The sequence below is a fragment of the Tachysurus vachellii genome, chromosome 16 (genome assembly GCF_030014155.1).
Source record: "Tachysurus vachellii isolate PV-2020 chromosome 16, HZAU_Pvac_v1, whole genome shotgun sequence".
Taxonomy (NCBI): Eukaryota; Metazoa; Chordata; class Actinopteri; order Siluriformes; family Bagridae; genus Tachysurus; species Tachysurus vachellii.
Genome location: NC_083475.1, coordinates 11841182 through 11985360, shown reverse-complemented (window position 1 = coordinate 11985360; position 144179 = coordinate 11841182). Strand labels below are relative to the sequence as shown.

Here is a 144179-nt window from a genome sequence, read left to right as displayed (position 1 = left end):
GTCATTTTAGACTGTTAAGACTTATTTAAGACACCTGTGCCTTTTGACCAAACCCTGTTTTTTTTTTTGACTCTCCCTTGGTGTACAGAACACACTCGACCCTCCATATAGACACGGATCCTGCTGATGACTCCAGTTTGACTTGTTCACTGCAAACTGGACAAGAGACATCTGATGAGGATTTTCTCCAGGTCAGAGTCTTCCCTTAGGTGTGGAACTCAGATCAGTGCATAATGAAGTTCATCCCACGCTGTGCAATATTCATCAACATTACTATTGTCACTTGGAGGTAGATTATGGACTTACTGTGTTCAAACAATTTATTTTTGTAAGGCTGTTTACCTAATTCTATTTTTCTAAAGTGAAATTTCTCTCCCAGTGGTCGACCAAGAAACCCCGAACACACTTAAAGATAAACTGTATAAAGGCTTCAGATACAAAAAAGCCCAGTTTCTTGATCAGGGCAAAGGATACAGTGTTGTTTGTACTAAGAGGGATTTTTTTTTTTATCTAGATTTTTTAGTTTTCAGTGTGTAACAGGAGGTTTATGCTTTTTATAGCTTCTCGAGGTTAATGTAATTTAATAAGGTGGGTATCAATTTGATGTTGATGTGTGGCCAATAGCTATTTTCCGTTTTCCTAACATTATTTTTTATATTAATCTCCATTTTTCTTCAATATTCTTAAAATGGACTGCTGGAAACCAAAACAGAGACCTGATATTAAGGGGATATGGCTGGAGCAGTAAGTGAAAAATCTATGGATAGAGCTCATTTTAGAAACTTTGATATGATAAACTTTGGTGTGCTACCTTCATTATATTCAACAAACAAGTGTTGTTTCATGATACCCCAGTGCCGCTCTGTTCTATGTACCACCATTTGTCCTTAAATCACAAGCATGTTATACCTGTTTTCCCAGAATTACCATGGTCATGTTGTTAATGTCAGTAGACTGTAAAACTTTACACTGGGGATTTCAGATTTTTTCTGAACTTAATTATGCTCCTGCTATTTAGAATACTTTTACAGATCTCTGTCATCCAACATCCTGAAAACAAGCAGACAAATTGGCCTAAAGCCTTCATTTAAATTACGCTTCACACCTTTAAATGTTGCAGTGTTTTTCTAAAGTGTTAATATTTTCAGAAAATCAGAAGGCATGAATAACGGAAATAACTGTTGGTTTATTTATTATTGATACAATAATGGAACATAATGAGACAATAAACTTGATGAACAGAAATGAAGACATAAAGTAATTAAATATTGTATAATATTATTATATAATTATAAATATATAAAAGAACCAGACCAGGAAACATCATATGGTCCCATTTTTGTAGGAAATACTGAACAGTCATATAAAGTGATGAGAGGAAATAATAACGATTATCAGGTCAGGATGTTAGCCTTGCTTATTTTTTACAGAAGGTCTATTAAGTCATTACATAGGCAGTATAAATATGATAGATTCACTGAGATAATACATATACATTTAATCACAAGATTCAAATTGTGACTAAAGTTACCAAATATAATAAATATATCACATAAACCAGATGTTTGTAAAATATCTTACAGCCTAGTAAACTCATTATGTAAAGTAAAATGTGTGCTCGGTTCCAAGAAAAGGCTCTAATAGCAAAAGTGTCCTACATAGCCTGTATAAAGAGTTCTTAATCACACTCCTTGTCACATTTTTCCTTGTTGCACTTGTGAGTTCATGGTCATTAGGAGATTACTTGCTATTGGTAACCAGCTTAGAAAATAAAACACACAGGATTCCACATGTTCTGGAAGGAAACAGTTATAGAATTATGTTCTATAGTTTTAAGTTATAGAACTATTCCTGTTAAATATTTGTTATAAAACAAATATAAAGGCTGACATCAGCTCCAGTGGCTACATTTATGCTATAATACTAAAATGAATAAGACACAGTAGGTGCATTAAGGTTTTGGTTTTAAGGTAAAGAAGCATTAAGGTTTTGTCCAGCTGTTGGGAACACTGGGCTAGTCATTAACAACAAACACAGCAATCTTAGCCACGAAAATGCTTGTGATGCCATATCGAATCAGCCTGATTTCCACAGTGAGCAAGAAGTCCCGGGGTTCTGGCAGCGGTCGCTGCACAGACACCACTGCACCATGGGCTGTTTTCTGGATGCTAAAGAATCCTTCTGCATCACCATCCACGATAAGAAGCTGGATGTTGTCCCCAGGCACAGAGCTGGATGGCCCCATGCGGAAAACAACAGCAGGTATGGGGATGTTTTTGGGAAATGTGAGATTGTAAAAGGAGATTCTCAGGGGCAGGGTCAGGCATTCATTATTCTGCTCACAAGGCAAGCGTTCACAGCGACTGGAAAGGTACGACGTAGCATGAAATTAGCAGCATAAAATGAGGTGTAAATACCAAATACTCAAATAAAAATGGGAGATTCTTATTAAAAACCACATGCTTTTGTCCACATGCAATCTTCCAGGTGTGAAGGAGAAAAAATCCTCCTCGTAAATTTATTCTTTAAGTATTATACCAAAACAGTGACCTTTTATTATTGTATAGAATAGAAGTATAAGATACTCACCTCTCTGTTGCATGCCGGTATTTGGGTGGACACTCAAACGTCAGGCAGCGAAATCCACCCAAGATATTGAAGCAGCTCTGTGTAGCAGAACAGTTGTGTGTTCCTGTTGCACACTCATCAATGTCTGCACACAAGTTATTGCCATCTCAAGATGTCACATATCTCTTGATTACATACCTTCATAGTTTTAAACTTATTGATATCTTAAGTCTTTAATCTTCTTTCTTGCAGAATGATATGCTACAATTAATGTGAAAATCTATACAATCTATTGATAATCGTACGATATTTTAAAAATTTTACCCAAGCACGTGCGTCCAGTGGGGGAGAGTGAGTAGCCTGTTGGGGGACAGGTACATTCATAGCTACCAGGTGTGTTCAAGCAATGATACGAGCAAACTTTACCCCCAGAGGTCAAGGCACATTCATCAATATCTAGCAAAAAAGAATAGAAAGAAATAGGAAAGAAATTATCATTATATAATTACTATATTTTAAAGATTTAAAGACTTAATTCATACTAGCCTGTTACTCACAGGCAGAAGAGGCCACTAAAACGAACTGCTTCTTTATTTGGAAACAACTTTTAGTCACAAATGGATCTCTAGGTCACTCTTCTGTAGATATCTTACCTTCACATGTAAGTCCGTCAATGTTGTTGAGCTGGTAGCCACGGTGACAGTAACACTGGTAGGAGCCATAAACATTCACACACTCCTGGCTACATGGGCTGTTCTTACATTCATCCACATCTATAGGAGGGATCAGATTCTGTTCACAACAACACAGTGAATTCTACCAACATGACCTATGCTGGGTCAACCCACCTTCACAGCTCTTGCCATCACTAGCCAGCTTAAACCCAGGATGACAGCTGCACAGGTACGATCCTGGAGTGTTGTCACATTTATGAGCACACAGGTGCCCCAGATAGATCCTGCATTCATCATTGTCTAAGAGGAAGAGTTAAGAATAATTCTCAGTAGATATTTACACCATATATAATGCAGCCTGCCAGGCTGGTCTTACCCTCGCAGGTTTTGCTGATGCTATTAAACACAAATCCAGAGCGACAGTCACAGCGGAAAGAGCCCAGAAGGTTCACACAGTCATGGCCCTGACAGCCACTGTCTGGTCTGGTGCACTCATCCACATCTTATAGAAATGTGAGAAATTATCTTTAGAGGAACTTTTCATTTGATGTTCATGTTCTTAGTAATAAATGTTCTATTAAACAAAATCATATTTGTGAATATTTTGAGGAAGCAAATTCAGTGTGTGCATATTGTCCAAAAGAGTTGAGAACAGGTCAGTATGAGTAAATGTTTTCTACATTTCTGGCTACTGCTTATTTTCTTATGTCCTCAAAATGAGTTTCCCCTAGCTGGAATAGAGCTAAATCTATGCAAAATCATAGAATTATACATGAATATAGGATTTCAAAGAAACCGTTCAACTGGTTAAAGAAGAAGAGGAATTTCTACAAGGAAGAGGAATTACAGAAACAGGAATTAATTTCTTTACCTATGCAGAGTGTGCCCTCTTTGTTCAAGTGATAACCATGTCCACAGGTCACTGAGAACCTCTGGCATGTGTAGGAACCCACAGTGTTTACACATGTTTGATCAGGTTGGCATGGGCTCTTTTCATGGAAGCACTCATTTATGTCTGAGAAATAGAGCAAACACTGAATGACTGCTGACGTCAAAAAGTACTGAGGAGTGTATTATTGCATTGTATAAAGTTTCATATAGACATGTATCTAACCAATGCATTTTCCGACAGCATCCTGGATAAATCCGACCCCACACTGATGTCGGGGATGGCAGCGAAATGACCCAACAGTGTTCTGACACATGAATTCATGTCCACAGTTATGAGTTTCCAGCAGACACTCATCGATATCTAACAGAAACGAAATAGAACCGAGAACTGAGTGCACTATATCACTTTAACATTAAGAATAATGAGATAGGGCTTAAGGTTAACCTTGGCAGGTATTGGTGTTAGTCAGCTCATATCCTGTGCCACAGCCGGTTTCTCTCTGACAGCGGTACGAGCCTTCAGTGTTGATGCATCTTTCACCTGGCCTGCAGCTATGAGCGCCTGACAGACACTCATTGTAATCTGATGATACAAGGATTTCACTCTGACCAAGGTCTATTCACTAGATATTGCATATTTAATATGTTTTATAATTCTAAGTGTAACAATACACATACATTCAGTTTGAATATATTTTTGTAGATGGGATTTAATATATTTTTTAATATTTCATTCTTATACTTTATGATCTAATTATATACTGCACAGATTGGTTTATCTCCAAAATGTACAAATTGCCTTTCTATGATTACAAAATTCTTTACATTTAATGTCCTTGGGCAAAAAATAAATCTTATAAAATTGTGCAACTGAATTCTAAATAATCCCAAAAAGTTATGCTAGAGGCAAGATGTTTGAACTCAGGACTGGAATTGTATTTCACCATTTGGTAATACTGAAAATACTTTTGTATATGTTTTTTTTTTTTTTTTTTAGAAAAACTGAAACAGGAAAAATATCATTTGGGGAAAAAGCATTTTTAATAGTTTCACCTGCAGTGGAAAGCAAAGTGCTAAACTTACCCTCACAGCTATAGCCATCAGATTTAAGGTGGAAACCTCTCAGGCAGTCACAAGAACCATTACCCACACAAAGCTGAGAGCATCTTGTTACTCCTTCTATGTGAAACAGAAATCTCAGAAGGTAAGTTTTCAATTCCTCGGTTATGAAAAATGAATACAAATGTTCATAACATTATTGTTATACCACCAACGAGTAGAACAAGTGACACGATAACTGCTAGAGTGAAGTGCAAAACATGATTGCATATCTTTCCTTAAGAGACTTATTTTGAGGAGCTCTTGTGCTTTTTTAAATCTGTTTTTGGTTCATCACCTCTTCTGTGACTCACAGAGCATCTGACTCTCATGCTGCTGACCCCAAGTTTAAGACCCAGCCCTGACAGGTTGTCATCAGAGAATAATTCATACCTGCACACAAGTCAATTCCCTGGGTATTACCTCCAACACCGGTACTGGTGTTATTCAGCAGAGGTGACACTGTGTGAGAGATTAGGGAAACAGTTTCATTAGTTCATTCAAAGCCGACTTGGAATGAGCAAAACACAGATTATCTGGATGTGTTCTTTATACTCTTGTATACATGGTATATAAAATGAATAAAATGAATATCAAAGACACAATGGCAGTCTTTCATTGCAGTACTGAGAATTTTATAAATCTTACTATGCATCGTTGTATATACATTTATATTACTGGTGAAAGCTTTCAGGTAACCAGTCGGTTACACCACAGGCACAAAGTATCGAAGCATTTCAGAACTATTTAATAATAAAGTGCTCATTAATTTAGGTATGTTGACTCTCGTAGGTGATAATGTGATTTAACGTGTGTTTCGGTATATCAGTGGCTTAAGATGTCAAACCTAACAGATCTATTTTCAATATTTTATAAATATTTTATCTATTCTCCCATTTTCCTTTTACCAGACAAATATTATATTATGAAGTATATTCATGATATATGATTGTCCATGATGTATGAGATTCTTGGTCATATTCTGCATGTTGTCCCTAGAAAACATTCTTTTTTAACAAATATTTTGTGGCTGCTGGTTCTGTAATGTAGGCCATTTTGAGAAATCTAAAAGAAACTCAAGGTGACTGGACAAGCTTGTGTGTTGTGTAAGCTTAAAGGCTTGTATCAATTCATGTAGAGTAATTTGAGGAAATTATTTTTGTCTCAGGTACAGGTGTATAGGTCATGATAGATAGAGTGAAGGAGTGTGTTTTTCTCATGCACTCAGTTACCTTGGAGGGTTAATCCACGTTGTTTCTCTACACAGCACGCACGTGCAACATTCCTGCAGTGAACAGTGACAGAAATGTGCAGCTCACAGGTATAATTCTCTTTCTGAGACAGCAGCCCGAGCACACAGCACTCACAGCACATCTGGTCGAAAACATCAGGAAAGGGATTAGTTTATAAATGGCATGTCTGACAGCTTTTTGTGAAGCCTTGAATAATACTAGCATGTTCCAGATTGTAAAAGAAATAGGCACACACCTTGGCAGTGTTGACTTTATAGGAGTCTGTCTGAAATAAGAAGTCACACACTCCAGTACTTTTGGCACTTTTCATGCCGTTGGTACAGAGATTTTCCTTCAGTGCAGCTTGACAGCATTGCTTCTGAGCCATCCTAGCAGAGAACAGGAAAAAATACAGAGCAGAATACAACCTCTGGCAAAAAGTATGGAATCACCCCTCTCAGAAGATGTTCATTCAAATTTTTAATTGTGTAGGAAAAAACAAACAAGCCCATATATGCCACAAAACAATTTTCACTCAACAATCCAAACTTCTGGCTGTATAAAACACTTAAAAAAAACAAAGAAAGTTAACTATAGTCAATTACAACTGTTTTTACAGATCAAACAGAGGAAAAAATATGGAATCACTCAAATCTGAGGAAAATGATATGGAATCACCATGCACTTTGCATTTGTAAAACAAACACCTGTATCTGATTACAACTGCTAATTAGTCTGCAGTTAAAAAAGAGTGTTTGCACACATTAGTGATGTGTTGAACCAAGATGATTGACATAACTCATGGCTCCAACACCAGAGATGTCAGTTGAAACAAAGGAGAGGATTATGAAACTTCTCGAAGAAGGTAAATCTTCACGGAATGTTGCAAAAGATGTTGGTTGTTCCCAGTCAGCTGTGTCTAAAATCTGGACCAAGTGCAAATCAAATGGAAAGGTTGTAAAAGGGAAGCGTACTGGTAGACCAAGAAAGACATCAAAGTGCCAAGACAGAAAACTTAAAGCAATATGCCTTGAAAACAGAAAATGCACAACAAAACAAATGAGGAACAAAAAGTGGAGTCAATGTCTGTGACCGGACTGTAAGAAATCGCCTAAAAGAAATGGGATTTACATACAGAAAAGCCAAACAAAAACCATCATTAACATCTAAACAGAAAAAAACAAGGTTTCAGTGGGCTAAAGAAAGACAATTTTGGACTGTGGATGACTGGATGAGAGTTATATTCAGTGATGAATAACGAATCTGCTTTGGGCAGGGTGATGATGCTGGAACTTTTGTTTGGTGAAATTTGTTTGTCCAATGAAATTTATAAAGACAACTGCCTGAAGAAAACATGCAAATTTCCACAATCATTAATGATATGGGGTTGTGTGTCAGGTAAAGGTATGGGAGAGATGACAGTCATTACATCTTCTATAAATGCACAAGTTTATGTTGAGATTTTGGACACTTTTCTTATTCCATCAATTGAAATGATGTTTGGTGATGGTAGCATCATTTTTCAGGATGATAATGCATTGTGCCATAGGGCAAAATCTGTGAAAACATTCCTACAGGAAAGACATATAATGTCAATGGCATGGCCTGCAAATAGTCCAGACCTCAATCCAATTGAAAATCTGTGGTGGAAATTAAAGAAAATGGTCCACGACAAGGCTCCAACCTGCAAAGCTGATCTGGCAACTGCAATAAGACAAAGCTGGAGACAGACTGATGAAGTATACTGTTTGTCATTAGTTAAATCCATGCCTCAGAGAATTCAAGCTGTTATAAAAGCCAGAAAATGGTGCAACAAAGTACTAGTAATGTTTTTATTTGGTGATTCCATATAATTTTCCTCAGATTTGTGTGATTCCATATTTTTTCCTCTGTTTGATCTGTAAAAACAGTTGTAATTGACTATAGTTAACTTTCTTTGTTTTTTTTGTGTTTTATACAGCCAGAAGTTTGGATTGTTGAGTGAAAATTGTTTTGTGGCATATATGTGCTTGTTTTTTTTCTACACAATTAAACATTTGAATGAACATCTTCTGAGAGGGGTGATTCCATACTTTTTGCCAGAGGTTGTATATGATCTTTTCTTAATATATATAAAATTAGAAAATCATGTAACAGCAAAAATTATAGTTCAATTAAATGTGGAGCCTTTAGGATCAGATTTGTAAAATTGTAAAAATCCCACTTGCCCTTTTACCTATAAACATGTATCATATCCTTTTTTAATAATAATATTGAAATATACTATACTCTTTTAAACTCAAACTACGTTTACTTCTCTTTTAAATATATAACTAGTTAAAATACTTTTAAATCAAATTTAAAAGGCATTTGTTCATAACATTAAGCAAATTTAGCCTCACAGGTACTCTAAAGATGTACTAGTACTAGTATGATTACTAGTATGATTTATTGCTATAAATAAGTAAATGTAACAAGTGTTTTAGAAAATAATCAAATAATTAATGTTTTGATGCAGCCTGGTGTGCAGCAGAGCTTTACTTCTGCCTCTTAAACAGCTGATACTAGAAACTTAGATACATGCCAAACCTTTGCTCACACAAAGCAACACCATGTTTAATCAGTTTATGGAGAGAGAGAGAGAGAGAGAGAGAGAGAGAGAGAGAGAGAGAGAGAGAGAGAGAGAGAGAGAGAGAGTGTGTGCGTGTCTGTGTGTGTGTGCGCGCCTGTGTGTGTGCATGCGTGCTTGTGTGTGTGTGAAAAATGGGAGGGTGAATGTGTGTGTGTGAATAAATAGGCACTTGTGGACCATGAGTTCCTTGATGTCTAAAAATGAATAGCTTCAGGAGCATTTGAACATAAAAGGTCTGAGCTTGTTACAAAATCTCATGAAGAATTGACAAGCTTTAAGTTAGAATTTATATTTATATATTGGTGGATTCTAGTCAGCAAATTCACCACACTTTCAATCTTATCAACACAGCACCAATTTTAAGACATGTTACATACTCCTGTTTTTAGAGATCAGCACATCCATCATGGCTCTGAATCTATAACAGTTGATCATAAAGGTCTTACAGAACACAGCACTGTTGTGCCCAGCAGTCAACCAGCTGTTTGAAACTATGCAGAAGTTATTGCTTTTCTAAAAAAAACTTCAACATGGCATTTAAGGTATTAACAGTTGTAATGAAGGTCCAAACCAGGTGTTTTCTTACCTGCAGATGGAGGAGGGGGAGAAGGGAAAGAAAGCACAGTGCTGATTCCTCAGACCATATTCTCTCCCATTTTTACAGCACATCTCCAAAGGTATCTGCTCATGGCCAAGCACTAAAGAAATTAGGATGATGTTTACAAACTGTTTCATGTCATGTACAGCATTTGGCAGATGCCATTATCCAGAGTGACAAAATAATTTTTAAAGAGGTCTAAGATCCACACCAAAGTGCAGAATATGGGCAAATCTATTTGACCTTGACATTCAAAGCTGGACTTTTCTGAGCAGTTTGGTACAGTATGAGACAGGTAGTTCTCTGTGATAACAGACCACATCCCATATGTCTGCAGAATAATATGACTTTAAACATGTCTCCTCAAGTCTGTACTCTGCCCAACAAAACTGCATAACCTTTAACTAAGACTTCTGAAATACACACAGAACTCCTGATGACTGATACCTGAAGGAAAACCTGAAAACAAACTGAAAAGGACAACGAGATACTCACTCACCATCTCACTTCTCTCTTTTAACGATTGTGGTGAGAAAATAAAGTGTTTTAAATTTACCTTGTCCTGAAAGAACTCTGTAGACAGCGTATAACACAAAGACCTGAATGATAGCCATCGTGCGCTTTGTTTCATTCCACTCGTGACCAGAGAGAAGTGTCTGCTACCTGGTTATGTGTCTCATGCCACACCCCCACACTATCCCCAACACAATGATGCAATCGTCTTCCTATATATATAGAAGGGAAGAGATTGTAAACAAGGAGACAACTGACAAGCAGACATATTTCCCTCTGGAGATTTTAGCCAGAATTAACCTTTTGTCGGGTCAAGTTATGCTTCATAACAAAACCCGTTAAAAGAGAGGAATATGTAGATTTGGTGAAATTGAGATTCAGGAACCAGCTACTCTATGAAAGGTGATGCATACTACAGAAAATAGCCTGATAAAAAGCAGAAAATTGGTTTAAATGGCTTGAGTGGTAAGATATCTTGAGGACTAAATGTAAATTCTTCACCTCCCTCTCACTTGCTGACAAGATTATAAATGATGAGCAGATGTATGTTGCTATTGTGAATTCTATTGTAATACCATTACTATTGTGAAGTCTCTGATGCGATAAGACCAGATGTTAACTTCTGTCTTCTAGAGATAACACATCTTGATTGCTGACATGCCAGCAAAAGAAAAGGTGTTCTGTAACTTTCTACCATGCATCATGACAAAAAAGGTTGAATGTGGACAGAATAAACCAGAAGTCAGACAGTATTAAAAGTGGTGTTCACAATCTGATCTCGCAATAATGCACACAACAAGGTGTTATATCACCCGAAGGCCCATGATGCCGTTATTCAACATGATTGACATGATTGAGTCACTTCTGAGTAGTCTGAGTAGTCATGTCACAGATAAAGGAACACTAATCAATTTTATCCTGTTCAGGATGGTCGATGGTTCAGAGCCTGTCCCAGGTACATGGAGTGTGAGGGAAGAGACCTTTAAAAAACAACAGTCTAACCAGTCTAACAGCAACCATGTGCACAACTTCACACCACAGGACAATATAGATTTGCTAGTACACCTACTGGCATATTTTTTTAGGATTGGGACAAAACCTGAGAACACATAGGAAACAGAAGCTAAAGCTGAGGATGGAACCAGAGACCTGCTGTGAGGCAGCAATGTTACCAGCTGCAACACTGTTATAGGAAAACTATTTATTTTTTACTTTTAAAACCTTGAAATTAGGCTATTTTTTGGTATAGATTATGGAACCTAAAGTGAAATATTCTTGAAACCATGAATGGTTTCTGACCATCACAGGAAAGCAAGGTGAAGACTTTTAAATCACTGTCCAATTAATTATATATTATAATATAATGAATAATTAATAATTAATATCAATTAATTTTATATAGAATAATATTTTTCATGATTTTTTTTATTTTACATTTTACCCTGCAATTCATTCACCTCTTCTGTCAGGGATAAACAGCACAGGCGAGACAGGCAGTTGCCTAGGGCACAAAGTGACTGGGGGTGCCGCACGATTTATTTAAGATTGTTTGTTTGTTTGTTTGTTTGTTTGTTTGTTTGTTTGTTTGCCCTCTTGTGACCATTATGTGCTCCTTTCTGCCAGTTAACATAATATATACTGATATACATAATATAATACTGATCAACAAAAAAATCATAGAATTTCTCAGCTTTGAACAGGTTTATGGTCGGGTCTTTATATTTAGGGCAAGAACATTATTTACATTTATATTATTTACTGTGGAGTGTCACCCAAATGAGGATGAGGTTCCCTTCTGATTCTGGTTCCTCTCAAGGTTTCTTCCTCATGTCGTCTGATGGAGTTTATCCTTTCCACCGTCATTCATTAGGTATAGTTGTTAGAGAACTATATTAACTTAATTTGAAACTTTTTATTTATTTATTTATAATTTATTTATTTATTTATTATACCTGGCAAAGAGCAGCCCTATCCATAACAAACCACATCCTCTGTCAAAATGTAGAGCCTTTAGAAAAATGATGTTGACTGAGCGCAGGAATCTTCTGAAAGAAAACAAGATGTTTTAGGTGTTGCTCTCCAATCATATGGCAAGAGACTGTCTTGTGAGCTTAAAATGTTTAGACTGTGATTCCGATAAACATTGTACTTGCATCCTGCATTCTGATCCTGCCATGCATCCTGATCTAGCTCTGCCTTTCTCCACACCTGCAAAGCAAGAACTGCATACAACACAACAGGACAACGTTACAACAGATGTAACTTCAAGGTGTACAGAAGTTTCTGGAGAAAATGCGATCCTGCGTGAAAATTTGTCTGGTGCGTGTATTTCCTCATGAGCAACGGGAACAAGCAATCCTGACATATGTCATAATTGATGACCAGAGCAACCGCTCGTTGGCCAAAGGAGAGTTCTTTCAGCTTTTCGTTATCCAAGGTTAACCCCTTTCCTTATTTGCTAAGAACATTTGCTGGCTCCACAGAAATGTCTGGAAGAAAAGCAGTTGGCTTCCAAATAGAGACACTGGATGGTAAGACGTGTCTTGATCTCCCACCACTGATTGAGTGTAACGAGATAATGAGCAGCAGAGCTGAAATTCCCACACCAGAGGTCGCTCTCGCTCATCCTCATTTAAAATCAGTGGCACAGTGCAGTGATGCCTCGAGATACGAGTTTAATTCGTTCCGTGACTTTGCTCGTATCTCAAATTGCTCGTATCTTTCCCCGTTTAAATGAATTGAAATCCCATTAATCCGTTCCAGCTCGCAAAATTCCACTCCAGTTGTTTTGTTTGTGTTTTGAATAGGAAAAATGTACAGTGCCTGTGTATATATAAATGACAAATATTGTATAAAAACATACAGTAATAAAAGAGAATGTTAAAAAAAAACTGGTTTTACTTTACGGAAGATGCGCACGGAGGTTGAGGGAGGAGTAAACAGGAGGAATTTTGTCTCGTACGTACACTTTCGCTTTCGTTCACTTACTCGCTACTGTACACTCTTAATGCTACTTTACACTTAAATTGAACTTAACTAAACTTCACTAAAATTAACGAACTTAAATCAAGCTTCGCGTTAGTTCTTGCAGGCCACGTTGTCAAGAGCGCATCAGCTGTTAATCAGCTGTCCACGACGCGCACCAATCCGGTTACTACATCCATATTACCCGACCTTTTAAATTCCCATTCATAGAGCAGCTCTAGCGCTTCGCTACTGCTGCCATTTGAACTCCCTCCTCCAACCCCGACTCCACCATACCGGAACCTGTGTTCGTTGTACCAGTTTACGTCATAAATCTCCACATATTTTTCTCTCTCTCTCCCTCTCTCTCTAATTATTTAATTATTTATTTATCCATTCATTCATCCATTTATTTACTTTCCAAAAACGCGTAAGCGAGCATATCTAATACTATGCATGATTAGTGGTTCTGTTATACGGCGGGTTTATTCTATTTTCTAGTCGCTGCTCTCCGACCACGCATGCGCATGGACGGGCGCGTGGATTTTTGTCCAGAACTGAACTTAATTGCTACAATTTCTGTTTTCTTTACATTAATTTTGCTTAATTTTCTTCATCGCTTTTCTATTCACTTGTTTTTGCCTTTTTTGTCACTCTTTCCTCACTAACATCTGCCGGTCATTTTAATAAAAACCTGTCCGGTCTGCATATCAGATGCGGTGTAGTCGGACCAGTTAAAATTTTTTAACGGATCCAACACTTAAAACGGATCTGAAAATTACGGATCCGCAGATGGTCGGCACCTCACACAGCGCCTTTGCGACTCTCCATAGGAAATGAATGACTTCCTGTTTATCGGCCGTCGTTTGACGTGTGCAGTGGAAAGGCGGCTTTAACCGAGTGAGACGCAGGAAGCTGAGGCGGGGGAAACCGAGCACACGTGGTTGTTGGGGATCTTTGTTTCGGCGGCGGCTCGGATGCTCGTATCTCAAAAATTTGCTCGTATCTCAAGCCAAAAATATGGTCGAATCACAGCTCGTATCTCAAAAAATTCGTATGTCAATGCACTCATAGCTCGAGGCATCACTGTATATCCCAAAGCTAGACCCCAATGCTCAGATCCTGATATTGCTAGGAAGAGACATGATCTGTGTACACAAAGTGAGACAACAAATCAATGGACCTCAAAAGGCACCCTTTGCACAATGGCTGGACTTAGGCTAGGAACATCTTGGAAAATGGACTCCCCTCTCTTCTCACTCCATGCCAGATCTATGTCAAAGTAAAAAGGGGTTATTGGAAGTTGAATAAAAAGTTATTAGATGATAATTTTAAAATGATGGTATCAAAGTTAATAGATAAGCACTGGTCTCAGGCTAAAATAATGAAGGTTTATGGGGAACATTGGGAAATAATGAGATACAAAATTATTAACCTAGCTATTTCAATGGGGAAATCGATTGCTTCAGTTAAAAGACAAAAAGAATATAGCGTTATAAAAGAAATAATGCACCTGTCTAGTAAAGGTAATTTGAATGCACAGGAATTGATGGATATATCATCATTACAAGTACAATTGGATAACATTTATCAAGAAAAAGCAGAGGGTGCTTTTATCAGGTCAAGACATAAATGGTTGGATTTCTTTAATTTGGAGAAAATAAATGGTGAATTGACTTCTATAAGCAAGTTGTTAATTAATAATACAGTCACAGAGGATGGAAAAAAGATATCAAAGTCTGTTACTCAGTTTTATAAAGACCTGTATACTTCCAATTTTGTATCTCCTGATCTGAATGACTTTCTGGATAGTGTTATAGACAAGGCCAAAGTTATTGATGATTTCAAATTGTTTTGTGATGGTGATTTAAGATTAGAGGAAGTCAAAGAATGTATTGGCAGCCTTAAAGATAATCATTCTACAGGTACTGATGGACTTGTTAGTGAGTTCTATAAAATATTTAGAGATAAGAATCTGAATCTTCGATTCAGATTAGATTCAGAATCTGTTGAACAGGGGGAATTGCCCACAAGACAAGGTGTTATTACCTTAATTCCAAAACCAGATAAAAATGCTCTATATTTAGAAAATTGGAGACCCATTAGTCTATTAAATAATGATTTGCTTTAATTTTTGGCAAAAGGATTGGAAAATATTATAGATGAGGAACAGACTGGTTTATTCAAGGAAGGCACATTAGTAATAATATTAGATTGATCCTAGATATGATAGACTACAATGAATATGTCTTAGATGATAGTTTTATCTTTTTTATTGATTTCACAAGGCATTTGTTACCATAGAGCACAACTTTTTATTTAAAGCAATTGATTTCTTTCAAAAAGCTATCAAAACTCTATACAAAGGATGTACCAGTTCTGTAAAATTAGCAAGGGGGACATCTGGAAGATTTGAAATAAATAGAGGGATTAGACAGGGATGTCCGATCTCGCCCTTTTTGTTTTTATTAGCAACACAAATAATGGCTCTTCACATCAAAAAAGGACATTTTCAACGACATTTTTACGACATTAGGAAAAACATTTAAGTTGTGTCAGTTTGTAGATGACACTGCCTTGTTTGTGAAAGATAGGAATAAAATCAGTAAAGCAGTGAAATGCATAAAAGAAGTTTCAGATGTATCAGGGCTAAGAATGAATATGAATAAGTCAGTTCTGTTTCCTCTTAAAGATTGTCATTTACCTAATCTTTGTAATATTCCAATTGCAAATCAAATAACATATCTGGGAGTTGTTATATGTAGAGATGAATATCTGCGTAATCGTTTAAACTTTAATCCAATTATTAACAAAACGAATATGTGAATATGTGGTTACAAAGGGATTTGTCAATTCAGTGTCGGGTGCTTTTGTCAAAAGCCGAAGGAATCTCCAGATCAGTATATGTGTCATTATCTTTAGACATTCCCCCTAAAGTTACCAAGCAATTAGATAAAATGCTTTTTGATTTTATTTGGAAAAACAAGCCTCATTATGGGGCACGGTGGCTTAGTGGTTAGCACGTTCGCCTCACACCTCCAGGGTCGGGGTTCGAGTCCCGCCTCCACCTTGTGTGTGTGGAGTTTGCATGTTCTCCCCGTGCCTCGGGGGTTTCCTCCGGGTACTCCGGTTTCCTCCCCCGGTCCAAAGACATGCATGGTAGGTTGATTGGCATCTCTGGAAAATTGTCCCTAGTGTGTGATTGTGTGAGTGAATGAGAGTGTGTGTGTGCCCTGCGATGGGTTGGCACTCCGTCCAGGGTGTATCCTGCCTTGATGCCCGATGATGCCTGAGATAGGCACAGGCTCCCCGTGACCCGAGGTAGTTCGGATAAGCGGTAGAAGATGAATGAATGAATGAATGAAGCCTCATTATCTGAGAAAAGAAATGTTATGCAATTCCAAAAATCATGGTGGTCTAGAAGTGTTGAGTTATGATGCTTTAAACAATGTATTTAAAATAAATTGGCTTATTCAATATTTAAAAGATAAAGATAGTATTTGGAACTTCTTTCCCAACTATGTATTCAAGCAATTGGGTGCCCTCTCATTTTTATTAAAGTGTAATTATTCAATTGAAAAAATACCGGTGAAGCTTGCAAAATTTCATAAACAAGCTCTCATGGCATGGACACTGGCCTATAAGCATAACTTTTCACCTAGGAGATATTATATTTGGAACAACAAAGACATTCTATACAAAAATAAATCTCTTTTTTTGAATACTAGTTACAAGTACTAGAATACTAGTTACAAGTTACAGTAAGTGAACTTAAATAAACAAGTTTTGGAAAATCCATTACTCAATTCAATTGAGGGAACGAGTTTACTCAAGAGGTTGAGTTCATTGAACTTATTAGGGTTTTCAGTGAGGAAGATCTAAATTTTACAGATATCAAGGGTAAAATATTTATTGGTAATACAAATATTGTACAAAATAGAGTTTCAAATAACTATATTATGAATATACTTAATAATATTGTTTATCCTCCAGCTTGTTTTTTCTGGTCTTCTGTGTTTGTGGATGTGAATTGGCGTAAAGCTTGGCGAACAGTGGATAAATTCTATGTTAATAATAAAGTAAAAGAAGTCTCTTTTAAAATAATGCATAGAATATACCCAGTAAAACAGTGCTGGAACGGTTTAAATTAGATATTGATTACTCCTGTAATCAATTACACCTGTAATTACACCTGTAATTTCTGAAATTACACCTGTAATTTCTGTAAAGGTGAAAAGGAAACTATTTTTTCATTTGTTTTTCCATTGCATACATACAAAAATATTTTGGATTGACGTGGAGAATTTAATGAAGAACAAATTGAACATTGATTTGCAGTTGAGTGGCCTCGATATAAGGATACACTATAATGATCATGGGATTGAAAAAGAGAAGACATATTTCATACAATTGTTAATATTAATGGGAAAATTTCACATTCATAAAATGAAATGGTCTGACTCCAAACCAAATTTTCTTTGCTTTAAAAATGCTTTCAAGCTTTATTGTTCTGTTTTGTGTAATTGTCGAAGCAAAATGGCAATTCGAGCTTATAATATTGTAAGCAGTTACGATGTATAGGGTGGCACCCTTTTCCATTTGTTTGTTATAATTTTGTTCTTGTCCTCTGGCATTGATGTTATTTCTATTATTTTGGTTGCTGTGTATTTGTACTTTGGACATTGTATCTCATTGTGTTGTTGGTTTATGGCATTAATAAAAAAAAGAAAAAAAAAAGCCGTCTTTGCGGCAACCAAAAGCAGTGAAATTTCACTATTCTTATTACCAGAGTTGATAGCACAAACAAAATATTAATGCAAACAATCCATTCAATACTAAATAAAAATAACGTTTATTGATTTGGTCTTTGTCTTGTGAATATTTTTAATTAATGGCTGCATTAATTGGACACATTGTTCATAGAGAATGCACACATACATGAACTGATCTGATTCAAGACTGGCATCATTACATTATGCATAAAATGTTAGTGTCCACTTTTGCCATTTTAAATAATACCATAACTGTTTGCTTACTATGTAGTCATATAATATAAAACTCTTCTTCTTTAAATTAAAAGATGAAATCCTAGAACCGCCCCTGCTCAAGGTACATTTTCAAATATTGTGAATTTTCATTATGCATTCAAATTCAAATTCATACTAGGGGAGGCAAGAGTTTATACAGGGCTGGCCGAGGCCACCGCTGGCCACCCAGTGGGGGCGCCCTATTGCTACTTAAGAACCACTTTAACTGGTTCAGAGCTGGTGCTTTGGCTGTTGAAAAAGAAAGAACTGGTTCTAAATTAGGCTCTGGCTCTGAACCAGCTCTCAAACTTCCTCATTTTTGAGCTATTTAGTTATCTGGTGCACTTGATATGAAGTGCAATTGCTTGATATGAAGTGCACTTGAATGAATGTATCAAATGCTCATTAATTCAATGCCCTCTTTTTTACCCCTTTTCCACCAAAAAGAACCGAGTGCTGGTTCAGAGCTAGCGTTGGTGCTGGTTCAAAGTTGGTTCCACTGGCGATCCTTTTAAGAACCGGTTTGCCTTTCCATGGGCTAGAGAGTCACTTGATTTGAAGTGCACTTGATTTGAAGTGCACTTGATATCTAGTGAACTTGATTGAATGTATCAAATGCTCATTAATTCAACACCCTCTTTTTTTTTACCCCTTTTCCACCAAAAAGAACCGAGTGCTGGTTCAGAGCTAGTGCTGGTGCTGGTTCAAAGTTGGTTCCACTGGCGATCCTTTTAAGAACCGGTTTGCCCTTCCATGGGCTAGCGAGCCATCACAGAGGCGAGTCTGACGTCACTGTATGCGTGTCACGTGTCCCAGCAACTTTAGCGCAGCAGCGGCAAACACAAACACACCAACAATGGCGGATGTTGCTTTACTGTTAATGCTCATGGCTTTACGAACTTACATTAGCATCCAAACGCGGCAAATAAAAAGTGTACGTGCAGCTCCATGTAATCTGTATAAACGGAGGTTGTAATCAAGAAAGGACATAACGTTTTTTTATCATTAACACAGAAAAAAGTTAGCCTTAGCATGTAGCTACCTACTATCATGTGTGCTGATAATGTATTATATCGCTGTAAAGTAAAAATGTATTAAACATTAGTATACTTAAGGTCAGAGCCGATCGGCCCTGTACACTCACTACGCAAGTTGCGTAAGGCCCCGCAAATTACGCAAGGCCCCGCCTACCCCTGGCTCATTTTACAGCGCGTGTTAATGTTTACTGTGTAGATGACAATATGAAGCGGAGCTATCCATCTGGCCATGAAAAGAGAAAAGAGAAACAAAATGAGAGTGAAATGCGAGCACAGCAATCAGGTAAACTTGTGTTCTCTTCTTGTGTTCTCTTTGATGTCAGCAAGAGCAAATAACAGTAAAGTTAAGTTGATGTGATTCTGTCTCTAGTCTCTATCTGACTAGCTAAATTATCTGTGCAGTGCTGAAAGTGCATCTCTTGGCCTGTCTGTCACACAATGTATTGCGTGAACGTTCGCGTGAATAAACGCCCGTGTTTATAAACGGGATCTCGATAACCGCGCCGCGCGTGAACATACGTTCATATGCGCTTGCAATCGTGCACGGAATGACACGCGCGCGTTGCAGCAGCAACATCTGTGTGGGGACCAGTACAAAAAAGTAGCGTGATGGCACTCCTAAAGGACAATGTTTATAGTCTCTCAATCAGGGGCGATTCTAGAATTTTCATTTTAGGGGGGCTCAGCCACCAGGGTAGGGTTGTATACTAATGATTCATATATATAAATAAAATTATGTTTAATAATACAAAACAAAATAACTCCACATGATGTTTCTCTCTCTGTGCCATTTAGTGCTTTCAGACAATATAATGATGTGTGTCTTTAATCATTTCTGTGCATGGCTGCATATTTGTAATGCCGAAATACACAATAATATGTTGTACATTTTAAAAGGTCAATTAAAATAAATCATGGTCGTTTTCTAAAGTATGTTTTCATGGGTGTTAATTGCTTCATTTTTGTTGGAAGAAAAAACAACTATCACATTGTGATAACCATTTCTATCTATCTATCTATCTATCTATGACAATTTATTTATTTTTCACTTCATGAACTATTGTGAATTTTCATTATGCATTCAAATTCAAATTCATACTAGGGGTGACCAGAGGGGTGGCCAGAGTTTATACAGGGGTGGCCGTGTGTATCAAATACACACTCTTCCAATATACATCCTTGTCTACAGCACCATCATATCAAACTGTTTTGCACACTGTTTTTGCTCTTTGCACATGCTGTCTTACATTTCAGTCGATTGCTGTTTTGCACAATACTTTACATTAACTCATGTAACTGCTGCTATAATACTGTTCATACCAGTATTTCTGCACACGTAATATTGTTTGAACATACAGCATTCACACTGGTCGGTGGTGTTTTTGTTTATTGTCTTTTGTGTGTTGTCTTTTGCGTATTGTCTTGAATTTATTGTTTGCACTTGTCCTGCACTGTCTTTTGTCCTGCACTGTTTGCACCAGCTTGCACAGATGAACTTTATGTGACTAGGACTAAGTTACTAAGTCCTTATAGCTCTGTCTTTGTTCTGTGTAGCACCATGTTTCTGGAAAAACGTTGTCTTATTTCAGTGTGTACTGCAACAGCTATATATGGTTGAAATGACAATAAAAGCTTATTGCTTCGACTTGACAATAGTCATTATTAACTAAACAACGTACGTTACTGACATCTACAATTTTGTGTAGAATTGTAAAATTAATATATGTACTTATATTGTCACTCTGCAGTTTGGAGATATACTGTTCATGTACATTACGGCTTCTTAAGAACATAAACAATGTCTCCATTCGTCTTTCCATATGCTCCATCCTCTCCTCATAGACATGACATCTCATGAGAAATCATAGGGAAATTATTTCGTTTTAAAGAGAAAATGATCTTGTTTAAACGAGAAATTAATCACGTTATAACGTGGATGTAATTAATGAGGATATGAAGCTAGTGGGTGCAAGTGTTGAGGATGCAGAAGATAGGGATAGATGATTCGCTGTAGCAACCCCTGAAGGGAAAAGCTGAAAGAAGAAGATAAGTGGAAATTATCGTTTTAAGGAAATATCACGCTTAAACGAGAAAGGGATCGTTTTAATGAGAAAGTTTCTCATATTAAATGACAAACACTACCAATATTTAATTTCACCATGGCAGTTGGCAGAATTGGAGTAGAAAGTTAACCACTGTGTATTAGGCTGTGATGTTTATGTAGTATATTGAAATATCCTTTTTAGAACGTGTTATGAACTGCTTATTTTATTTAATTTTATTTTCTTTTTGTAATGTTTTTTTTTAGATTTTGTAATGTTTTAATGTCAGTGACTTTATTAGCAAGAACGTATTTATGCTAATGTTTACTATAATATAACAAATAATTATAAACTTTTGAAAGATTTTCTGAACTTTTTAGTGGTGGCAGGGTGGCTGGGCAGAAGCCTGGGCCAGCCCTATGGATAAAGATGATGGATTAATAATTTTATATGTAAATGAAAGAGACACCACTTTTGGAATAAAAAGCAACACGAGTTTAACAGTTAATCAAATTTATTTCTAAGCATGCTCATCTCTGGAGCACCAAATTAAACTCGAACAAGACAAATAAATATATAAAGCAAATCAAGTCATTTGTGTTTTTAGAAGCAGAGACAATGTATGCAACTTGGTATGCAATAAAAAGTAATGCAGTTTAAAAAAAAACATTTACTTATTTTTTACATCTGTATTTATTGTGCCTATTTTACATACCCTAATGAGCTGTATTGCTCTTAACCGTGATTTTGTATGCAATATTCTTGTTATTGCAGAATTAATACACCATGATGTGGTAAGCACTCCAAGTGTCTATGGAGAGAGAAAAAGGGAAAGAGAGAAAGACAGAGACATGGTGATTTAGTCTGTTTACCCATTCTGATCATTATTGTTGTCTTCCTTGGGTGCATCTTCAGGATTACAGCTTTCCTGTGGTTTTTCGATGCCCTCAGTATTTTCCACAGGTTCTTCTGACTGAGGTTCCTCCTTTGGAGGACTTTTATTTTCCCCAGAAGTTTCCCCATCCTCCTTTGCTGCAGGGGCTTCTGGTGTGTGTGTTTTTGGTGACTGAGTTGCAGCATCTGCTGTATCTTTCAGTAATGGAGTGGCTGGTGCAAGATCGGGTTCAGGTTCACGTTCAGGTTCAAGTTCAGGTTCAGGTTCAGGTTCTGGAGCAGGTTCCTCTGCCTTTACGTCAGGAAAGGTCCGATCTGGATACAAGAGTTTCAGCTGCTCTTCAAAAAAACTCTCCAGGCTTGCACCAACATTGGACATCTCTGTGTCCTCCTAAAAAAATGCAAACATACAGAAGAAGCAGCCTTTATTTTTGTTGCATATACATTACAGCAATCTGAAATCTTTTCTTTGTATAGCCCAGCTTTGGAAGTTGGGAACAAAGCTCAGGGTCAGCCATGATACAGTACCCCTGGAGCATAGATGCTTACGGGCCGTGCACAGAGGCCCAATGGGGGCAACAAGGCAGTGCTGGGGCTTGAACTCCGATCTTCAAACTACAACCTAGAGCCTTACCCACTTGCCCCTTTTACCACTGCCCCACACAACAGTAATGATTCAAATTTATTATAACATCAACCACCTAAAATAACGTCAAATAAGAAGTATAATCATACCTTGTGGAAAGTAGCACAGTTTTTAAAAATAAGCCTCATGTCTGCCACAAAGTCCTCTGTACTTCTGTAACTGGGACTCTCCTTGACCTCCAGTTTGCTTCTCACTTTAGACAGGTCCATTGGGGTTTTTATAATCTCGTTGTATTCTGGCATGGACTGCACATTACAAAGACGTTAAAGTTTGGTACCAAACACTTTTCACAGCATTATCAGTTGAACAGTAGAACATTTTGTTGCATCCTCCATGTGTACCTGCACACATCAAGGCTTTAGGAGTAGGGCTAAACTTACAGAGGGTGTTACAGGATCTTGGAAATCAGTACTGAGTTCGTTGCAGTAGATGCGGAGTAACAGTCTCTCACATTTCTGTTTGAAAAGAATAAATGCAAATTCAATGAAGAAGAGAGCAGCAAATATAGAGTACAAAACGCACTCTAGATTTAATTAGAAATGAATATAAAATATCAGGTCATACTCGTCTATCCTCAGGCGTGAAGGTAACTGAATCCGGATCCGGTTTCACGTTTTTTGGCTCCCCACCACCATCAATGTCATACTCCATTTCAGGGGAGTTAAGGTCGCGGCAGAATGTGCAATACCATTCACCACTGCACACAAAACATCACAGGCAGTCAATGAACCATACTTTCTAAATATAGTATTAAAGCAATATTTGGTTTGTAATGCAAAGCCTGATGACGAAAAACTGTAGGGAATTCATGTCACATCCAATTATTCTGATCATTTTTTTTATCAGTGCCCTTTCGAAAAATAGGACAAAATAAAAAGTTAATTTTTGATATATTTATTCTATTGACCTCAATCCTGGTAGACTACAGACACATTTGGGGAAAAGCAGTGATGTGCTGGGAATTCAGTATAGCTGACTGCATTTCAGACTGGCTTACAAACAGTTCTTACTAAAGCTGAGGAAAATATGATAGATTATGATGCCATGATCTAAAATAATAGATCATCATGACAAATGATGTCAAGATGCTTTTTCTTATATCATGTATATTATGGTTAGCATAAAAAGGTTAATTACATACTGATATCAGGGTTTTTTTCTGCATTGTGTCCTTCTGTTTTTTTAATAAATAAGTGTTTATTTTAAAACAAAAATAATTGCCATTTGCTTGCGATCACACTTGAAACAGATCACAGCATTTCGCACACATTTCTTTAATGAACACAGCTCAACACGAGATGGATTCTTGAAACAGAGATATTACTTATACTCATTGTAGGTAAATGACCATGTTACACGTCTGATGTCAAGTGGGCTGGACTAAAATTTCTAAAATTAAAGTTTGAATTTCAAGTGTTCACCTGTATAGCCTGAAAATATGTGAAACAGCACATTTTAGCTAATTGTGATTTAAAAACTTTTTTGTTTAGCACAGCAAAATCAAATCTGCTTACCTTGGTGATGCATTGAGAGTAGGAATATGACAGCTGAGATGGAAGACTTTGGGACATTTGTCGCAGCAAAGCAGCTCTCCTCCATTCTGGCACACAGCACACCAGTCCTCATTGGGATCCTCCTCAAGTTCAGGGCTTTTCTCTGTCTGCTGCTCTTCTGTGGGAGGTGACCCCTGCTGTTGGTTCTGAGACTGCACACCTGTGCTATCAGGAAGACTAGCTTTGGTAGTCGTCTGGACCTGACACAACAAGCACATAGATGTGGAGAATCATCAAACATACTTAACCTTTTAGACACAAGCCATGCACTGAATAAGTGCTGTCATATACAACATAGATACTTACAAACCGAACTTCGTCATCATCCTCAGGCTCATCCTTGATGACTATGACAGGCCCTGGAGATGACTTTCTCCTTCTCTTTGAGGTGAGGCTTGATGGCCCACTCACTGGAGGCTCTGAACGCTTCCAGGGACCAGCACTAAAGTTGAAAAAAAGAATTGCAAGGACATAAAGGACTGAGCAAGCAGAGAGAAAGATTTAAAGTGTTTGAGGAAGACAGACAGTGTGTATAGTGCAACAGTACCCTGTCCGTGCTTCTGATGAGGTAGGAGCAGACATAGGAGAAATCTGTCTTAGTGGTGCTAGAAACAAAAAAGAGAAATAGCAAACCTGCGTGTTATTAATGACAAGAATATTTATTCATTTGCATTCTATTTAAAAAAAAAAGTCAATTATTGCCATAAATCTCTGAAAAGCCTTTTACATTTCAAGGCCACCCATAAAAAATCAGGTCAAATCAGTCATCATTCAATCAAAAAGAGTTGTTGCATGTCAAACTTTTTATGTACTCTAGCATTGTAGGATTAATAACGCAAATGTGAATAAATCCCATCACTAGGATGGAAAACTGAGAAAGTTAACACTTTAAATACAGCAATAAGTAAAAGGTAAAGGAAAATTAGTGGCACGTATGCACGTTTTTGATGTTTGTTTTCATTCTTTGAGTTACAAGTTGTGTAATGCGATGCAGAATTGTTTGCCTGTAAACATCTGTGTTGTGTATCCAAAAGGTGTTTTGTGCCCAAGCTTAAAATAACAACCTGAGCCTATATTTCATGTTTCCTATTTACAGGTGTTTGTGATCATACACACCACTTTTGTCTGGCACGGTAGGGGGCAAAGTGTGAATAAAACTAGCTCTGGGGCCAGACACCGACATGGAAACAGCAGGGTCATTTCTCCTGCTGAGGTATGTGGCATCCATAATGTTCCTCTGCTAAAGGAGAAAAACATTGCAAAATGAAAATGATTATCCTCTCACTTTTGCCCAATTTACCCAGAACTACAACAGCCATACCTACCTGCATATAAGAAGCCTGAGATGTGAGAGGACCAGAGTTGTGATGAGGTGCATTCTGGGTGTAGCGAGAGGGTCCTTGCAGCAATTCCATTGGTTTGGGAGGGAAGTTAGAACTGTTGATGAGACCCCTCAAAGTCTGAAAAAATAAATGTATGGTTTAACCTTACACTGCATTTTACATGAATATTTATATACTGCGATTAAGAAATTAATTACACTGTACGACAGAAAAAGCAAACAAAAGCTTATAGTCTCATCATTAGGTTAAGTATTGGAGTATTGGAGCTTTCTCACACCTTTACCTGTTGTGGGATGCCAGAGTTCTGGATGAGAGTTGGGGGACTTCTTGTATTAATGTGCGGGTTGCCATACCTCCAAGCCTGCTGGGGCATGCCAGTTAAATTCTGGGAAGGTGACCCTCCCTGCATTGGACGAGTGGGTGGGGGCTGCCCTGGGTGGCGCATCCCCCAAGACCAGTGATTGGGAGACACGTGTCGATTTGGCTGCTGAGCGAGTTTCTCCACCTGCATTTGCAGCTGGGCCAGTGTACTCTGCCTGGGCTGCTGAGCCTGAGAACCAGTCAGGGCCATAGGGGGCCCATCGCCTCTGGGGCCAGGGTTCATCTGCTGGAAAGGAAACGGCTGGGGGCCACTCGGCTGCCGAGCTGAACTTTTCTCTACCACCAGAGAACCTGAAAGAAATGCATGCAATTGCTCAGGCTTACTTTTAGGATTATAGTGGCAAATATAAGCAACTACAGACTGAACATACTAATGGATACGATATGCAATGTTGCAACTATTTCCGTAAAATTCCTACAGTTTGAACACAAAAGTGGTTTGTATGGTTCCTGATTAGGTCCACAATGCATGAGCTAATCAGTCAAACTGTCAAAGACTAATTAACTGTAAAGGAAGTTTGATGACAGTCACCATGATACCACAAGGTTTGCCATGAGAACTGATTTCAGTCTTACCAAGGTCAACATTTGAAGCCCAAAATGCAGCCCGGCACTGGAAGCGAACTGAACTCTGAGGAACGTAGGAGGTATTGCACTTTGCTCGGAGAAGGTACTGGATTTGATACAAGATCTGAAAAAAGAAAAATTATTTCTCCATCAGTAACCTCACAATGAGAAAATCAACAGAGTATTCATGTCTGACTGAGCAGGAAAACTCTTACCAGCCGTTTACAGTACAGAAGTGCGGTGCCACTGTTACTGGCCGTTGCCCATTTTGTGAAGCCAATCACATGATCAAGATGCTTGGTGAGGGTGGAGATGTCTTCCTGCTGTTTCTTCAGCACCATTTCATGGTCTTTTGTCAGTGCCTAAATGGACAAAATGATCGAATAAACATTGTAATTCCTCTTAAATTAATACTCCAACTGTATTAAACCTGTGTCTACCTCATCTGTAGCGTGTGTGTGTTTACCACAAACAAAAATAACTTTTAAAATCAGTTTTAAATATTAAATCAGTTGTTGGCAATCACTCCTTTTGGCAAAATGCCTTTTTTAACTCTTTAAATTAATACTTCAAATCAGATGTAAGTCATAATATAAATAATATATTTATTTACAAAAAAAAAATAATAATAATAATAATAATACCTGCTATTAGAGGTGAGATTACTGGAATCCTTTGGTTGTGTGTTACCAAATTATTACGTTTCTGGCTTTTCACACACTAACAACACACATATTCTGGCAGTGGAACTGTTTGTGGAAAATAATTGTACTTTTTCTTTATGAAAGGAAAACGGGATAAAAGTACACAAGAACAGATATGGCAAGACACTGTCTCATCTGTGATCTTATTAAAAGAGAGTTGGAATGTTGTGTTTTTGAATTTGATTTACATTTACAGACTTAAAACTCAGGCGGAGTTCAGCCTTGTTGAAACCAATCACGAGTTTAACGGTCAGAGGGGCTTTATTTATATATTCTGTATGTATGTGTGACGTCACTTTCCACCCCACATCGCCCAAATCGCTCAAAACCGGCTTAGTTCGTTTGTGCTCGATTTGTGCCCATTTGTGCCGTTAAAACAAACACTGTATCTGTTTTCCTTCCTGAGATATAAGCAAAATATTTTCGGGAACTATGACGTCACTCTCCACCCCAGTTTGTCTAAATCACACAAAACTGGGGTCATTCGTTTGTGCCGGTTTGTGCCGTTGAAATGAACGTCAAGTATATTTCCCCTTCTTAAAAACAACAAAAACAATTTGGAGCTGTGACGTCTCTCTCCACCCCGTGCCGTCCAAATCTCTCCAAACCGGTGGCGTTCGTTTGTGCTCAATTTGTGCCCGTTTGTGCCGCTAAAATAAACATTGAATCTTATTCCCTTCCTTAGGGATAACAAATACAATACGGGACAGTGACGTCACTCTCCACCCCACTTCGTCCAATTCGGACAAAACCGGTGGCGTTCGTTTGTGCTCGATTTGTGCCTCTAAAATAAACATTGTATCTAATTTGCTTCCTTAAAAATAGCAAACAATAAAATAGCAGGTCTAAGGTGAGTAGATATCAGTAGCGTACACCAGAGACATCCATTTACGTGTCAGAATACATGGGACACAGTTCAAATAAACTGTTTAAAAGTTACAATGGTTAAGTGGCTTAATTTTTTAAAGAGACAAGTATAATTAAACAAGCAAGGCTCTATTAATAGCCAACACATATTTTATAAGGAGCTCCTGCATGCATTTACAGTGTATAAATAATTAGGAGATTAATTAAAAAAATTAGAACACAGAAATATGAAACGATAGAAAAAAAAATTTAATTACACTTTTTCCCAAAAACATTCCCAATAGAAGGCCGCAATGTACTGTTTTTTCAATGTACTGTCTATTCAAAACAGCTGATTCGTTCATTCAGAACTAAAGAAACCGTTTTTATGAATGGGTCATTGGATCACAAATAGAACCGGGTTGTCGTCCAAATCACCTTAACCCGGTGCTATTTGTTTGTGCTGCATAACACCATATATAACTTATTTATTCCCTTCATAAGGAAATTATAAAATGTCTGGAGGAGACGTGACCCCACGCAAGCCGTTCTGACGTCACTCTCCACCCCACTTCGTCCAATTCGGACAAAACCGGTCTTTTTATGGGGTGTCAACTTCACAGAGGTTATGTACATATATATATATATATATATATATATATATATATATATATATATATATATATATATATATATATATATATATATATATATATATATATATACACACACACACACACACACACACACACACACACACACACACACAGGTCATAAATTGCTTCAATAATTATTTATCTAGTACCTCAAGCTGGTTGATTAAAATCTTCCCTTTTCTGTTTATTTCCATAATTAGATTGCAGATGGCCTTTTTAATCTCATTGGTGACAGTCTTGCGGTTTTCATCCACTTGCTGAAGACTGTAAAAAAAGAAAATAAACACTAAGACTGATCTTACAAGAGAAACAATGCATCACTTCACTACACATGGAGGTATTCCGGAAATGTACTTAACCCATTATTTATAGTGTCGGACACATCCCCAATGGCCTTCCGTTTTTCCTGAAGTTGACCCGTCATCTTCTCTAGGTGTTCCCTGTGGTTCCTATATGCATCCTCCAGAAACTGGTAGCTTCAAGGTGAAGCAAGTCAACAGTCAGGTTTTTAATATTATATATTAAAAATCTCATCACTTTGTAAATGCTATCACTGAAAAAACAAGGAATTCTGGAGTAATTACTTATGGTCCTTGTGTTTGAGTAACTGACAATCTCTGCAGGTGAGACGATCACAAGTTTCACAAAACAACTTCAGAGGCTCTTGCTTGTGGACCTCACAAAAAACTGGTTTTTGTGTGGAAGCACCCATTGCTTCTGTTAATGACAAAAGAAAACCTGTTAACTGCAATGGGAACAAACAGTACATTACATGTGTGTAGGGGTCTGGGAAAACCTGCTGAATTGTGATGTGGCTGAATACAAGCAAAAAAACAAAAACCTAGAAAAGGGGAATTTTTTTCTTCCTAGCCAAGATCATTGTTTTCTGCTCGACTAAAATAAAGTAACACTATATTTCACTAGATTTGCAAAACCATGCTTTTTATTTACTTTTTAATCTTGCCTAAACTGTCTGCTACAACATTACTTATGGGATTTTGATTGGAAGTCTGAAAAGGTTGAATAGTAATGCAATGCAGTAAAACAGACACAAGCCTCATCAGATCAGCTTGTAATAACAGACCAGCTGTACACAAGTGGGATTTTGTCAAATGTAATCTCAATTATTTTTTAAATAATAGAAGAAAAAAATATTTAAATTAAGAACATTCTGTAGTTTCAGAACTATGTAGTATATAATACAAGAGAATATAGCAAAACATCAAAATCTGACCATGTGATGCGATAAGTGGAGTCAAGTCTTTAAGTACAAGAGAGATTTAAAAACAAATAAATAAAGTAACAGTCAACTCTGGGCTGGTAGCACCATCCTGCTTAATTCCTGGAATAAAGTACAGTTCAACTTCTTCATTTTCATCATTTTATTCTCTTCATGCACTTATTCAATCCTGAATTTATGAAGACATTTCAGTTACCTGAAGACATCTCCTCCATTTGCCTGATGGTATGGTCTCTAGTGAATTTTACACGCTGGTGAGCCTCGATGCAGGTGACACACAGGAACTCCACACACTCCACACAGAAACCGGTTGCCTCTGTGTTGTCGTCACAGCTCATACACAGCTGAACGCAAAAACAGGACGATTGAACCATTAGCAGGTAAAGCAATACAAAGAGAACATAGGGTTTTTTGAGGTGCTACAGTGGAACATTACTGCACTTCGGTTTGCACTGGAGGAAAAAAGCTTGCGCTGAAGTCTGAGAGGATTTTCATGTGATGATGGAACACCCTTATCATTTCTCATCACACATCAGGACTACCTGCTTTTTATAAAGGCTTTTCATTCAGCTGGACATGAAAACCTGATAATCATTACCCAAGGAAGGCTCATTCAAAGAAATATACATCTGAAAACACACAATGTAAAGTAAACTCCTAAACTAAACATTTGTGGAGTTACAGAAGTTTTTCTTAACCTGCCATCATATATATTGAAAGGACACCTTAGACAGACAGTTCTATTGGTCTCACTAGTCTCAAAACTTTATATGATAGCAGAGGTAATGTGTATTTACAATCAATTGTAACAAAGTCCTTTGTTCACTACATTTACTGAACCAGTAAAGGAATAAAATGAAATGCGTCATGTAGCAATTTATCACATGCAGCATGCAATCATAAGGTAACTGACTGGTGTACAATCAAGCTTTACAGTACTTAACGGAAGATTATTGGAGAAGTACTGTCTCTCTATAACCTTCATATCTTACCATTATGTACATAAACCCTATCTGTGCTGTGGTAAACTGGGATGTTAAAAATGGATTGTGATTTACAGAAAAAAGTGAATTAGATGTGTCTGAGTAACGTGAGAAAAAAAGTTTGACATGATAGCAAAAAAAAACAAAACAAAACAAACAAAAAAAAAATAATCACGCAAGGAAAATGACCCGTTTCTTCACAGAAAAGCATGTCGGCGACTGACGGTCACAAATAAAAAGATTGCAGTGAGATTGCTGTGGATGGTCTCATGTGGATAACCTGATGATTGAACTTACTGAGAACAGTTTATGCCCATTTTAAGTCTAATCCATTCATCAGTGAATAAGTTTACTTACAGTTGTGTTCAAAATTATTCAACCCCCAATGCTGTAAATGGTTTTAGGGAATTTAGTGTACATTTGTAATTGTATTCAGAATGAAATCCTACAAGGACTTCTTAAAGAACCATATGCAACTAAAATGACATCAATTAGTTTTGTAATACAGTAGTAAATGTTTCTTTTGTGAATTCTTCATTGACATAATTATTCAACCCCTTAAAGACTACCACTCTGAAGAACAGAGGTTCAATGAAGTGTTTTCAATCAGGTATTGAAAACACCTGTGGATATCAGGGAGCAGCAATAAAGCCTAATAAGCACCAATTAGGCAGCTTTAAAATGACTGTGATACTCAGCTCCTTCTAGACATTTACTGGTGTGGTTACAAACATGGTGAGGTCAAGAGAATGGTCCAGGAAGACAAGAGAACAGGTGATTACTCTTCACAGGAAGGGCAATGGCTATAAGAAGATTGCAAAGATGTTAAACATACCAAGAGACACCATAGGAAGCATCATTCGCAAATTCAAGGCAAAGGGCACTGTTGAAACGCTACCTGGTCGTGGCAGAAAGAAGATGCTGACTTCGACTGCTGTGCGCTACCTGAAGCGTAGAGTGGAGAAAAGTCCCCGTGTGACTGCTGAGGAACTGAGAAAAGATTTGTCAGATGTGGGTACTGAAGTTTCTGCTCAGACAATACGGCGCACCCTGCGTAATGAAGGCCTCCATGCCAGAACTCCCAGGTGCACCCCCTTGCTGTCCCCAAAGAATAAGAAGAGTCGACTGCAGTATGCCAAAAGTCATGTGGACAAACCACAGAAGTTTTGGGATAGTGTTCTGTGGACTGATGAAACAAAATTAGAACTGTTTGGGCCCATGGATCAACGCTATGTTTGGAGGAGGAAGAACAAGAAAAGAACACCTTGCCTACTGTGAAGCATGGCGGGGGGTCAATCATGCTTTGGGGCTGTTTTGCTTCTGCAGGTACTGGGAAGCTTCAGCGTGTGCAAGGTACCATGAATTCTCTTCAGTACCAGAAGATATTGGATGACAATGTGATGCAGTCCGTCACAAACCTGAGGCTTGGAAGACGTTGGACCTTTCAACAGGTCAATGATCCCAAGCATACCTCCAAGTCCACTAGAGCATGGTTGCAGATTAAAGGCTGGAACATTTTGAAGTGGCCATCGCAGTCACCAGACTTAAATCCGATTGAGAACCTCTGGTGGGACTTAAAGAAAGCAGTTGCAGTGCGCAAGCCTAAGAATGTGACTGAACTGGAGGCTTTTGCCCATGATGAATGGGCGAAAATACCCGTAGATCGCTGCAAGACACTTGTGTCAAGCTATGCTTCACGTTTAAAAGCTGTTATAACTGTAAAAGGATGTTGTACTAAGTACTAAGATTGAATGTCACTTGGGGGTTGAATAAAACTGATAATGATGTGAGCTCAGAAAAGACATTTGTGGTTATTTCATTATAAATGTTATGTTATATTTGTCTGACCTACATGTGCCTCTTTGATTTAATTGTAAGCAGGATGACTGAATGATCATAATCAATGTCAAACCGACCAAAACAATCAATTTCAATGGGGGTTGAATAATTTTGAACACAACTGTAGATACTATAGAGTCTGATAGTATCATGTTGTTTGGCTTGTTATAAATATTAAGATATATTGATATTCCTCATGCCAGATGTTTATTTTTTCTAACCATGTAGTATTTTATTCATCAAATGCTTGAAAACAAGGTTCATATGATAGACAATGCAGTGCTCCACCATGTTCAAAGACATTTAATTGCATTTCTTTGCCTGATGTAGCCAATGATCATTAAATATACTATAAAGCAAGGTGCTTAAGTACTTATTATCTTTGAATGACTTATCTTAGGATTTCAACACACCCAGCTCTGATTTTACAGCATTAAGTGACTCAATCACACTTGCTGGTGTAAACTAAAAGAGGAGTTGTTCACATGAGAGTCTGGTTTCTCTCAAAGTTTGTCCCTCATGTCATCTAAAGGGAGTTTTTCCTCGTCACTCTTAGGGTTTGTGTATCAAAAATTTTATGTACTGACTGACAGATTTAATATGCTTTCAAATATAATGTATTTCTGTGATGCAAAGCTGAATTTTCATCAGCCATTACCATTACCTCGCATTACCCCAGTCTTCAGTGCCACATGATCTTTCAAAAATTATTGAGTTGTTGTGCTCCTCATAATTGTTTTATAAACAGTTATAATTTATTTCAGGATTCCTTGCGTTATAAAAGTTACATTTTAAAATGTAATAATATTTTACAATATTTTTCTTTATCATGCTCAAAGTTTTAGATACTTCTTTCAAAAACAAACAATTGTAATTTGTCCAAACTTTTGTATAAACTAGGTTATAGTTTGTTTTAGTAAGCATGCTGATTGAGGAGTATTTATTCGTCTTGCCTATTTCTATTCATTTCCAATAGTAAAATGTGTTTTATTCCAAAATATTCCAATTACTCAACTAATAATTTATATATCTGAGCATAGAATTGCATAAGTGCTTTTCAAGCTTTTTTCCAATTTTATTCTATAGAACTATGCACACACACCATCTCATGTGTGGATACATTTCACCTCAGCCAATGTTGTGAAAATGTCTTTTATAGATTTTTAGATTGCATCCTATGTCAGCTTACGTCAAAACAAAATGTTTATATCTAAGTTTGTATATGATGCAGTTTAAATAATTTCCTCAAAATTTGAATTAATTTCCAGAAATTCCCATAAATTCCTGGTAAGTTTCAAACTTGGAATATTTCCAATATTCCCCAGATGAAGTTCCCTTGGAAAGTTTCTGAAAATGTAAGTTTCCCCCCTTTGCAACCCTAGTCACCCTTGCTTCTGGTTTGCATGTTAGGGAATTAGAACAACACATGGCCTTCTGTAAAGCTGCTTTGTGACAAAGTCTATTGTTGAAAGAAGTATATGAATGAAACTGAACTAAACTGAATTTCTAACCGCACTCTAGATGACAGAAGATAAAAAGAATGGTGGAATACAAGGTGATCCTATTACAGGCCATGATGATGTTTAATCTTTAGAACCGTTTCTAATCTACATCAGCGTTTTGTACCTGACTCGTCTTCTCCACGGTGCTGCTTGGCACCTCCATAGTGTCCTTGGCAAAGAAGTTATCCAAGACCTCGACTTCCATACACTCCTGATGACAAACCGGGCATCGGATCACGTTTACTGCTGAATGCAAACAGAGCACATCAGTCCTCTTACTGTAACATGGACATGACAACAGCTTTATTACAGTGAATTCAAATATGGGAATATATTGGCTGTCCTCTGAGATCCTGTCTGAAACTAACAAATGCTGTGTTGCGTGTAAATAAGTTAGTAGGTAGATATATGAAAGTGTGCATGATGCCTTTAAATTAAATTGCAGTTGGATTGTTATTTAATCAACCTTATTTTCAGTCAGGTTTATTAAATGAGATTAAATTATGGGTTTCCTTGCACCATTTCCACTACTGTATTTGTAGCCATCTCTCAAATTTTGTCTAATCCCATGCTGTTCTCCCATTGGTGGCTTTTTAAGCTCTAGGTTTACATGAAATAGTTTTCAGCCTAATTTTGCTCTCACATGTAAAAATTGGACATTGTTTAAAAAAAAATATTTGTGACTGGTGTTCTAAAAAACAAAGTGAGTACAGTTCTAGCAGTGACAATTTTTTGTATTAAAATCTCAGTGTGAGCACTACAATACTTATCCTATATGCACCAAGGAGAGGAGGGTATGGGATTGCACAAAACAAACCGAACAGGTGCAAGTAAATAAAATTGTGAAAAGTTACAGAAACGGTCAAATCATACTCTCGTTACATTAAACTGATGTTAACGTATGTTTCTGATTATGAAACCCTGTTTTCTGTGCAACCACAGATGGCACACGAAGAACATAGCGATCTTTAATGGCAGTTCTTTTGTTAGAGGATTGTCATCAGATAATCGTCATCATCATTTAATCAATTCGGGTGTCTTTGTTCACAACGGCATTTGATCTGCCACCGATGAACACATTGCCTTATGTATTTTAAGATCAGGTATCTCAAATCACAACCAAAGAATTTATCTACAATAGGTTTTTTTTTTGTCTGTGAACACAAATCATAACTTAAAGCCGTGTATAATAAACCAGGTGAAAGACCACAGCTTACTGGTTTCTGTTCAGGATAATTTAACAACATTTTTTTTATTTTTTCCTTTTTTCTTTCAAAACTCATACAAAGTAAACAAAGGTTCAGTGCACACTGGACCACAGCTGGACATTCCAGCTGATGAATAAATAAAGAGAATAAACTGAGCCAATAAAACCCTGAACCTGGGTTGGTGTACTGAATAATGAGGATGATGTGAAGGTGATCATACATGGCTTGCCTTGTCCCTCAGACGGCATCTGATGGTTGGTGCTCTGCTCTGTGTACGCAAGGTTCCTTGATGGAGAAGGAAGGCATCTTTTGCAGAAGGAGTGCAGACAGGGCAGCAGTTTGGGTTCCCTGCTGTGGAAGCTGAGCTTGCACAGGGGACAGATGTCCAGCAGGCCCAAGCTGCTCTCCTCTTTCGGCTTGGCCTCTTGGATCGGTTTGCTCTCCGCCTCGTTTTCCACGATAATCACGATATCGTCAGATTCTATCGGTTCCCCGTTTTCTTCCATGGTTTTAAAGCACAAAACGTCTCTGGATGTTCTAACTTCCTAATAACAGTAATGCACACGAACAATAATAAAAAACCGTCGTCAGCAATCGCATGCTGGTGGCATCATGGAAGCTTCCGGGTGTTTATAAAATATATGGAACGTAACCGTTGTACATCGCTGCTAACTACTGCTTTACTGAAGGCACGATTGTATTAACGACTAACGCTCTCATAGCTAAGTGCTAACAGGTAACACTGGAAATACAAACTAGCTAAGTCCAGTTGTGTTACCGTGACAGCAAGCTAGCAAGCTAAACGTTAACTATTAAACAAAAAAATACATACATATACAGGAGAAATTCGTTTTCGAAGAAACAAACTATTACAAACAATATATTCCGGCTATTAGTGTTCAGTGTTTACAAATACTGCATCCAACACAAAGCTTTTGTAGAAATGTAACTAGCTCTGAGATTGTGTTTATCGCTGCTCGGTAGCTAACGAACAGATGGACTGGCGTTCAAATACAGTTACTTACTTCCTACCTAAGTGCACTATGCTGTCTAAGGCCATACGGCGTATAGCGCCTACCAAGTGCACTTTGAATTTAAATGGAATGTATTTGAGACGCAGCCGATGTAACGAGGCCGCGGAAACGACTACGGTAAGCGTGACGTGTCAAACTTACTACGCGTTTGTTTTCCGCGTTTCTGTAACACTCCACCCAGAGGCTGGACTGCTACATCTAGGGGGAGAACATAGATATCTATACACTGGATGTCGCGTTGGGGTCCTACAAATGCGTCAAAATCGCCGCCATCTTTGTACGGTGCTCCTTTACCTCAAATGCATGGACGATGCCGGACTTCTGTGCAGCATTTGGTTGTTGAATGAATGAATGAAAGAAATCTAAAAACCAGACAGCAAGGGATTACATTTCACAAGTGAGAATGTGTTTTATGATATTAAATGCTAGGAAATTATATTTCTTGTTCCGTTGGTTTGTTTCAGTCCTTGGTTAACGACCACAGCTAATCCATGCTAGTTACTCATTAGTTTTTGACAGTTATGAAAACAGACAATGTTTGTAGATTCCGAAGCTCTTAATAAGGACATTAAAAAGTGACCCATGCTTTTTTGCTTTTTAAAGGTGAAGACCCAAAATGTGGCAAAATTATTGCGGGAAAAGAATAAATATAAGATTGAACGGTCTTTGGCACCTCAACTATTCAACTTTCACATTATGTTCCTCTTAAATTTGTGATTTGCTTCCACCTGCAAATTGCTTTGTGTATCATATTTAATAAACCAACACAATTTAAATATATAAATGAACATGTATAGTCACACCATTGTAGAATGTAACTAATAAACTTACACCTACTAGCGCTATGCATTATATTGTGAAAAAGTAGATTATCTTAATATCAAAACCTTGTTTTTTCTCTGGACTTAATGATAAATACATGTCTGACCTTTGGAACGACCAAAAAAAAACTACAAATTGCATTCATGACGATTTATGGTAATTTTATTTCTTTGCCTACATTGACGCTAATTGCCCCCTCCCATTGACGCAAATTGTCCCCCCCCCCCTCTCTTATTGACGCTAATGAGGGGGGGTCCCCGTACCAAGATGGCGGCTCTGTTGACGCATTCGCTCCAATGTACTGCCCTATACAAGGCGACATCTAGTGTATATATCTATGGCTGGACTGCTACATCTAGGAGGAGAAAAACAATTCTGTAAACCAACTTCCGGTTGGTGTTTTTTTTTTTATATTTTAAACATAGCTAATAAACATTACTGACTACTACAACTAACTGATATTAATGTTAATCAGGTATATACTTAATGATGCATAAGAATAAACACCGTCTCTAGAATCACAAAGCAATTATAACAATTTAAAAGACTTGCTTGTAGTGTTTTCTTCCTAAATGTCCTGGAAAGGCTTTGTACAAGACTGTAAGTTTACTTTGCATTAGTGAAGATTGGTTTACAGTGAATTATATGGGTTATTGGATCATCTTTTATTGGATCACTACCAAAACATTTACACATTAACGTTTATTTTGAATAGCATTGACCTAAGTTTGACCTCTTACATACCCTAGTTGAGAAATATTACATTTTGTGAGTAATTGCAGAAAAGGAAATATCAGCTCTGTACATGCCTCTGAACAGTCAACGCCCATGACCAGAAATTGGCACTGAAAGCATTACTGATTAACCTGTAAAGATATTGTGCTTGTGGTGTTCCTTGTGGAGTTGTCAATACGAAGTCTAGCTCTTTATTGCTTGATTTGGAAATACAGTGGTTCTTGTGACTATCTGTTTTAAAGAAATGGAGCTGACAGCTGAGAATCATTCTGTCACTATGAGTAATGGGTTGAAAATCCCTCTAATTGGTATAGGGACTTATGGAGACCCTGGGACCGTAAGTGGCTGTTAACTCGTTTCTTCATTCACGTTCTTGTGCTTTATCTGTTTTGGCTTTCTTTTAATTATTATTAATTTATTTTTATTTTAAAAAATTTTTTAATTTTTTTTATTTTAATTTTTTATTTCTGAATTTTTGTAGACTCCCAAAGGAACCACATATAATGCAGTCAAGCTGGCCATTGAGGTTGGATACAGGCATATCGATGGAGCCTTGGTGTATTTAAATGAGCATGAAGTGGGCCAAGCCATCCGAGACAAAATTGCTGAAGGAACGGTGAAAAGAGAGGACATTTTCTACTGTGGAAAGGTAAAGGACAAATACATTTTTTTCTTAGCTAGAACCACTCGTTGCTGATTTGCAGAGATGCAGCAAAATCGGGTGTTAGGACGTCTACTACGTCATCAGTGAAGTGCTGTGCAAAGGTGAAAAGCACTTCTAATATTTGTACTTTGTTAAACACTGGACGGTATTCAGCCAGACTTTGCTATCACAGGAACAATCGTACATCGTAAAGGATTGTCTTTGGTCGTGATTTGAAATGAGTGGTCTACGAATGCCTAAAGTGACATGCTCAGAAAGAGGCTAATTTAGTTCAAAGACAGCCGATAACTTGTGACTTAGGATTGCTCAAAACTCACAGGATATATACAGATAGTAACGGTGATGGCGATAGTTAAGGGAAACATACTGCAGTTAACACAAGAACAGAAGAGGTTTCTTGAATTGCGGCATAAAACAGAATGTCTGTGTAATGTCTCATCACACTTATTTCTCATATCGCATCATGGAAGGACAAAATACGAAATAAAGGGTTAAATACAGCTTCCAGGGGTGTAGCTTGATGTAGCACACAAATGTTCATTCCACGGAGTTTATTTACTATTATACTTTTCCGGTTGAAGACCTTAGAACGACTGTAGACACAGTATGTATGACACAGTATGGCACAACATATGAGGTATCTATGTTCATCATGCAATTTGACATGAAGACCACGTGTTCTCTATCTGGGAACATCTGACAAGTTCTAAGAGTAAAATGCTACTGTAATCGCAGTGTAAAACCCAGCTTTACTACATTGTCATTTAGTAACTAGATTTTTAAAGTTTGTCGCAACAAACTTTGATGTTGGCTTTAACGAGGCAAGTATTTGCAAAGGCCGGTGCTTTTTGGAGGCAAGTGGACATAAGGGTCAGTGTTACGTTTGGAGGCAAGTGGACATAAAACTTGTGAAATATAGTGGAGTGGTAGGGTGCCAAAACTTGGGCTGAGTGTTTTGATATACCACATGCCCATGTTGTGCAAATTTTTTATTTTCACATGACATCACGTGTCGTCACGTGACGTCATCAGAATACCCGTGAGGAGGTTCCCCTCATTGTTCTGAGTGTTTTGATATGTCACATGTCCATGTTGTAAAAAGTTTTTTGATTTTGCATATATTGGGGCGGGGCTGCGGCACAACCGGAAGGCCAATCAGTACACCAATTTAAAACTTTTTCACCCTAAAGGAGCTGGCCGAGTTTGGTGTAGATAGTCTGAAAGCTTGCCGAGTTATAAACCTCCAAAGTTTATAATGGGAGTCTATGGGAAAAAAGGCCACTTTGAGACCCGGTACCGGTAGAAGCCAACATTCTGTTTTCCTATTTAAGCTTAGACAATAAAAATCAAGAGTAACTCCTCCTAGGGCTTTCGAGCCACATGCACCAAATTCGGATATGTTGTAGACCCTGGTCTGAAGTTTGTTGCTGTTTACTTTTCTAAGCGATCCGATTACCGGTACTTCCGGTACCAGGTCTCAAAATGGACCTTTTTCCCATAGACTCCAATTATAAACTTTGGAGGTTTATAACTCGGCAAGCTTTCGAACTATCTACACCAAACTCAGCCAGCTCCTTTAGGGTGGTACTCTGAACAAACTTTTAAATTGGTGTACCGACTGGCCTTCCGGTTGTCCCGCAGCCCTGCCCCAAATATATGCAAAATCAAAAAACTTGACATGGGCATGTCATATATCAAAACACTCAGCCCAATGAGGGAAATTACCTCACGTGTATTCTGGTGACATCACATGCTTGTCTTCACTTGCCTCCAAATGTTTTCGGCACCCTAGCTTTCTGTCCACTTGCTTCTAAAAGTAACACTGTCCCTTATGCCCACTCACCTCCATAAAGCACCGGCCTTTACGAATACTACAAAGCCAACATCAAAGTTTGTCGTGACAAACTTTACAAATCTAGTTGTATTTTACAGTTCATAGGAAATTTGAAGGTTTCATAGGAAACCTTTATTTTCACTTCCACAAACTGAAAATCTGACCACTTTGTTTTGTTTCTCGTCCCAGTTATGGAACACATTTCATCCTCCTGAGCTTGTGAGACCAGCATTGGAACAAACTCTCCAAGCTCTACAGCTGGACTATGTGGATCTCTATATCATTGAACTCCCAATAGCTTTTAAGGTCCTTCTAACCTCTCTCACATCATCACAATTTATTATAATGCAGACAATCCACAAACAGAAATTCTATTTGTATTTCAATTGAATTGCATATGTTTTATTGTAATGGCTCTAGCCAGGAGAGACGTTCTTTCCAAAAGACGAAAATGGGAAATTTATCTACCATGAGACAAACCTCTGTGCCACATGGGAGGTATGTGGATTATACGAATGTGCTGCTTAGATAAGATTAGATTTTAAGTGAGATGTTTTAACCTTTGTGTTCTGTTCACTGCTTAGCAATGCTGAATCCTCCCAAAACCCAGATTTATTTTATCAGCAGTAATACATACAGTATGAGACAGGCCAGGCTGATATTATTAGGACCATTAAAAAAACTCTCTCAGCTTTGACCAGGTGTGGAGGAGGGTAAATGTGTGATGGAGAGAATGTGACCGAGACTAAAATGACCTAAGATTTACAAACACCAAATTTAAACTTTTCCTTTAACCATATTAATGACTGTCAGCTTGAAACCACCTCATTAATCATCTTCGTTTTTACTCAGAAGAGCAGGATCTAAAAATTCTGAGAATCATTTTATAAAATATTAACGAAAAGAAATGTGATGTGTGATAAAACACAGCTTCAGTGTGTTTTTTTTTTTTAATTTTTTTATTGTCCTGTTTTTACTATGTTTATACATGGTAAAAAATTGACAAGAGTCATTCTGACCTGACCGAACACGTTCAAGGTTATGCACTATTTATTTGGCACACAGAAAATAAAATGCATTTAAAAATTAAACATTACATTTAAAAATTAAAAAAAAAACATTTAAAAACAAAAAGGCCTTTGAAAATATACAGTTTTCTCACCTGTTTTTCATCTATTTTCCCCTTTTCAGGCATTAGAGGCCTGTAAAGATGATGGGCTGGTAAAATCTCTCGGAGTGTCTAACTTCAATAAGCGGCAGCTGGAGCTGATCCTGAATAAGCCAGGTCTAAAGTACAAACCTGTGTCGAATCAGGTAATCTTCTCCACAGCATGCTACATGTGGCAAATCAGTGGAAAACATTTTCTTGTTCATTTGTATTATTTTATACGTTATGCAGTTTGTTTTGTTATGCTTTTTTAAATCCTAGATTGAATGCCACCCATACTTCACTCAGCCTAAAATGATGGACTTTTGTAAGCAGAATGAAATTATCATTGTTGGATACAGTCCTCTAGGAACATCCAGAGATCCATCTTGGTATAAATTATTTCTTTACATTACATAATTTACATTCATTCATTTGGCAGAACCTTCTGGCAAGTGAATCAAGAAGGATGGAAAGCAAAAATAAAGCCTCTGAGGCAAAATATGTCCTTTAAGAATTGTGTAAATCAAGTTTCTTTTGGCTGGTTACTTATCCACTAATAGTTTCGTCGGACAATAAGCAGGTTTATCATGGAAAAAGGTTGTGTAAATGATTTTGTAGGCCAAACCGAACCAGAGATTCCTGTTAAATGTTTCAGTAATGCTGATTTCTTTTGTACTCACATGCAAATGTTACATTTCAACTAGAACATTTGTAAACTGCAATCAGATTGCGATCCTAAATGTAATATAATGAGAACTAAATGATGGAAAAACAGATCTGATATTTATTTATTGAGCAAAATGATCCAAAATGAAATGTTTTTAGACGTATATGAACCTCTAGAAGAGGGGCGTCTAATCTGGCAGATTTTCATTCTAGTCAAACAGAAGCCACAAAAATTAGCATCTTTAATCAGTTAATCTTGCCCTTCATAATGCTATGTAGCATATATGTATGCTAAGAGGTGTGACCTGTGCTTGTTTGGAATGAAAACGTCCTCCCACACCAGCCCTTTCTGGACAGGAATGAACACCCCTTCTCTATCAGTATGAGGCAAATTGAAGGGGTCATTAAAGTCAGGTGTTTTATTCAAGCTGGATGACAAGCAGCTGTGAGTCTCCACTGTCTATAAATTAGATAACATAATCTTTATATAAAATCACAGTCATTCATCCTAATTATATGCTATCTGTTGAGGTCCATATTAATGCTTCCCTTTAAATAAATCTACACAAACTCAGTAACTCTCAGAGGATACGAATGTTTTTTTCTGATTTGTGAACTGGATGTTCACAAATAACATGTTTCTAGTGTTAGTGCTCCTATAAATGATTAAAAAAGATTTCCTTCATATCCAGCTTCAATCAGTGAGGCCCAGTGTACCAGTTTGTTGCTATTTGATATGAGTGGTTTAATAAAGATGTTTTTTCTGTGCTACAGGGTGAATTTAAAGTGTCCCCCTTTATTGGAGGACGAGCTTCTGGTGTCCATCGCTAAAAAGTATAAGAAGACCACAGCGCAGGTCGTGCTTAGATTCAGTGTTCAGCGAGGCGTGGTGGTCATTCCCAAGAGCTTCAACCCAAAGCGCATCAAGGAGAACTTTGAGGTTTGTGTACTCTCAGACATGAGTAATGTACAGTTGAGTTAAAAATCAGAATACACAAACTTTCATTCATTTTCTACCGCTTATCCGAACTACCTCGGGTCACGGGGAGCCTGTGCCTATCTCAGGCGTCATCGGGCATCAAGGCAGGATACACCCTGGACGGAGTGCCAACCCATCACAGGGCACACACACACTCTCATTCACTCACGCAATCACACACTACGGACAATTTTCCAGAGATGCCAATCAACCTACCATGCATGTCTTTGGACCGGGGGAGGAAACCGGAGTACCCGGAGGAAACCCCCGAGGCACGGGGAGAACATGCAAACTCCACACACACAAGGCGGAGGCGGGAATCGAACCCCCAACCCTGGAGGTGTGAGGCGAACGTGCTAACCACTAAGCCACCGTGCCCCCCTATACACAAACTTGTTATAACTAAAAAGACATACAGTTTTTTAGGCAACTCTAACGTACATATAGATGTTTCTTCATTAATAAAAGGAAACAATTTGGTTAAAGCTTATTTTAAATTAAAAATTCAAAAAAATCTAAATTATATTTCTGAATGAGATTCACCTGTCTCCGTTTTGTTCAGGTTTTCCTGCTGTCCGGATTTGACTTAAATTTATTTTTAGCAGTTTTTCAATTATTTCCTTTTCAACCTTTAATGGTTTCTTTCTATTTCTGTACTGAGTTTGGTTTTCGTTGTCGGCAATATCTTCTCACCCTCTTCAGTTCTGCGAAGGGTTCATTTGTTCTGATTGTGGTCTGGTCACTGCTGTTTCCTTGAGTTAACATAAATTTGTGTTAAAGGATTTAAAACATTAGGCACTTTAATGGGACCCACTCAAATACTTTAGCTATAGCATGTAATTCAGGGATTGAACTTTTGAACTTCAATTTAACTGTGGTGTCATTTTTTGTAATATGAATTAAATACTAAGAATAATATTTTGGAGTCATTTCTAAGAAACAAAGGTGAAACTAAAACTTGATATTCAACTGTTTGATGTGAAGTTGGACAATGCTTGATATTCTGGTTCGAATCACTGCGCTGGTTGCCATATTTACAAAGAGTAATGTGGAAAAACTCCGGAGACTGAAGGGATGCAGATGTTTGTCTCAGTATAATTAACTGATAATTAGCTTTCTTATATTGTTCCTGGGGTGGAAATATGATGCACACCGATTGGCCCAAGCTGTAATGTATTTCTCAATTGTTTCTAGATATTTGATTTCTTTTTGACTAATGAAGAAATGAAAGACATTGAAGGGCTTAACAAGAACATTCGCTTTGTGGAGCTTCTCATGTAAGTCATTAATACACACAGATATTACCGTATATTTATTTAGAAGATAGAAACTAATAATTGTTTCTGTCTTTTCTTAGGTGGGGTGATCATCCTGAATATCCATTCCATGAAGAATATTAAAACAATTTTATATGTGCACCAAAATAATTAATAATGCATGAAATAAACATGCCACTTTTTGTAATCAGTATACTCCTCCTAGTTACTGTAATGATTTAATACGGTATGTAAATAAAACATTTTGTCACAAAACACGACTCATTTTGTTTATTCACTGATTTGAGGCTTTTTGTATTAACATATTGCAAATAACGCATGGTATTGTGTCACTGCACCAGGGTTATTTTGTGAGCTTTGTGGAAATACCATGCAATAAAGTAAAGTACATTCAGAATAACATAAGATTAATAAGATTTAGTTCTAAACCTTAATAAATGTACAGATGTTAGAGTGAATCTAATCTAAATCTAATCTAAATTTAGATGCTGTTAAACAAAATGAAATTGGTCTTTGGGTGATTAATTTTTAATTATAATTAAAATATTTTTTTAGTCAGAAGACAACCATGAGATTGGTTTGTAGTTGAACACAACAAATACATGCAAAAAGATTTTTGAATTTTTGAAATGAAGTTTTATAAATGTGTTGTGTGCAATTTTACATCTCACTCACTCATTTTCTACCGCTTATCCAAACTACCTCGGGGCACGGGGAGAACATGCAAACTCCACACACACAAGGCGGAGGCGGGAATCGAACCCCCAACCCTGGAGGTGTGAGGCGAACATGCTAACCACTAAGCCACCGTGTTTTGTTTGTAATGACAACATAAAAATAATGAAGAAAGTTTTAAATAGATTTTAATGTTTGTGTTTTAATACTGCTAATAAAAATCTAGTCAAGAATTCATTCATTTTCTACCGCTTATCCGAACTACCTCGGGTCACGTGGAGCCTGTGTCTATCTCAGGCGTCATCGGGCATCAAGGCAGGATACACCCTGGACGGAGTGCCAACCCATCACAGGGCACACACACACACACTCTCATTCACTCACGCAATCACTCACTCACGCAATCACACACTACGGACAATTTTCCAGAGATGCCAATCAACCTACCATGCATGTCTTTGGACCGGGGGAGGAAACCGGAGTACCCGGAGGAAACCCCCGAGGCACGGGGAGAACATGCAAACTCCACACACACAAGGCGGAGGCGGGAATCGAACCCCCAACCCTGGAGGTGTGAGGCGAACGTGCTAACCACTAAGCCACCGTGCCCCCCTATACACAAACTTGTTATAACTAAAAAGACATACAGTTTTTTAGGCAACTCTAACGTACATATAGATGTTTCTTCATTAATAAAAGGAAACAATTTGGTTAAAGCTTATTTTAAATTAAAAATTCAAAAAAATCTAAATTATATTTCTGAATGAGATTCACCTGTCTCCGTTTTGTTCAGGTTTTCCTGCTGTCCGGATTTGACTTAAATTTATTTTTAGCAGTTTTTCAATTATTTCCTTTTCAACCTTTAATGGTTTCTTTCTATTTCTGTACTGAGTTTGGTTTTCGTTGTCGGCAATATCTTCTCACCCTCTTCAGTTCTGCGAAGGGTTCATTTGTTCTGATTGTGGTCTGGTCACTGCTGTTTCCTTGAGTTAACATAAATGTGTGTTAAAGGATTTAAAACATTAGGCACTTTAATGGGACCCACTCAAATACTTTAGCTATAGCATGTAATTCAGGGATTGAATTTTTGAACTTCAATTTAACTGTGGTGTCATTTTTTGTAATATGAATTAAATACTAAGAATAATATTTTGGAGTCATTTCTAAGAAACAAAGGTGAAACTAAAACTTGATATTCAACTGTTTGATGTGAAGTTGGACAATGCTTGATATTCTGGTTCGAATCACTGCGCTGGTTGCCATATTTACAAAGAGTAATGTGGAAAAACTCCGGAGACTGAAGGGATGCAGATGTTTGTCTCAGTATAATTAACTGATAATTAGCTTTCTTATATTGTTCCTGGGGTGGAAATATGATGCACACCGATTGGCCCAAGCTGTAATGTATTTCTCAATTGTTTCTAGATATTTGATTTCTTTTTGACTAATGAAGAAATGAAAGACATTGAAGGGCTTAACAAGAACATTCGCTTTGTGGAGCTTCTCATGTAAGTCATTAATACACACAGATATTACCGTATATTTATTTAGAAGATAGAAACTAATAATTGTTTCTGTCTTTTCTTAGGTGGGGTGATCATCCTGAATATCCATTCCATGAAGAATATTAAAGCAATTTTATATGTGCACCAAAATAATTAATAATGCATGAAATAAACATGCCACTTTTTGTAATCAGTATACTCCTCCTAGTTACTGTAATGATTTAATACGGTATGTAAATAAAACATTTTGTCACAAAACACGACTCATTTTGTTTATTCACTGATTTGAGGCTTTTTGTATTAACATATTGCAAATAACGCATGGTATTGTGTCACTGCACCAGGGTTATTTTGTGAGCTTTGTGGAAATACCATGCAATAAAGTAAAGTACATTCAGAATAACATAAGATTAATAAGATTTAGTTCTAAACCTTAATAAATGTACAGATGTTAGAGTGAATCTAATCTAAATCTAATCTAAATTTAGATGCTGTTAAACAAAATGAAATTGGTCTTTGGGTGATTAATTTTTAATTATAATTAAAATATTTTTTTACTCAGAAGACAACCATGAGATTGGTTTGTAGTTGAACACAACAAATACATGCAAAAAGATTTTTGAATTTTTGAAATGAAGTTTTATAAATGTGTTGTGTGCAATTTTACATCTCACTCACTCATTTTCTACCGCTTATCCAAACTACCTCGGGGCACGGGGAGAACATGCAAACTCCACACACACAAGGCGGAGGCGGGAATCGAACCCCCAACCCTGGAGGTGTGAGGCGAACATGCTAACCACTAAGCCACCGTGTTTTGTTTGTAATGACAACATAAAAATAATGAAGAAAGTTTTAAATAGATTTTAATGTTTGTGTTTTAATACTGCTAATAAAAATATAGCCAAGAATTCATTCATTTTCTACCGCTTATCTGAACTACCTCGGGTCACGTGGAGCCTGTGTCTATCTCAGGCGTCATCGGGCATCAAGGCAGGATACACCCTGGACAGAGTGCCAACCCATCGCAGGGCACACACACTCATTCGGGACAATTTTCCAGAGATGCCAATCAACCTACCATGCATGTCTTTGGACCGGGGGAGGAAACCGGAGTACCCGGAGGAAACCCCCGAGGCACGGGGAGAACATGCAAACTCCACACACACAAGGCGGAGGCGGGAATCGAACCCCGACCCTGGAGGTGTGAGGCGAACGTGCTAACCACTAAGCCACCGTGTTTTGTTTGTAATGACAACATTAATGAAGAAAGTTTTAAATAGATTTTAATGGTTGTGTTTTAATACTGCTAATAAATATCTAGCCAAGAATTGACACTGAAAATGATTATTATTTGCGTCCAAATTTTTTATTAACATTTATTAACAGTTTAAAATAAATATATATATATATATATATATATATATATATATATATATATATATATATATATATATATATATATATTAGTTTTATAGGTAATTATGAGTCAAAACAATGCAGTTTATGTGATAAACAGGGAATTATTAATAGTGAAATTCACTTCCGGCGCGTCAGTGTGACGTGCCAGTGGGCTGTTGTTTATATACACTAGATGTCGCATTGGGGTCCTAAAAATGCGTCAAAAACGCCGCCATCTTTGTACGGTGCTCCTTTACCTCAAACGCACGGACGATGCCGGACTTCTGTGCTGCATTTGTTTGTTCAAATGAAAGAAATCTAAAAACCAGACAACAAGAGATTACATTTCACAAGTGAGAATGTGTTTTATGATATTGAATGCTAGGAAATTATATTTCTTGTTCCGTTGGTTTGTTTCAGTCCTTGGTTAACGACCACAGCTAATCCATGCTAGTTACTCATTAGTTTTTGACAGTTATGAAAACAGACAATGTTTGTAGATTCCGAAGCTCTTAATAAGGACATTAAAAAGTGACCCATGCTTTTTTGCTTAAAGGTGAAGACCCAACTTTATGTATGTTTTGTAAGATTCCCTTATCTGTCAAACATATTTTATTAGATTGTCCTGGACTTAACACAAGCAGAATGCTCTTTTATTAAGTTACTTCACTTAAAGACATATTTAATGACATTATGCCTGAAAAGGTTTTGGATTTTTTTATTGTATGTTAATTAAAATAAAAAAAATGTATAATATGACTTGCTGTTTATATTTGTTTTGTTTTTATTGCATTTATATGATATTTGTGTTTTTATAATTGAATTTTGCCATGAAAATAGCTTTTGATTGCTGACATGGTATTAAATAAAATAATCTGAATCTGTTTGTAGATTCCCAAGTGATAAACAGAGACATCAGTCATGGACAAGTTGCAGGGACACTAAACACTTAACTTTAACTCAGCTGACAGTCCTGGAAGGATGTCACCAGTTAGGTTGGCAGTTCAGCCTCAAAGTCAAACTTTGTGGGGTTTTTTTTTGGTCTATGTGACTTTAGTACATACTTATTTAATGTGGCAAAAGTATTGCGGGAAAAGAATAAATAAAAGATTCAACAGTCTTTGGCACCTCAACTATTTAACTTTAACATTATGTTCTCAAATTTGTGATTTGCTTCCACCTGCAAATTGCTTTGTGTATCATATTTAATAAACCAATACAATTTAAATGTTTAAATGAACATGTATAGTCACACCATTGTAGCAGTGTTGCATGCAGTAGGTTATAAAGTAAGTAGTGATTGTTCATTTAAAGTTTGCTCAAGTGGAAGAATGTAACTAATAAACTTACACCTACTAGCGTAGCGCATTATATTGTGAAAAAGTAGATTATCTTGATATAAAAACTTTAAATTTTCTCTGGACTTAATGATAAATACATGTCTGACCTTTGGAACGACCAAAAAAAACTAGAAAATTGCATTCATGGTCATTTTATTTTTTTGCCTACATTGACGCTAATGCATTAAGAGGGGGTCCCCTGTACCAAGATGGCGGCTCAGTTGACGCATTCGTTCCAATGTACTGCCCTATACAAGGCGACATCTAGTGTATATATCTATGGTTGTTTATGAACACCGTCTGTTAGCCTACTTACCGCTCGCGAAAAGGCGCATTGTGTTACGTCATGAACGTGTTCTGTATTAGATCTTGGTTCTTTAGGAAAATAAACACTATCTTTACTCCCTGTACATAACGGAAATAAATAACTTTTTTCCCCAACCTTGTAAAGCTTAGCTTTCATAGCTAAGATTTGCTTAGCTTATTTTCCAGCCCGTATTCCGAGATGTCCCGCCTCATACATTAGTATTGGCTAGCAGCAGCTGTAGTCATGCCTTGTGATTAGCTAGTATGTTATTCCTAACCCGGCTCAACCAATCAGAGCTATTTTATCGAAAGCGGTGGAATTTGCCCGAAAGCGGGTAGTAATATCAAACTCTAGGTGATGTAGTGTAGTGTAGAGTAGTGTAGCGTTTGTGTAGAATCCGACCTACTGTTTTCGTAACGATAGACGATAAACGCTAACAGCACTCCAGGAAATGTATCACAAGGGTGTTTTGTCCTAAAAAATAACGCGTTAGACTTCGGATATATTATTCGTACGCGGAACAAAATGGTCGAACCGTGAGTGTTTTCATGTCTTTGTACTTGTAGGCCGCAACCATAGCGACTTGAAGGCGAAATGAAGCAGTTCCGGTGTCTCGATTGTGTGTTGTTTTTAAACTTTGCGACATTATTAATGCCTGAGTACTGACGCGTTAGGAAGTATGTGTAATGTAGGTGTACGTGTGTGAATATCGTGTTGGTGTGAAGTGAGTATCAAAGGCTTTAACCCTCATCATGGCTGTGTACACTGAGTTCTTGCCCCCTCCTGAGTGCCCGGTGTTTGAGCCGAGCTGGGAGGATTTCTCAGATCCGCTCGGATTCATCAGCAAGATCAGACCTATAGCAGAGAAAAGTGGCATCTGCAAGATCAGACCTCCTCAGGTAAAGCACAGCTTCAGCTCCATCATTGTTTACATATGATGCAGTGTCCTTCATTAATGCAGAGTAAAAAACAACCACAACGTCTCTCTCTCTCTGGGACACAACAATCAATCTGTTCAGGACATCACACACAAACACACAGCCTTTTCACCTGGATGTTATAGTTTCTAGAAGTTTTAACAAACGTTAAAGCCTTAAAGTTTCAGCTAAAATGTTACAGCATTAAAGCCTTCAAACTGAAAACCAAAATAAGTTGGAGTTTAGAATTTTCTACACACGTTTTCTGACACTAGGAGAAAGATGATAATGTGGTATGGGGCATGATAATGGGGTATGTGGTAGCCGAGTGGTTAAGGTGTTGGGCTACCAATTGGAAGGTTGTGAGTTCTATCCCAGGGCCACCAAGCTGCCACTGTTGGGCCCCTGAACAAGGCCCTTAACCCTCAATTGCTCAGCTGTATAAAAAAAGATAATGTAAAGTCACTCTGGAAAAGGGCATCTGCTTAAATGCTGTAATGTAAATGATAAAAAAAGTAAGAGAGAAATATTGCTATAAATCATTCGTGGACTAAAAAAAGCACTAGAGGGGAATGAAATAAAAAGAAAATGATTCGATTCTGTTTTGTTCATTAAATGATGTTCATGATGAATATTTTAGGTATTGGGGAAAACTTTTTCTAATAAATGTACGGATGTTAGAGCGAATCTAATCTAAATCTGGTCTTTGGGTGATTAATTTTTAATTATAATTAAAATATTTATTTTACTCAGAAGACAACCATGAGATCGATTTGTAGTTGAACACTACAAATACATGCAAAATGCAAAATTTTTTATTTACTGTATTTTTAGATTAATTAATACAATTTAAGAGATGTTATGAATCTAAAAGGGACCCACATTTTTTCTCCCCGTTAAATGCAAGATTCTTAGGCCATACGAACGCATGAAAACACGATCCTTCCTCTGTAATAAACCTGTTCAGCTTGTAAACTTTATTTTAATGATAATCCTGCACATTTCAGTGACACTATGGCAATGTCATTTCCCAAATCCTTTTAGTTGTGATCCTTTCAAATACTAACAATCCTGGTGTAAATATTTAGAATAAAATAAAGTAGAATAAAAAAATCAATTAGTTGACTCCCAGCTCCTCATTCTTAAAACATATTATACTGTATTTGTTGGGGTTAAATGGGGTAAACATTGACCTAGACATAAACGTTGAGAGAAAGCTGAATGGATTGTATCAGGTTAATTATAGAATTAACTTTGTTTATTGTGGTATTTTTCTGGTGTAGGACTGGCAGCCTCCTTTTGCTTGTGATGTGCGCAACTTCCGCTTCACGCCACGAGTCCAACGGCTCAATGAGCTTGAGGTGAGGATTTCTTTCAGCTCATTTAACAACACTGTTGTTGTTTTGCTCTTTCAGTCAATTCCTTACAGAATTCTCACGGTGTTTGATTGTACTGTTTTAATTAAACATAGGAAGTGACTTTCCCCTGCTTTGCATGCTGTTTATGGTCTTTGAACGTATAACTGCCTCGGCAGAGTGTTTAATGGAATAATAAGAACAGCTGAGTCAAATGTTTACATATCCTCAAGCCAAAATCGAGAAGAAAACTGAGTGTAATTTATAGCAGCAAGTCATTAAGTGTGCTTTGGATTGTTGCTTTTCACAAGTAACACTGTTTGCACATTAGCAAGCAGCAGGCGACGTTTCAATTTCGATGTACATGCCGCACACTGAATTTCTCCAGCAAGCGCAAAGCATCAAAGCGACAATTGCCATGTAAGCTGAGCTGTTCTCAACGTTATGTAAAACAGGATTAATGGAATCATGTAAATCCTTACAATTAGCACAAACAATTTCTCTCACCAATTTTATGGCTTTTCATTTCCTGTCTCACAACATTAATTCCTAAATTCCATTAGTTCCTTTTTACTGCTTGACTAAAAATAAAAGAAAAACAGAAGAATATTTGTGATCTCATCTCACCTGTCACACATAACCTCTCTTTACACGTGTATAGAGAACGTAGGAACTAAAATAAACTGGATATACTCTCTGGAGAGTGTTCCTGCTAGTACAGTTTGTTAGCTTGTGCTGCTAATCTGCTAGTGGCTAATACACCCCAGCATATAACGTACAAATAAACAGTTTGATGACATGACATACATACAAAAAGCGAAGTGTAAGGTGTTCAAAAGTATTAGACAGGCAGTTTGTGTATTTGCAGAATAAATATATCAGATTATACTCAACTCTATTCATATATGACTCGCTTACCTCAGGTTTTCCTCCGGATGATATTACTAACATCGTTAGCTATTTATTAGCATTGTAGCTGACCTGGTTACAGAGAAAAACCTGTAAAGAGGAGTATTCTATCTATTACACACACTGTAGTTATAAATGCTTATCACTGTTTGTTTTCATCATTTACCTTCCCTTTCAGGCCCTCACCAGAGTAAAACTGAACTTCTTGGATCAAATTGCCAAGTTTTGGGAGCTCCAGGGCTCTAAGCTACGTTTTCCACATGTGGAGAGAAAAATCCTGGACTTGTACCTGCTCAGCAAGGCAAGGCTTTCTCACTGATTATTGGTTTTCTAACAAATATTAAAAGTGTGAGGGGGAAAAGTGAGTGAGTGATTATGTTGAAATGTTATATAAATGTATATGACTTTTAAAACCTCTGATTAGCTTTACTGTGTTGTGTTGTGTTGTGATCACACACTTACCACACTGTGCAAGAGCAGGTCTCGTATCATAAAACCAACATGAGATGTCTCGTGTCTGTCTAAATAAATGAGTATAAATAGGATGCGGGCAGAAAGGATTGTCTGTTTTACAAAGAGTCATAACATAGAGAAACTTTGCTACTTTTATATTATGTACATGCCATGCTATGATTATTTTTTTTTGTGTTTTTTAACAGTTATTAGGGTATGTCTTTTTTCTTATAGAAGCATTAATATTGTTCAAATATTCAATTTTATTTGTATGGCGCTTTTAACAATGGGCATCGTCTCAAAGCAGCTTTACAGAACATAAGAAACATAATACAGAAAGTGTAATATTATACAAAGATATTGTTAGTGAGGTTATATTGTGATTCAACAATTTTGCCCTTTGCACAACGGGGCTATTGGTGAATGGTTGTGTACTTCTTGGTTGTCGCAGACCCCCAAATCATTCTGCTACAGGGCATCTGAGCTAATATTGTATAGTATGCCCTCAGAACAAAGATTTATCTATGAATCAGAAATCAGATGCTTTCTGTCAATGTTTGCGATGTTTCTTTAATGCAGAGTGGCTTCTTTTCATTCAGAACTTTACTTATACTGGAGGTTTTCCCCAGGCTGCTAAACTTACACCGCATGCCATGTTTCTATTCTAAAAATAAAAACCAATTAAACAATTACAATCAGTATGTGTGTATGTATGTATGTGTGTATATATATATATATATATTATGGTATATTTTGTCAATTTTATGATTGTTCCTTAGAGCTTTGTTTTAACTTGTTATTTTTTTGTTGTTTTTTTCCCTCTGTAGATTGTGTCTTCTGAGGGAGGTTTTGAGGCCATTTGTAAGGAGAAGCACTGGTCCAAAATAGCCACTCGCATGGGTTTCCCAGCTGGGAAGGGCATCGGTTCCCTTCTGCGCTCTCACTATGAGAGAATCCTTTACCCATATGAGCTATTCCAGTCGGGAGCTTCTCTCTCTGTGAGTCCACTCTGCCTGACGCACTGATAGTCCGTACTAACATAATAAATGCTAATGATATTTTTACAGAAATGGTAATTGTATTAACCCCGATGTAACTGTAATGAAAGAATAAAAAAATCACCAATATTGTTTAAAAAGTGGCAGATAAACATCAAGGAAAAACCAATAATTATATTTGCGTTCTGTGTGAAACTTTTTGATGCATGTAGTGGTGCAGTGATTTTAAGCTTAAAGAAATTATAGGATATAAAAGGTGATTATATATAGGAAGCTTGTTCTTGTTTTCATTAGGTTATCAATAAATATTAGTAACAGACTGCTGTAGCTACAGTAGCTATAGTTTACTGCAACTAAAATAAAATAAGTCAAATGTACACCTAACAATTTGTCTTTAAAATTTGTCTTCAATTTGAAGACAAATTTTCACATTTATCACATTTAAATGATTATTATTATTATTTGTGATGACACGCGCTACTTCTCTTGTTGCTTCACCGTAGAATTTTAGACTTTTAGTTTCAGTCTCTCTTTAGGGTATGCAAACTTGTAAGCTGCATTAAATGGTGTAACATGCTGAGTCTGTTGTGCTCAGTGCCCTGGGTAACAAACTGTAGCAGACGTTCACTGCATGTATGCATTTTGGGTAATATGAAATTTTTCTGTTATATTAGATTCCTTTGTAAATATACACAAATTTTAGCTATTGTGCATGACAACACAACTTTGCCTTTATGAATTTAGACATTTTGAAAAATACCTAAACAGTGAGATTTACAAGCATAATAGATTGTAATATACTATTTCATTATTGCACATTTGCCCTGTTCTTACCCTTTGTTAAAAGACATCGATATGCATTTATAGAGATGTTATATACCCATGATTCAGAGCTAGTAAGCGTTTTGACACATCAGCACTCTTGTGCTTCAGGGCATGCACCGGCTGTGCCAGGAGGGAGACGAAGCTGAGGAGGTGGATGAAGGAATAGAGCGTGGCTGTGAGGAGGATGAGGATGACGATGAAGAAAAGCCTAAAGAGAAGGAAGGCAAGGAGCAAGACGGACTGAGTGATAAATCACAGAAGAAGAAGCACTCTCTTCCCGAGAGACGTTCTCGTCGCCTGAAGTCTGAGGTTAGTTGGGAATGTCTTTTAATCCTTCAGAAATAGTATAAACACATTATGGAGTAATGAATGTGAGCAATTTTAAAAATGACCTATGATTTCCTCAGTAATCATTGTTAAATAAAGGCATTGGTGAGCTCAGAGAAAATAGAAGAAACAAACATGAGCTTAATTTTACACATTGATGGAATGAATGTTGATTAATGAAACACAAGTGTTAGTTACTTTGTTAATGTTACTTGTGTTGCTGAAGTGATCATAAAGCTGTTAATAAACCGTATATGGGTAATAACTGATGAGTGCTTGGCTATAATAGTTGGAAAAAATAGTTCTGCTTCTTTTGTGTCCTTTATGAATGGCAAAAGCTAACACTCTTGAGTGAAAGGAAGAAATATGAATTGTAAGGCAATCATCACCATCCCAGAATTCCTAGATACCAACAATACACAGTCTGGGAAAACATTTTTGTCATTCTAACCCAAGCCTTTGGTTCCCTGCATGTCTCCACAAAGAATCATGTCTGAGCACCGGTGTCAATGTTTGCTCTTTATTTCAGAGAGAGAACAAAGAGCCCAAAGGCCTGCAGATCTTTAGCAGCAGCCCAAAGGTGGTGGACTTCGAGATCATTCCAGACGGTAAGATTTATACACATTCACCTTAAATGTAAGTGAGTTTGTGATTCACAGAGTTTAGAGTTTCTACTGTACACTCGCGGTTTCAGAATACTGTTTAACGTCTGGGTTTCTATAATATAGATGACGCTTTCATAAAGAAGCAGAAGCACCTGAAGGCTCAGGCATTTGCGATTAAGATGCGTCCACGCAAAGAGACTCTGGAGGTCAATTTTGTGAGTGTTTGTTTTTGCTTGAAGTATTTAAATCACTGCAAAACTAAATAACAAGACTCTTTGTATTATATATAAACTTATAGATAGTGTTTCTAAACTTTCATTTTATCCTCTAATAGATTGACCTGTACATGTGTATGGCATGTGGGCGTGGTGACGAGGAAGACCGCCTCCTGTTGTGTGATGGTTGTGATGACAGCTACCACACCTTTTGCCTGATCCCACCCCTTCAGGATGTGCCCAAGGGAGACTGGCGTTGTCCCAAGTGTGTGGCAGAGGTATGCAGAGCTGAAATGGTACAAACTTTTTCCTGCACCCATAGTTTTTTTTTAATCCTAGCTTATCCGGTCTCTTGAGCCGGGTGTCTTGGGGTGATTGCGATTAAACCAGGCTGTGTTGGGTGACTGTCCTCATGTCTTATCCCCCAGGAGTGCAGCAAGCCCCGGGAAGCATTTGGGTTTGAGCAGGCCGTGCGTGAATACACACTCCAGAGCTTTGGAGAAATGGCAGACCATTTTAAATCGGACTACTTCAACATGCCAGTTCATGTAAGAGCAGCACGGTCACTGCCTAGTCATAACACGCTGTCTCCCCTTTCACCTCTTTTAATAAAGGTATTAAATGTAGATAGCTATACTTTGCTGTTAACTTGTTTGTTTGAACACAGATGGTCCCTACAGAGCTGGTGGAGAAAGAGTTCTGGAGGCTGGTAAGCAGCATAGAGGAGGACGTGATTGTCGAATATGGAGCAGATATCAGCTCCAAAGACGTAGGGAGTGGCTTTCCTGTCCGAGACGGAAAAAGAAGGCTACTGGGGGACGAGGAGGTCAGCCTGTGTTCACTTTTTCCTGATAATAATTTCAGCTCATGTTGTACCCTACTTACACTAATATACACAGTGTTCCAATTTGATGTCTGATAAGAATTGTCAGTAAATGGATGTCTGTAGCTATTCACATGAGCTCATTTTGTAGTGATATCTTCATTGACACACTCTTCTACAGGACTACGCCAACTCAGGCTGGAACCTAAACAACATGCCAGTGCTGGAGCAGTCAGTGCTTGCCCACATTAATGCAGACATCTCAGGGATGAAGGTACCCTGGCTTTATGTCGGCATGTGCTTCTCTTCTTTCTGCTGGCACATCGAGGATCACTGGAGCTACTCCATTAACTATCTGCACTGGTAAGATGGTCAACAGGACAACATGTAGAGGTTTTGTTGCGGTATTACAGGATTGCCGCATTCTTAAATCAGAATCTAATAAAACTGATTAGTGAGATCTGTGCATCAGTGAAGAATTGTTTCAAGAGAGACTTTATTTTCCTTGGATACACAGCAACTGAAATGAAATCATTGGAGTGCCTGAGTAGAAAATATTTGTTAAACTTTCACTCCACTTTGGATATTTATCTCTATATTTATCTTTATATTGTGTCTTGATGAAATGTAGAAAAAATTGTTTTATTTACTTATTTATTTATTTGATGTTATGTGGATCAGGGGCGAACCTAAGACCTGGTACGGAGTCCCGGCTCATGCAGCCGAGAAGCTGGAGGCGGTGATGAAGAAACTGGCACCAGAACTTTTTGACTCTCAGCCTGATCTACTGCACCAGCTGGTCACCATCATGAACCCTAACGTTCTCATGGAGCATGGAGTTCCAGTGGGTCATCACACTTTCTGTACATGCATAACTCTCAGGGATTTTGCTTAGTTTTTCTGTACAGAGACCTTACAACTTTTTCCCTTCAAAGGTGTATCGGACTAATCAGTGTGCTGGAGAGTTTGTAGTGACCTTCCCCAGAGCTTATCACAGCGGCTTCAACCAGGGCTACAACTTTGCTGAAGCTGTTAACTTCTGCACTGCAGACTGGGTAACATTGCCTCCCTCTCTCTCTTCACAGTCTGTAGGACTCAATCCTGGTCTTGAAGAGTAACACAAATCCCACTTAGTCTCTAGCAGTTGTAGTCCCTAGCAGTGCTGCTTTAGGTGTTTTGATAAGCAGATTTAAAATTCTGCTAGATGTAAGATACTGATAGCTGCATAGTTGGGGATAGCTGAACCCTACAACAGTGTTGTTTTTCTACTATTCCACCCATCTTTTAAAAAAAACACTTGGCCGTCATGGATTTGGTACATAATGCAGCACAATATACTGCCATAACGAACTGAGAATAAGTTCTTCTGTTAATTACTTTAGTGTAACCGTGTGAACATGTGAAAAAGTGTCACTGTTGTTTTATTCAGCTTAATCAGTAGTTGATCGACAAAGAGATCTGCAACACTGTTGTAGCAGAGAAAATCTTGACCGATTTATGTTGCTTTAGTGTGTTTGTATAGTTTGTATACTTAGTTTAATTATTTCCATTCCTCTTTATGTTTATCGTTGCTTGCCTGTGCACTGTGTAGCTGCCTATGGGTCGTCAGTGTGTGGCGCACTACCGACGGCTACAGCGCCAATGTGTGTTCTCCCACGAGGAACTGCTGTGCAAGATGGCGGCGGACCCTGAGAGCCTGGACGTGGAGCTGGCAGCAGTTGTGTGCCGAGAGCTGGCAGAGGTGATCGAGGAGGAGAGAAGACTCCGTCAGGCTGTGCAGGACTTGGTGAGACTTTCTCTCCTTTTTTATTTTATTCAGTTCACATTTCAACACATTTCACATTTAGGTTTTGCGGCAGTTCGTGACCTTTTTTTTAAATCTGACTTTTGCCAAATATGAGATAATGTTGTTGTTATAAATATGTTATTTGCATAAGGAATAAAACACATCAAAGCATGCTTTTATAGCTAAAATGATCCACATAGGTGTGGCATGGTACTGCCTGATGTAAAGTTGATTATTTTCCAATAACAGCATACCCTGTGTTTTATTCTTCTTACACCACAGGAATTTCCTAATTATTTGAATTCTTGACTTTTTAATGAATAACACAACATACTTTTAAAATGAGATTTGTGTTCAGTGTTGTGGTTAAAACAACTTGGTTCCTTTTATCACTTGAATTATAGCAGCTGTAATCTGTCATTCCTTCAACAGCCTCTCTCTCTCTCTCTCTCTCTCTCTTGAAATTTATTATGTACAAATAAATAAAAAGTAAAACACAGGAGAGGCCTTCCACAAATGTTATCTGAATGTCTCTGTATAGAACTCTTAAATATGTCAAAGATTAAATTATGTTGGTTAAATAACATGTTTTAACCGGTTTATTATTAACCTTAACAGTTCTTTGTCTTTACGTGCTGCACTGATTCATGCTCAGCCTGGTCAGAGATATGACTATGCTATTATTCTGGATTATTATACTTATCTCTATTGTTGTACTTGTCTATTTTAGTATTTCCTTTGAAATACTAATTTGAAAGTATTTTTAAAAACAGAAAAGATGCTTGTGATCTGCCTTATTACGGTCATGACCAGGTGTATGCGAGTGATAGTAAACTGTATTGTATTTCCCACTCTCTGCCTGCAGGGGTTGCAGTCCTCAGAACAGGAAGTGTTCGAGTTGGTTCCAGATGATGAACGGCAGTGTTACAAATGTAAAACTACCTGCTTTTTGTCAGCTCTCACATGTTCATGCAGTCCAGAGCGCCTTGTCTGTCTGCACCATGCTGCAGAGCTCTGCAACTGTCCTCTTACAAACAAGTGCCTCAGGTCAGCGCATACACACACACACACACACACACACACACACACACACACACTATCATATAAACAAAATATCTACACCACAGATCTTTATCTGAGGGTTTATTTTTTTATTTACAGACCTTTAAGTTCTTCATACGAGTAAAAATAATGCCTTTTAATTTAATGCAAGCATATCATCTTCCTTTTGTGTGCTGTAGGTACCGGTATGATGTGGAGGAGTTCCCTGCCATGCTGTACGGGGTGAAGTCCCGCGCCCAGTCCTACGACACCTGGGCCAAGAGAGTCAGTGAGGCACTGTCAGCTGATCAGAAGAACAAGAAAGGTTATTATCTCACACACACACACACTACACATGCAGACATAGACACTCTAACACACACATCCGTCCTCTGTCTCTCCTTAAAGATCTGATCGAACTGAAAGTTTTGCTGGAGGACGCAGAGGACAGGAAGTACCCAGAGAACAATCTGTTCCGTAAGCTGAGAGAGATGGTGAAGGAGGCAGAGACTTGCTCTTCTGTAGCCCAGCTTCTGCTCAACCACAAACAGAGACACAAGTAAATTCACACACTATTATACGAGGTCATGAATTATGAATTCATAGTGTTATGCAGTAGTAGTCTTCATTTTATTCATATGAATTATTATATTTGAATTTTATTGTATTTACACTTCAAATTGTATTTATTTAATGTTTTATATTATATATAAAAATTTTAGATATTAATATACATTTTAGATATTAATATACATTTTAGATATTAATATACATTTTTATAAACTGTTAAAACATGGGTTAGTAAAAAGTTTTGGCTGCCAGAAGCCACCAAAACTGTTCCAGCAAAGAAATGAAAAAATTGTTTTTTTATTAAAACATTTCAGTGAGTCGATACGTCCTGCGTATAGCGCCGGGTTCATTACAGGATAAAGCTGATCAGTTAAAAAACTTTGTATTGATTTGCATTGTTGGGGACGAGTACAATATCACAGCCACAGAATTGTCTGGTAATTTATCACTTTTGTCTGGATGAAAAATTAGCTTGAAATGGAATGGCTAACAAAGATTGTTTTTTTTTATGGTTTAAGAAGAGAGCGCACAGAGAACAGTCGTACGCGCACCAAGCTGACGGTGGAGGAGCTGAAGGCGTTTGTGGAGCAACTGTTCCGTCTGCCGTGTGTCATCAGCCAGGCACGGCAGGTCAAAGTAAGACACCAGCGCACTCTCAGACTCGCTTCTTCTCACCTTACAGCTAGAGTATGTCTGCTGGTGATTGTATGTAAATCTAATGCAACCATAACATCAGGAGAAGTCTGTGACGTCTGACCTAGTTTGTCTCTCCTGGGAGTGTAGCACTGCTGCTGTTTTTTTGCTTGTGCAGGAACAGGATCCAACTTTTTTAAGGGTGCGGGAAGAAATTGTTATAGCTAGTTTATAATACTGTTAATATTTATACTTAAATATTTTTTTTACTCTGTTTAAAATTGTTTTAGGTTATACTAATTTATGAAAAACAGAATTCTTGCAATCTCTATGAATACTTAAGCATTGGACAGTGGACATTCCCAGATTCCCAGAGCAAACAATCTCTATAATTCCATATGTACATGTAGGGATATAAAAATAAGAATTCCATCCTTCTCTCTTAGGTGAAGCAATGATTAAAGGAAGTTGGTATGAAATAAAAGCACACAGTAGATAAAGTGTGCTTTAACAACCCAGATCAGACAATCTCCAAGAAAATCTTATATGGATTTGTTTTGATTGAAATGTAAGAATCAAAGCTCTGAGCCATGTGCTGTTCATCTACAGACACGACTGAACGGAGCAGTTTGTCATTTCTAGCACCCTCTGGTGCCTTCACAAGTCTTTACAAGTGCCATTAAGAAATGACAAGCCATGTCTGCTTAAACTACATATGCCTGTTAAATATGTCATGTGCTAAGGGGTGGAGCTAAGTACAGAAATGTCCAGGCCAGTAAAATATAAACTGAAGCCTAAAAGACAGACCTAGTGAAATCTGTTGCGTAGCAGTCTTGTGAATCATAACTTTATGGGGCTTTTTTACACCTGGTCACTTCATGTGTTTTCTCTGATCCGATTGCTATCTGATTTGTTAAAACTGTTCCATTTACATTGGGCCACATAAATGCGTCTTGGCGAATCGGATATCAATCCGATCTTTCTACTCCTTCCCAAAATGCAAATATATTTGACCTCATTTCCGGGGTAATTGAAATGAAACACGCTTTGGTGTATATAATTAAATATACTTTTGTTTCTATATGTTTTACAAAGCATATTTTGGACGCTTTCATTGCTCCAAAGAGCAATAAGTGCCTGCGTGTCGGTCATGTTATTTGTTTCTGGCGCGATGCAGGACTCGTGAGTCACCTGCGAGTGACGTACTTCCGTTTGGGAGGAGTATAGCGCTGACGTATGTGGCTTGAACAACCACATTCATTTACACCTGTCCAGTTTCATCTTAAATGCGTCCCAGACCACCTCCTGAAGTGTTTTGAACGATCGGATTTATATCCGTCTCAAAAACGTTTCAGAGGGCATTTAGACCTGGTCTTTTTACAATCGGATAGCTATCTGATCACAGAAAACGCATGAAGTGACCAGGTGTAAAAAGCCCCTTAGTTGTTGTTTAATCTTGAATGATAAAGTTTTGAAATTGAACATTTTAAAGTAATGGTTAAACACACTTCATCGTGCAGGTTTGCTCACGAAGTCGTGCATTCTAGAAACAGAATCCACCTCTTTACTGACCAGTGTTAATTTTTCAGTCTCAGATTATGTAATCTTTTCCCTCAGCATGTCCTTTTTCTGTCTCTCAGGAGCTACTGGAGAATGTGGAGGATTTCCACGAGCGCGCTCAGCTGGCCCTGGCGGATGAAACCCCGGACTCGGCTAAGCTTCAGGTTCTGGTAGAGCTGGGCTCAGGGCTTGATGTAGAGCTTCCAGAGCTGGCGCAATTGAAACAGGAGCTGCTGCAGGCACGCTGGTTAGATGAAGTGCGTCTCACCTTGCATGAGCCACAGCGTGTCACGCTGGAGGTTATGAAGCGCCTCATTGACTCAGGTGTGGGTCTGGCCCCGCACCATGCTGTAGAGAAAGCCATGGCTGACCTGCAGGAAATCCTCACTGTGTCTGAGCGCTGGGAGGACAAGGCACGCGCATGCCTGCATGCCAGGTAATGACCGAAACAGACCTAAATACACACTTTTTAAATCTCTGTGCTTTGTAAAGCTTGCACATGAGTTAGAGATGGGGTAGAGGGTGAAACATATAAACATCTGACCAGTTCAGCACAAATTGTTCAGCTGTGTTTTCTTGTTTAAAAGGCTTTTTCAGATATTCTCTGAATACTATAACACCTTTCTTATCTTAGCATCTTTTCTTAACATATTTGTTAGGCATGAATCTTTGAAATTTATGAATAAAACTTAACGATGTTAAATGTTGCTTCTAGACCTCGTCACAGTATGGCGACCCTTGAAAGCATTATTGTAGAAGCCAAGAACATCCCTGCTTATCTGCCTAATGTTCTGGCTCTGCGGGAAGCACTCCACAAAGCTAAAGAGTGGACAGCAAGAGTAGAGGCCATCCAGGTAGGCTTGAATCTCTGTGTACACTCTTTAGGCGCCGTGACTTCACAGGTCGATTTATTTCTTTTTTATATGTATATGATTTACAGTGATAAGCTGTATTTGTTTTATTTATTTATTTTTTAGAATGGTACCAGTTTTGCATACTTGGATCAGCTGGAGGCTCTGTTAGCGAGGGGCCGTTCCATTCCTGTACGTCTGGATGCCCTGCCACAGGTGGAGTCCCAGGTGGCTTCAGCACGAGCTTGGAGAGAGAGGACTGCGCGCACCTTTCTCAAGAAAAACTCCACCCACACGCTGCTACAGGTGAGAGATGGCATTCATCAAAGATAAATTTTCATCCAAAATATGTTTATCATGTCTCATTTTGCGGGTTTGCCTCTCAGGTTCTGAGTCCTCGGACTGACATTGGTGTGTACGGCAGCAGCCGAAGCAAGCGCAGGCGAGCCAAAGAGCTCCTGGAGAAAGAGCGAGGTGCAGAGCCGGAGACCCTCAGCGACCTGGATGAGGCCGTAGACGAGGAGCGCTCACCCTCTGCTGTGGTGGCCGCCTTTAAGGCTAAGGAGCAGCAGGAGGCAGAAGCCATGCACTCGCTGCGGGCCGCCAACCTGGCCAAGATGAGCATGGCTGAGCGAATCGATGAGGTCCGCTTTTGCCTTTGTCGGAAGACTGCTTCAGGTGTTATGCTACAGTGCGAGCTGTGTAAAGACTGGTTCCATGGTGCCTGTGTGCCCCTACCCAAAGCAGGCACGCAGAAGAAGCTAACAACAGGGAGCAGCTGGCAGAGTGCTAGCAAAGAGTCAAAGTTTCTGTGCCCACTGTGCCAGCGTTCACGGCGACCCCGCCTCGAGACCATCCTCTCACTATTAGTGTCCCTGCAGAAGCTTCCTGTGCGACTGCCTGAAGGCGAGGCACTGCAGTGTTTGACAGAACGTGGTATGAGCTGGCAGGACCGGGCGCGGCAAGCCCTGGCAACCGATGAACTCTCCTCTGCTCTGGCCAAGCTGTCTGTGCTCAGTCAACGCATGGTGGAGCTCGCAGCACGGGAGAAGACCGAGAAGATCATCAATGCCGAGCTACAGAAAGCTGCTGCCAATCCAGACCTGCAGGTGAGTCTGTGACCTTAAAACCACTAACATTTAACGCAGCCTTCTGAATCCTATCTTGAGGTCTGAATCCTATCTTAAATTTGGCCATTTTATCCAGTAACGTAATTTTATTGCTGCATGGCATATATGGGATGTCTGTTTTTTTTTATTTTATTATATTATTTTCACTTTCCTGACCCTCCGCTCTGAATCCAACTTTCTAACAAACTGAGTTATGTAAAGGAAATAATTTCACTATACTGTATTGTCTATGTTACAAATAAAGGCTATGTCTATTTTCTACCTATCAGGGACACATTCAGACGTTCCACCAGGCCGGGTTCAACAGGACCACCTCACCTCGGCCGTCTCTGGATTATGATGATGAGGAGACGGACTCGGATGAGGACATCCGTGAGACTTACGGCTATGATATGAAGGTAAGTGTAACGCTTACTCTTGGTTACATAAGCTTCGGAAACTTTAGAAACTGTTGTTTTGTAGAGCTGTTAATCTGTCTGTACTTACATTAGAGCTCAGACTTATAGATTTTATTATGTTTGAATCCTAGAAGAGAACATTAACTTTGTGGGGGGAAAAATACATTTATTTGTTTAGTTATATTTTTATTGTTCACTAAGAAGTCAGTATTAATGTCAGTCAGTATAAATGTAATATCTTCCTCTGTCTCCAGGACTCGGGTGAGGTAAAGCCCTATTTGTTCTGTGATGAGGAGATCCCTGTAAAGTCAGAAGAGGTTGTCAGTCACATGTGGCCTGCTACGCCGTCTTTCTGTGCTGAACATGCCTACTCCTCTGCCTCCAAGTCCTGTCCTCAGAGTAAGTAACCTTGGTTTTAATTATGTAACATTTTGAGAGAAAGTTAAGAGTCAGTTCAGCCTCTCTACTTTTAATCTGGTTTGAAAGGCAGATTTTGCACACTCAGTTCACAACCTGAATACATCTTCAGAGTTACACTCCACAACCTATCCTCTCAGTCAGTCCAGTTGATGTGGGCACAATATCAGAGCCGCCTACAGGTATCACCTGAACCAGTTTAGCAGAAGACGTCTATTTTCTGTCTCCTTCTCCCAGATCAAACCGCTCCACGGAAGCAGCCTAGGAAGACACCTCTGGTGCCACGCAGTTTGGAGCCTCCTGTGCTGGAGCTGTCCCCTGCTGCCAAAGTCCAGCTAGAGGTGCTGATGATGGAGGGAGACCTGCTGGAGGTCTCGCTGGATGAAACTCAGCACATCTGGAGAATCCTGCAGGCCACACACCCACCCTCAGAGGAGCGCTTCCTGCAGGTGGAGGTAAGTGTCACAGGGAAAAAGATCCTGAGCCTTTTTGTTCCAAAGCTCCTCTTAGGACACATTGCTTAAATATATTATGCGACCTCCTCTAGGTACCTTAAGCACCCTGATATGTACAGTTTAGGACATTTTTATCCAGTGTATTTTTGCTATTCTAACTTTTTTTCTTTAAATGTCCTCTCTGTCCCCACCCTTGTTTTTCCATTCTAACTCTCTTCCTAAGTCGGAGGACACGTTGCTAGAGAAGCCAATGAAGTTAAAGGTAAAGGAAATGGAGAAGAAGAGAAAGAGGAAACTAGAGAGAGCTGAGCAGCAGTTACTCTTGGCTTCGTCGGGTGTGGAAGGCCGGCCCAAATGCAAAGACATGAAGAGGGTACTCGAGGTTGGTGGAAAACCCAAAAAGAAGAAGCTTAAACTCATTCCGGAGAAGTCGCGGGAGCTAAAGCAACTGGCCAAACGCCTCGCCAAGGAGGAGAAGGAGAGGAAGAGGAAGGAGAAAGCTGCGGCCAAAGCCGAGTTTGCCAAGGAGGGTCTGGAAAAGAAGAAGGAAAAGAAGATCCTGGACATCCCCTCTAAGTACGACTGGTCAGGCGCAGAGGACTCCAACGACGAGAATGCTGTCTGTGCAGCAAAGAACTGCCAGAGACCATGCAAGGACAAGGTTAGTATGAGATTTCAGCTTCAGCTCATGGTAATAATGAAGGCAGGTGTCAAGCAGTCAGTCTGTGGTGATTTTCAATGTGGAATTAGAATAATAAGGAAACGATTGTCTGGGGATTCTATTCAGAGCGATTTATCCATTTATTCTATTAGACTGAATGATTCATTTCTATGTAAACACACAATCCGAGCAGATCTTTCAATATGCTCTTCACCATGCAATTTATTATGTGGTCAGAACTCAAAACCATGTGCGTGTGCAATTTATTATACATAAATAGACTCTTTCTTTAAAAATTACCTAGAAGTCTCTTAGCAGAAAACTTTCATTATGAAAGATGTTTTTTTTTTTGTTAAATAACCGCATTTTTGTTTATTATTGAAATTAGTTTATATTGAGCATCGTCCATAGAAGTCCATCTTTTCAACCGTACTAAGGTAAAAAATTAAAGGGTTAATGCGCTGCTTATATATATTTTAATATTATCTTTTTCCTCTCAGGTGGACTGGGTTCAGTGTGACGGGGGGTGTGATGAGTGGTTCCATCAGGTGTGTGTAGGTGTGTCGTGTGAGATGGCGGAAAACGAAGACTACATCTGCTCGGCTTGCTCGCGTAAGGCTGGCGGAGTGATGGGGGTCAAAATGGGCATCGAGACTGTGGTAATGACGTCAGCCATGTGTAGCACACAGACTCTCTCCCCCTTGTACCAAGCAAAGGTTCAAGAGGGCAGCTAGCGCACATTCACACAGACACTCAACAGCTGCTGTCGCACCTCCACTGCAAGCTCTTCTTCTTTGTGTACTTGTGGACTGATGCTCTCTGTATGTACTATATGACTACGAGCTGAATATGATTTTTGGCTAGGTCAGGAGCCTGTATACAAGAAGGACGAGGACTTTCGCATGAATAAAAGCAACTGGTCTGCTTTTTTCAAGGTGAATCCATTTACGGATTCTGTGCATGGGCTACACAATAAATGTGGATATTTAAAGGGGAGAAGACTGAATATGGCAAGCTGGAAATTTGCATTGATCCATCAGACATCAATCTTCGTCCGTTTATTTTTTTCTGTAAACAGCCAGATCATAGAGCTCAGCTCAAAGCCTAAGACTACTTTTTTCCTCATCACCTCTAGTTTGTCTTCGCTGGACCAGAATGTTTGCTCAGCTCTGTTTTAACCTGCTTAAATAAATTGTCATACATCACAAAAAGTATCCCACAATGCATTGCAGGTTTGCTCCAGACGTCCTATCACTAACAGCCTGTAGGGGGATTAAGTTATTTGTCTGATACACTTACCAGATAAACAAGTTACCATGCAAATAAGTAGGAGTAGCTTAAAATGGATGTATGTAGGTAAAATATTTATGATGTAAATAGGTTTTAAAGAATTAATGAGTCACTGTGGATGTTTTTGTTGCTCAACTTTATTAAAACGATTCCTAGTGAAAAAAGTCTGGAACATTTATTATGTTTTTTGTTTAAGCAAATGTTTGTATATTTATGTGGTTTGTGTTAAGTCGACCTCTATGCGTCTTACCTCTGGGGCTGGAGGTTCGAGTCCCACCTTTTCCCTGTGTACATGGAGTTTGCATGTTCAAGGCTTTCCTCCAGGTCCTCCAGCTTCTTCTACCAAGACAAAGACATACGTTAGCACCCTCTCCAGGCTCTGTTCTGAGTTCTCCGGGATAGATTCCAGGCTCCACGTGACCCTGTTTAGCATAAGCTAAAATTTGAAGCTAATTTTTAATAAATTTATTTATTTATTATTATTATTATTATTATTATTATTATTTTTGTTATTATTATTTATTACTATTATTATTACTATTATTATTATTATTATTATTATTTAAAAAACAGTAACAAAATAGGTACATTTTATAGGTTATAAATTGGTATAAATTTTATATTAGGCATAGTACACAAAGTTTTCAGAGAAACAGAACATTTCTGTAGAGATCCTTTGCTGTTTGCAACGTCTTCTTTCACTAAAAAAACACCTGATTTTTACTACAGCCTGTATTATTACAGATGTACACTGCAGTTACCTCCTGGATTCTTACTGACACATTTAGTATATATTTAGTATATACTTAAATTTGCAAAGATTTTTCACTGTAAATGGTGTATGTGCAGGGTAGAAGAGGTTGAAGTAAGTTCATTGATCCTGAATATGTGGACTTGGGTCAGAATGTGCAAATAGTAGTTAACTTGTGTTTAATCCTCATTCGGGAAGCACACACTTACTAAATTATGAAATCACGAAAGCATGTGCATTTTCGGATCTTTTTAAATAGGTCATCACAAATAGATTTTTTCCTCAGTGGCCATTCTGCATGCTGTGACCCCTCTCAGACATTAGTGTATAGCAATCTGGAGTGTGTGACTGAGTAAGGGGGGTTGTGGTAGTGCTGGTGGTGGTTTAGTGGGAGGTAGCAGGCCAGATGAGGTTGGATTACACACTTCACTCACTTTTTCTTTCTATAGTAACAACCGACTTGCTGTGGCTGTGATTCGGTGCAATGAAGGGTACGTTTGCTAAGCTTATTTGTATAAGAATGTTGAATAATTTCTGGCTAAATTATTTATAACAAAGATTATTTTGTCATTGTTTCTACAAGGTATCGTTGTATGATTCGATTCTAAAGGTTTTTCATTCATTGATACGATGAACTATTGGCATACAGAATGAGAGAAATTTTGTGGTACAATGAGCTTTATAAGTATCTGCCAAATTAGAGACCAAAGAATAGAATATGTTCCTGAGTATAAACTGAATCTATGCCTTTTGATAGCTTTATCTTTTTGTCTTCTTGAGATGTTCAGTAGCACAACTACAATTTCAAATGCTTTTTAAGATACAGTTGACACAAGCCATGCTAACGGGATCAGTTGTGAAGAAGACGAGCAGAAGATCCAAGAAAGAGGTCAATGGAGCAACAAGCTGGAATTTGTTCTATCTGTAGCTGGGTCCATCATTGGCCTAGGAAACATGTGGAGATTCCCATACTTGTGCTACAAGAATGGAGGAGGTGATGGTTCTTTTTGTTTGCTTCATCCTTTCTTTGTTTTTATAGTATCTTGAGATTGACTGCTGAAAATTGTAAATGAGCTGTTTAATCTAGGACAGTTGTAGCTTCACTCAGGTTGCTAAAGATTTATCATTCTGGATGATACTGTAAAAAAAAAAATCTATATTAGGTTTGAAGGTTGAGTTAGCATTACAGATTTACACCTTTGATGAGTCTTAAAGGTTACAGGTCAAAGTTCAGTGCAACAGCAGTTGCTTGCTTTCCACCAATGTTTTCTTCAGACATCTGTCTGATGTGACTGTTTTGCGGTCTTTGAAATCGGACCACCCTTTAAACAACCCATTTTCTTATTAATTCAGCTACTAAATGTATGCTCACCATCTATCATAAAAGAATAGACTTTTCCTCATTTTCATCTGCAAACTTTTTGCCATAGATTCCTGGCAGATTCCTGGCTGCTAGAACTAGACCCTGATGTGGGCTATTGCTGATGTTTCCCGTCTGCCTCAAAGTCGTTCTTGTTTTGTACATTCTGAGATGCTTTTCAGCTTACCCCTGTTGTAAAGAGTAGTTATTTGGGTTAATGTAGCCTTCCTTTCAGCTTAAACCACTCTGGCTATTCTACTCTAATGACTTTCATCAACAAGGTATTTTCACTCAGACCTTCTAATCACTGGAATTTTTGTTATCACACTATGATGTGTAAACTTTCAAGACTGTAGTGTTTGCAAATCTCAGGGCATCATCTTCCCAAACCTTCCCATCCAGCACCAAAAATCATGGCATGCTCAGAGCCAAACTTTTTCCTCTCATTCCAATATTTGATGTGAACCTCAAGCTTTTGACCTGCATAATTTTGTGCTGCTGTCACATTATTTTTTGTGTACCTAATAATCTTCAAAAGTTGCGAAGGTAGTTTTAATTCTACCATATTGTTTTGGTTCATCTTCTGTTTGTTTGCTGTATGATACAATAGTTTTTATTCCTTGTTGAAAATCGCAGGTGCCTTTCTCATCCCATACCTGATCTTCCTGTTCACTTGTGGGATCCCTGTGTTCATCTTGGAGACAGCTTTAGGCCAGTACACTAGCGAAGGTGGCGTCACTTGCTGGAGAAAGATCAGCCCTCTCTTTGAAGGTAAAACGTTTCTCTAGTAATGAAGACAGTCATTTCTTTAATCTTTTCCCCATTCAGATTCAAAGGACCTTTTCCTATATTGTGGTTATTTCCTCTCTCACAATGTTCTGCACAGGTCTAGGCTATGGCACACAGATCATTGTATCCTTACTGAATTTCTATTACATCATTGTTCTGGCGTGGGCCATTTTTTACTTCTACCATTCATTTTCCTGGGAGCTTCCCTGGGCCTCTTGTCAAAATGTTTGGAATCTAGGTGAGAAATTTAAAATGACCTGTCAAATGTATTATTCTTTCTAGTATAGATTTTATCATTCTTGCATGCTGGGTAATTGCTTGTTGTGCTTTTTTTTTTTGCAAGACACTTGTGTGGAGTTCCATAAGAGGAATGATTCGGTCAACTTCACAGTTCCTGCTAATGCTACGTCTCCTGTCATTGAATTTTGGGAGTAAGTACTAAAATGCAGACCAGTTGATTTTTTTTAGATACAAAAATCCTAAATAATTCAATGGGGAAAAATAAGGGGGAAATATTTTTTTCTGTAATTTTGTGTTCAATTTTGATCTTGCAGGTGTACTTAATTTAACAGTAAGTACAAAAGTTTGCATCCTGTAGTTTCTTCTAAAATAATCTAAAAGAAAGGAAATTTACTTGTTACATTAATTCGTTAATTTATCAGTAAGAGCTTTAACATGGTCTGACTCACTAGGAGTGAAGCAGAAATATACCCTGGATGTTACTCCACCCTGTCACACAGGGCACCATGCACACACACATTCTCACACTGATTAATACACAGGGGCAATTTAGTGTAGAGTAGAATAGAGAAAAGACATGTTTTAGAGGCAGAATGAAACCAGAGAAGCCAGAGGAAACCCCCCCTACACACACACACACACACACACACACACACACACACACCCACACACACACAGGGAGAAGTTCCCAGCAGACTGTAACCTGAGCTCAGAATCAAATGGACCACCAAATGAACCATTACCACACCATATCACTTCATGTTAAGCTTTGCTTCTAAATATTCCAATCTGAAGGAGTGTAAAAATTAAATTGGTGTGTATTGTAACAAAATACAACAAAAAATCCAAAATAAACTGGTTCTAGTGGTGTAACAGATATGGTGAGAAGAAAGGAATAAATTCCTCAAGCAAGTTTAAAATTAAGTGTCAGTAAAAATTGCTTTGAATGCTGACTGAAGGGACTGAACAGCTGTTGGGAAGACAGGAGAGAAGTCACTAGCAGTGGAACATACAAGTTATCAGAAAATATTTGAATCCGATCGAATACCTTTAAACATATGGTTTTTTTTTCACCATTAATATCTTCACATACATAACTTTTTGTTGTGAAGGAACACATTAAATGTTCTGTCAGTATACATTTGTATTCTTCATTTTGTTTAATTCAAAGGGTTTGAAATCCTTTGTATTTCACTGTACATCTGGGTGTAACAGGGATCCAGTCTAATTGAAATAATGTCTATTTGGTGTATGGAAACAGGAGAAGAGTGTTGAGACTCTCCTCGGGTATCGACCACATGGGATCCCTAAATTGGGATCTGGCCTTGTGTCTGCTTGTAGCATGGATCCTCTGCTACTTCTGCATCTGGAAAGGGGTAAAATCTACTGGAAAGGTTGGTCTCTGTAAAGTTTTCTCTTTAATATATAGCAAAATAGTATATTACTATGTTGAGCCCTATTTTGTTTTGATAACTTCTTGGTCTTCATGTTGCTGTTGGTTTTAATTTTATTCTCTAACACTAACTTTGGCCTTCCAGGAACAAGCTTATTTATGTTGATATTATGTGACACTTGGTTAGCTCAGGTTTCTGTCTGTCTGTGAGTTTCGCATGTTCTTGCCTTGTCCATGTGGGTTTTCTCTGGTTTTGCTGGTGACTACACAAAATTGTGCACCCCTAGATGTGAAAGTGTGTATATGGTGTCCTGTGATGGATTGCTGTCCCCAACAGGGTGTATTCCTTCCTAACACCCAACATTCTCAGGACCCTGAACATGCTAATGCAGCTACTGAAAATGGAAGAATGAACAAATGATTAATGGCAAATGATTTCACAGAAACAAGAAAGGTTTAAACAGTGGAATACTTTTGCACATCACTATATGTCGTATTTAGTTTTACTTACAGTGCCAGAAAAAACAGATAGTGACTGAATATATAAAAATAACAAATATAAATGATATGACAGAAAAGGAGATGCTTGAGCATCCAGTCAGTTATTACTGGGAGTAACAATAGAGTCATTACTAGCAGTATTACACTTTAACTTTGATAAAGTGTATGATGTAATAATTTATAGCTATATAATACTGTAGTCATATCATGTAGTGTTGGTGTATCTTTCAATTAAAATACTGTATTTCACCTTAATTTGGTCATTTCCCTTCAATATATTATTTTCCCTACGATTTTGGGATGTACCACTTACTAGATATTAACATGTATTCTTTCTTACAGGTTGTGTATTTCACTGCTACCTTCCCATATGTCATGCTCCTGGTGCTTCTCATTCGGGGGCTCACATTGCCTGGGGCCAGCAGAGGCATCCAGTTTTATCTGTACCCTGACCTCGGACGTTTAGCTGATCCACAGGTACAGCCCAATCGTGCCTAGGACTATGTCTCTTTAAATTCAGTGATTCTCTCATGGTGCATTAAGAGTCAACAGACAGGTGCCTCAGTTGATGTCAAGACCCTCAGTCGGCGTTCAGAGTGTTTACTGAGACCATCTGGGTCCTGGGATGGAGATCACAGAGTGGTGATTACAAACAAAGTGATCCCAGACACACATAGTTGAAATGTTTTTGTTTTAGTGTTCTAAATCAGCTTTGCTTGCTTAGTGACGTTCTTTCAAAGGTCACAGCAAGCTGGCGACTATGAACGCTGTGCACTGGGAGCTATGTTTGACATGGATTTGATAGGAACAATGCAAGATTGTTCATTCAGAGTTGCACCACACCTTATTATAGACATAGCTTACTGTTGGTGGCAGAAGGTTCTTCATGGTTGGTGTTAAAAAATGATACTGACATAATTTATTCTTATTATTCAGTCACAGCAATATTTATTCAGTTTGGTTTAACAGGTTAATGAGCAGTTATTATAATCCGTAAACTATTCATTTAAGTATATTATTCACAGATTCTATTATTTATATTGTATGTTATTCAAAACTTATCCTACTTCACTTAGGCACACTGTGACAAAACATTAGCTTCCTCCCATTTTTATTGAGCTAAATTCTCATTACTGAATTACTGATCGTTTGCTCAAGAGAATTTCTACCTTGGGTGCTATCCGAGTAAAGAGAATTATTTAGGAACATATAGAGAAACTCATCTTTAATCAATAAAACACAATAAAAACACATCAACAAACAGTAAAGGCAACTCGGAAAACACAAAAACAAGACAAATCTTAACAGTAAATCAGAAAATGCAACAGCAATCCAGAAGCACAAGAACTAATTCAGAAACAGATCTGATTTTTTAACTGTCACAGTGATGTCCTCTATATTTTTTGTTCAGGTATGGATGGATGCAGGAACACAAATTTTCTTCTCATATGCCTTGTGCTTGGGGTGTCTTACAGCGTTAGGGAGCTACAACAAGTACAACAACAACTGCTACAGGTATTACATATGACATTTACGTTTACAGCATTTGCCAGAAGTAGACAAGTGTTTCCTTCAATGAATATGTCCTTATACTGGTTCTCTAGACTAAGAATACTATCAGTCTAAAAACTCTGTTGGGAGGAAATATAGCTAGACAAGACAACAATCAATCAACATTTTTTAAAGTGCTAGTTTAAGTACTTCAGAAAGAGGTAGGTTTTTATATTTAGGTAGGTTTGAAGACCGCCAGTGATTGAGCTGTTCAACAAAACAATTCAAGTCACATTTCATGGCACAGTTTCAGGGAGTTGTATATTCATTACTGCTTTCTTAATAAACATGTTTATCTGTCACAGGGACTGCTTGGCTCTGTGCTTTTTAAATAGTGGGACAAGCTTTGTGGCTGGCTTTGCCATCTTCTCAATCCTTGGATTCATGTCATATGAGCAGAATGTGCCTATTTCAGAAGTGGCTGTATCAGGTAAGTCTCTCTGGGGAAGTAGCCAAGTTATCAGAAATGACGTGTTCGATTAAGTTTTTGATCAGTTTCAGTTCTTTCACAGTATCATCTCAACTTTTGCATGAGATTGGATTGAGTGTATGTTTGTTCATTATCTTGATGATTTCCAGCACATGTAAATCAGTATTACCATAACTAACTATATCTTTCATTTCTACCCTGCTGCATTCCAGGCCCTGGTCTTGCCTTCATCGCATACCCCCGTGCTGTGACATTAATGCCCTTCTCTCCTCTGTGGGCCTGTTGTTTCTTTATCATGATTATTTTCCTCGGACTGGACAGCCAGGTTAGTGTTTAGCCACTTATGACCTAAATACTTTTAGTTCTGCCCCACATCTACCCAGAATTAGGCATTGCTTTGAATTCCTTTGCATGTATTTGTGAGTTTATATGTTTATAGACAAAGCCTATATGACCAAAGGTATTAAACCTGTTTAACTAATTGCTAAAATAATAAATCAAACCTATAGTTTTTCCAACACCAAGTACTGTTTATTTGGGAATCAAATTTTTTTGTTCTCATTTTGACATTTTTGAATCATCATTTTCTAAACAGTTGGACAAACTTTCACTGTTTAACAACCATGAGACAATTCTGGTCACCTGAAACAGTTGTTTTGTTTTTCATATCTTTCTTACCATAGTTTGTGTGTGTCGAGAGCCTGGTTACAGCCATAGTAGACATGTATCCCACTGTGTTTCGCCGGAAGAACCGCAGGGAACTCTTCTTGTTTGTGGTGTGCATCGTGTCCTTTCTCGTGGGACTTATCATGCTGATGGAAGTAAGTCAGTTTGACAAGAAGGGAAAAATAAGCAGATGTTTGGAGTATGGTAAGAAGTATGGTCAATCTAATTCCCATTTAGTGCCTCCAGCCTAAAAGGGTGAATGATGTACTGTAAAATAACTCTTATTTTATTAGTCCTGCAGGACTTTTGATCTTTCCAAACGAGCAACGGTAGTAAATTAAAGTTTAAACTTTACTCTTATTTATGGCTCAATTATGTACCTTAAATCTTTTATGTACCTTAAATACACTGCTCTGACATTTTTAGGGGAAAAGATATATAGGGAAAGATACGGATTAAAGGGTACCTCTATATTAAATCTGCGTCCATTGAGAAATGATGTTTTGCCATGAAAAATGCCTTGTGTTGCTCTTTTCGAAAACACATCTGACTATTTGAATGCATCTGATTTTGAGCCTTTTGAGCAAATATTGTTATAGATTTTCATTTTGAAGCTATCTGACTAAACATAACCTACATATTTTGATCTGCATTAAACAGGGTGGGATGTACGTCTTCCAGCTCTTTGACTACTATGCAGCCTCGGGAATGTGTCTGCTCTTCATGTCTATATTTGAAACAGTTTGCATTGCCTGGATTTATGGTATGTTATAGCTGGAGACAATACAATTCAAGAAGGATAAAAAAAATACTGTGTGACTTCTTTTGAATTTTTTTTATCTATAAATGTAAAATCTCAATAATACCAGAGCCTCTGATATGCAAATGTTTTTTTTTGTACAGATTTGGGTGAAATGTGTAAGAAGTCTGGTGGTTTTGCTTGTTGATCTTTTTTACTTTTTTTTTTTTTTTTATCTTGATCTTGTTTTCTCAGGTGCAGATCGCTTCTATGATAATATGGAGGATATGATTGGCTACCGCCCAGGCCCTCTAATTAAGTATTGCTGGATGTTTTTCACCCCAGTCACCTGCATAGTGAGACACACTTTATTACTTTAACCCAGTGTTACAAAATCACATTTGCTGATTATATAATTTGGGAAAGGCTGTTGCTGAAACCGATTACATTTTATTTACTTTCAGAATACAGATAACTATGAAATTTAACAAATTAGATTTACTTTCATCTACTATTGGATAGTAGTGAGTAGCCAGTCAGTTATATAATCCACATTGAAGCAAACTGCTGCTTTTTACCCACTAAATCTTTTTTAAAAATTTTTTTTCCTCTTTAGGGCACTTTTGCGTTTTCCCTCATCAAATACACACCTCTTAAATACAACAATGAGTATGTATATCCTTGGTGGGGTTATGCAGTAGGCTGGCTCCTGGCTTTGTCCTCAATGCTCTGCATTCCTGCATGGATGATCTACAAAATTGCCAACACAAAAGGGACACTAAAAGAGGTATGATACCTCATATAACTGATATTGTGAGGCTTCATGCATTATAGTAGAAGTAGAACCTAAAAGCAAATACTTTCCACTGTGTGTGTGTGTGTGTGTGTGTGTGTGTGTGTGTGTGTGTGTGTGTGTGTGTGTGTGTGTGTGTGTGTGTGTTTGTAGCGCATTCAGATCCTCATCAGGCCATCTTCTGATTTACCCAGGACCAAGAAGGAACAGGAGAGCTTGCTCGCTGTCTTCAGTATGGCAGAATCAGCTTCAACTAATAAAGACGGCATGCCCCCAGGGCATCAGATAGATACAAACCTTTAGAACTTTATTTCACAGCCAAATAAACGATAGTTATTCATGAGCATACTTCACATATGCCAGCTATAAGAGTGAAATAAAACCAGAAAAGAGAGGTTTCATATCATGAGACTTGCCATACATGCTGGTGCTCCCCTTCTTCACTTAGAAGGACTAAAACAATTTCGTATTGAGCAAAGTACTGAGGTTATTCAGGTACTGAGAATTACTACATACAAGTGCTGTGCACAATATACCGATTCACATGACTGGAGAATAGCCCATGCACATTTTAATGCCCTAGGCTTTTTATTCATACAGTATTATTAAAGTAGTAAATCTAAAATGTCTGTTATTTACTATTCATTAATTTTGTTTGTGATCTGTAGCATTGTTAAAGACCTGAATATACTGTTCACTGAGTATTTTGTTGTTAATTTTCTATATGCTTTTACCTTTGGAATCAAAATATATATTTGTGAATTTATAAGCCTGTGAGATTAAAGGACATTCATCTTTCCAAGAATGTTATGACAGTAGTAGTAGTAGTAGTAGTAATAATAATAATAATAACTTTCTGTAATTTCAAGTACGTCAACCTTTGTAGAGACTATTTATTTTGCACATTGTACATTTGTGGCATTTGGCAGACATTCTTATTGGAGCGATTTACATTTTATCCTGTTTTATCCAACTGAGCCTTGCTCAAGGGCCCAGCAGTGGCAGCTTGGTGGACCTGGGATTTGAACTCACAGAATCCAACACCTTAACCACATCCTTTATTTCTTTTAATAAACATTTTAAGATGCCATATTTCTTAAATACATTTATGCATGGAATTCTTTGACAAGACAAATACAGTAAACTACAATACCCAATACTACAATATGTACGTCTACCTGACGTCTGCATTCTTTGGAGATGACTGGGATAACCTCTCAGTCATAATGGCTCAGAACTGATTATATGCAACAATTACATTAATTAATTTGGTTTGCAGCATGTATATAATGTATAGAATGGTTTGATAATAAATAACAATTGACTTTTCGGGTTTATATGCTTTTAATATAAACACCTGTATTACTGCTCATTCATGCAAAAATCATGCAGATGAAGAGTTCTGGTCAAGAGCTTCAGTCAATGATCACAGAATACAGTGCGATCATCTGTATTCTGATGTTTGAAGTGAACATTAACTGAATTTAATGAGCAGCTGTGCAGATGTTGAAGCTAAAATGTCCAGTGAGTGTATATACACCAAATATATCATATCATATATTAGCTCACAAGCTAATGGATGAACACTACTTGAACCTTAACCCTGTTCCCTATATTTTCAGAGCAGTAGCACAGACATTTTTGAGAGTTGTACCATTTTGAAGTACTGTCTAAAAGCATATAGGTTAATACCAGTCTGCTTAGGAACTTCCCTGTCTAATTTTAGGCATCGGTATTAAGAGTCGACTCAGACTCAATCAGAGCGCAGTGTTGATCATAGATATCTATACACTAGATGTCGCATTGGGGTCCTAAAAATGCGTCAAAAACGCCGCCATCTTTGTACGGTGCTCCTTTACCTCAAACGCACGGACGATGCCGGACTTCTGTGCTGCATTTGTTTGTTCAAATGAAAGAAATCTAAAAACCAGACAGCAAGGGATTACATTTCACAAGTGAGAATGTGTTTTATGATATTGAATGCTAGGAAATTATATTTCTTGTTCCGTTGGTTTGTTTCAGTCCTTGGTTAACGACCACAGCTAATCCATGCTAGTTACTCATTAGTTTTTGACAGTTATGAAAACAGACAATGTTTGTAGATTCCGAAGCTCTTAATAAGGACATTAAAAAGTGACCCATGCTTAAATCAAGTCCCAACTTTATGTATGTTTTGTAAGATTCCCTTATCTGTCAAACATATTTTATTAGATTGTCCTGGACTTAACACAAGCAGAATGCTCTTTTATTAAGTTACTTCACTTAAAGACATATTTAATGACATTATGCCTGAAAAGTGTTTGGATTTTTTTATCGTATGTTAATTAAAATAAAAAATTGTATAATATGACTTGCTGTTTACATTTGTTTTGTTTTTATTGTATTTATGATATTTGTGTTTTTATAATTGAATTTTGCCATGAAAATAGCTTTTGATTGCTGACATGGTATTAAATAAAATAATCTGAATCTGTTTGTAGATTCCCAAGTGATAAACAGAGACATCAGTCATGGACAAGTTGCAGGGACACTAAACACTTTTTTTAATGGTTAACTCAGCTGACAGTCCTGGAAGGATGTCACCAGTTAGGTTGGCAGTTCAGCCTCAAAGTCAAACTTTGTGGGGTTTTTTTTTGGTTTATGTGACTTTAGTACATACTTATTTAATGTGGCAAAAGTATTGCGGGAAAAGAATAAATAAAAGATTGAACAGTCTTTGGCACCTCAACTTTCACATTATGTTCCTTTCAAATTTGTGATTTGCTTCCACCTGCAAATTGCTTTGTGTATCATATTTAATAAACCAATACAATTTAAATGTTTAAATGAACATGTATAGTCACACCATTGTAGCAGTGTTGCATGCAGTAGGTTATAAAGTAAGTATGTGATTGTTCATTTAAAGTTTACTCAATGACCAATTAATTAATGACCAATGTTCCAGTCCTGGAAAAACATGGAAAATGAGAGAAAAGAAATTGTTCTGGAAAATTATTATTTTTAAATGTTCTTGATCATTTAAAGAACAGTTTACAACTGGTCGAAACAATTAACATTAGTAACAGAAAGCGCTCTGTTCAGGGACGCTGAGTTTTGACGGGTTTTTTGTTATGCTGTTTAATCTCGCTGTGACGGATGACGCTGTCTTGTGTTGGCGGTTTCAGGTGCTAGGAATGGTTTAAGTGCTCGAATGTTTTCAGCAAATGGTGACGGGTAACCAGGTTATATTATCCTTGTTAATCTGAATATCATGTGCAAGGGGAATGCACAGCAAACTAAAGCATGCATGACGGCATTGGCCTGAGAAAGATTTATTTTATAAATGTTGAAATTTCATTCACATGACAAATTGTCTTTAAAAGTATAGTTAAGTAATAGCCATAAAGTGTACGTTGTTTTTAAGACTTCTGGAGAGAAGGACATATTACTTTAGGCCGTGAATCTGTGAGCCGTGTCTTTTTTTGCTAAATTTGAAATGTCCTGGAAAAGTCCTGGAAAATGATCTCTGAAAAAGAGTGGGAACCCTGAACTAATAAACTTAGACCTACTAGCACTATGCATTATATTGTGAAAAAGTAGATTATCTTAATATCAAAACCTTAAATTAATGATAATTGGAATTAATGATAAATACATATCTGACCTTTTGGAACGACCAAAAAAAACTAGAAAATGGCATTCATGACGATTTATGGTGATTTTATTTCTTTGCCTACATTGACGCTAATGTATTAAGAGGAGGGGGTCCCCTGTACCAAGATGGCGGCTCAGTTGACGCATTCGTTCCAATGTACTGCCCTATACAAGGCAACATCTAGTGTATATATATCTATGGTGTTGATGTGTACCGTTTACCTAGCGCTAAGCTAACTAGTGCACCAGTGTACTTAATCCCACCAATCAGAAGCTCATTTCTTTTCGAAGCCTCGATGTTGACGACGATTGGCTGAAATGGTATCTTCGTTCACGTTGACGTAAGACTGTGACGCTCCTCCTTTCCCATGATGCAGTGGGGCAAGGGTGTAAGGAAAGATGGCGGAGGGAGGAGTAGCTGATCTGGATACTCAGAGAGGAGACGTCGCTACGCTGCTCAAAACTCAGCTCCGGAAAGGAGACACTTGGTGAGAATTTAACAACTCGCTTCCCTAGGAGTGGTGTAGGCTTCGGCAGCCCGAGTCATGTGATGACAAGCGCGACATTAGAGGATAAATCAGCAGAACGTCCCGTGTTGACAGCTAGCTAGCTAACGGTGCTGTTAGCTTAGCCGGCCTGAGCGTTCGTTAACACAAACAGCGAAAGGGTTTGTTTTCCTTCATTTAAGGTTTAATTAACTCCCACTAACCGAACAAGATTAGTGTTGGTGTTTGTTTTAAAAAATACCTACCAAACCCATTAAACTCTCAGTGTCGAAAAGGCGTTATAGCTTGTAGCCAGTTGCTAAATTAGCTAACTGTGCTAACGTTAGCTACGTCTGTGATGACCAGCCAGGGTGGAGACGAGAGATTGGCACCTGTCATCAGAATCTTTCTCATGAACCACCTCGTCCTGACCTAAAACACTCGTATACAGGGACCGTGACTTTAAATTAAGGAAGATTTCAGCTCTGAAGTTTGGCTGCTCTGACACCCCTGATTCATCAGCACTTTAACTAAAACTGTATGATGTGTTAAAGCAGACAGACACGTTGACGTGTGTGCTGATGAGCTGCTTCAGGACTGGGACGGATGATGGTGCTGACTGACTGCGCCTTCATATATTTTATGGACTTGAAGCTGCGCTGTAACTGTAGAATTGTAGCAACAGCTCAGATTAACTCAAGTATCATATTGATCTGTCTAATATCAGTCGCTTTAATGGATATTATATTAAGAGCTCATATATCAGAGATCTCACTGATCATAAAAGCCTTTTTAGAAATGGCTGTCCTCTTAGACAGATTGTATCTGATTGCACCTTGTGACAATCTCCACGTAGAACTGAACTGTCAGTCATCACATCATCCGTACATGTTACACACAAAAAAAGCATAATATTGCACAATATTGTTATTTGCACTACCATGCACTTCTCACACTTTATGTACATAACTGATCAGTCATATATGTACCGTCTCATCGTCTGTTTTGTCTTGTTTTGTATAGTATAGTGTTATTTATGTCTGTAGACATTTTTAGAGTCACAAACAGCTGGAACCAGATTCCCTGTGTGTCAACATCAACACACTTGGCCAATAAAACTGATTCTGAAACTGATTCTGATGTAATGTACTGAGCTGCTTTAGGTCATGTGTTTACTGAATGCATCAGCATGTATGTTTTACTGAGTGGTTAAAGTGTAGTGTAGAATTACAGCATTTGGTATTTGCTATACAGATAAGAATAAACTATAATCTTCTTTGCTTGTTTTTATAGATATTACAATGAAATATATTATCATGTATCTTACTTTGCTTTTTCCTTCATGTAGAGATTTAACTATATAAATGTAATAAATGTAACTTTTTTTTGAAACAGGTACTTAATAGACAGTCACTGGTTTAAGCAGTGGAAGAAATATGTGGGCTTTGACAGTTGGGATAAGTACCAGATGGGAGATCAGAATGTCTACCCTGGACCAGTGGACAACTCGGGTCTCCTTAAAGGTCAGCCGGAGCTTTTGATTTCCTGGAAAAGAGCTGCTTGTTTTTATGTTTACATTCAGAACGTTGATGTTGTGCCACAAATGAGAGTTTTCATATGTTAATAATAAAATATATATTAATAAATTAATAATAAATATAAAATTTTTTATATGTTAATAAAAAAATGTATAATCATATATCAATTACATTACTCTTATGCAATTAAGTATTTCATTAAAGTATACACTGTTAGCCACACATTTGACCAACGCCTGTCTCTGTCTTGTACTGTTTTAGATGGGGATGTTCTTGACATTAAGGAGCACCTTATTGATGAGTTGGACTACATTCTTGTGCCTACTGAGGGCTGGAATAAGTTAGTGAGTTGGTATGGGCTGACTGAGGGCCAGGAACCAATCGCCCGAAAGGTAAGTTTTTATCTGTGAAGGCGTACACACGTGTTTTATAATGTGTGGATGAAATGCTCTGTATGCTTCAATGAGGATGTTTGTGTGATGTTGAGTGAAGGCTGGTGAGATTGTGTTGTTGATATAGTTCTCCACAGAGCCATTTCCATTCACCTCAGTCATAAGATATTAAGCGCTACATCTAGCAGTTGCTCACATGCTCATTTTATTTTATTACCAAAATATGTTTTTGACTTTACAATAAGTCACGTCTTAACACGCGTAAATATAGTACTAAAACTTTTCTGTCCTTCTACATTACTTCCACAAGTTGTACTTCCTTATTCCGTATTTTAGTATAATAGATGGCCATGTTGATTATTTAAACGTACCCAGTCAAGGCATCATGGCTGCTTCTGGAGTTTCTGTTTAGCCTGATTGTTCCTCCCCTTTTAGCCATGTATGTCACAGGGGTATCAAGTAGCCTGTGCGTTTCTATTTTAAGAGGGACTCTGGATGACTGCAACGTTACATGGAGCGATCTGCTGGGTACAACATGCAAGAGGTTCATTATTTTTTCCTCAATTTTGATGGCTTCTAGTTGTACATGGAAGGCCGATTGGATTTAGCGTTTTGGCTGGTGCTTGATGTAGCCTAGATGCTAATTCAAGGCACCTGCATTTGTGTGTCCTCATTTGGAAAGAGGAGGAATGCTGGCTGAGGTCAGAGAGGGAGAGAGACAGGGAGTGAGTGAACGTGTGCTAGAGCTAGTATTGCAGACATGAGTCAAGTCAAATCATTTTGCTCAGTTGAGAGTGGTAGGAGTCATGGGGTTAATCTATATACATTGACTGTGTTGATAATAGCAAATGCAAACCAAGAACAAGTGACCGTTTATCCTTATAGCTTGTTGCTTCACTTGTGGAGGAGTGGTGTGAAATAAATAGTAGGGGTCTCTTCAGCTGTCTCTGTGCACGGTTGCTAAATTAAGCGTCTCTCATTTTCGTGTTTCAGTACAGGTCTTGTTCTAGAGCAGTGACTTTACACATATACTGTTTTTTTTATTGCACTTCCTTTTTTCAAAACAATTTCTGTAGTTGGGCATTAATATCTAATTTCCAAGTAATTTGTTCATTTCCCTGTTGACATCTTGGTTCTGCTCTCTGTACATGTAGGTGGTTGAGCAGGGGATGTTTGTGAAGCACTGCAAAGTGGAGGTCTACCTTACTGAGCTAAAGCTATGTGAAGACAGCAACATGGACAATGTCATCACTAGACGCTTTAGTAAAGCGGACACAATAGGTAAGTTTTTGTGATTTGGTGACTTAAACCCAACACCCATAGTTAATGTCATCCAAGCCATTTTGCTGATCCTCTCTTTCTTTAGCTCAGATAACGATTTGTGTTCATAGGAACACCCCCCACCCCACCACCACCCCAAAATGTTGTTTATGCTCTAAATGACCTGTATTACAAAGGCTCAGTCTGTCGTACAAATTACAAAGGCTCAGACTGTTCATGAATGCTTTCCACATTGTAGATTAAAACTGAATTAATGGAACTCAAGGTTGAAAATGATTTCATAACATCTGAACAGTGTTAAAGTCGTAAAGGTTAATATTTTCATCATTAATATGAAAACAGTGATAGAAGTCAGAATCTCTGTCCAGTGTATAAATTTTACTTTGAATTTTCAACAACTTTGACTAGACACACTACATAGCATGCCTGAATTCACAGATGCATAACATGAGACTTGTCCCTCACAGACGCTATCGAAAAGGAGATGCGCAAACTGTTCAGCATTCCTGATGAAAAGGAGACAAGGTTGTGGAACAAATATATGAGTAACACCTTTGAGCCTTTGAACAAACCGGACAGCACTATTCAGGATGCTGGACTTTACCAGGGGCAGGTAGGAAAATTATTAAAGAAATTGAAAATAAAAATGATGCACAAGTAGCACTCATAGGGACTTCATAGGGACTTTTATGGTCGAAATCCTCTACTTGACAAATAAAAATGTTATTAAAAAATATTTTATTTCTTTAAGTAGATGTTTACAGTCAAGTCTAACGCTGTGTAAAAGGTGGGTGAGTCCACCCCTATTTTTTTCTTAATTTTTTTTATCATTACAGTTTCTCTGTATCAAGCTCAGTATTTTTTCAAACTTAATGAGAAATGTGAGGGAGCGGCTGTTTACAGCTCAGGTGTAACTATAAATATTCTTTCTTTTTTTTTTTTTTTTTACATACTTTTAAGTATTGGCAAAATGCTGTCATTAAAGGAATGCAGCACTTATATTATTACAAGAAAATAATCAACTTTATGATGTTAATGCCCTTCAGCTTTGTCACACTGCTGTGTGATTCATTATTTTTCTCTAAAAGCATGCACTGTAATGTTTCTTATGCTTTTTGATGAGCTACCTTTAGTTTGTATGACACCTTTATCCGTTGCATAAACACGTTTCACTTTGGTGTTGCTGTAGTTAGCCCTACATTTAACACATCATAAAAGGTCCACAATAGTGTTTTCTGATGTTTCTGGACTGACTGGAAAAAGGACAGCTGGTTATGTAAAGGACAGTGACTGTAAGCAGCAGGGGTGTGTGTCCCAGCTGTTCATTTAAAGTTTGTCCAGAAAGATGTCTAGATTCTGTAGCTCAACATTTATGTAAGTGTGTAAAAGTCAATTTTAGGTAACCGGCAGTATTAGTGTCATGTCAGGCGGGTTGGATAAAAATAAGTACTGACCGTTAACGCATCACAAAGCTCTATTCTGAATGCATGGACACATTAACATTCACAACCAAGAATACAATTTTTTCAAATTATGGTTTAGCAATAAATGTGACATTTGTTAGTTTTGCAACCAGGAACTAAAATTGACTTCATTAGGATTATACTGAATGAGATATTTACATATACCCAAATGAGATTTTATTTAAATTGGATAATTTTTTAAATAAAGAATTTACATGTATGTAACCTTTTTAGCTCTTTGCTGTATTTTGCCCTCTAGTGTAATATAACAGAGAATAGCGCTTTTTCAATTGAGTTCAGTGACAAGCCACAAGTCTGTTTTTATTGAAAATGTTTCAATTATTTGGTGGACTGGATAAGAACATTTTATCTGTGCTTGATGTTATAGGCTGCAAGCCCTGAAGGGGAAAATGCCTTAAGCAGATCACAAGTATTTGGATATCGAAGATAATTTTAAATCCTTCAAACTTCAGCTGAATTATGTGTGACTTTCTTTGCAGGTTCTTGTTATAGAGCAGAAGAATGAGGATGGAACTTGGCCTCGAGGTTCCACTACGTCGAAGTAAGCGATTTTCATATTACTCAACGCTTTTTTTTTATTATTTTTAAAAATTTTTAATCATCACAAATCAACATGTTTGTCTCTCTCTCATCTTCTGTGTGGGTGTTTATTTAGTGGAATCTAAATACTAATACAAGAACTATACCATGAAATCATACGTTTCTAGTGTATTACCATTTCATGATTATAAGAACCTGAAAAGCCCTCTTACAGCCCCATGATCATGTACAGCTTCTGCTACCCATTTTTTTCATCTCTTCCTTTATTACTGTTTGTCATGTTGTGCATAGCTGCTACACTCTGTTTATACTTTGGTTAAGTTGCTTCCATAACCCATTTCATTATATATACAAAAAGAAGAATAACAGCTGTAAAGGCTTTGCTTTAATTTCTTCTAACTCATGATATTCTTTATCTTTTGAAGGTCATCTGGTGCTTCAAATCTCTCTGCTTTACCAAAGATCTCCCCTTCATCTCTCACAAACAATCATAACAGCAGCTTCAGCAGCAGGAAGTAAGCGCCAAATTGGGCGTGGTTTAGTGGGATGGGTTTATGGGAGGGTGGGTCTAATATAGTTGACAACATACCCAAAGACCGCATGGGTTTGTGTGTTTGTGCACTTCAGAGCCAGCTAAGCACGCCAAATAACCTCCTTTCCCTCATCCTCTGCCATTCAGCGACGACAGTTTTCTGCATCGGCAGCAAAATTCTAGCAAATGCTTTATAGCAAGGCTGATGCCTTCATTATTTTTATAGCTGTTTTGCTGGAGTGCACAAGGGAAAGGAGGAGGGGAACAGTTTGGAGTACTGGGACAGAGTTTGTGTGTGTTCTTTTGGCCAGTTTGGAGTGTCTGTGTATGTGCTGGTTTTCTCTGCAGTGTATCACTGCTTAATGCATGTGAAGATATGTGGAAGTTAAGGCAGTCACACTGACTTGCTGTAGCCCACTAGTGACACTGGATATAAGAGCTCCCAAGATCAGCCTGGCTTTCCTATGGTTCTTTGATATCAGATATATCACTTTATTAACCCTAGAGGGAAATTCACAAATGTATAGGTAGTCTCTCTAAATGGTCAAAGAAAGACATTTGTTCAGTTTTGCCATGGAGTATAAATCTGTAATTAATATACGGCTGCTTTTTTTTCACTCTTATTCACAAACTTTACAAGACTGTAGGAAGAGACTGCAAGAGTGGTAGAAGACAATTTTCTACCACCTCAGACACCGTCATGCAACCTTACATACTGTTAACTGTTGGTGAGGTAGTTGATTGAATATGCAGCCGGGTGATAATCCACCCCGACCGCTCAAGCTTCCCGACCAAGGATGGTCCTCTCCATGGTCTTCATCAGGTTGGAGGTGAAGGCAGTAGGTCTGATGTGGTTCAGCTCCCTGGGGTATGCAGTCTTTGTTATTGGAACCACACAGAAAATTTTCCACAGGACTGGGACCTTCTCCGGGCTGAGGCTCAGATTAAGGATGTATCTGACCACCCCACATTTCTCTGAGCAGTCAGGGGCTGATTCCATCTGGAACGTCAACCTTTCTTGTCTTTATCTTTCCTAATTCATACTTCACCTTCTCCTGAAGTAAAAGCCCTCTTCTTTTTGTTTAGCAGATTTTTGAGCTCAGAGGTCACCCAGGGTTTGTTTGATGGTACAGTATTCTGTATGGAGTACCAAGAGTGAAGAGAGAACCAATACAAACAAAGTCTTTGAAGATCATCTCCCTGGAGGCTGATGATCTTCACAGACTTTTTTTGTATTGGTTCTCTCTTCACTCTTGGTGTGTATTCAGGAAGCAGATGGACAAGGTTGTGATTTGAACAGCCCAGAGGGGTAGGGGAAAGGAGCTGTATGCGTCCTTTGCATTTGCATACCGCAGGTCTTGTGTTTTTATTGTCTCTGGTATGGCATTGAATGGATTGTGTGAATGTAGGAAGAGTGGAAGGTAGGCAGGCATGGTTAAAGTCACTAGAGATGAGAAGGAGAGACTGTGGGTGCTGGTTCTGTAACTGAGTTAAAACACTGTGTAATAACTTACACGCAGCGGTGGCATCGGCTCTGTCCATACACATTGATCGTGTGTGAAAACTCCCTCAGAAGGTAATCTGGTCAAATGCTGACAGCGAGTAACTCAATGTCTTTGGTTCAGTGATGTTCCTTAACACTGATGTGTGCACTAGGTTGCACCACTTTTCGTTTAATAACACCGCCAGGCCCACTCATTTCTTCTTACTGCTCTCCGCAACTTTTCTGTCTACCCGTACACTTTTAAAACCATCCAGACTTACCAGTGAGGCCGATGTGAGATCATTCATCCATGACTCAGTAAAAACCATAAGGCTGCACTCCCGGTATTCTCTCTGCAGCTGGGTTAGCGCTGTTAGCTCATCCATCTTATTGGAGACTTGAGTGGACATTTCCCATGATAATAGATGGTTAACATGGTATATACCTCAATTTCCTCTCCTTGCGTCTCAGTCCTGCTCTGCAGCCTCTTTCCCTTCTCTGTATCTCTGAAGGAATCTCCGGTTTCTGCCCGTAGAGAAGTCCGGCGCAACTTAGAGCTAACAGCTGATACCCGGTGTAAACAATGGAGCCGTGGCTGAAGGTGTCTCCTGAGGGAATTCTAAATAGTCCAAACAAAAAGCACATTGGCATACTGCAAAGATTACCAGCTTGGACCCGTTAGTTGTGTGGTTTGATAAAGTGCATAAAAATACAAAAAACATGCCAAGAAACTAAAAAAGCAGAAAGGAAGGCAAAGCTGCTGTGACTGGCTGTCACTCATGTGGCGCCATCTCGGAACTGAAAGAACGCTAAATGTTCTAGTCTCAAACACAATCCAGAGACAACAGTCTTTCCTCTTTCAATCAAAGCTTTTTTCTTTAACATCTTTGTGTCTCACTGTTGCTACTGGTGAAATCAAATAGAAAATGCTTTTTCTTATTGTGTTTATTACATGAGCCACTTTTAAAGAGAAGAAGCCTTTATTGTTGGTTGTTGGTCTAGATTAGTGAAGGTCTAATTCAAAAAATCGCCCTCAACCTAAGTGTTTTTTTTCTTTGTCTTTCAAAAAAGAAGATGGTACTTTACCTTTTGCCTCAAATGCTACCTTTAATTTTATTGGTATCTCTCTACATAAAGGACTTAATTGGACATAATTGGAGCTTAAGGGTGGCTTTTGTATCTCAGGATTCATTTGCATTGGCAGCCTTTTTAAAAACTCTTTTTTTTTTTTTTTTTTTTTCTTATAGCTGAGTGATAATTTAATTTATGTATGCGAGGTACTGTTATTGTGAGGTACTTACTTTTTTAAAGTACATCTATAACCTTGGACAACAGAAAGAAATGATGACATTTTATGAATCAGCAGATTTTGGAAATGAGGATTATATGTAATCAGCACACACACCGACCCTCTGAGCTGCGCTTAAGTGATCACAGGTTTAGATTTAGCTTGTAGTGTCCACTAGTTCACTAATTCACTAGTTTGTGTGTGTTTGCCCTTCTAAAAAACTGCATGCTGACACCAAACCTCAGGAAGTGATAACATCCATATCCACAACTAAACAACTAAGTTGAAGTGCTCTTTTTCACCGCTTTTCATCATTTGCATGCATTTGAGAAGGCCACCTTATATATCACCACTTTTTCTGTATGAATGCTGTCTGATTGCTGTGAAAACAATTTTATTGTTTTTAATTGTATTCCTGTTTGATGACTGTTAAATTCACGACTTTACAATGATTCGTTTTTTCTAGTTTTACCATGTATTAGCAACTTATGCATTTTGAAAAATGTGATAGTTCAGCAACCTGTTCCAGGTGAATATCTTTAAATTAAGGGTTAACTTTTTACTAATAAACAGGTACAACAGGATACACTTGAACAGTTGTGGGCTTCTTGCTCAAGGATCCACCAGTGTTAGCTTGGTGGTGCAAAGTCATTCAAAAAAGACTTTATGATCAGTAGCCCAAATCCTTGCCCAAAGACTTGTCCATTTAAGCATTTAACATGGCTGCATTAACTAGTGGATAGTGTTGTTAGCTAGGACAGTAGTGAGTTAGGAGTTATAAATGTAGGTTGTTGGTTTGAAACTATGGAAGTCTCTACTCAACAGCTTACTGTATGAGTACACAAGGACACTTTCCTCTTTTATTTTAAAGGAACCTCCTCGTTTTCATATCTCTTTATTTGAACCTTTTTTTTCTCTCGACTAACTAAGCTGTTAGTAAATATGAACGTATGAATTAACAAAATGCTGAGAATGGGTAAATCCAAATATGCTCTCTAATATAACCAACTTTACCTTTCTTTGTCTCACAGGCTTCATACCTGATTGCCCAAATTCCACGAGAGTTTAAAAAAAAAAAAACATTTTTGTGTAATAGTTTTATATAGAGTAATATGATATTTAAAGAAGTACTGAAGCTGCTATTGTAATTTGTAGTCTGTGTAAAGGCTGTTAAGAGAAGCACAGGTTTACTCCTTCTTTGTGTTTGTGGTTCACTATAGTTAAAAACAAAAATATACAGATGAGCTAAATCAGTGTTTTCTTGTAAATGAGATTCATGTTTGATTAGTGAAAATTGTCATGCATCCCCTGAGTACGCAATAAATCTACACCCTATACTTATAAATGTTCTCTCATACTAGCTGTTTTATATAATAGTTTTAGATTTAGATATTATTTTGTTTGTTTTTGCTTTTGGTCTAATAGATTTCTAAATATTTGCTGATACCAGGCTTAGATAATGTGACCCAGATCCAGGCACAACAAAATCTCAATAAATCAGGTCAAGGCTACACTTTTCATAGACTTGGGTGGGTAGTGATTTCCAGATATCATGCTGATGTCGCTTTTATACACTACCCATTGGCTGTAATAATAATAATAGTCAGATGCTGGACAAGGTAGACAATGAATAATGTGAATAATTTATTTCTGCCCTCATGAGCCGATTACAACTCGTCCTAGTTTTTTAGATGACATTTCTCTGTTTTCTATGTTTGCATTATCATATTAGAGAATATGCTTATAAAAAACAATAAAGTTTACAATGAAACAGCGTTGTATTCACAAAACAGAGGGATTAGTGGTCGACTGTACGGTAGATCTTAGTGTTGTTGGTTAAATCTGAGAAAGAAAGCAAGTGCCAGTGGTGGCTCAGAGATTAAAGCTTTTTAAATGATGATTTAAAGTTGGGAATGTTTTGTGTTGCCTAGCCTCATCTGTTGGGTCCTAAAGCAAGGCTATGGACAAAAGCAGTCCACCAAATGATTAAATCATTCAGAGAGAGGAAAAATAGCATTTCAGTAGAAGAGAGTTTCATTGGTTTTGTTCTTCTCCATCCTTATTAATGCCTGACCACAAAAAGCATAATGCTGTGATAACTGTGCTCCAAGACCTCAGAACTTGACAGCTGTAGTGTCTGAAAACTGCACTAGTCTCCATTCTCACCAGTAAATTTGAAACTGAAGGAAGTTGCTTTGTTTCTTTGATATTTCAGTGTGACCTCCGTGTGTATCTGTATGTAGGGAGTCTGATCTGTCCACTTAGAATTCAAAGAGTGTGAAAATGGCTACGCCCCAAACAGTGCATTATATACAGTGAACAGGGACTGAATGATGACACGGCATGCATCTCCTCTGATGTGTATCCTTCTCAGCACAGCATCATTATGCAGCATCTTGTTTAGCAAATCTGTTTGAAATGTGTGTTAAATATTCAGCACACCCTCCTCTTTACGGTCATCTTTTCCCAACCCGTTTGCCCAAAGAATTTGCTCTGTGTGTGTGTGTGAGGGGGGAAAATAGCAAGTGTTAATTGTTTGGATTCTCCTTCGTCTGCTTGTAACAGTGACTATGTAGGCAGAATAATACTGCCTGTAATTGTATAGAATAAAATTGCAGATGTTGTGTCTGTCTTAGATGGCACCGTTTGTGCTAAAGTAGAATCTAATAAATAATTAACCATGAGTCTAGTGGTGATGCAGAACCGTACAGAACAGTGCTTTTTGTCTTTTTTGTCATAGTTTTTTTCCCCCCTTTTCTGCATTTTTGCTCTTTATCTTTGCCCACTGCTCATCACCCCCCCCCCCCCCCCCCAAGAGACTCTCTCCATCATTGTCTGTCTTTGTGAGCTTTTTATCTCTGTAAACTCTGCAGTCTTTATGACCTTCACACTGTGTTTTCTGTGCTCGTTGCAGTGCTGTGTTTGGGGTAGTGTGCTCAATTACAGGCTTCTCTTCTCTGTATATTGGATTGTAGCACTCGACAGAAATGCTTAGTCACACAACAAGAGTGCCGTCCCAAGTCTCATCCGGAGTGCTTAGCACCTGGATTGCTTAGCATACCGCAACCTTCTCTCTCTCTCTCTCTCTCTCTCTCTCTCTCTCTCTCTCTCTCTCTCTCTCTCTCTCTCTCTCTCTCTCTCTCTCTCTCTCTCGTGCTTTCTCTCTCTCTCTCTCTCATTCTCCCCCTCCCCTCTAGCTGATCATCCCGGTGGCTACTGAAGCTGCCTTACTAGCTTTCTGTTTCTGTTCTATAAATATCACCCCCACCAGGTCTCTTCCTCCCCCTTCCCTCTCCACTGTCTTTCTCCATCTCTCCTGTTTGGAGCGGGAGGGACAGGACAAGCTCGGATGACACCACTGGCCTGCAGAGCTTCCCTGCTTCAGCAGTAACTGGGAGCTGCTATCTACTTCCTCTCCTCCCCTTTCCCCTCTTTCCCTCCACCTCCCCCCCTCTCTTTCTCTCCCTCTCTCTCTCTGCATGTTTGTGGGGGCATGGCGGCCGAGGGGAGATGCTCCTGTGCTGCTGGTGGTGCCTGAGGCCGGAGAGGCTCGAGAGAGTGCTGAGCGGCGACACCACACAGCCAGATCAATGGGAGCGAGGCGTGCACTGCACCCAGAGGTCTGCTGCAAAACCATGTGCTTTCACTGGGGCCTTGGCGGGGAGGACGTGCGAGACTTGGAGTGCTGACTGTAGTCACTGAGCATGCCAGATTTGATGTTTGAGCTTATGTTTTTGTATGCATTGGATGGCAGTTTGGATTGTAGGACGTTCGGGCATTTAGATGGATAGGCTTTTAAAATAATAGGATTTGGATATTTGTTTATGGGAACAGGAAACTCAAGTCAGCGGTTTATTTATGATGTGATGCAGCTTCTTTTTGGACCATGCGCTTGGATTCATGCTTCCTCTAATTATTTTTTTTTTCTTGTATTCCCCCATCTGTCTTTTTGTCTTTCCTGGCACTTCTTTCACTGCAGTGTGAAAAACTCTAGCTACAGCCTTTCATCCTACCCTCCCTATAGCAGTTACGAGTACTCGGACCAGAGTAGGCACAGTGAGAAAGCAGGCCTGTGTGGCCTCTCCAACCTGGGCAATACCTGCTTCATGAACTCTGCTGCACAGGTAGGTCATGCATTCACCTCATGAACTCATTTACTACCTTCTCAGTACCTGTTTTTTAAATTATTTTTTTCCTTTGTCATTGCTCTTATGACATCAAGATGCATGTTTTATAGATTTTAGCAATGTTTTTTTTTTTTACCAGGGGAGATGCATGTAATGTAGAGAATATAGATATGCAATTATAATTAGCTTTTTTGAGTTAAAGGTACCTTGGTGGTCTTCGAGGTCCAATTATTAAGTGCCTGAAGTTAATTTTAAAGGTACTCTGTGTTCACATATCTAGTTGAAAGATACACATTAACGGTACGAATTATGGAATTACCAAATTAAGGAAAAATAATGTTTTCATAATGGGGAGAAACACTTGAATTAGTGAGTGTGTTTACACAAAGATCATTTCAAACTTTTAAGAATTGATATTTAAGGAATAAAGTGATTTTATACAATTTATATTTACTGAATTTGTGAATAGGGGAATCTATAAATTACTAGCACTCTGATAGTTGTCTCGCTTCTGATTGTGTGCATGCAAATCAAGCAATACAGTATGAAAGAATGTTCTAGAAGATGGACTGCAGTGTTTAAAGAGTATTGAAAAACCTAGGGATGCTGTAATGTTTCCTCAGCAAGCATGAATTAGTGGTTTCAGCAAAAAGTGGCACTGCAGGGACCTGCAGGATGAACATTGATGTTTTGTATTGCTGAGTGTTGTGATGACACTTGAAGCAGTTCGTGTTTGGGGAAAGCAGGCAGTGGGTGTATATACTTTGTCCACTTTGTTGTTTTTTTTTTTGTTTTTTTTTTGTGAGTTTTTGCTGTAATTTTGTAATATGGATCTTTTTGTTTGTCCGTTGTTTGTCTTGCAGTGTTTGAGTAATATTCCCCCGCTCACCGAGTACTTCCTGAAGGACAAATATCAGGATGAGCTGAATGAGGACAACACTTTAGGAATGAAAGGAGAGATCGCTAAAGCTTACGCTGAGCTCATCAAACAGCTCTGGTCTGGCAAAAACAGCTACGTCACTCCTAGACCATTCAAGGTAAAGTGTCAAATATTTTAGAACAGAACAAACAAATGATAATGGCTTGAGCTTGTTTGTTATTTTTATATTTTTTTATTGTGGTAACTGCATAAAGATTGACCAGGGCATCTTAGTATATTGTAATTTTTTAGAACGCTATAATAAACAAAATTGTTTTATAGATAATTGTTGGCAGTTTTAAGGAAGAAATAGTTGTATTTTGTTTTGTGCTTAATAACAATTTGCAAGGTTTAGTGGTTGTTAAAGGGTGTTCTGTCTGTGCGTTTAGACCCAAGTAGGGCGCTTTGCCCCTCAGTTCTCAGGCTACCAGCAACAGGACTCCCACGAACTGCTAGCCTTCCTTCTTGACGGCTTGCATGAGGACTTGAATCGCATCAGGAAGAAGCCCTACATTCAACTCAAAGATGCTGATAGTAGACCAGACAAGGTACCTTACAGTCTGCAGGTTCCTGTGCTATAAATTCTTCTCATAATTGATTTGAGTTTTGTAATAAACACTTGCATAATCTAATTACTTAATAGTTGTATAACATGTGACAAAGACACACACATGCATGCACCGTTGGATATTCTCTCCAGATCAGATTAATCAGTAATAACAGTTAAAAACTACATAAATAAGAACATATGCAGATTCATTATTCATGAATATTTTCCCTCTTGGTCTCTTGATTGGCTCTGTGGGGTTTTGTGTGTGGCTTGACATACGATGCATCACACATATGATGAATGAATTCAAATGTACTGTCAGTTTTGACCCCATACCTCTGATAGTGTGCTGTGAATTATATCAATAATGTCAAGGCAGCAACAGCTTAGTAAACATATTTTAACAAACATTTTACTCCTAGACATCTTTAATTATTGTGACTAATACTACTGGTAGCTTAGTGGTTAAGGTGTTGGACTACTGATCAAATGGTTGTGAGTTCAAATCCCAGGGCCACTAAGTTGCCACTGCTGGGCCCCTGAGCAAGGCCCTTCACCCTCTGTTGCTCAGTTGTATAAAATGAGATAAGAATGAGATAAGAGTGTCAGCTGAATGCTGTAAATGTAAAATCATACATTAAATTAGTGACTGTTATCGTGCCTTGAATTCTTTTCTTTTTTGAATTACAAGAACTTTTTTTCCCCAAATATAAGTAATTCAGGTTATACTTGTCGCCAGTTACTGCTAAACATGGTGCTTAAATTATGAACTTGTAACACATTTTTTATAATATAGGACCTTGATGCATTATTTAATATGCCAAATAACTGTTATGGTTTTTACAGTATACTATTGTGTTTAGCACCTTGTATTTATCATGCACACATACTGCTTACACTGAATCACTGAAAAGTGCTCACTTCTCAGGTAGTAGCTGAAGAGGCCTGGGAGAACCACATCAAGAGGAATGACTCCATCATCGTGGATATTTTTCACGGTCTCTTTAAGTCTACATTGGTCTGCCCGGTGTGTTCAAAGATCTCTGTGACTTTTGATCCATTCTGTTACCTAACACTTCCTCTTCCTATGAAGAAGGAACGGACAATAGAAGTCTACTTGGTGCGACTGGACCCCCTCACCAAACACACACAGGTAAACAATTGGTGTTTTTCCACCAAAAGGTGGCACTTGGCTCTGCTCTACAAATTTCACCAGATCATTCGGTCAGATACAGATAGAGCAAACTATTGATTGGCCAAAAAAATTAATTTATAGTAATTTGCAACAGCTTGACCTGTGAGCCTTGGAAAATTTACCATCTGGGTTGGGCAAATCCCAAATACTGTCCTTTACCACTCAGTAATACCCAGAGAATATCTATTTCCTTTCACTGGTGTTGTGGGATTATGGTAAACGGAAACAAACACGTTGACAGGATACGGATAGTCCTGGGTTCAGAGGTATTACTGAGCCAAGCTGTTTGGTGGAGAAGCAAAATAAATGTGCTGTGTGTACACATTATTATTCTTTACTCAAACCTATAGCAAGACTGTGCTAACTACGGATCTTCTAGTTGTTCAATTCAATTCAAATTTATTGTTATAGCACTTTCAACAATGGACATTGTCACAAAGCAGCTTTGTAGAACATAAGAAACATAATACAAGAAATTTAATATTATACAAAGATTTATATAATACAGAAATTAATGTCAGACATATTTAAATGTGTTTGTATTTATCCACAATGAGAGCCTGAGGTGACTGAGGCAAGGAAAAACTTCCTTAGATGGAAGAGGAAGAAACCTTGAGAGGAACCAGACTCAAAAGGGAACCTCATCCTCATTTGGGTGACAGTAAAGGGTGTGATTATAAATATACAGTCTGACAATTGTGTATTGATTAGGGTTGTTGTCCTCAAAGACCACAGAGTTGGTATCTCCTCTTAGAATGTCTGAAGTCTAATCTGGAGCTGCAACATCTTTAAATGTTCATTTTATTTCATTAGTAAAAACCTTAACAACCTGGCTTTGGAAGAGAGACTTTTAATATCTACTAGAATTTTCTGCTCTTTATTCTTGCATTTCACAGTACAAGCTGACAGTACCCAAAGTTGGCTACATCTCAGACCTCTGTGCTTCTCTTTCGCTACTGTCCGGAGTGCCTGCGGAGAAGGTACACAGTTACGGTTTCACAATGTCTAGGTCTTAGGGGAAACATTCATTCCTGACAGATTATTTGCTCTGCTTTGCTGTTGCTTTTTAGATGATTGTCACAGATATCTACAACCACCGGTTCCATCGAATCTTTGCAACTAATGAGAACCTGAGCAGTATAATGGAAAGGGATGATATCTACGTGTAAGTATGGTCAGCGATCTAGCCAGAAATGAAAACAATCATGACAATGCTTTGGAACAAAATGACTGCAACAGTGTAAGTGTGGTGACCTGATTAATACCATGGTGAAGTTTTGACATTTTAGTTTTTGAATTGCAAAATAATTAGGCTTCAGTCCAATTTGTAGTGGCACATAGTTATTCAACAACACCAATCCTAAAGCCTAATGGTTAGTCTGTGAGGAAATCATGTTTGGCTAGTAAGGTTTTAGGATCTTCGGGCATAATTTTAGACTGCATCTTTTATATTGGCTCTGTACACACTGCAGTCTTTATAGGAAGAAATCCTAGGCAAGGTTAAGTAAAAACATGTCGGTTGAAATGGATTTATGGTATCTTCGAGTTGAGATAAGCCCTATTCGGACGGGACTAGTTTTACAGGGGTTCATTAGAGAAATTTCAGTTTCACAGACTTATTTTGTGATTTTAATCCCGTCCGAATCTGCCATGTCTGTCTTTTTCTCACACGACCTGTGTAAAAATTGTTAAGCCAAATCAATTGTGAGCCAAATCACGTAAATTGTTAAGACTGGCTACTGTAATATCAGTTTCAGGTAAGAGTACTTTCATTTCTATAGTCAATTACATAACGTGAAAATTATATAAAAAGTATTTATTCCAGTGGGTTTATAAGAAGTTCTATATAAAACCATATGATGTTAAACATTTTTTACATTTGTTTTTTTTACTATTTTTTTCGCTGCCATTTTACTATTGATCGGTCATATGACCATACGCAATCCACGCATCCTGGACATGTGGTCTTGTGCAACGCCCACATGTAAAATACATACACTCCTACCTCCGTAATAAACACAGAGATGTTAGTGCCGTCCGAATCCATACATTAAATGACAGACGTCGGCAGAAAAAAATTCTAACTCAAACGTCGTTTGGAAAACTAGTCCCGTCCGAATAGGGCTGTAGTCACACATAGTCACACATCATAGTCTTTTTATGTAGGTGCCATCAGATAACAACTACTGAACCTGAACTACTGCTTTAGTTCAGTTCATTACAGCAGTGTAATGCCATTCAGTGTCACACCCAGATGTATATATTCATAACAAACTGTTTAGAGGTACCACAATCTAGTCTGGTAGTAGATAGAATCCACCATTTTATCACAGATAACATATCACAGCCCCCAAGCACCTTATCCTCATGGCTGTTTGTGCAGCTGTTTTATAGTAATTAGGGCTAATAAATTCATGGCAATTGGCAGATGACCTTCATCTCATATTTATCCAACTGAGTTAAATAAGGATATGGGCCTTGCTCAAAGACCCAGCAGTGGCAGCTTGGAGGTTCTGGGATTTATGCTCAACCATCCAATCAGTAGTCCAAAGTCTTATCCATTGAGCTAGCACTTCCCAAATACATGAGCTGTTGTAGTTCTTTTGTGTGATTATGATACAGATGATGCACTTTTTCAGTTTTAGATATTAATCTTTATATCAAGTCCACACTCTGAACATACAGTATTTACACTGGTCAGCACTGTTTCTGTTTATTGTCTTTTGTGTATTGTCTTGTAATTTTTTGTTTTCACTGTCTCACTGTTTGCACCAGGTTGCACAGTTGCATTTTAGGTGGCTAGGACTACTTACTTAAGTCCTTAACTCTGTTTTTGTTTTGAGTGGCACCATGGTCCTGGAGAAACGTTGTCTCATTTCACTGTGTACTGCAACAGCTATATATGGTTGAAATGACAATAAAAGCTAATTGACTCTTGACTAAGTTTAAGCCACTAGTTCAGAAAGCCTTGTAATACATTCTTCTTGGCTATTTGGTGAAAGATTTAGTATTAGTTGTGTGAAATTGACTGCATGTTACTTCTGTATAGGTTTGAGGTTGGAGTAAACCGGCTAGAGGACACAGAGCATGTGGTGATTCCTGTGCACCTGCGAGAGAAGTATAAGCAGTCTGGCTATAACCATAGCAGTACACCCCTGTTTGGTCTACCCTTTCTCATAACCATCCCACGCACTCTCAGTGAGGAGAAGTTATACAACATGCTACTTCTCCGTCTGTGGTATGGCCCCTTCTCCTCCCTTTTGTTTCCATAACTCCCCCTGTCCCTCTCTTTTCCACAGCCAGTAGTCATGTTTCCAAAAGTTAGCTTGAGAGCACAGGTAAAAATTTTCTCTGTGTCACATTTACAGTCGTTTTGTGCGCTCCGCTCTGGGAGAAGAGGATTGTGAAGAAACGCACTTGTCCAAGCAGCACGCCATCAATGGCAATGCCACTAACGGTATTCTGGAGGAGGGCTCGCCCAGTAAGCATGCTGTTTGAGTGCATCCTTTCTTATGCCCTTGTGTTCACAGAAAGCATCTTCATCACTTTAATTACAATCAAGCTCAAGCTACCAAGCACACTCATCCTGTGCTCAAGGTGCCTTACACTTAAACAAGCTGACATGTGCTGCATTTTTACATTGCAATAAATTTTTATTTTCATGGCAATTTTAAAGACCGTACCAATAAGCTAACATGAATAATTTGGCCCGAATTTTCTTGATGGTTAACCATTTTCAGGGTAGATTTAAATAACAACATAAAGTCACCTCAGAAACACAGAGACATTTCTTTTGGCTCATGTCTGCTTTCTGTGAGCAAAGAGGTTTGCATTTTGTCTAAATATCTTATAAATTGTTGTAACATAAACCCTCAAGTCACTGTAAAGTCACTGTAAATAAAAGGCCTTCATAGCACTAGGACAGTAGTAGGCACAGAAAGCTCCACATTTATAAATCTTCATGTGGGGTTATTAAATATACAGATATTCTTTAAATTTGTTTTGTATTAATTATTTTTTCAGGAGTTTGCTACTACTAACAAAGCATGTATTATTGTGAATGGTTTGTCAAACTAATTTAATGGGTTGGCAAAAACAGAATTCTGTTCAGCAGAATGAAGCTAATATAGTTAACATGCAATGGGAAAAATATTAAAGAAATAAATGCATGCTCAAATCTAAATACACTTGCTTTTATAACATAGTCTTAAAAAAGTGCTAAATTGGATGTTATGATCCACACAACTGTTTTTGGGTTGTCCACTTAACCCTCTTGTCTTACGTGGACTTTTGCTAGAGTCTGGTATCGTTCTATAAATGTGCCTATGAACCAGCTTCTTGCACAGATAGAAGCAAATTTACTCTATTTAAATTTAAAAACAGGAACTTTTTAGTCCAGCCTTTAAGATCCTAATGTTTGTTGATGAACAAGAATACAAAGGATGCTCTAACTAGGGGCTGTATAGTGTCTGAGGTTAAGGTGATATGAGTTGTGATGGCTGACTTCTACAAGCTACACACTGTAATCTACATACATTTTTTTTTTACTACACTGCAGGACATTATTTCAGAACTGGATGCAGTTTAAAACAAATGTATTGCCATGTATTTACAAAATAGATTTTAATGTGAACGTCTTTTGTATCTAAAGATTAAAATAGACACTACATATTTATCTGAGCAAATACGTTTGGAGGAAGTGGTGTGAGAAAATGGACCTTACAGAGCAGTGAATCTGATTTCAGGTGAAATGGAGACTGATGAGCAGGATGATGAGTCCAGTCAGGACCAGGAACTCCCATCAGAGAATGACAACAGCCAGTCAGAAGATTCGGTGGGTGGGGACAATGACTTGGAGAATGGGGTGGGCCCAGAGAACACGACCAAAGGCCAGCAGCTCACAGGCCACAAAAAGCGACTTTTCACATTCCAGTTCAACAATATGGGCAAGACTGATTTGAGTTTTATTAAAGAAGAACCACGCCAGATCCGATTTGATGAGGGACACTTTCGACTTAGTGGTATGACGCTCAGACTAACATTAATCTGCCACTCTGTACTTCCTCTATAATTTTAATAATTATAAATCAGTGGCACAGTGACTGATTCTTTTTTTATCCTCTGCCTCACAGACAGATCCTATCTCTCCTTGGACTGGGAACCAGAGATGAAGAAAAAATACTTTGATGAAAGTTTAGTGGAGGTAAATGATTTATTATTATTATTATTTTTTTTTTCAGTCTGTTCATATTATTAATGCCCATGTTCATGCCTCTCTTGCCCCAGGACTTTGATAAGCACGAAAGCATGGAATACAAACCTCAAAAGAAGGCCTTCTATAAATTAAAGGACTGCATAGAACTCTTCACTACCAAAGAAAAGTTAGGAGCAGAGGACCCATGGTGAGGCTGAGAATATCCAATTTTCCCAATGAATTTTCATTGCTCTGTTACTTGAATTTTTTGGTGTTCGCTTCTGTCCTCTGTCTTTTTCACTTTTTCTGATAAGATACTGAAAGGAATAGTTTTGCCAAAAACATGCACAAAATATTCTATTTGTTGCAAATGTAAGTGATCAGTCAAGACAAGTTTGGATAATGGATAGATTTTAAACACATAATAAAAATAAATATAAATGTATAATGTTCAACAACAAAAATAACTGTAATGTGCTATCACATTAGCCAGTACATTTCTAGTGTACAAATTCCATTTTTAAACTTGGGCCCCATATTCTGAGATTCTGAACTTTATGCTGAATGAAGTGTTGGCCAAGAGAATGAGAAGCAGCAGGTCAGAAGCTCAGAGGCCATATAAAGAGAATATTCGCATTTCGGTTCACACTGAGGACAAGACTTCTCTGATTTTCATTATAGAAGATACACAGTGAAGAATAAATTGATACAGCATGGCTGTTGCTAGACAATGTACTTTTTGTCCACAGATTGCAACTTACATATTTTTTATCTTACTTTTTTTTTTAATTTATTTTTAGTTTCTTTTTTCAAATCAATGGTCTTCTGCTGCTGTGCCCGAGCTACCTCAAGGCTGCACATTCTGTAGTGCATTCTGAGATGTTTTTCTGCTCACCTAAGTTGCATAGAGTGGTTTTCTTAGTTATTGCAGTCTTTCTGTCAGCTGAAACCGGCATAGTCATTCTCCATTCCTCTGTTATCAACACACCATTTCTGTCCTCAGGACTGCTGACCACTGGATGATTTTCTTTATTTCACCTCACTGAGAAAACTTTAGAGACTGTTGTACCGCATAATTTTATGTATTGCTCTGCTGCCACCTTATTGGCTGATTAGATAAGTGCATGAATCGTATAGATGAAGAGGTGATGCTGATAAACTGTTCAGTGAGTGTATATGTTTTATTGATTCAGTTGTTTAATTGCTTAAACAAATTCATTATTAACTAATGTGAGGCTAAAACTGGTTTTATGTGTGTGGATCCAGGTATTGTCCTAGTTGTAAGCAGCATCAGCAGGCCACAAAAAAGCTCGACCTCTGGTCCCTGCCTCCTGTATTAGTGGTCCATCTGAAGCGCTTCTCTTACAGCCGCTACATGAGGGATAAGCTGGACTCATTGGTGGACTTTCCCCTTCGGTAGGCTTTCATTTACTATGCTTAGATTTACCATGCTTGTATATATTATGGATAATATTAATCTATAATTTGTGGTCACTTCTGTTGTTCTGTTCAGAGACCTAGACATGTCTGAGTTTCTGATCAACCCCAATGCTGGGCCGTGCTGCTACAGCCTCATTGCTGTATCTAACCACTATGGAGGAATGGGAGGAGGCCACTGTGAGTGTACAAACACAAACACGCACAATGTCACTAGCATGGGTTTCTTTACTGTGCATATTGAATCACATAACTTTGACACAATTATTAGATACGGCCTATGCCAAAAACAAGGACGATGACAAGTGGTACAACTTTGATGACAGCATTGTATCTCCAGTCAGTGAGGATCAGATTGTGGTGAGAGATCTTTTATACAGTTATAGTTTAGTATACAGTTCATTTTAACCTTGTTTGGCATCAGATGTTGTGGTTCATTTGGACTTGAGAACAGCTACAACAGTTTAAACCATTTTCCAAAATGTGTTTGTTTGTGTGTAGTCCAAAGCAGCATATGTCCTATTCTACCAGCGTCAGGACACGGTAAAAGGAACAGGCTACTTTGCTCTCGATCGTGAGGACATTGAGGAACAAGGGAGCAGCTTGACACAGGAGGTCAATGGCCAGAGTGATGAAGATGATGACGAAGAGGAGGAAGACTTAAATGACAACGAGCAGGATGAAGAGTTGGAGCCAAATGACATTTCCATGAACACCAACTGAGGTGGGACTGACCTGGCATCACAGGAAGGTGGTGTCTGTCATCTGAAGCCATATCGAGAGCAACAAGTCTAGAGAGTACCACAGCTGGAGGGACTGGGTGATAAGAGCCCTTGTGAATTTAGCCTCTACAGCAGGGCGATTTTTTTTATTTGTTTTTTTTTCTTCTCAGTTTTCCACATGGTTCCCCTGCCCCTGCTCATTCTAAGCCTCTAAAGCTTTGATGGTCAAAGAAAGCCTGAACTGGCTAAACAGAGGTCTAAATGTCAGCAATGTTGCTCTTACAGTTACCTTCATTGTAGTGTGCTGTTCATTTAAAGGTTTTATCTTTATTTTGCCTTGTATATAACGTTGGATTGACAGGGAACCACTGGGTTTTAAGGATAATATTTCATTGACTGTTATTGTTGCACACTCCATTATGTTTTTAGAGCTAGTATTAGTGCCACACATACTGCAGAAGCGGAATATAGCTTTCTGGTGTCCAGTCTTTCAGCTGCTCAGATAGATGTCTTTAAACCAATGGAAAATCTATCAAGAAGCTCTCTCACTCATGTCAGAAGAGTGCTGATATGTAAAGTGAAATCTTTAGTCAATTGTGCTGCTGCTGTATGCCTCCTTATGGGTTTTTAGAGTAACCTAAGCCTGGCAAATAAGGGTCTTCTGGCTCTGACTTTAAACCACATCAAAAACAAAGGCTTTCTTAAAACCATGATGTTTAAGAACCATAGCTTTACCATTGTTTCAGAAGTTAGTCTCATTCTTTTTCACCGTAGATGCTTTTTAATGAGATTATGAACATTTTGGTGATACAGTAGGTTTGTCTCTTGCCTCCATCACCTCGCCTTAAATCTAATCTCAGACTGTTGCCTGTTTGCACAGATGTTAGTTTGTTTGCATTTCTCACGTGCACCTAATGTTAATGCAGCTGTAGGTGCAAGTTCACTTGTTCATCACATACCCTCCTTACCATGAACCTACATGCTCTAAGTGACTGCTGAAATTTGCCTGCTCTCTCAGATTGGCAGCCAGAATGTATTTGACTAAGGAATTTCTTTTTTTTTTTGGATTGATGCCTTCTATGGAAAGATTTTTTTTCCTCATTTTAGCTTAGGGGATTGGTGGGCGGGGGGGTGCCGGGATTACTAATAACTACACAAAAAGTGGGGCTACTGCTGTATGTTCTTTGTGTAATAGGGAATGGGGATAATCAGACTATATGAAACAGGTAGGCTTTATATATAATGTATATAAGAATTCACTCTGTGAGTGCACATTTGATAAATTTATTTATTTATATGTAAGCGTTACAAAACAAATTGTATTTAAGACCACAAGAAGAGAGAATATGTATTGTCCAGCAGTATAACTGGCATTTAGTTCTGTTAAAGGATGTTCTATTGCTTGGAGTCTTTTGTAAAGCTAACACTCTTGACATCCTTGCATGACGAATGGGGTTTCAGCGTTTGGCTGAACTTGAGTTTACTTGGGTTTACATTTGAAATGTGCATGTGTATTTATATACAGAACTTCAATAAAGTTGTGTAAAGTCTTCTGCTGTTTTGTCTTTGCACATACCGTGTTAAGGTAAGTCACTATGCATTCTTTGTTATACTGCAAATTGTCCAACTTTTGGCTCAGACCAATAATGAGAGAGATGCGATTAGACCTAATTACAGTCAAGTCAATTTATTTTTAAGCAGGACCATCTGTAATCATATAAAGAATTAAATATTCTTTATAGGTCTTTTGGTGTATTCTCACAAACGGTAAACAATTTCTTTTGCTGTATAACCGTTTCTTTGGGAAGAGTGTTATAGAGTTACTGGAGTTCAATTGACTTGCTCCTAAGTAAAACGTAGCATATCATTTTGACTGATTTTGCTTCCTTTCCAGTCTCCTAGTGCCTGCAGGTTGACCCTCATCTGTGATCTAAGCCTTACAGGATCGAAGCTTTAATGTGCTAATGGTCAGTACTGCTATTTCCTACAATTTGATTAGCCTATTCTAAAACTGTATTAGCAAACTTGATTTTATTTAACGGTTATGTTTTATACTATTCTATTTATAGGTTTCCCAAAGAGGGGTTCACTTGAATCTCAAATGGTTTTCTGCTCTCTATAAAAGTGCACTACTTTGTACAAGAAATAGTGACTTTATAGTGCACCATTTCACTTATTTTTTTTGCATTTTATTCTGAAATCTGAGAGACTGAATGCTTTTCATTCATTCATTCATTCATTCATCTTCTACCGCTTATCCGAACTACCTCGGGTCACGGGGAGCCTGTGCCTATCTCAGGCGTCATTGGGCATCAAGGCAGGATACACCCTGGACGGAGTGCCAACCCATCGCAGGGCACACACACTCAGTCACTCACGCAATCACACACTAGGGACAATTTTCCAGAGACGCCAATCAACCTACCATGCATGTCTTTGGACCGGGGGAGGAAACCGGAGTACCCGGAGGAAACCCCCGAGGCACGGGGAGAACATGCAAACTCCACACACACAAGGTGGAGGCGGGAATCGAACCCCCAACCCTGGAGGTGTGAGGCGAATGTGCTAACCTCTAAGCCACCGTGCCCCCTACTGAATGCTTTTAAGACATTTAAACATTGAATTGTACACCATTAAGTGTACCATCAATTGCACCATTTCAATAATTGTGAAATATAATTTTTGCCTTGAAGTTAAAATTTCTTGTGGTGAGCTTTAAATTCTATTTATTTGAGAAGGCCCCAATGCAGACATCTAGTGGTAGAAACTGACTGATTGTGACTGACGTCCTCTAACGGCAGAGTGGATCCACCAATGACATTCTTTGTCCTGCCCTATGTACGAGCTCCACCAATCACAGACCTGGCCCAGCCCTCTATATGAGCTCCACCAATCACAGACCTGGCCCAGCCCTCTATATGAGCTCCACCAATCACAGATCTGGCCCAGCCTTCTATATGAGCTCCACCAATCACAGACCTGGCCCACCCCTCTATATGAGCTCCACCAATCACAGACCTGGCCCACCCCTCTATATGAGCTCCACCAATCACAGACCTGGCCCAGCCCTGTATATGAGCTCCACTAATCACAGACCTGGCCCAGATCTCTATATGAGCTCCACCAATCACATATTTGGCCCCGCCCCTTTCCGGTTGCCTGACGATCCCGCGAATTTTATGCCGCGGTGGCATTTTGTCCTTTACGTTTCGGTTACAGAAGGTGTGCATGGATTCGGACAGGATTTTTTCACTAGACTCAAATCTAATACTATTTTTTTAATCATGCTTAAAGAAATGCAAATCAAATTTAGGCATAAATGTATTTTACTTTCTATTGTGTTGCTCCTGTCCAGGGAAAATCAGGGCGCACGAGCCACGTGCACACATTTCTGTAATTCAGTCTGTACCTGTTTTTCATCATGTTTGCAGTGATTTATTCGCAAATCTGTCCTGTGGGGATGTTTTCTGTGTAAGTATAAATGGTTATTTACCGTGCTAGACGATTTATTTAGGGTTGACTGATTTAACAGTTATAAATTGCATGCAAATCTATTCCTAGGTTTAATGCATCAGTTCTCAGTGTGTCACGTGTTGTACCGTTTTCCCCACGAACAGCCGTGGATTAATCCCAAATGGCGCCATACGGGTTGGCTGAGGATGTGGTCGGGATTGACCCAATGAGTCACTCATTTTTCATTATTTCTGCACGAAAAATATTCTAAAAAATGCATTTCTGATTTTTTCATGCTTTGAAAATGCATATTGTAAAAATGACCATGTGCGGCATGTGAAGCTGGTGATGGAGATCCGCACCCTGTGCCGGCTGAGGTGGTGCTTGGTGATGGAGATCCGCACCATATGCCGGCTGAGGTGGTGCTTGGTGATGGAGATCCGCACCATGATGGTGCTTGGTGATGGAGATCCGCACCATGATGGTGCTTGGTGATGGAGATCCGCACCATGATGGTGCTTGGTGATGGAGATCCGCACCATGATGGTGCTTGGTGATGGAGATCCGCACCATGTGCTGGCTGAGGTGGTGCTTAGTGATGGAGATGTGCACCATGTCCTGGCTGAGGTAGTGCTTTGTGCTGTTGGTCGGGTCGCTCCTCTGCCCGCTGATGGAGATGACGGCGCAAAACACTGCCTTGCTAGAGCTGGTGGTGAACCACCTATAATCTACAAACACATTCTTCTACATGGAATACCTGTGTTTTGTTATAAATGAATAAATGAATAAATAAATAAACCTGACCCTACATGTGTGTTCAGTGTCTTTTCTGTTTTAGCAACTAAACTTTTACATGTAGGATTTTGTGTAGTTTGTGTGCTTTTTATGTATATCTGTAATACAGGAACATTTTAGTGTGTTTTTACGGTTATCAGTTAATGACTTTTTCCCTTCTTACTACTTTACAAAATCACAGACATGGCACTGTTTCAACCCCAATTTTTTTCCAGGTTTACGACACGTTAATAGCTGTTTTATATCCGTTAAGTGTGCCAGCTCGGTTTGGAATTGGGATAAGTAAATTAAAATAAACTATGAAATAATGTTATACTTTCACATGATGGTTGCAGGTGAAGCCTTACAAAAAAAGTGGAGTTTTGTAGTGCAAAACGTAATAGATCCTTTGAGGATCATAACTTTCCCCCAGTTATACATTCACTAGAAGTATCATAACTTGTTGGTTATGATACTTTTGCATATAGCTTAAAATATCCCAAATATCTTTGATTTGGCCTCAATGAATGAATTATTATTATGATTAGTTATGTCATAATACCCAGCTGAAGCTGTCCACTGAATAAATTGTGAGAAATCTTGATCTTTAGGCTATAATCCATGTGGGTCCTTTCACAACAATGTACAGTAATAAGCTCTAAGCAGAGCATCAGAATGAATGAGACTGGGCTGGAGGCATTGCAGTAGTAAAATTTTATGTACTTAATCCCATGTATATGTAATCATTATTACTGATCAGTTTTTGGTGTTAAGCAGAATCAAGACTGGTAGTTTTTAATACAGGCAAATGTATGTGCTGAAAGGTAAATAATGAAATGCACCTTATAACTTGATTTCTCCTGCTACAGTAAGTTCCTGGTCACACTGGACAAATCTGCATCCAGGATAAAGTATTCTTTTAAGATCAAAATATGAATTGTAATTAATCAGCATTTTAAGCAGACTAGCCAACGTGTAAGAATTAATGTTTGTTTATCAGTGTTGACAACAGGATTGAAGCTGGCAAATGTAAAAAAAAATAAAGCTTGTGACACACACTGTAAAAGATCCAGACAGTGATGGTAAATGTGCAATGCCATAAAATGTACCAAAAAAAATTGAGGGGACTTACTAAGCATGGCATTAGTGAGGATAAGGAGATTAGACTTGAGTTTAAGGCTATGGTGATGAAATTAGTATATGTCCTGAGCAGATGGCTCACTGATATCCAAATTCTGTGCCTCCGCAGCAACCCTCGGAAATCTCCCACCTCTCCGACGGCAGGCAGTGAATTTTCCACTAGAACACTCAAACTGTTCCCTCCATGGGCAGTGGGCAAGGTGTCAAGGAATCAACAGCACAGAATGTGATGATGCGGGGAAGACTGTGAGAAACAAATAAACCACCACAAAATGTTTCTCTGGTATGTGGTGATATTTAAAAAAAAAAAAAAAGAATACTAGAGAATCTCAGAAATGTTTAAAGAAAAATGGTACAGAATTCAGACATACAAACTGTAAGCAGTGGCTGAATTTATACAGAAAAACAATCATTTGGTTTTTATTTTTGGAAAACAAAACAGGTGGAAATTTTCCATTCACATAAAATACTTATGAACATTAAAATATTCTTTCACCTTATATCATTAAAAAAATGTACACTTCACATTCACGGGGAGAATTAAGTGTAACGATTACTCAAAAGCACACTCATTATAGGTATAATGACCCTGTACAGTATATGAAATAAATACCCAATCCACAGTCTGCAAAACTGGAATTTAACAAGAGATGTACAAATGTGGCAAAATCAGGAAGTCTGGAAATAGTTACTACATCCTTGGACAGAATTCATTTGAGAAGTTCTTCCATACAAACAAAACATATTACTTCACATATAAAGAGCTCTTAAACTTAATTATAAACTTACACTAGTAATGTTCAATTTGGCACTTCACACAAACCCAATCCTTAGGAACTGTGTGGCATAGAAATACCCCGTTCAATAGCATTCATTGTTTTGGAGCCATCTGCGCCTTTTCCGCACAAGGTGAAATATTTCTTCACAAATGAAGGTGCTGCAGATGCGGAACCACATAAACGGGGTGCAACATTTTAATGCTTCTAATCCAAAAGCAGCATTAACAAACGTGTTTTTGCATTCAAACGTTCCATACCGTTAACCCCATAAAACCCCTGAGTTTAACAGTTCTTCTGTTTGCAGGGTTGGCATGGTGTGGCATAGTTTTCTAAATGATTAACATACTTGGATTTTTATCCATACATAACAAAACATGCAGTTCAGCCCATGGGGAGCAAATGGAACACTCATAGCACTTTACAAGAAAAGCCTACTTTTAATCATTTTTACTAATTTGCAACATTTTCTTGAGGTCATATTATTTACATAACTACTGCACAATAAATTTCCATGCAAGTGCATTATTTAAAGTGGAATGTATTACAGGCATGGGCTTAAATGTTTAGGTCCTCTCATGTGTGCAGTAGATCTCAGTAGTTCTAAACTAGCCCACCTCACTTAGCTGGTTTGCATTCAGTTTAAAATTAAACTCAACTCTGATTGGCAGGAAATGTGTGTTAAATGCTCTGGTTTATTTATAATATCCCAATAGGACACGCTCAAGCGTTGTGACTTGGCAAACATGAATAAAATATTTCGAACTGTAGACCTAAACTAATTTAGCAGTTTATTGAGACACAATATACATATTGTTTAGCTACACTTACTGGCTTTTTCAATCAGGTGCATTTATGATACAGTTGTACAATTTTGTGAATGTCATTTTGCAGTGGTCCTGTTGTGGTCCATAGCAACGGATAGGCTACAGTCAATAAGTATACACCTACACCTACTGATGGTAAATTAACCAGTTAATCTGGCCACTGAGTGTACAGTACATACAAGGTAGTCTTACCTTAAACAGTGGCAAGTGAGTGTACTTTATAAATGTGTAAACTGTTACTTACGTCTATACCATAGTGACAACAAAGTGTCTTGAATACTACAATATACACAGAATGCATTGTTTGTGAACGGTACCGAGTATATTTAGACAGATTATATATACACAGGGTCTATGCACCAATGTCATCCTGAGATATTATTCATTTTGGTCATGGATGAAAAGTAAATAACAAATCTCCCAAATATGAACTGACCTTCCCTATGGTCAAATGATCTAGGATTATAAGTGCCACAATTTTAAATCAAGTGTCATAATGTAAATGTATGTGTGTGTGTGAGAGAGAAAGACGGCTTTAAAGCTGAAAACGAATATAGTTGACTTCAGCCTTTTCTGATGACATATTTTACAACTTACAGTCATTAATATATACCTATTATATTGCTTGAAATCAATACATTTACCAAATGAGCACGAATGGAAACAGTGACCATTAAAGAAAGATCAGGTAAGAATGACTAATTTGGAAATGTTCACACTCTCTCATACATCCATATTTCCTTCTGAATAACAAGACATTAATAAAATCTGTCTTTATCAATGCAAAAAAAAATAAATAAATAAATAAAATGAAAGAAATTACTAAAGAACTTATTCCCATCCTGGCAAGACATGACCAGGATTTCTACTAAGTGATGGGTCATAGGAAATGTATTAAAATAAAAAAAAAATCAGTAAAAAGAGGAACACTGTACACAGGGTGTGGAAAGATGTTTAAGAGTGTGTGAGGGAGAAATAGGGATCAGTAGAGAAGCCTGTGCTCTATGGCTTACGGTTACCATACATAAGTGGGATGATATAAACAGAAATGTCATCTCCAGAGCCAAGGCGGTCGTCTGTTATACGCCATCCACGGTCCCTGAGCACACCCCGAGCACGCATCACTACATCCTGTGCTGCCATTGTGTACCTGCAGACACAGTACTGCTACTTACTACATCAGATAATTTTAAGAATTAATTCAATATGTAAAGAAGCAATCTGTCCAAAAATATAATGTTCACAGTTTTAGCTTTACTGTACATGCAGTAGATCAACTCAGGTGAGTTCAGGTTACTCTGTTCGAAGCTAGAAAATGTTCTCCCTGAATCCATGCTGGTTTCCTATAAATTCTCCAAAAACATGACAGTAGGTGGACTGGCTATGCTAAATTGCCCCTACCTGTGAATGTGTGTGCATTAGTGATGTGCGGGTCAGGTTTTTTTCCAACCCGCGGGTTCCACTTTTATGAAATTATTGGCCCGTCCCAGCCCTCCCCGCAGCAAAGTGTCAATTTCTTTTACCCGCCCCAACCCGAACCGCGGGTTATGACACGACCCGCGCATCTCTAGTGTGCATTCTGCCCTGCATTGGACTAGTGTCTTATCCATGGTGTATCTGCACCTCCTGCTAAGTGATTAAGTATTTATTTGCTGATCAGGAGATGATTTCTACAAGGATTTTCTACATGGACTTCCTGTCAGCAATACCAGGCAACATCACAGCTGCAGTGCAAAACTAAAGACACAATTTCCTGCCATGGTATATGCAGATTTAATTAAATGCCAGAGTTGCATTCAGTGCTGAATAACATTATCTATCTACCTTGCAACAATCTGTTAACTATAAAACAAGGTTTTTTTCCTTTTAATATACACTATTTAAAACACAACAATGATCGAAATTAAATCTCATGTCTCTCAGCATGGCAGCTACATTATATAGGTGAAATATCTACACACATGCAGCCACCACTAGGTTACGCTGTAGTTTTCGTATCAATGATGTGGAATAATGATGTCTGTCACAATCTGTTAATACAACCTATTCAACAAGACGATTGGTGACTTTTTTCCAAAGCAGTAATCAGGGTGTTACCGTCTTGTGTGACTTATTTCTTAGAATGTGCAATAATCTTATCAGTTCATTATGAGCAAAGACACAGTTTTTTGTTTTTTTTTTACCTGTGCAGGTCATCTGGGTCACAGTTGGCAAGGAAAGAAGTGACATACTCCGCCACTTCCTCGTTAGAGAGAACGTCCCACAGGCCATCGGTGGCCATCACTAGCACATCATCAGCGCCGTGCTCATACTGCATCAGGTTATATACTCTCACCTGCACAAGCAAGCAGTATAGTTATTCTACATTACTGCAGCGGATTATATAACATATCTTCAACTGTGTGGAGAAGGCTGTAGGGCAGAAGCCAAAGAGAGCATGTGTATTATGCACTGACAGCACCCCATGAAGCCTTTTCTACAGAAGTGTGTTTGATGAAGTGTAAAAACACAAGTCTAAAGCTTAAAGCACCTCATTAGCACACAGGAGTCAAGTACCATAGGCTGTATCGATAACAAGGCTGTTGAGAAGAGAAAAAACACGACGAAACTGCAAAATCAGAGCAAGGATTGCCAAGACATAGATAGCAGCTTGCCAAATGAACTCTAACTGAACTCCAAGTGCAATGAATTAAAAATCAAAGGCGCTTGCCTGGAAGAAATGGAAAGAAAGATCAGAGAGTATGCGGTGAACGAGAGAAAGGGAGGGTTTGACAGTCTGCAGAATATCCAAATAGGCAGGCAAAGATACAAAACAGAGCTTTTAATTTTGGATGTGAGGAAATGAGATGGTCTGTAACTACGACGTCCAAAACAGTTTTAGGCCACACTGCAATCAGATGAAGATTTGTACAAGATGAGATCTAACGACAAATTTGTAGTGCTGCACTTTCTCAAAAGCAGCTATAGCATTGAGCCTGACAATGCCGGAAAAAAGCTGGTTTAAAAATGAAAGTGAACATTTAGAGAAATGGCTCCTACAGTACACTCTACAGTCCACAACAAAGTTAGCTTTTTAAAGCAAAGCTACATCAGTGAACAATCTTTTCTCATGTTATATTTTAAAATGTAAACAGCTATCCATTGGGATTGACTCAGACACTGCTTCAAAAATAAAAAAACAGCCCTCTACTGCAAATGAGAATCAGGTCTGAACAAAAAAATAGCATGATACCAGCTGTCTTTCTGTTGAAACCTCGACGTTAACAGCATTTAACAGGGATACAGCTTTGGACAAAATGATGGCAGATTTAAAGTGATAAAGATCCAGCTGAGCTGGACTGGCAGTCTGGGCTCATTTATTAACATTCTGAGACAGAATCATGAAAATGCTGAGCACATGATGACATGGATATGTAAGGAACTATAACTATCAAATCTTTGCATGTTGTGTAGTGTTAACAAAGATTAGTATTAAAAAGAAAAAGTTATTTTTGCCCGTTCGTTCTTCAACAAAATTCTTCATTACTTTGTTAAACTAGATCTCCAGATGTTCTACAGTTTGTGAATATCATAAAGGTTTCTGATGAATCTCAGTTGAAATGAACAGCTGTGTCAGTTATTTTACCTCAGGAAAGCAGGACAGGAATGGTTTAATGTAGATATTGGAGTCATGTACTTTGAGGTCATGGTCACCAAGCCCACGAGTCACGCCGATTGTTGCCATCACTCGAGCCTGTGGGAGAAACACACCCCATGACACCCACAGTTACAATCCCAGTTCCTCACTCCTCACTCATCATTAGGACTTCCCAATATACAGATATAGTAGTTCTTACAATTTTTCATACATAAATATGAGCCCTCTATCTAGTATTTACTAAATTCTTGATAAGGCTGATCACAGTCTCCAATTGAGAATTTTTTGCCTGTTTGTTTCAGTGTCCTTGATCTAGGGGACACTTTAAAAGCCATAAAGTCTTCACTAATGTGTTCTTAATATACTGGAAGACACAAAACTCTTTTATTTGCCAATAAAAAAAAATCTATCAATGCAATTGCAATATTTGGTCAATTTGCATATCGTTTGAACCTCCATCATGTCAAAAATCCTCTCATCCTAAAATCTAACTATATCCAAGTATTTATGCAGCTACCAGGGTTAAGTCCAAATTACAGTAAGTCATGAATGTGGCCATTTTTTTATTGAGGACATTGCCACAATATAACTTATCAAGTGTCTTCTACCTAAATTTATTTTCCACAATTTCTATAGTAGCATAATGTATATTGTATAGACCCATTTACATGTCTGATCAAAACCGAATTGAGAAAATTTAAAAAAGAAAAGAATAAATAAGTAGTCAAATCCTTCATACTGTTCCAGAGACTAGATTTTGGCAGCATGTACACTCCTGAGGTAATGTCTGTGTCCCGCATAGGCGCCAGTATAAAGAGAGCTTAAGGCTCCTTATTTTAGTAAAATCTAAGACAGCATCATATCGTACCTTATAATTCTGTTCACTGAATTAGAGTTCCATAAAAAGTATTAAAATCTAAAAGCTGCAAATATGTTTAACTGTCTAAGGTGGCAAGAATTATGCCATTAGGTCCAAATGATGTGTTTTGATGTGTTAAATAGACTGATGTCTATTTAGGCAACTGCCTTCCAAGCTAATAAGACCATTCCAAGTCTCAAGTAGTAGGTAAGCAGGTCCAAATCAAGCAGTAAATCATGACAATAATTTTAAGTCAATGTCTAGGGCTAATAATGTCTAAGTATTTTAACTGTGGCATCTAGGGGTTCAGTTGGAAGTAGAAGAACAAGGAGAGTGAGCTTTGTTTAATGTGAACAATAAGTACACTTAACTCTGCTGTTATAACTGCATATTGGTAATTAAAATAATAAAGACAAAGCCAAAACTTACAATCTAAAGACTTAATGTCTTGACATGTTTATTAAATTAGGTTAAATATAGCCTTTAGGTCAGAAACATTTATAGTAAACTCAATTTATTATTATTATTATTATTATTTATTACATTTATTACAATTATATTATTATTATTATTATTTATTACATTTCCAGTCTGGAATCTGTTTCCGAAAGATGATTTATTTGATTAGTTGTGTCTTTTCTCCAAAAGCTACTGTCACCAGCATGTCAGAGATAGAGTTACTGTCTATTCCCAGCGCAACCTTCCATGGAAGAAGCCAGAAAAATAGATAGAGAGTCTGCGTGTGTGTCTGTCAGCAACAAGATGTATTGCGTTCATGGCGTGCAGTCAGACATCTCCTCCAGTTTTTGGAGCAGCAGCTAGGTGATTTGAGTGACAGTGGTATCTAATGACAGTCTGGAGAAGACAGCAGCTTTCCACTGAGAGCTTTAACACAGGAGTGAAAAGCAGAGCCGCAGGGAGACACAGAAACACTCTCTGTTCATCAGTCCCACAAGCACACTTAAGCTCTCTTCTCTTCCACTCTTAGCCTTGCCTTATTTCTCTCAAACTTAGCACTATGCCTCCATTTATCAGCTTCCACACTTCACCTTAACTCTTTTCTATTTATCTTTTTCTCACAAGTGTCTGTTATGTATTATATTCTAGAGAGTAGCGCAGGACCAAATGCACACTGAGTGTTTCTCTGATCAAATGTCTCTAGCATTTTTTCAATCTTTTTGCTCTATGGACGCCCCCATGAGGTCTATTCTTACCTTCTTTCCTTCTCCGTATATTAAAGGGAATCTGAGGTCCTCGTCCTCGATGGTTTTATATGCCCTGAAAATAGACAAAGGGCTCGTTAAAAATTTCCTCTTTTTATACCAGATTCATTGAGAAAAAGAGAAGTTTATAATTTGTTCTTTATTCACACAAAATATAACTGATTTCAGAGTTTTGTATGCTTCTTTTTTGTCTTTCTTACATGCGCACACACACACTCACACACACACACACACAGACACACAGACACACAAAGACACAATGATTATACATTGATGGTTTTAGAATCATTGGCACCCCTATATTTTCATTTTAATAAAACAAAGTCTCATACTTTAAGGTATAACAAGGTGAAGATTTATAAAACTATTTATATTCTCATATCTTCACATGTGGATTGGCCTTTATCTCCCTGTTATGTAATTGTCACCCAAAGTATTAAATGAGAACCACCAGGCTATCAATCATTAGTTCCTGTTGTGACATGAACATTTTTAATTGCTGCCCATTCTTTTTAAGGGTGTCAATTAACCTAGAGTTAAATTCAAGAGTCTAATGTTTTAATTCAGTAAAGTTTCTATGGCCATGCATAACCTAAAGAATATTGTGCATCTTTCTTTAACAATAGAAATTGCAGTTTACAAGGATACAATGATCTTAAGGAACAGATGGGAGTTTAAACTGTTTCAGCACTTAAATTATTGGGTTTAAAAAATCACGCTCTAGAAACCACCAACATTTGTTTCCTAACAAAGCAACTACAGTTGTTTTAATTACAGACAGACACAAGACAGCTGGAAATAAAGCTCATCTTATGGGGGCAAAGCAAACGAGTAAACAAATGGTCTAAAGTTCTACAATTAGATGATGAGAAAAGAGAACTGATGAAATGATTTTTCTGTTACACACAAAAAACGTCTAGAACACAATCAAGTATGATGAAAGTAAAACAAAAGCAGCACATGAAAACTCGTATGAACATGGAGTGTGCTCTAGAGTTCAAGCCATTTTTATGTAAACTATAATTATTAATGTTTTAATATACGGTGGGGGGGCACGGTGGCTTAGTGGTTAGCACGTTCGCCTCACACCTCCAGGGTCGGGGTTCGATTCCCGCCTCCACCTTGTGTGTGTGGAGTTTGCATGTTCTCCCCGTGCCTCGGGGGTTTCCTCCGGGTACTCCGGTTTCCTCCCCCGGTCCAAAGACATGCATGGTAGGTTGATTGGCATCTCTGGAAAATTGTCCCTAGTGTGTGATTGCGTGAGTGAATGAGAGTGTGTGTGTGCCCTGCAATGGGTTGGCACTCCGTCCAGGGTGTATCCTGCCTTGATGCCTGATGACGCCTGAGATAGGCACAGGCTCCCCGTGACCCGAGGTAGTTCGGATAAGCGGTAGAAGATGAATGAATGAATGAATGAATGAATAATATACGGTAAATAAAATGTTTATAGTATGTTTTAATGTTTTAAGTACGTAAATAATATTAATAATCTGTTTGTGGGAACTCACGGGGGCAGCGACAGTGACACCTGGGGGGGCGTGATTGGGAGGAACGGCCCCCCCGACCTGAACCCGAGTGGTGTTCTGTTATTGGACTTCTGTGCTAGTCACAGTTTGTCCATAACGAACACCATGTTCAAGCATAAGGGTGTCCAACAGTACACATGGCACCAGGACACCCTAGGTCGGAGATCGATGATCGACTTTGTTGTTGTTTCATCTGACCTCCGGCCGTATGTCTTGGACACTCGGGTAAAGAGAGGGGCGGAGCTGTCAACTAATCGCCACCTGGTGGTGAGTTGGATCCGATGGTGGGGGAGGAAGTTGGACAGACTTGGCAGACCCAAACGTACTGTGAGGGTCTGCTGGGAACGTTTGACAGAGTCTCCGGTCCGAGTGGACCGTGTTCTCCACCTCCATTGTCGACGCGGCCGCTCGGAGCTGTGGCCGGAAGGTCTCCGGTGCCGGTGGCGGCAATCCCCGAACCCCGGGGTAAGGGATGCCGTCAAGCTGAAAAAGGAGTCCTATCGAGCCTGGTTGACTCGGGGGACTTCGGAAGCAGCTGATAGGTACCAGAGGGCCAAGTGAGCTTCAGCCCGGGTGGTTGCGGAGGCAAAAACTCGGGTCTGGGAGGAGTTCGGTGAGGCCATGGAGAAGGACTATTGGTTGGCCTTGAAGAAATTCTGGCAAACCGTCCAGCGCCTCAGGAGGGGGAAGCAGTGCCCTCCTGTTTACAGTGGGAGTGGGAATCTGCTGACTTCGACTGGGGACATCCTCGGACGGTGGAAATAGTACTGAGGTTCTCCTCAACCCCACCGACATGTCTTCCACTGAGGAAGCAGAGGCCGAGGGCTCAGTTGTGGACTCGTCAATCCCCCAAGCTGAGGTCACTGAGGTAGTTGAGAAGCTCCTCAGTGGCAAGGCACCGGGGGTGGATGAGATCCGCCCTGAGTACCTCAAGTCTCTGGATGTTGTGGGGCTGTCTTGGTTGACACGCCTCTGCAACATCGCGTGGAGGCTGGGGACAGTGCCCCTGGACTGGCAGACTGGGGTGGTGGTCCCTCTGTTTAAGAAGGGGGACCAGAGGGTGTGTTCCAACTACAGGGATCACACTCCTCAGCCTCCCCGGAAAAGTCTATGCCAGGGCACTGGAGAGGAGAATTCGGCCGATAGTCGAACCTCGGATTCAGGAAGAACAATGCGGGTTTCGTCCCAGTTGTGGAACACTGGACCATCTCTATACCCTCGCCAGGTTGCTGGAGGATTCATGTGAGTTTGCCCAACCAGTCCACATGTCCTTTGTGGATCTGGAGAAGGCATTTGACTGTGTCCTTCGTGGTGACCTGTGGGGGGTGCTCTGGGAGTATGGGTTCCGGGGCCCTCTGCTAAGGGTTGTCCTGTCCCTATATGACCGGAGCAGGAGTTTGGATCGCATTGCCGGCAGTAAGTCAGACTTGTTCCCGGTGCATGTTGGACTCCGGCAGGGCTGCCCTTTGTCACCGGTCCTGTTCATTATTTATATGGACAGGATTTCTAGGCGCAGTCGGGGGCCTGAGGGAGTCCGGTTTGGGGACCACAGGATTACGTCTCTGCTTTTTGCAGATGATGTTGTCCTGTTGGCTTCCTCAAATCAGGACCTTCAGCGTGCACTGGGACGGTTTGCAGCCGAGTGTGAAGCGGCGGAGTGAGAATCAGCACCTCCAAGTCCGAGGCCATGGTTCTCAGCCGGAAAAGGGTGGCTTGCCCCCTTCAGGTTGGTGGAGAGCTCCTGCCTCAAGTGGAGGAGTTTAAGTATCTTGGGGTCTTGTTCACGAGTGAGGGAAGGATGGAGCGGGAGATCGACAGGCGGATCGGTGTATCTTCTGCAGTGATGCGGTCGATATACCGGTCTGTTGTGGTGAAGAAAGAGCTGAGCCGCAAGGCGAAGCTCTCTATTTACCAGCCGATCTACGTTCCTACCCTCACCTATGGTCATGAGCTTTGGGTCATGACCGAAACGACAAGATCCCGGATACAGGTGGCCGAAATGAGTTTCCTCCGCAGGGTGGCTGGGCGCTCCCTTAGAGATAGGGTGAGGACTTTGGTCACTCGGGAGGTGCTCAGAGTAGAGCCGCTGCTCCTCCACATCGAGAGGAGTCAGCTGAGGTGGCTCGGGCATCTGTTCCAGATGCCTCCTGGATGCCTCCCTGGGGAGGTGTTCCAGGCATGTCCAACCGGGAGGAGGCCCCGGGGAAGACCTAGGACTATGTCTCTCGGCCTGCCTGGGAAGGCCTCGGTATTCCCCCAGAAGAGCTGGAGGAAGTGTCTGGGGAGAGGGGAGTCTGGGTATCCCTGCTTAGACTGCTGCCCCCGCGACCCAGCCCCGGATAAGCGGTAAAAGATGGATGGATGGATGTTTGTGGGAATTCATCAGAGCTTTAGGGGATTCATTATAGTGGACATTAGTGTGAAGTGTGAGGTACTGTAGTATTTTTTTTAAATTGACAGACACAGCCGAGTTAAAACTGAGCTTGTGACATGTATGTTTTATCCAACCTGCAATAAAGATCATGTAAGTGGGTGTGTCTAAGGTTTCCAATTTGAATATTCACAGATTCAAAAGTTCCTAATGTGAGCATACAGCAAGTGTGTAAGTGTGCCTTTTCTCTTGTCTAATGCCATTTCTGTGAAGTCACCACATCAAGGAATTTACTATGACTATAGTGACACCCATCATCATCCATTGCTCTCTTTTGCACTTTCCCTATTAACACGTCATGCCACACACACAGATACACACACACAAACACATACACACAAATACACACACAGATACACACACCCAAAGATACACACACAAATATTCATACACACACAGATATACACAGAGATATATGCGCACACACACACACACATGAGATCCAGTATCCTCACCAGCCAGTCATGGTGAAGTCACGGTACAGCATCTTTTTGCCAACTTCCTTCCTCTGGACCCTCCTTGGGAACTCTAGGTGTGTGAACTCACCCCCTAACAGATGAGGATGCATGTAACCCTGCACACAAATGACACACACATATGATAAGCTGATATTTTACTCAGAATATACTCTACATTAATTATTAATCAGAAATATAAGCACATCAGTATTGAGTTCTCCATTTAGATTGTTCAAGTGTAATAAATAAACAAAAAGTAGAAATGACTGATACTGATACTGAGTTTAAGAGCTTTGTAATAGTCAGTAGGTTTTCTGCATATGAGGCTGCATTGCTATTTTTTGGCTTATTACCATTAGGAGAGAAAAAAGAATTGGTGACAGGGACAAGCTGCTTTAACATTAGTGATAACAGGAACTAACATTAAAACTAACTATAAATGGTTAAAAAATGGTTTTCTATTAATAAACAAAAATTGTAATTACTTTCAGACAATTGTCAATTTGCTATGGTATAAAATAAATAAACACTTTGGGTCATGCATATCACCTCGTCGTTGACTATTTAAATCACACCCCATCATGTTTTATTCTTTGCTTAATCATCATTTCAGCATTAAACACTGACAGAAGATAACTGCTCCCGTAAAATTTTAATTAATGCATTCCTTTCAATTGTTTATTAATTTATTTGCAAAATCTTTGTTTATATAATTCAGCAGATGGTTTCCTTTGTTTGTATACTAACCAGGAACTGCAGTCTCTGTCTCTCTGATTCAGGAGTAAACTCTGTAGACATGGGGATGATCTCACCATTCCTGATTATGATAGCTCTGAAAATACACACACAGAGAAAGACCAACACGAGTTCATCCTAAACTGATCAGCACTGAAAAGTAGGTTAATTTAGCCCTTTGATTCAAACAGCAGCTCGGCTATGACCGCTAAATACAGCTTACTGCTTGAATTGAAAAGGAAACAGCAACACCAAACCATGTCTCTCAGTGTGTGACAGCACAAATTAAGGATGTCGGGAGAATAGTCTGTTTAGGGTGTGTATTAATAGACACACACTGGCAACATTGGGATTGTTTGTGGAGCGCTCTCTCTCCAGGGGGCTTACAAAAAAAAGTGAGTAAGAATGAGTTATTTTTACAACACTAACTACTTGATCCAAATACCCACTCATTAACACTATACAATGTAAGAAAACAGGCTAGTAAACTGTAAGGGGCTGCTTACATTGTGACTACTAACACTGTTGCTAGAAAAATATTAGCTCTGAGCTAATTTCCATCAAACCTTTTCCCTCCTTTAGATATTAAATGAATAACTCTCTAACTATAAATTACTTGTGTGTAGGTGTCACAGAAAGAAGACATGATGTGCTGGTCACTGATCTGAGATATGAAACTAGAAAATAAAGTTATTCTGATATTCTACAATATGGGCCAGTGAGTGCAGACAGATTACAAGAAAAAATACAACTTTACCTTGTTTTATGGAAAAAAGGACACTCCTGTCATCATGAGTGACAGCTTTTATATATGACAGGTACAGAGGCCACACCGTCTTTACTGGGACTGAAGGGTACAGAGGCCACACCTTCTTTACTGGGACTGACGGGTACAGAGGCCACACCTTCTTTACTGGGACTGACAGGTACAGAGGCCACACCTTCTTTACTGGGACTGACAGGTACAGAGGCCACACCTTCTTTATTGGGACTGACAGGAACAGAGGCCACACCTTCTTTACTGGGACTGGCAGGTACAGAGGCCACACCTTCTTTACTGGGACTGACAGGTACAGAGGCCACACCTTCTTTATTGGGACTGACAGGAACAGAGGCCACACCTTCTTTACTGGGACTGACAGGTACAGAGGCCACACCTTCTTTACTGGGACTGACAGGTACAGAGGCCACACCTTCTTTATTGGGACTGACAGGAACAGAGGCCACACCTTCTTTACTGGGACTGGCAGGTAGAGGCCACACCTTCTTTACTGGGACTGACAGGTACAGAGGCCACACTGTCTTTACTGGGACTGAAGGATACAGAGGCCACACCTTCTTTACTGGGACTGACAGGTACAGAGGCCACACCTTCTTTATTGGGACTGACAGGAACAGAGGCCACACCTTCTTTACTGGGACTGGCAGGTACAGAGGCCACACCTTCTTTACTGGGACTGACAGGTACAGAGGCCACACTGTCTTTACTGGGACTGAAGGATACAGAGGCCACACCTTCTTTACTGGGACTGACAGGTACAGCGGCCACACCGTCTTTACTGGGACTGACAGGTACAGAGGCCACACCTTCTTTACTGGGACTGACAGGTACAGAGGCCACACCTTCTTTACTGGGACTGACAGGTACAGAGGCCACACCTTCTTTACTGGGACTGACAGGTACAGAGGCCACACCTTCTTTACTGGGACTGAAGGGTACAGAGGCCACACTGTCTTTACTGGGACTGAAGGGTACAGAGGCCACACCTTCTTTGCTGGGACTGACAGAAACATTACACATAAAAGTATATTTGTAATAAAAAGTTAAAGTACACTTGTCTCCCAATTTTTCTTAACACTGTTTGAGTCAGAATAACTACATCATACAGTAAATATTAAGATCAGTAAACCAGTTTGACTTTACAGCTCTAATTATTTGATAACTACACATGCTGTTAGAAGAGAACAAAGAGTAGATCACCAGTGTCACCAAGACTACAAGGGGTTATTGAGCACTAATGAGAAATGAAGCGAGTTTTGAGTGTGAATCTGTATGTACTGTGTGTGGGATAATGAGCTGCAGTCAGTGTGACTCACCTGCTGTCCCCTGCATTGGCCACGTACAGCTTGCCCAGAAAGAACACCACCACGAGTGAAGTGCATCCACCCGTGATATTATACACAGCTTTTTCCCTCTCAATCTGGGCATCCTGACACAAACACACATTTATGATTATACAATTATGCTGTTATGCATATATAATAATTGTGGGTACTTATACAACTGAATGACTGTAGGATTAAAATGTATACTTTGAGAAAAAAAGGTTTAATACAACTGTTTATGTAATACAATACAACTGCTGTGATGAATAACTGATTTTTAACATTGAGCAATGGCCATTATCAAACAGCCTCAGTATGACAGTTTGACGTAATTGTCTGAGTTTGAAAACTTCCAGCTGGACAGTGCACCAGTTTTATTCTTTCTGATCAGGGAAAATCTGGCAGAGAAAAAAAAAATCCTAAAAGACATAAACTAGTATTTGTAGTACTAGAAAAATTCAACACATTTTATGAAAGAAGCCTGATGCACTCTGCTTGTGTGTTTAAAGCGTCTCACCCTTTAATTACTGATCCACAGTATGTCAGTGGTTTTGATTAAATGCTCAGTTCAGTGTTTCTTAGTGTTACAGACATCAAGGTGCAGCAGCTTTGTTTCCTACAAATATGTATATAGAGTTCATTACTGTATCATAAACTAATTTCTAGTTCTGATTTTGTGAGATACATAAAGCAAAGCTCTAAATCTGCACTAGTAGCATGTAATGCTCGTGTTGCAAAGTTTTTCATCATTTTTTCTCCATCTAATAAGATCCCTCTCTGAAGAAGTGATAACACTTCCAAATTATTATTATTCTTCAAAACAAGAAAAATCATTATGATGTATTTCCAAATTATGATTGGCTGAAATGTTTTAATAACTAAATAAGCAGAAGTCAAATAATGTGTATTGTGTATAATTAAAAAAAAAAATAAAAATGAATAAATAAATAAATTACATAAAAAAGGTTATTCCATAATTCCAGCAAATAATTCCAGAGGACACCAAACAAAACAAACACCCAGATGCAATATTTTCACTGCGTATACAGTAGGAAAAACATGGAATTAGCCCACCGTAATTTGTATATATATAAATATATATATATTATAATCTGTATATAATTTGTATACACACACACACACACACACACATTATATATATGTATTTATATATAACACCCACAGAAACATACACACTGTTACTAGGGATGTTTCATAATTTGCCTAAACTTAAAACATACAGTTAGATTGATAGAAGCATTTTTGATGTCACAGTACCCTCATAAATGAATGGCATATCAGTGACATACTTTACAGAAATTATTAACCAGTCCTAGTGAGATACCACACTTATTTTTGTTCATCGCAAGGGAGAGAGTCACTGGGGAGACCAGGCCAGCACAGGAGTGGATCAGAGAGCTGAGTCATATAGTGGTGTGTAGGAGGCAGATCGAAGACGCAAGCACGAGGAGGAGGCGGTGGACTGAGCAGAAGGTCTCGGGGCGGGGGGGAGGAAGTGCAGTGCAGCTCTGTCCAGCTCCCCCTTGAGCTTCCAAATGAACCATCTGAGGAGTGTATTAATACCGTGTGTGTGTGTGTGTGTGTGTGTGTGTGTGTGTGTGTGTGTGTGTGTGTTTCCATGGTTATTAAAACAGAAGCTTCTTTATATATTATTTTAATTATGTAGTTTAGACCTTTATTATCTCACAGTATCCCACTAACAGAGCTGTGACAAAAGTCCATTATCACCCACTAAATCTACATGATCACTTAAAATCTAATCATTAAAATACTTGCAAAATTGTACTAATCGTACTGGTCTTGTGAATACATTGGCCATGTCATGCTAGAAATATCACTTCTCTGAGTTATAAATGAGACAAAGTGAATATTTTAGTTTAGTCACACAACATTACCTCAACCCTACAACTTCAACATATTTACCGTTACATATTCTGTAACTTTATCTAATTATTTACTATAAATTTCCTGAGGATCATGTGAAGAACAAAGCTCTTTCTTTTTTTTAATTTTTCAGTAATATTTGGTATAATGACTGATTAGGTTAAAGCATAAAAAGTCAATTTTAAGTATATTAACAAAACATTCTTAGTGTCTTTTGTGTCATCAGTGTGGATAATAGTTAACTGCGTATTCTATAATTGTTGGTTCTATGCTAAAAACTCATCCTGCTACTTATTGCCTACGAGCCAAATACGGCTCGTAGGCAATAAGTAGATTTACAGTTTATACAGTTAAGAAACCTTATAAAAATGAGGTTGTTGTCTATAATTGGTTAACATTTTGCAAAGCTAACTGCACTCTTTTTCATATTTCATCTTTTTCATGTTGAAAAAATGGCTGTAAGTTTTCCATCAATAAACATCACCACAATCATAGAATCAGTCAACTGGCAAATTGCCTGTACATCAGATCACTGACAAATGCTACCATCTAGTGGCAAAGAAACGCATTGCAGTAATGCATGAACTGTGCAACACTGTTTAAGCCTGGAAATTCAAATAATTACATAATTAGAAATACATGTAATCAGAGGCATGTAAATGAAGCATAGACTTTGAATTACCTTGTGAGTAACCTTGTATGACACAGAAAAAGGTCACAGACAGCAAAAGGCCACCATCATTAAGCCAGAAATGAATGTGAATGGAAAAGGAACTACAATGTCAATGGCATCTTATGATCTAATGCAATGTCAGTTATCTTAAAAAGAACAGGGGTGTCAAGCCTGCAGTTTGAATCCAGTGCAAAATGAATAAATAAAAATAAATAAAAAAATAAACAAATAAAAAAAAATAAAACTAGATTTATAAAGTTTGTCGCAACAAACTTTGATGTTGGCTTTGAGGAGGCAAGTATTCGCAAAGGCCGGTGCTTTTTGGACGCAAGTGGACATAAGGGTCAGTGTTACTTTTGGAGGCAAGTGGACATAAAACTTGTGAAATCTAGAGAAATCTAGAGAAATTTGGAGGCAAGTGGAGACGAGCATGTGACGTCATCCAAAAACCTGTGACGCAATTCCCCTCCTTGGGCTGAGTGTTTTGATATGCCACATGTCCATGTTGTGCTAATGTTTTTTGTTTATCTCTGTTTATGTACTGAGCCTGTACTTAGGTCCTTGTTTTGCTGTTCCAGTACAAAACTTGAATTAGATCTTGAATATTCCACAGAGGAATATTCAAACAGAACTGAATCAGCACCAGCTAAATACATATTGTAACATTTGGACTGGAGAACACGAGAATTTACCCTGAGCAACACACACATGCCTGTTCCTAATAAATTGGCCTGTTGCTAATAATTTGGCCTGTTCCTAATATTCTGGCCTGTTCCTAATAATTTGGCCTGTTCCTAATAATTTGGCCTGGCCAGAATATTAGGAACAGGCCAAAATAGAGATTTTTGGCAATTTACAGTTGAGGCCAAAATTATTAGCCCCCCATGAATTTTGGAACATTTTCCTAAAGATCTTTCCAATGTTTGCAGCATTGATAAAACTTGATATAATCAAACATTCGCCAGTGCTATTTAGTAGCTTTTGGTACATTTTGGAATATAAAATACATTTTTAGGCTTGCTTTATAATCAAATATAGTGAAAATGGGGTGGTCAAAAATATTAGCCCCTTGTGAATATTTGCTTTCAAAACACACCCAATTAATCAATCAGCTTTCAAAACACACCTAATTAATCAATCAGCTTTCAAACCACACCTGTGCAGTCAATTGGCTTCCTAACAACACCTGGGCATTCAATCAGCATTAAAGGACTCCAAGGAACAGGGCACTTGAACACATTATTGGGAGAGACTACTTTTACTCACCATGCCAAAGACAAAGGAAATCAGTCTTGAGCTCAGAAAGAAGATAGTGGAGGCTCATGATAAGGGGGAAGGCTATACTGCCATTTCCAAGCTTTTCACAGTGTCTAGAACCGCCGTACGTTGCATCATTGCCAAGTACAAGGAGACAAATTCTGTAAGAAACAAACCTGGGCGTGGTCGTAAGCGCAAGATTTCAAGAACCCTGGAGAGGAAAATAGTCAGAGATATCAGCAAGATGCCCCAGACATCTGCCAAGATGATTGTTGCTGACCTGGCCTCTTCTGGAGTTGATGTTTCAAGGAACACAGTTGTGAGGGCTCTTCATCGTGGTGGGCTTCAGGGCCATCGTCCCAGAAGAACCCCTTTACTCAAACAGCGGCACATCACAGCTAGACTGAGGTTTGCCCGTGAACATTTGAAAGGTAAAGATGAGTTTTGGGAGTCTGTGCTTTGGTCTGATGAGACTAAACTGGAACTGTTTGGGCACATGGATGTTGCTTATGTTTGGCGAAGAAAGGGTGAGGCCTTCAACCCTAAGAACACAGTTCCCACAGGTAAAAATGGTGTTGGCAGCATCATGCTGTGGGGCTGTTTTGCAGCTTCAGGCACAGGGAGCCTTGTTCGGGTGCATGGCATCATGAAAAAAGAAAATTATGTTGACATTTTGAGGGATAATATGCAGAAATCTGCTCGTAGTCTAGCCTTAGGTCGTCGCTGGGTCTTCCAACAAGACAATGACCCAAAGCATACATCGAAATTGGTCCAACAGTTCCTGAAGGATACCAAAACAAAGGTCCTGGAGTGGCCCGCACAGAGCCCAGACCTCAATCCTATTGAGAATCTGTGGCGAGTGCTCAAAGTGAATGTCCATGCTCGGAAACCACGTAATTTGGACCAGCTGGAGCAATTTGCAATGGAAGAATGGGCTAAAATCCCTCAGGAAACCTGTGCCAACCTAGTAAAGAACTACTCTAAGAGGTTGTTGTCAGTTGTGGCTCAGAAAGGGTTCACTATTGACTATTAATGACCGGGGGCTAATAATTTTGGACGTTTCATTTTTGCCCTTTCTTGTTTCAACTCACTATTTCAATTAAATATCCTAATCAAACTTAGTGGAGATTTTGTCTCTGTTATTTTGGAAACAAACACACTATAAAACACTTGTTGTTAATGGTCATTTCCATGGAGAAATCAAGAGTTTTGTCTAATTTCATAAGGGGGCTAATAATTTTGGCCTCAACTGTATAACAGAAGCAAGTAATAAAACACAAACATTTAATGAAAAGCTGCAACTGCTTCTCATGCATCACCTTTAACAGTGAAATAAACTGAACAAAAGACAATAACACTTAAGATAACATATGACAAATGTTAATTTTCAAGATTAACATTTTGTATTCAAAATCACTCCCACCCAATAGGAATAACACAGGCATGTATATCTAACAAAGTAATATCACTTTCAAAGATCAGGGTGAAGGGGTCTTACAGTAAAGGGAATAGTATTCAGGCACATTTTTTATTTTCGTTATTCAGTATAAAGACCCGGTACCGGAAGTACCGGTACTCGGATCGCTTAGAAAAGTAATAGCAACAAACTTCAGACCAGGGTCTACAACATGTCCGAATTTGGTTCATGTGCCTCGAAAGGAGGAGTTACTCTTGATAAATTTTTGTCTAAGCTTAAATAGGAAAACAGAATGTTGGCTTCTACAAAGCCAACATAATAAATAAATACTATGAACTGAAAATTTGCTGGCAATAAAAAAAATAAACAAACTCAGAGAAATAATGTCAGTCAAAGTGCCATTAATGTGTAATATTTCATTACCAAGTTTCCAAGTTAACTAATTTAGGGGTTTCACAACAATGGCGCTGTGAAAAATTGGGTAAATATTTCGCCTTAGATATTTACATATAAAGCCTTTTTAGATATAATACCAATATCATAGCTTATTACTAAATGCTATGCTTCTTCTTTTCAGCTAAGTAAAAGGTCTAAAAAGTTACAGTCAGGAATTTTTAAGATGCACTAGTCCCTGATTATCCTCACCATGAATTTGAAGGCGTTCTCGAGGGCTCCGATCACCAGGCTCTCGTGCTGGATCTTCTTCTCTGTGAAAAAGCGTGGTGTACTGGTACAAGGTGAGTTGCGCAGCGAGGATGCTCGTGTTAGGGCTCGAGGCATGCAGGGGGTACTGGTATGATCCAGGTCATCTCCCAGTACAGTGGGTGGCAGTGATGAAAGGTTGCGCAGGACATCCAAAATCTCCTGAAGCTGCTCCACAATGTGCTGATGGAGCAGTCTGGAGGCCATTACAGCTGCACCAGAGCCAGCATGCCCATCAAACAGAGCCCAGTAGTGCAAGACCAGCTCCTCTTTCTCCTGCTCATGATAACATACACAGAGCAGAGAACAGAGACACTTCAGCAAAACAGCATGTACAGCAATGCATATAAACAATGTGATAAACCACAGTACTTCCAATACATTTTAATGACTTATTATAAAATCATGTGTATGATTAAATCCAAATGCTTTACAAAAATACAAAAAAATAGTATTAATAGGTAGCCAATAATAGTCAAGGTAGTAATAAAGGCAGGAATAAGGAATTGTCACTATTTAGTTATCAGAAAATATCACATTCACAGAGGCAGATGCAACCATTCAGACATCATTTACAACTTTTAATATTAATACTATTTTTTTGTAACCATTAATCTTAAACTTAACATACTCTTTTAGACAATATTTGTTATGTGTATTATGATGGATTATTATTTGTGATGCCTATTTTACATTTTGGACCTACTACATGTTTGTATGTGAATGAATATACATATGAAACCTGTGGATGGTCAGTATGGTCTCTAAGCAAAAACATTATGATATCACCTACAATTTGATTTACTACATCTGAAACCCTTCATTTACTGTAATTGCATGAGCAAATTAGTATGACCAAAAATGGCTAAACCTTCCCCAAGTTGTAACTTTTACTAAAAACCCCCAATAATCTAAAGGTTTCTTAAAATGATTGCATGATACATATAGTGCAGCAAATTCAGTATCATATTAAATATTTACATTTACCACATATTTTCAACAATTTTAACCAAATTGTTACTCGGGCTATAATACCTGTAATCATGAAACCAAACTGAACCAGAACTTTAGAATATGTTTTCATTTACAAGAACATTATGAACAAAACATACACTCTTTTACTTTGCATTTATACTGTATATTGAACATTGCTTCTACATTACACAGCCTTGGTGTTATCCTGGATGGACAATCTTGAATAATTGAACAAGGTTTAGTTTCAGTTCTTAGAGTAAAAGAACATATAATGCATATAAGAACATTGTTTACATACTGATTTGTCTAAACATTGCACATGTAATTCAAACGATTCTTTGTAAATACCAAATGATCACTTTGTGTGCAAAAATTATGAGCATGTATCTTGATTTTTACAACTATTTAAATATCGTGTTGCTTCAAATGTCTTTTCTTAATCTTCCTTTATTTGTCCTAAGGGTGTATACAGTTGTGCACTTGCTGTACCGATGCTCAAAGCTAGACTCAAGACATAAGAGGATTAGTCTGAACACAGGCAACAGAAATCCCGCAAGTCACACAGTTCTTTTATATAATCAAGGGCCATCTTATCATACTGCCTGATGTCTGATGAGCTTGAAATGAGGGATGTACTTTATCACTGTGTGAATATATGATGCGACATTTTATGGCTTTTTGACTCACTTCAAAACACATAACCAGGCACTTAGAACAGCTGAGAAAACCCAAACAGCAGTTACGCTGTGAGCTGAGCAGAAGGTTAAGAGAGTCAAATATGAGTAAAGAGTTTATTTATTAACATGCTAGAGTCAGATGTAAATACAACATGCAGCATATCAATGGTGAACATGTGAAGAGTCTCAGTTAAAGACCGACCTGCATTAATCATTTGACAATTTGTCCTATTGTTGAATCAGTTCAGTGGAAGAACTTTTAAACACACCCACTGAATCTGGAACCTCAGAAAGGTTGCAGTAAAAAAACAAAACTAAAATAAACTTCCTATTTTCATAGATTTCACTGAGATCTGTTTTACATGGATAAACACTCTGATATCTACTGAATTATACATTGTGTTATATATCGTATGACTGTAATACCCCAGATCCCCAGATTTGAATTGAGATTTGATAAGGCACATAATGAACCAATAAATGAACCAATAAATCTACACACTGGTCTATACACTTTCTTCAGATTAGGCTCACTGTTTTTAATGAATAATGAATAGGAATTAGTGGTGAACAGGCTTTAAGTGAATGAGTTTACTGATACTAGGCCTATAATACCTGTAATAATGAATGTTCTGAAAATGATTCTATATTAAACAATCACCCACTGTTGTTGTTTAGGTTTGTAGGTTGACAAACCTAAAGAAAAAGCCTTATATGTAGTGGTCAATTTAAAACCCCTTAATTTTGAACATAAAAAAGCCTGATCCGAGCTGATAGGAAGCCTATGGTAAATTAAATAAGCACTCTTTACAAGCATGATAAGCAGAAATGCATCTCATAATGCACAATAGATCAAACCTAGGTTCCATGCCAATATAGAACAGAAATCTGAGGCTACAGTGGATGCAGGCTCACTCACACTGGACAGCTGAAGATTGTGATGAGGAACTCGCTGGATGTTTTCTTTTCTTTCACACCATTCTGAATAAACACTAGACTTGTGTGTGAAAATGCCAACTGATGTTTATGCTCAACGTTCTGATCAATCCTGAGTGTGTGGAGGAGAAACGCAACCTGACTCATGTGGCTCAACAACATGCGTGGGAGCTGGAAAGGTCCAAGAATGTAATTGTGACTGCAGTGTGATATGACTGCAGGGACTGTGGAAAGCTCAAATGCAGACATGCACCAAGCGCCTGAGTGTGAGCTGGAGATGTAGAGGAGATAAAGGAAACAAGACTCTGCTGTGTGATTAATACATGGTCATAGACAGACTGTAATACTAACAAAATCATAAATGAAATGTAAGAGGAAAATGTCCTAGTTTGCCGCATATTTAATTACAATTTTGCCAATTAAACCGGATGACATTAAGATACACTATATAACACTGCAAGAGAGCAAGGATTAAATTATTTGAGAGAAAAGTTGCCAAGATATTATTTTAAAGAGGTTTTTTTTGTTTTTTCTTCTGCATAATGTATTAGAAAGAAAAAGAAATATTTGGATTTTACTTATAAATGAATAAATTATTGCATAAATGCATAAATTATGCATCAGTCATTTTACTATTTTTGCCTAAACGTGATGTAGAACCAGAATGTTGAAACACAAGCAGCTCAGAGTCTCACATCAAGCAAAGAAAAAAAAATAAAATTTATATATATATCATGAAGCTGAATATGGAAACACTTTCCTTTACCAGCTACTTCTGTGCATACAGACATAGGTGCCAGATCGGGATTTTTTCCCTGCACAATTAGACTACTTTTGACTTGTTGCTATTGACAGTTTTGTATTTTTCTGCTGATTTGGGTTTGCACATCTTGCACACATTGTAGTAATAATATCAATTGTTTACACACCCAATATCATTATATAATAAAGTATATTTCTCAGTGGTAATACGGAAGATACTGTAGATACTTCAAACTGGTTTAGTTCATGGTTTTGAATGGCCATCAATCTTTTTAATACAATAAGATGTGACTCTTGGGAATCACTGCATGTATATTATTAAAAAGTGTTTATTGATATGATGAAAAATGTAAGACTAGAATTTCCAATTTTATTTTAAATTGTTAAGCTAGTCGACCTTTTGTAGCTTGTATATTGAAACCAACCAACTGTAAGAATCAACTAGAACTTAAAATGGAAAGGCTTCTAATGTCCTTAGTAAAGAACATGACATGTTTGCTGATTGGACTGATTGTTGGGTTATTTAAATAGCAAGCATTTTAAATGTAACTGTTTGATTATAAAACTGGTTATGATTCCCACCCCTAGCATGTTTGCTCTTTAAAAGATTGCCTACTTGTTTTAGTTTTAGTATTTGTAAATGTTAATGCACTGCTACTTTAAATCCGATGGACTTAAAAAAACAGAAAAAATATCCTAGTAATTGTGTTATGTACAAAGGTTTGGACAGAAGAGTGTGTTTTGAGAAAAACGGAGCAGCATTTGATGAGAACACCACATTACCATTAAATAAAGGGTTGGATCTGTTATGCTTTGGGATTGTGTGGCACCCAGTGAAAAGTGTAGATAGGAGGATGAATTACAGTAAAAATCAGCAAGATCTGGAAGCAAGTGTGACGCATTCAGTCAAGACATTGAAGCAGAAATGAGAAATCCACAATCTCAAAATCAAATCACTTCAATAATATTTCACACAGCCCCCTGACTTGAATGTCACTGAATATCTGCAAGACAGGTTGGGATCATATCAGAACTAGGAGCACACTGTATGGAGTAAAATAATGATTAGTGGTTTAAACTAAGAAAAGTTCCATATATTGACAGAAAAAGTATTTGCAAGAAGGGTTTGCACCTTTGCACATGCAATAATTCTTATTTTTTTATTAACAAATGCAGAAGAAAATACATTTAAAAAAATATTTTGCTGCAGAAACAAAGATTAGAAAATCAGTAGCAATACAACAGAAAAGAAGCAAATAAGGTGATAAAAATGAGAAAGGTTAGGTGAATATCACACCAAAGAAACAAACAGTATCAAATGTTTAATCTGTAAAAAATACAGAAATAAATGACATAGCTCAGCACTCACTGAGCTTTCAGCAAGGCTGTGACCTTCTCCATTAGGCAGTGAGGATCTCCTCTTGGACGGTTTGCAGGGAGTAGAAGACCCCGTGGGCCTCTTCTTCACCATCAATACTTCACAACAGGCCTGGTCCTCATTCACAGCACTTTTTCCAGCATTTATCACCCTGACAAACGTATAATAAAATACGTTACAAATGTCAAAACACGTGGAGATAATTTTGTAAACGACTGCAGAATTCTGCCATTTCATCAATGAATGTGGAGCACGAAGCTTTGTGCATGTGAGAAGCTTCATAATCAATACGGAATTTTGTTTATCAAATAAATGATACTGCATCATTGTGTTAAGCTGTACAGGTCGAAATCAAGATATACACATGCACATGACTAGAGTTCAAATTCCACCTCCATTTTTACAAAAATGAATGAAATGAAAAACAAAAGTGAGAAAAACACTCACATTGCATAGAATCCTGAAAAACAAGGCCTTTCTGAAGAAGAAATTCTACTCTGTGCTTTTGTGCCTATGGCACAATCTTTTGAGTGTGGTGAAGTACAATGTATCTGACCCAGTGTTTAAAAACCCCTGCCAATTAGAGCAAACAGCTCTGACTGTGAATTACTCTTACATGAGTGCCAATGACTCACAGCTGTTCAGAAATATCCTGTTTTACAAAATCATTGTATGCACTAGAGCTTTATTTTTTGCTGAGGCACAATCCAGTCATCATGGTTCTTTCGTGCACTATAATCTCAAACATCTACTTTCTGTCTTGGACACTATTTGGAATAATTTCACATTTACGAAGATTTATGTTTTAATGTCAGAAAGCCAGGATGTGTACACACACACACACACACACACACACACACAGGCTTAGTGCACAGGTATATAGCACAACTACAAACCACACACCCTCTTTTCATAACTTTAGCAATTTCAATAAAAACAGCCAATTACTTCTCAAAAAGTAAACTGACATATAGAACCAGGACGGAAATATATTATTTGCAAACAGAAATCCTTCAACACAGTTGCCAGTCATCCCAGGAGCAAGCATCCTTACAAATTCTGACCCTTTAATGCTCAGTAATATAAAGAACGTTGAGACTACATGTCATGAATTATAGGGTGTACTTATTTTTTCCCCACTTATTACTGTTCTGAATGGTGGTTTACTTTTTCTCATGACTGCATATTTGATACAGCTCTGTGGACTATAATTACTGAATGGTGAACACAACTTGTGTAAGAGATCAGTTAGATTAACTGTGAATCCATAATTCAGATGCCTGAGGCACTGAGAACTTTCAGCTACTCATCACGGCTTGTACAGGTTGATAGATGGCTTTTGTTTAATTGGAGCAGATGTCATTACTACAAATGGACATAAAGTTTACTTGCAGTATTTGATGCTGAAATGCTATGATGAAAATACTTTGTTCAAGCCATTTCTAGGAAAACATGATTGGACATAATTTAATTAGTACCCCATATCTTTGACCACAGAGTGAAATACTATATTAACAGAAATTTCTGTGTAGGTGCCTGTGATGGAGCTCAATCTCAATGCCCATACAGCCTTTTCTCCTCCAACATGAAAAAATAGAGAAAGAATAACAAATGATTTTTTTTTTTATCCAGTAAATGATAATTCATATCTCTCAGTTAAACTGGATAAACTAAAAAGCAAGCAGAGCAACAGTGTTATCACTGTTAGAGTTTAATCTGACCTTTGGAGTGACATTTCTTAGACAAACCTGGCATATGCACATGCGCGTACACAGAAAACTTTTTAACCATATTTAATTTGAAATTCTCCCCCACAGTCCTAGTAAAAGTCACTGTGTGCAAATAAGATACACACACACGCACAGTCCAGTGGTTGGCCTTTTACACTTTACTTTTTTTTTTTAGCTTGTATACTAGAACATTTGAATAATTCAAGCAAAATGTCATTCCTTATTAATATCAGTGAATACGTATAATTGTATGTGAGATTTAGCCACTGATGCACACAGCACCTGTGCATGCTGATGCTGATACAAATGAGTCTAGTTAGAAACACCACCACCAAACAAACTCTCAGTTTGACATAATGCTTCAGCAAAAACTTAAGTGCTCATTATGCGGTTTGAGGGTTGCAATCTAAATCCATTTGCAGCATAGATTTCCAATCAGTAAATTTGGGTGGGGACTTGAGTAAGCCCAAGTGTGTAAAGCCAAATTATAGAAATAAAGGATCAATGCTCACTGTACCTGGCTTTTGGGTAATACATACAGTATTACACACAATGCATACATACTATAATGAAAGAAAGGACAACATGTAGTGTGTGTACAGCATGTCAGGGTCCATGTGTGTACACTGTACTATCAAATGAAGAAAGAAAAAATAAAAAGACATGTTGCATGTAACTGTTGGACCTCTGATCAACACGAGCATCTTCCTAATGTGTTCCTACTGTATATAAAAACCCAATGTGTCACATCTACAACTTCTGCATCCTGAACCAAACAGTGGACGGTCATAATGGAGGTTAATGAAGACTCGTTACAGCTGTTTAGTGTAGACTTACTCTGCGTAGCCAGTTGCCCAGGGTAACCTCTTCGTCTCTTTGAGGATGAGGATGGGGCGCGCAACATGATCCACTGAGCACTCCACCTCGTCTGGAGACAGTCCGAGAAACTCCGGCCTCACGTACGGGAACTTCAGGGGCAAATCCGCGCCGCTTGCTCGCTCTCCACTGCTGGATGAACCAGGCATAAATCCGCCCACTAAACTGGCCACGGCTGATCTGACCCTGCTGAACATGCTGCTGAACGTCCGTGCGCCACAGAGCTGCACCCCAGAGCGAACACCACGCCGGGAGGCGATTACAGCAAAAATCTTCCAACAAAACCATAAAAAACAGACACTACGTTAGGTATCCATTCAGCCTGTCACCCCTATCTGATGTGTCGCAATAAACGCGGAACTGCTCCTGTGGATTATCTGTCATGTGACCGAGAGCGAGCTGGACCAGCGCGCAACAGCCACTGTGGATCAGTTCGCGTTCAAAATCACACCCACTGCATAATATGACGCTCTGTGATTGGCCAATACACATGCCAGTCTCGCACATGGCCAGAACATTGCACATGCATTACACATGCTATTTATGTGCAACATTTACTGTACATGCAACATTCTTAACATTTCATATTGTACATGCAACATTGTAAAAAATTGCATATTGAAGAATATGACACTTTCATACAAGTGTACACTGCGCATACAACTTCATTGAACCTTGCACACTGCTGATGGCAATTTTTTAACACTGTTCAGTGCTCATGCAACTGTAACATTGCATACAGTGCAAATGGCACTTTTTTTTAGCTTTGCACATTGAACGTGCCACTCTAACATTGCATGAGACACTTTGTTACTGTTGTACACTGCATATACCACTTTCTAATCATTCACCAGTGCACGTACAACCTTCTTAACACTGCCCAATGCACGACACTCTAAAATAGCACATACCACCTTCTTAACACTGCCCATTGCAGATGCCAATGACTTAACATTGTGCAATGCACATTCCACTTAAAATTTCACCTTACAGATGACCCTTTAATATTGCACAATGAAGATGCCATTTTAGCGTTGTATGTTACAGATTTAATTTTAATGTCATTTTAATTTCTGGGCACTATATTTATACAATGCACATTTAGTTCCTTTAACACTAAACAACGCATATGCCCGTTTCTTAAAAGTGCACAGTGCACATGCCACATTACACATACTATCTTACTTTGTCTGGTTTATAATACGCTTTGTATACTTTGTATACAATACTCTTTGTATGAACAATGTCAGTCTGTGTTTTATAGTTGAATGAATGATGACTGTTGAATTGTCTTTTGGGTGTGAACATGTGTGTGAATATGTCTGCATTGTTATAGTATGTGTACACAGAATTAAGAAAGAATTTTTTTTCTGAATACATAACAGTAAAAATCGTTGACTTAGACTTTGACTGTAGGCTACAATATAAAATACATTATGAATACAGATTGTTGTTTTGTTGACTGTTGGCTTGGATAGAAACCACACTTTGACAGCCACATAACGTTATATTTATGTTCATACTTGTGAGCCAACAAGCAAGCATAGTATTTTTTTTTTTTTTTTTTTTTTTTACAGTTTTCGTGTCATTCCATAATAGGCATTAAAAAAGAAATTCTTTATGCAATCCTTGCAAACTTCATCAAAATTCCAGTTTGGCCTGACCAGATAAAAGCCTAATCGCAGGATACAGCTAGGTAAACTAGTACAGTAGGTCATCTTTCCCAGCTTGTGAATTATCTTCTAGCTTCCTCATTACTTTATGAATCTGATCATTAAATTCATGCTATTTCCTAATTGCCTTACCGTTGTGTTATTGTCTTAAAATAACTTGTCTACATTCTAACATTAGTACCAGTAATACAGATAATGTTCCTTTTAATAATGTACCAGCAGTTACCAGCAGTTAAAGATGGTTTACCAGTTTGACCAGCTCAACTTGTGTTTAGACAGCTGAAAACTGGTAAGGCTAAGCTGGATTTTTCAACTGGGATATTAGAAAGGATTACGCCCCTTTGTCCTGGCCTTGTCAGAAGAAGGATGGATTAGAATTAGGCATGAGATTCTTGAAAGTAATTAAATCAAAATGTGAAAACAACCTGTCAAGAATACAAGTCATTCTCTGTTTCTCTCTATTTCATATCAAATTGTCCTAACTGATAAGAATCAGTGTGAATAAATAAGCATCTGATATAATAAATAGATCAGCAAAGCAAGTATTTATCAGTGTAGCACACTCACTGTGGCCATGTCTGTGTTTTTTCATAATTATTATAATTCTCACACTGCAGTCAATAGCAATCATTCTAATGAAGGCATTTTAGTGAATGCTTGTGACTATAACAATGTCACAGAAAATCAAGGAACTTCAACCTTGTGAGTCATATTTAAATACTTGGGTTAGCTATCCACAGTTCCTTAGTTAGCTTAGATGCATTAAAAATAAAGATAATTATTAAAGTTTATTAATTTATAAAACATCTAGATTAAAAAAAATTATAAACATAAATGTTTAGAAAACATTTAGATTATATATTGTACTTTTAAAACACTTGGTTGTTTCCAGCTAATGTAGTGCACCTAAACTCCAAATTTCTAAAGTCTGCTCAGAAGTCCTCTGATTTTGGGAGCTTATGCCCTCTTCTGGACATAACATGTAAATGATTCTGTCCTTATGCAAATTTAATTTCGTAACAAGGAATGTTTTAAATAAAATAGTAGCTACAGATAAGTAGCACCAATAATGACCAATTTATAGAGTGTAATCTCCGTCTTGTTTGAAGGTATCTATTATGAAGCAACAAAACCAGAACTGCTACTTATGTGGTTAGACAATACTTAGGGGGTGAGTCAAAATGCTAGAGAATACAGAATAATGCTGAAGAAGGTGACAAAATTAATAATTGTATATATCATGTTTACTCTAATTTATTTTGGCACAACTCAACAATATTTGTATAACACATCCAGTAGGTGGAGTCCTTTACCAATGTTCAGCAAATATTTAAGTTTCACAGGCCTAAATGACGTTGCTGATTACACCAAAAATGAAAAGAGAAAAAAAATTGATAATCAAGAAAGACAATCAAAGTACACAGCATATGATATACCATATGTAAATACAGGGTAAGAATAGTAAACTACTGCATGACTCAACATGATGACTTGCAGTATTCTCTTAAGCAAGTCAGTCAAAGTGGCCTGATGTTGCAGTCAGTTAATTTGGCTCCCTTTTTCCTGTTAGTTGCTGTAAATGTTGAAACTGTACCTTTGTAGATACAGCCCAGTGACTCAGTTAATTAGATGCCAAACGGACATTTACAAAGCCTAAAAAAATGTGCACCACTGTGTACATTTCCTGGGGAAATTAACTCATCAGTACACAAGCTTTTACCAGTAAAGGATTTAATTTTCTTCTTCTGGTTAGTATTTACAGCCAGAGGCTAAGAAAAGTATTACTCAGATTTATAACATTTATTTCTACACTGAGCTAAGAATTATTTACAGGTATGAATGAAACTGGAAATGATCTAGTGAGTATAAATGGACAACCCAGAAGCTTGAAGAATAACTCTAGTGACCTACTTCTACTTCTGCTGAAACCAAACACTGCGAAATTAATGAGGACAGTGATGTAATACATGTCATGCTCTAGTTTTAAATCACAGCAGTGTTTAGAGAACAAAGTATTACACTGTACCATATAATATCCACACATACAAACAGTTTTGACTATGTGCTCATGATAGAAGAAATAGAATAGGTTTAAATGTATGAATATAATCTCTAAAAGGTCCGTGTAAACTATGGTTTGGGTTTCATAAACTTTCGGCTAAATTAGGAAATGTTTTGGGATTGTATCAATACTGGATGAGGCTGTATTTTATGACATTTTCCTTTGAGTCACTGTGACATTTGGCTTAAAAAAGGGATCTAAAGAAAACATGAGTTGAGGAACAGAGATGCATTTCCTTTTTCCAGTCAGATGTTCGGTGACCTTTGTACTTGAAATCAATTCCCTGCATAGTGATTGGTATTATTTAATAACCATATCGAGACATAGAAGTTTAGGGGAAAAAATCTGCAGGAAAAAAAAAAAAAAATCTATACATCTTAGTCAAAAAATAATCAGCAAAAGTGCCAGATCAGTATATCAATGACTACTGGAGCTCTGATCAATAAAAACTGTGGAGAGCTTATTGGTTGTGTTCAATGAGTAATGCTACACAACAACAAAAAACATTCTGGTAGATAGACTGAGAATGTGTGATGGACTGGAGCTGCATCCTTGCTCCCAATGTTCCTGGGATTTGTTAGATTGACTTTACAACTAGACTTTAAATTTGTGTCATTATTAACATTTCTAATAACCTGATCTTAAGCTTATCAATAATTAGAAATCAGGTGAAACTCACCTATTTGTATATCTACATTTTATTACACTTATTTATATATAATATATTAAATATTTATTTTATTATTCTGTTGTAATTTTACATTTGCTATTTGTTGCAAATACATAATTCTGTGAAGTATCTGATTATCTGATATCTGATTAATACATTATTTGCAAAACAGAAAGCAGAACAGAAATTTGTACATCAGCATGACACAGTTATCTGTGGTGTAGCTGTGGTGTACACACACATAACTGTTCATTTAACATAGGTTAACCATAAACCCAGAGCAAGGTGACTTAAACACAATAACACAAAGAAAGAAAGAATGATGATTTGTTTTCTGATGACGCACTAAAATTATTGTTAAAAATGTAACAAAATGCAGTCAAGGTAGCGTAGTGGTGCAGTGACCTAGTTTTGAACGTGTGTGTGTGTGTATGTGTGTGTGTGTGTGTGTGTGTGTTGTGGGGAGGGAGGATAGGGAAGCCTTTCCCACAAAACCATCAATTGTGCCTCAGCATCCTACTGCCATGACAACATAATAGACAATTGAATTTGTTTGTGGTATCTGTAGGAAAAATTAAATGCAGTACTGCATGACCTTTTTAAGAGCCTGAATGCCGGCATGTGCAAAACATTCACATGCACTGGATCAAAACCCCTCCTGTACATCAAACCTAGTATACTAATTTGGAAAGGCCAACATGCAATATTATGGTCACTTTACTAAATAGTCACTTTATTACTATCAGTGGTCACTTTATTCATACTGTTTAATATGAATATCACTTGGTGTATTTATGTGTAAAAGTGTACTGTAGAGTCTTATAGTCAAATTTATTGTCTGTGGTTATATGTCTGTTTTTCTTACACCAATCAGGAGCAGCGCTCCTAATTTCATTGTATGCAGGAAAATACAATGACAATAAAGGCATTCTTCTTCTTCTTCTTCTTCTTCTTCTTCTTCTTCTTCTTCTTCTTCTTCTTCTTCTTTACAGTCTGGGAAATGTGTATAGATGAGGAGGCCTACTGTAGATGCTGAATCTCTGTATCTGAATCTGAATCGCTGGGAGAGAGACAAAACAGTATGCAATATACAGTACATATACATATATATACTGTTTTATATATATATATATGCTTTGTGAAGAGGTCTTCAGTCATAATTTGAAGATTGGAACAGGACAGAGAGGAGTCTTGCTTCAGGTCCCTTGTAGATTGAAGCATTTGTAGCTTAAATTACACCATGATAGAGACGTGTTTTGCAAGAATAGGTAAGAAATGTTTTGCAGAGAAAGATTGATAAGCTCCTTTAGGTAGGAGGTAGCTGGTACATTTCTGGCTTTTCCAGCAAGCATCTGTGTTTTCAATCTTATTGCAAGCAGAAGAAGATGATAAGGAGAGTTTTGGTTAAGAAGAACAACCAGTGATACAATACTGGCTGTGTGTTTATCAAAGAGATTCTTTACATGACTTAAGCTACAGAAACGCATGAATACCATCAATCAGTCTACTGCACAGTTGGGTGCAAACATTTGCAGCCTACATGATGTCTAGGGGAATACTTGGGATATGCAACAGTTTATCTTTTCAATTTATCTACAAACATGTTGGGAATGAAACACAGGTGTATCCCGAAACACAGGACAATCCAAAACATGTACTTCAGTCTACAGCTAACCAACCTCATTAACAGTTTCAGTAACTGTATCACTTCCTTGTGCACTTTTGCCAAATGCTGTAAAATACTCGCCTTTAATTCTTTTAACAGTTACAATCACATTAACACATTAACAACAGTTCTGAGAAAATTCAGAGAAAAGTTAATCAGTTAATCGGTACCAACATATAATGTCTGGCTGGAGCTTCTTCCACTCTGTTTACCTTTTTCTCATATATTTTATCCTAACCCATATTTGTGTCTTGGCCTGGACAACAGAGAAATTGTACTAGATGCAAATCTGCAAGTTTAAATTTTCCCTTTTGTAAGTGATTATTTGAGCAGACAAGAGAAGCAACAAGAAACGTTTTTGGGTTCTTTGGATGTGGTCCTGCTGAATTTGCATAAGTAATATGAAACTAATAGCATGAGTAATACTACACCCTAAAAATACCTGTATGTTTCCTCCCATTCAAACTCACATTGTTCTGTATATAGGTCAACATATGTTATGGGCCCCCTAGTGGTTAATTACCTTGCTTATCAGTTAAAGCTGGATCTGCAAAAGGAAGAGACAGAGTAGAGGACAGGGAATTAAAGAAAGTGTGAAAAGAATACAGGAGATAGAGGTAGACTTAGAAAGTGAAAC

The 144179-nt window shown here is 38.2% G+C and overlaps 7 protein-coding genes across 18 annotated transcripts; 4 read left to right on the top strand and 3 right to left on the bottom strand.

The window, feature by feature from the left end:
• Positions 1 to 1317: 1317 nt before the first annotated feature.
• On the bottom strand, positions 1318 to 10463 carry LOC132859268 (fibulin-1-like). Its single transcript, XM_060889958.1, has 14 exons — positions 9661 to 10463; positions 6720 to 6852; positions 6464 to 6605; positions 5625 to 5693; positions 5217 to 5312; positions 4579 to 4716; positions 4357 to 4494; positions 4114 to 4257; positions 3619 to 3744; positions 3417 to 3542; positions 3222 to 3341; positions 2893 to 3024; positions 2590 to 2713; positions 1318 to 2363 (listed from the first exon to the last, which is right to left on the bottom strand). The coding sequence occupies exons 1-14, from the start codon at positions 9807 to 9809 to the stop codon at positions 2015 to 2017; spliced, it is 1986 nt and encodes a 661-aa protein (XP_060745941.1). The 5' UTR covers positions 9810 to 10463; the 3' UTR covers positions 1318 to 2014.
• An 11288-nt stretch (positions 10464 to 21751) lies between these two features.
• On the bottom strand, positions 21752 to 36615 carry trim24 (tripartite motif containing 24). Of its 5 annotated transcripts, none has more exons than XM_060889952.1 (18): positions 35838 to 36615; positions 34534 to 34655; positions 30282 to 30429; positions 29430 to 29562; positions 29205 to 29321; positions 28995 to 29109; positions 26855 to 27001; positions 26649 to 26763; positions 25969 to 26363; positions 25674 to 25808; positions 25465 to 25588; positions 24896 to 24953; positions 24655 to 24790; positions 24310 to 24548; positions 23360 to 23492; positions 23176 to 23250; positions 22885 to 23040; positions 21752 to 22540 (listed from the first exon to the last, which is right to left on the bottom strand). In XM_060889952.1, exons 1-18 carry the CDS (start codon positions 36121 to 36123, stop codon positions 22124 to 22126), a joined length of 3051 nt encoding a protein of 1016 aa, XP_060745935.1. In that variant the 5' UTR covers positions 36124 to 36615; the 3' UTR covers positions 21752 to 22123. The 5 variants fall into 5 exon arrangements, with proteins under 5 accessions (XP_060745935.1, XP_060745937.1, XP_060745939.1 ...); XM_060889954.1 differs by having other exon boundaries at positions 25465 to 25585; XM_060889956.1 differs by having other exon boundaries at positions 25975 to 26363.
• Positions 36616 to 38331: 1716 nt separating this feature from the next.
• LOC132859276 (aldo-keto reductase family 1 member D1-like) lies at positions 38332 to 45033 on the top strand. Its single transcript, XM_060889968.1, has 9 exons — positions 38332 to 38545; positions 38690 to 38857; positions 40896 to 41012; positions 41127 to 41204; positions 41898 to 42020; positions 42136 to 42245; positions 43297 to 43462; positions 44696 to 44778; positions 44859 to 45033. Exons 1-9 carry the CDS (start codon positions 38453 to 38455, stop codon positions 44899 to 44901), a joined length of 981 nt encoding a protein of 326 aa, XP_060745951.1. The 5' UTR covers positions 38332 to 38452; the 3' UTR covers positions 44902 to 45033.
• A 5323-nt stretch (positions 45034 to 50356) lies between these two features.
• Positions 50357 to 68389, top strand: kdm5a (lysine demethylase 5A). Of its 4 annotated transcripts, none has more exons than XM_060889951.1 (27): positions 50357 to 50905; positions 52207 to 52284; positions 53366 to 53488; positions 54468 to 54638; positions 55572 to 55772; positions 56320 to 56398; positions 56519 to 56610; positions 56730 to 56888; positions 57039 to 57158; positions 57278 to 57436; positions 57615 to 57796; positions 58115 to 58277; positions 58369 to 58488; positions 59025 to 59219; positions 60085 to 60266; positions 60461 to 60585; positions 60669 to 60819; positions 61352 to 61466; positions 63104 to 63459; positions 63739 to 63877; positions 64001 to 64180; positions 64261 to 64983; positions 65274 to 65402; positions 65657 to 65801; positions 66057 to 66274; positions 66498 to 66935; positions 67436 to 68389. In XM_060889951.1, the coding sequence occupies exons 1-27, from the start codon at positions 50759 to 50761 to the stop codon at positions 67667 to 67669; spliced, it is 5124 nt and encodes a 1707-aa protein (XP_060745934.1). In that variant the 5' UTR covers positions 50357 to 50758; the 3' UTR covers positions 67670 to 68389. The 4 variants fall into 4 exon arrangements, with proteins under 4 accessions (XP_060745934.1, XP_060745933.1, XP_060745932.1 ...); XM_060889950.1 differs by having other exon boundaries at positions 61349 to 61466; XM_060889949.1 differs by having other exon boundaries at positions 56730 to 56906.
• An 820-nt stretch (positions 68390 to 69209) lies between these two features.
• Positions 69210 to 78665, top strand: LOC132859269 (sodium- and chloride-dependent GABA transporter 2-like). Its single transcript, XM_060889959.1, has 15 exons — positions 69210 to 69467; positions 69797 to 69970; positions 70973 to 71107; positions 71223 to 71363; positions 71469 to 71556; positions 72627 to 72759; positions 73602 to 73736; positions 74671 to 74774; positions 75116 to 75240; positions 75453 to 75565; positions 75924 to 76061; positions 76567 to 76669; positions 76901 to 77001; positions 77262 to 77432; positions 77592 to 78665. Exons 1-15 carry the CDS (start codon positions 69461 to 69463, stop codon positions 77739 to 77741), a joined length of 1818 nt encoding a protein of 605 aa, XP_060745942.1. The 5' UTR covers positions 69210 to 69460; the 3' UTR covers positions 77742 to 78665.
• Positions 78666 to 81387: 2722 nt separating this feature from the next.
• Positions 81388 to 105788, top strand: LOC132858652 (ubiquitin carboxyl-terminal hydrolase 15-like). 5 transcript variants are annotated; one of them, XM_060889031.1, is made up of 22 exons: positions 81388 to 81559; positions 82952 to 83079; positions 83356 to 83486; positions 84641 to 84767; positions 85235 to 85380; positions 86731 to 86792; positions 87217 to 87306; positions 94074 to 94218; positions 95085 to 95258; positions 95530 to 95688; positions 96619 to 96843; positions 97782 to 97865; positions 97956 to 98050; positions 99935 to 100123; positions 100254 to 100366; positions 101631 to 101906; positions 102018 to 102088; positions 102172 to 102287; positions 103346 to 103495; positions 103593 to 103696; positions 103788 to 103876; positions 104018 to 105788. In XM_060889031.1, the coding sequence occupies exons 1-22, from the start codon at positions 81471 to 81473 to the stop codon at positions 104237 to 104239; spliced, it is 2985 nt and encodes a 994-aa protein (XP_060745014.1). In that variant the 5' UTR covers positions 81388 to 81470; the 3' UTR covers positions 104240 to 105788. The 5 variants fall into 5 exon arrangements, with proteins under 5 accessions (XP_060745014.1, XP_060745016.1, XP_060745019.1 ...); XM_060889033.1 differs by lacking the exon at positions 87217 to 87306; XM_060889034.1 differs by lacking the exons at positions 81388 to 81559; positions 82952 to 83079 and adding an exon at positions 83971 to 84030 and having other exon boundaries at positions 83360 to 83486.
• Positions 105789 to 109993: 4205 nt separating this feature from the next.
• LOC132858788 (protein phosphatase 1H-like) lies at positions 109994 to 137859 on the bottom strand. Its single transcript, XM_060889246.1, has 10 exons — positions 137433 to 137859; positions 134857 to 135016; positions 130081 to 130413; positions 124175 to 124287; positions 122090 to 122174; positions 121340 to 121458; positions 116919 to 116982; positions 114834 to 114941; positions 113392 to 113543; positions 109994 to 112358 (listed from the first exon to the last, which is right to left on the bottom strand). The coding sequence occupies exons 1-10, from the start codon at positions 137666 to 137668 to the stop codon at positions 112211 to 112213; spliced, it is 1518 nt and encodes a 505-aa protein (XP_060745229.1). The 5' UTR covers positions 137669 to 137859; the 3' UTR covers positions 109994 to 112210.
• Positions 137860 to 144179: the final 6320 nt, after the last annotated feature.

Excerpts from the sequence above, each read along its gene's own strand:
- LOC132859268 (XM_060889958.1), bottom strand. The coding sequence starts at position 9,809 with ATGAAACAGTTTGTAAACATCATCCTAATTTCTTTAGTGCTTGGCCAT. Across the intron at positions 6,606-6,719 it reads ATAAAGTCAACACTGCCAAG|ATGTGCTGTGAGTGCTGTGT; the intron begins GTGTGTGCCTAT and ends GTTTTCGACCAG. Across the intron at positions 5,313-5,624 it reads GGGAATTGACTTGTGTGCAG|AAGGAGTAACAAGATGCTCT; the intron begins GTATGAATTATT and ends TGTTTCACATAG.
- trim24 (XM_060889952.1), bottom strand. The coding sequence starts at position 36,123 with ATGGAAGAAAACGGGGAACCGATAGAATCTGACGATATCGTGATTATC. Across the intron at positions 26,764-26,854 it reads TTCTGTACTGTAAACGGCTG|ATCTTGTATCAAATCCAGTA; the intron begins GTAAGAGTTTTC and ends TTCTTTTTTCAG. Across the intron at positions 23,251-23,359 it reads TCACGCCTGAGGATAGACGA|AAATGTGAGAGACTGTTACT; the intron begins GTATGACCTGAT and ends CTTTTCAAACAG.
- LOC132859276 (XM_060889968.1), top strand. The coding sequence starts at position 38,453 with ATGGAGCTGACAGCTGAGAATCATTCTGTCACTATGAGTAATGGGTTG. Across the intron at positions 41,013-41,126 it reads AACTCCCAATAGCTTTTAAG|CCAGGAGAGACGTTCTTTCC; the intron begins GTCCTTCTAACC and ends TAATGGCTCTAG. Across the intron at positions 41,205-41,897 it reads ACCTCTGTGCCACATGGGAG|GCATTAGAGGCCTGTAAAGA; the intron begins GTATGTGGATTA and ends TCCCCTTTTCAG.
- kdm5a (XM_060889948.1), top strand. The coding sequence starts at position 50,759 with ATGGCTGTGTACACTGAGTTCTTGCCCCCTCCTGAGTGCCCGGTGTTT. Across the intron at positions 58,278-58,368 it reads TCATGGAGCATGGAGTTCCA|GTGTATCGGACTAATCAGTG; the intron begins GTGGGTCATCAC and ends TTCCCTTCAAAG. Across the intron at positions 60,820-61,348 it reads AACCACAAACAGAGACACAA|AAGAGAGCGCACAGAGAACA; the intron begins GTAAATTCACAC and ends TTATGGTTTAAG.
- LOC132859269 (XM_060889959.1), top strand. Across the intron at positions 75,241-75,452 it reads TTCAGAAGTGGCTGTATCAG|GCCCTGGTCTTGCCTTCATC; the intron begins GTAAGTCTCTCT and ends GCTGCATTCCAG. Across the intron at positions 77,002-77,261 it reads TCACCCCAGTCACCTGCATA|GGCACTTTTGCGTTTTCCCT; the intron begins GTGAGACACACT and ends TTTCCTCTTTAG.
- LOC132858652 (XM_060889031.1), top strand. The coding sequence starts at position 81,471 with ATGGCGGAGGGAGGAGTAGCTGATCTGGATACTCAGAGAGGAGACGTC. Across the intron at positions 81,560-82,951 it reads CTCCGGAAAGGAGACACTTG|GTACTTAATAGACAGTCACT; the intron begins GTGAGAATTTAA and ends TTTTTGAAACAG. Across the intron at positions 94,219-95,084 it reads TCATGAACTCTGCTGCACAG|TGTTTGAGTAATATTCCCCC; the intron begins GTAGGTCATGCA and ends TTTGTCTTGCAG.
- LOC132858788 (XM_060889246.1), bottom strand. The coding sequence starts at position 137,668 with ATGTTCAGCAGGGTCAGATCAGCCGTGGCCAGTTTAGTGGGCGGATTT. Across the intron at positions 116,983-121,339 it reads GACTTCACCATGACTGGCTG|GGCATATAAAACCATCGAGG; the intron begins GTGAGGATACTG and ends GTCTATTTTCAG. Across the intron at positions 112,359-113,391 it reads GACCCAGATGACCTGCACAG|GTACACAATGGCAGCACAGG; the intron begins GTAAAAAAAAAA and ends CTGTGTCTGCAG.